We start from the raw sequence: 144,179 nt of genomic DNA on the forward strand, positions 1-144,179 counted from the left end.
CTAGGCATATAAGTGAAACTCTCTAGCTTCACCTTCATTTTGGAAGAAATTAATTTGTTCAAAACGGTTCAACTATTGTCTTTTGGTTTCTTTGAGTGAACTACTCACCACACGTTATGAACTGCAGTGCATGCTAGCAGTAGCTTATGCTTTCAGTACTAGATCCATTCTCTGATCCTTTGATTGGGTGGACAACATGTCAGTTCAACCTGCAATACCTCTGATTTGTTGGAGGATGTCCTCCGGAAGTTGTCATAATTACTGTGTAAGTCTATGGAAGGGGGTGAGAACCATGAGCCTCCTATGTTTTCTATTGAAGTCAATGTACCCAGAGGAGGACGGAAGCTAGCTGTCCTCCGGCAACACCATGGTGCTACCCTACAGAGTGCTGTTGAGGCTACTGTAGACCTTCATTGCAAAACAGTGTGTTTTAATAAATTATTTGGTGACGTGAATATCTTTAGTATAGTTTTATCTAAAGAGGATAACTTTTTAAATGTTTTTTACAATGTATTTTTTTTTTATTGAAATTCACTGGAGGAGGATGGTCCTCGCCTTCCTCCTCTGAGGAGCCTCCACTGCGGTCCATACTGTCTATACACACCATTCACATACATACACACACACACACACACACACACACACACACACACACACACACACACACACATACATACATACATACATACATACATACATACATACATACATACATACATACATACATACATACATACATACATACATACATACATACATACATACATACATACATATATATATATATATGTGTGTGAATGGTGTGTATAGACAATAGTTGAACAGTTTTGAACAAATTAATTTCTTCCAAAATGAAGGTGAAGCTAGAGAGTTATCCTTTTTAGATGAAACTCTACTAAATATATTCACGTCACCAAATAATTTATTAAAACACACTGTTCATATACCTGACTCTGACATTGCTCGTTCTGATATGTCTTAATATCCTTGTTCTTTTGATAGATATTGCTGCATTGTTGTAGCTAGAAACATAAGCATTTTGCTGCACCGGCGATAACATCTGCAAAACTGTGTACGCAACCAAGAAACTTTTATTTGATTTGATTTATTTAAAGTTGGATCAACTAGTCGTAACATCTCGTAGTGTTTAATTTACGACCATCCACAATAAGTCAGACTTTTAGGTCAAAGGTTAATTCATATTTAATGTTAGTGGTTAAGTGTCAGATTGTGTGTGTGTGTGTGTGTGTGTGTGTGGTGTGTGTGTGTGTGTGTGTGTGTGTGTGTGTGTGTGTGTGTGTGTGTGTGTGTGTGTGTGTGTGTGTGTGTGTGTGTGTGTGTGTGTGTGGTGTGTGTGTGTGTGTGTGTGTGTGTGTGTGTGTGTGTGTGTGTGTGTGTGTGTGTGTGTGTGTGTGTGTGTGTGTGTGTGTGTGTGTGTGTGAGAGAGAGAGAGAGAGTGCCTCAGATGTCAGTGAGGTGTTTTGCTGTGCTCTAAATGGCTGAAGTATATTTTAAGCGGTCTTCCTTCCTCCTTCATGAGTCCCTGGATCATCAATATTCATCCCTCTATGACAGACCCCAGTCTAGTTGTGTAACAGTTAGTACTTAACAAACCATGCACTCCACCACTTAAACATATGTCAGGATGTGTCACATGTTTTCACCAAGGTCAATGACAGGCTATATGTATACAAGCATACAGTACCATAAACATAGGCTAAACACACTTACACACAGGGAAACACACACGCTCACACACACACTTACACACAGGGAAACACACACACTCACACACACACACAGGGAAACACACACACACACACACACGCACACACACACAGAGAAGCACACACACACGGGGAAACACACACACGGGGGAAACACACACACACACATACACACATGCATAGAAACGCACACACAGTCTCTGGAGTAGACAGGGCTACTAGAGTTTGGCAGTGCCTGGCAGTGACACTGCAGTACAGAGTATCAGGGAGACATCATGTAAATGGGGGTTGACACCCTGTGCAGAGGGCACAGCAGAGCAGAGCAGGGGAGTGGATGGGAGGTTGCCAGGGATGGCAGTGCACAGACGGGCCAGAGAGCATGCCAGGGAGGGAGGGGGCTGACGATCTCTCACCTCTCACTTACCAAACAGCCTTTGACACCCACGTGACACGGCTGCCTTCACTGTCCCTAATGACCACATGGCCATGGCGGGGAAGTGCGTGTATTCATGTGAGTGTGTGCATGTGTGTGTGTACGGCCATGTCGGGGAGGAGGTGGGTAAACGTGCTCTGACAGCCATCTGATGCATCCATCGGAGGAAAGAGGAGGAAGTGGATCGGAAGGGGTTACTTCATTATGCAGCAAATTAGAAAAATTCATAATTTATCATTACACCCAGCCGAAATGCCACCCGACTGAGCCTCACCCCTGTGAAAAACATCACGCTGGGGGGGAGGGAGAGAGAGAGAGCGAGAGAGAGAGCCCCCTGCAGCAGCCAACGGGCAAAATTAATATGCAAATGTATGCAAGAAATTAAAAAGCAGAATTACACAGGCAAATGAGGTAGCCACACTTGAATTGTTAGGATTATGAATAATTACTGCGAATTTCCTGCTCCTAATATAACTTGTTTTTTGATAAACAAAGACTTAATTATCGAGATGCGCTGGAGAATTTCCGCAGCACTCATTAATCTTGCAGGAAAAAAACAAGTCCCCGGTGGCCGGCGGTAATGAAGAGAGCGTGCCCTGAATCGGCAGAAAGATCACAGCCACCGGGGTGCCAGGCTACTAAGCCGTCCCTGAGACGATGCTCGCTGCCACTGTCCCTCACGCGTACCCAAGAGTGTCATAACTTCTTCCGCTAACTATCAAAGGGACTTATTTATGCTGGCAACCACAGCCATAAGTCCAACAATTTCATGAGGCCTGAGGCAGCGGCGGGGGGGTGTGGGGGTTTAGGGGTAAGCGAGGAGAGGGGTGGAGAGTGGGATGGTAGGGGGGTGTTGAGGGGAAAATAATAGTGAGGAGTGTGGAAGGTGAGGGGGGGGATGTGTTGGCTAGGGGGGGGACGATGTGGGGCTGTCTGTTGATGCACTCTGGAAATGCCACTTTAGTCGTCTCCCCCTGCTTAGTCCCTACTGATAGCGCTGGGTAATGGAGCCCAAGGTGCCTTGGCAGGGAGAAAGGTTTGGTTGTTTGCACGCTGAGTGGTGCCCATGGCCTGGGGGTGGTAAAACACAACAGAGGGTCAGTGAGAGGGCAGCAGGGGTATAGGGGAAAGGGGGGGGGGGGCACTTTGGTGACCTGTGCCAGGTGTACCGGGAGGAGTGGTGTCCAGTGGTGAGTGGTGACATTGGGGTGTGGGAGGTGGGGGGAGAAGGTAGTGGATGGGGAGGGCAGCGCAGGGGAGGAGGACAGTGTTGGTGCTGTTTGTTCTTCTGGAAATCAGTCATCCTCCCTCCAACATTTACCTGATATCCTCGGTCACAGAGAGGACCATAGAGCTGCATGCTGGAGCACCACAGAGAGGACCATAGAGCTGCATGCTGGAGCACCACAGAGAGGACCAGAGAGCTGAATGCTGGAGCACCACAGAGAGGGAGAGAGAGAAAGAGGGAATAAATAAAGGAGAATAAGGAGTCTTTTTGCTCTGGGGTTGTCGTCTGATCAGCCCTGCCAGTCCCGAATCTACAACGTGATTGCTGAATGGAGCTGGAGTCACAGGCCTTGCCTGCTTGCCAACTAAAATGTTATTTTTTTCTGTAGAATGATTTTAATAAAACACTTACTCACTATACAACATGGATCGTGTGAGTGGCAGAGAGCTCAGCTCGGTTCGCCAGAGATGAAGAGCATGGTGGTGTAAGTTAAAGGAGATATGTGCCAAGCAGAAAGCAAATTAATTCCACACAAATATTTTCGAAGAGATGAGAGAGGAGAGACGTTTGAAGGCTTCATAAGCTCCAATGGAGAGCTGCTGTGTGTGTGTGTGTGTGTGTGTGTGTGTGTGTGTGTGTGTGTGTGTGTGTGTGTGTGTGTGTGTGTGTGTGACTTAAATTGCTCTCAACATTTAATATTGACGAGCTGAACTTCATGTACTCAAAGATGCTAAGTGTTGTATTAGTAAATATTGCAGGCCTATAATTCAATGTGGTGGAATGAAACAGTGGTTTGCGAGCGCTTTGGACATTTGTTCACACTTGAAATGCATCAATAGACAGATAGCTACAGTGCCTTCGGAAAGTATTCAGACCCCTTGACTTTATCCACATTTTTGTTACGTTACAGCCTTATTCTAAAATTGATTAAATAAATAAAAATTCATAAAAATCTACACACAATACCCCATAATGATAAAGTGTAAACAGGTTTTTAGAAACGTTTGCAAATAAGAATTCAGACCCTTTGCTATGAGACTCGAAATTAAGCTCAGGTGAATCCTGTTTCCAATGATAATCCTTGATTGGTGTCCACCTGTGGTAAATTCAATTGATTGAACATGATTTGGAAAGGCACCCACCTGTCTATATAAGGTCCCACAGTTGACAGTGCATGACAGAGCAAAAACCAAGCCATGAGGTCGAAGGAATTGTCTGTAGAGTTCCAAGACAGGATTGTGTCGAGGCACAGATCTGGGGAAGGGTACCAAAACATTTCTGCAGCATTGAAGGTCCCCAAGAACACAGTTGCCTCCATCATTCTTCAATGGAAGAAGCCACCAGGCCTCTTCCTAGAGCTGGCTGACTGGCCAAACTCAGCAATCGGTGGAGAAGGGCCTTTGTCAGGGAGGTGATCAAGAACCCGATGGTCACTCTGACAGAGCTCCAGAGATTCTCTGGGAGAACCTTCCAGAAAGACAACCAACTCTGCAGCACCACCAATCAGGCCTTTCTAGTAGAGTGGCCAGACGGAAGCCAATCCTCAGTAAAAGGCACATTACTGCCTGGAGTTTGCCAAAAGGCCTAAAGACTCTCAGACCATGAGAAACAAGATTCTCTGGTCTGATGAAGCCAAGATTCAACTCTTTGGCCTGAATGCCAAGCGTCACTTCTGGAAGAAACCTGGCACCATTCATACTGTGAAAAATGGTGGTGGCAGAATCATGCTGTGGTGGTGTTTTTCAGCAGCAGAGACAGGGAGACTAGTCAGGATTGAGGGAAAGATGAATGGAGCAATGTACAGAGAGATCCCTAGTGAAAACCTTTTCCAGAGCGCTCAGGGCCTCAGACTGTGGCGTAGGTTCACCTTCCAACAGGACAACGACACTAAGCACAAAGTCAAGACAACGCAGGAGTGACTTCGAGACAAGTCTCTGAATGTCCTTGAGTGGCCCAGTCAGAGCCCGGACATGAACCGGATCAAACATCTCTGGAGAGACCTGGAAATAGCTGTGCAGCGACGCTCCCCATCCAACCTGACAGAGCTTGAGAGGATCTGCAGAGAAGAATGGGATGAACTCCCCATAAACAGGGGTGCCAAGCTTGTAGCGTCATACCCAAGAAGACTCAAGGCTGTAATTGCTGACAACGGTGCTTCAATAAAGTACTGAGTAAAGGGTCTGAATACTTACGTAAATGTGATATGTTTTTTAATAAATTAGCTAAATGTTCTGAACCTGTTTTTGCTTTGTCATTATGGGGTATTGTGTGTAGACAATACAATTGAATACATTTTATAATAAGCCTGTAAAATAACAAAATGTGGAATAAGTAAAGGGGTCTGAATACTTTCTGTATTCACTGTATATATATAGACCCATATACTGCAGTGAGAGGGACCAACCAGAAATGACAACTGTAAATCGAAATAATTAGTAGGTAAGGTAGCTGTGTGTTAGTAAGTATGTAATATGCAACTTTTCAGGGTAGTTAGGAACCAATATACACAGGCAGTTAGGAAAGCAAAGGCCAGCTTTTTCAAACAGAAATTTGCATCCTGTAGCACAAACTCCAAAAAGTTCTGGAACACTGTAAAGTCCATGGAGAATAATAGCACCTCCCAGCTGCCCACTGCACTGAGGCTAGGAAACACTGTCACCACCGATAAATCCACGATAATCGAGAATTTCAATAAGCATTTTTCTATGGTTGGCCCGGCTTTCCACCTGGCTACCCCTACCCCAGTCAACAGGCTCTGCACCCCCCACAGCAACTTGCCCAAGCTCCCCCATTTCTCCTTCACCAAAATCCAGATAGCTGATGTTCTGAAAGAGCTGCCAAATCTGGACCCCTACAAATCAGCTGGGCTAGACAATCTGGACCCTCTCCTTCTAAAATTATCCACCGCAATTGTTGCAACCCTTATTACTAGCCTGTTCAACCTCTCTTTCGTATCATCTGAGATCCCTAGACTAGAATGCTGCTGCGGTCATCCCCCTCTTCAAAGAGGGAGACACTCTAGACCCAAACTGTTGCAGACCTATATCTATCCTACCCTGCCTTTCTAAAGTCTTCGAAAGCCAATTTAACAAACAGATCACCGACCATTTCGAATCCCACCGTACCTTCTCCGCTATGCAATCTGGTTTCTGAGCTGGTCATGGGTGCACCTCAGCCACGTTCAAGGTCCTAAACGATATCATAACCGCCATCGATTAAAGACAATACTGTGCAGCCGTCTTCATCGACCTGGCCAAGGCTTTTGACTCTGTCAATCACCGCATTCTTATCGGCAAACTCAACAGCCTTGGTTTCTCAAATGACTGTCTTGTAGAAGGATTACTTTATCCTATCCCAGGTATTCCTTAAAGAGGTGGGGTTTCAGGTGTCTCCGGAAGGTGGTGATTGACTCCGCTGTCCTGGCGTCGTGAGGGAGCTTGTTCTACCATTGGGGTGCCAGAGCAGCGAACAGTTTTGACTGGGCTGAGTGGGAACTGTGCTTCCGCAGAGGTAGGGAGGAGAGCAGGCCAGAGGTGGATGAACGCAGTGCCCTTCTTTGGGTGTAGGGACACCTCCTGAAGGTATGGAGGTGCCGTTCCCCTCACAGCTCCGTAGGCAAGCACCATGGTCTTGTAGCAGATGCGAGCTTCAACTGGAAGCCAGTGGAGTGTGCGGAGGAGCGGGGTGACGTGCGAGAACTTGGGAAGGTTGAACACCAGACGGGCTGCGGCGTTCTGGATGAGTTGTAAGGGTTTAATGGCACAGGCAGGGAGCCCCGCCAGCAGCGAGTTGCAGTAATCCAGACGGGAGATGACAAGTGCCTGGATTAGGACCTGCGCCGCTTCCTGTGTAAGGCAGGAAGGCAATTACTTGACATACAGAGTTCAGTGTGTCAAAACGGAGGGCCTGTTGTCCGGACCTCTGGCAGTCTCTATGGGGGTGCCACAGGGTTCAATTCTCAGGCCAACTCTTTTCTCTGTGTACATCAATGATGTCGCTCTTGCTGCTGGTGATTCTCTGATCCACCTCTACGCAGACAACACCCTTCTGTATACTTCTGGCCCTTCTTTGGACACTGTGTTAACAAATCTCCAGACGAGTTTCAATGCCATACAACTCTCCTTCCGTGGCCTCCAACTGCTCTTAAATGGAAGTAAAACTAAATGCATGCTCTTCATCCGATCCCTGCCCGCACCTGCCCGCCAGTCTAGCATCAGTACTCTGGACGGTTCTGACTTAGAATATGTGGACAACTACAAATACCTAGGTGTCTGGTTAGACTGTAAACTCTCCTTCCAGACTCACATTAAGCATCTCCAATTCAAAATTACATCTAGATTCGGCAACAAAGCATCCTTCACTCATGCAGCCAAACAAACCCTCGTAAAACTGACTATCCTACCGATCCTTGACTTTGGCGATGTAATTTACAAAATAGCCTCCAACACTCTACTCAGCAAATTAGATGTAGTCTATCACAGTGCCATCCGTTTTGTCACCAAAGCCCCATATACTACCCACCACTACGACCTGTATGCTCTTGTTGGCTGGCCCTCGCTTCATATTTGTCGCCAAACCCACTGGCTCCAGGTCATCTATAAGTCTTTGCTAGGTAAAGCCCCGCCTTATCGCAGCTCACTGGTCACCATAGCAGCACCCACCCGTAGCATGCACTCCAACAGGTATATGTCACTGGTCATCCCCAAAGCCAACACCTCCTTTGGCCACCTTTCCTTCCAGTTCTCTGCTGCCAGTGACTGGAACGAATTGCAAAAATCACTGAAGCTGGAGTCTTAAATCTCCCTCACTAACTTTAAGCATCAGCTGTCAGAGCAGCTTACCGATCATTGCACCTGTACACAGCCCATCTGTAAATAGCCCACCCAACTACCTCATCCATATATTGTTATTTATTTCTTTGCTCCTTTGCACCCCAGTATCTCCACTTACACATTCATCTTCTGCACATCTATCACTCCAGTGTTAAATTGCTAAATTGTATATATTGAGCCACTATCGCGTCTTTATTGCCTTACCTCCCTAATCGTACTACATTTGCCCACACTGTATATATATTTTTCTATTGTGTTATCGACTGTACGTTTGTTTATCCCATGGGTAACTCTGTGTTGTGTGTATCACACTGCTTTGCTTTATCTTGGCCAGGTCGCAGTTGTAAATGAGAACTTGTTCTCAACTGGCCTACCTGTTTAAATAAAGGTGAAATAAATACTTTTTTTAATTTTTTTAAGTAACCGGTTGCCATATAACCTACTAGTCAGTTAGCATTAAGCCCAACACCGCTACAGAAATAAAAGGGAGGTCATGGATGTAAAGAATGGCATGTATTCACAAATGAATCAGTTGCCATACAGAGTCAAACCCATCAAATCAAATCAAATTGAATCGTATTGGTCATATACACATATTTAGCAGATGTTTGTAATGCTCGGGCGTTGTGGATGAGGAATCAAACGCAGGAAGCAGCGAGTACAGGGTAGTGGCTTTTAATGGGCCAAGAGGCGAACAAACACAAGCCATCCCAAACAGCGAATAAGCACGCACACAAAACAAAGTGTCCCAAACAGAGGGGAAAACACAGTCGGCGCAAAACCAACGCACAAGCGCAAACACAAGCATACAACAGAATAAACAATCACGCACAAAGAGAAGGCGGGCCAGCTAATAATTATAGCCCCGCTAATCACCCCCACTATGAACAGGTGCAAACAATCACAAAAGGGGGGAAAACAAAAAGGGAATCAGTGGCAGCTAGTAGGCCGGTGACGACGACCGCCGAGCGCCACCCGAGCAGGAGGGGGCGCCACCTTCGGTGGGAATCGTGACAGTACCCCCCTCCTGATGCGCGGCTCCTGCCGCGCGCCGACACCGGCCTCGGGGACGACCCGGAGGGCGAGGCGCAGGGCGATCTGGACAGAGGCGATGGAAATCCCTCAACATGGATGGGTCCAAGACGTCCTCCGCCGGCACCCAGCACCTCTCCTCCGGACCGTACCCCTCCCAGTCTACGAGGTACTGCAGGCCCCTCACCCGGCGTCTCGAGTCCAGAATGGCCCGTGTGCTGTACGCCGGGGACCCCCCAATGTCCAGAGGGGGTGGAGGGACCTCCGGCACCTCATCTTCCTGCAGGGGACCAGCTATCACCGGCCTGAGGAGAGACACATGAAACGAGGGGTTAATACGGTAATAGGAAGGGAGTTGTAACCGATAAAACACCTCGTTTATCCTCCTCAGGACTTTAAAGGGCCCCACACACTGCGGCCCCAGCTTCCGGCAGGGCACGCGGAGGGGCAGGTTCCGGGTCGAGAGCCAGACCCTGTCCCCCGGTACGAACACGGTGTAGACGTGTAGACGTCAATGTTATTCTCAGAGGCTACCTGGAACATACCCCAGTCCGTGTGATCAAAACAATCTTTAAGCATGGATTCCGATTGGTCAGACCAGCGTTGAATAGACCTTAGCACGGGTACTTCCTGTTTGAGTTTCTGTCTATAGGAAGGGAGGAGCAAAATGGAGTCGTGATCTGATTTGCAGAAGTGAGGGCGGGGGAGGGCCTTGTAGGCATCTCGAAAAGGCGAGTAGCAGTGATCTAGTTTTTTTCCTAAGAGAGTACTAAGTCAGTCTGTTGGCATTTTCCTCAAATTTTGTTTGTTAAAATCCCCATCTACAATATATGCGGCCTCAGGATATGTGCTTTCCAGTTTGCATAAAGTACAATGTAGTTCCTTGAGGGCCGTCTTGGTATCTGATGGTGGGGGAATACACATGGCTGTGACAATAACTGAAGAGAATTCTCTTAGGAGGTAATACGGTCAGCATTTGATTTTGAGGTATTCTAGGTCGGGTGAACAAAAATAATTGAGTTTCTGTATGTTATCACAATCACACCATGAGTAGTTAATCATGAAACAAACACCCCCGCCTTTCTTCCCAGAGAGTTATTCTTGTCTGCGCGATGAACTGAGAACCCAGCTGGCTGTATGGACGGGGACAGTATATACAGAGAGCCATGATTCTGTGAAAAAGAGTATGTTACAGTCCCTGATTTCTCTCTGGAAGGAGATCCTCGCCCTGAGCTCGTCTACTTTATTGTCCAGAGACTGAACACTAATGAGTAATATACTTGGAAGTGGTGGATGGTGTGCCCGCCTTCTGAGTCAGACTAGAAGTCCAATCCCAAAAACCTCTTCTCTGCCGGCGGTGACTTGGAGCAGCCTCTAGGATAAGTTAAATTGCCCCGGGGGGTACAAACAAAGGATCCAATTCGGGAAAGTCGTAATCCTAGTCGTAATGCTGGTGAGTTACCGCCGCTCTGATATTCGAAATGATTTCCGGCTGTATGTAATAACACAACAAACGTTCTGGGCTAATAACGTAAGAAATAACACACACAAAAAACAAAATACTGCAAAGTTGCTTTGGAGCTAGAAGCAGAGCTACCATGTCTGTCGGCGCCATCTTACTCAACTGCCATACTGTGTCAAACCCATCAGCTGGCATACAGAGTGAAAACCCATCAGCTGGCATACAGAGTGAAAACCCATCAGCTGGCATACAGAGTCAAACTCATCAGCTGGCATACAGAGTCAAACCCATGAGCTGGCATACAGAGTCAAACCCATCAGCTGGCATACAGAGTCAAACCCATCAGCTGGCATACTGTGTCAAACCCATCAGCTGGCATACTGTGTCAAACCCATCAGCTGGCATACAGAGTGAAACCCATCAGCTGGCATACAGAGTCAAACCCATCAGCTGGCATACAGAGTCAAACCCATCAGCTGACATACAGAGTTAACCCAAATTCCACAAAATCATCTCAAATGTATAGGCTCAGTAATTGAATCTCAAATAAAAATGTTAAATCAAGCCTCTGTTTTCACTATTTAGCAACAATAATATCCCTATCCTCAAACTAAAGTAAATGTTAAATTCAGTTCAGTCCCAAAATCGATTAAAAAAATCCCCAAATAAGTTTGGATTTGACCTGTTCAGTTGTTAGTCTTTGTAATATGCCGCTTCCAAGAGAAATCGGAGACTCGGAACATCTGAGTAAAAATATGCACACGTTTTTTTTGGTAGAGCTTCCTATTGATCGATTCTGATATTTTAAACTCGGGCCTCATCTTTCTACAATGAGTTTTCAATTTGGAAATGTCATTGTTTCTGAGTTGTCTTAAACGCAGCAGTAATCCAAAGGAAAATAGTCCACGGATTAAAAATATTACAAGTAGGCCTTTCCTTCACACTTTGTTTTTTGGAAGTCAATAGCCCAAAGGAAACCTATCTTTATGATCAATATAATATCCCTTACAATTCATTGAGAACATTCTCAGTTGTATGTAGTGATAGAAGTTGGCTTTTAAACTTTAATCAGTTTCCTAGTTACCAAACATGTCTTACACATAGAGACAGTTAGAGGACACAACATTGTATTAGTCCCATTATGGCGTCTGTGAGAGCATGGGCAGCGCCATTGAGGCCATCTCCATTTTGAAGTAGACAATTTTCTTCCTCTACTAGTTCTATGAGTTGATAAACAAACTGAAAGAGTGCACACTGCCACCTGGAGTGTGTTGTTTGAACAGGTATAAGACAAGATTGGTGTTTTACTGCCATGTGCAATTATGTAATTTTTGCTCACAAGTTTAATTAATTGGCTGATCCCTCCTGATGACCTGGATCAAATTATGTGATCCTTCCTTGACCCATAGGAAGTCCCACCCAGTTGACTACTTCAAAATGGTGAAAGTCCTCAATAGTGCTGCCCATGCTAAATTTCTCTATCATTCTCTATGGTCTGACCACAAAAATCAGTCCAAGATGTGCTTCCTTCTTCCTGACACACCCACTTCCTATTTCACTCAAACCAGGAAGAAATTAGTGTGGCTGGGGAGTGACCGGGGTTGAGCTGTCTGCCTATACACGTCTCAAGAAACCATAACCTTGTGGGTGACAAAGTGTAATTTTAAGTGCCTTTCTAAGTGTCCTTAAAAGCGATTATTTGGCACAGTAATGTTAGCGTATGGCAGTATGTAACCAATTAACATTAAACTTTTTGTTGTTTTAGAGCTGTGAAACTTGTTCATGCTTGAAATAAGTCAACACACTAATGAATACAGTATAGGCTGTATGTAGTGAAATGGACCAGTATCCTTAAACGTTTAGTAGGTATACTTGCCCTATGTAGCTCAATGTAGGCATATGTAGCTTTATGTAGCTCTATTTTGATATGAAAGCGGGATTTATCTTTCTGCCCGCCAACCCCCCTCTCTCAAAATGATATCAGTTGATGGTGATGAGCAGATACCTTTTTTAGGTCAACACAGCGAACACTCTGTTATTAATTAGACTAACTTTGTGTCTTTCACACCATCGGCTCAACACAGCTGTATGTAACCAACTAACATGAAACCCTTAGTCTTCAAACCCACAGCTACGTATTGTTGTTCTAGAGCTGTGAAACTTGTTCAAGCTTGAAATAAAGTAGTCTCTCTCTCAACATGAAAAGGAAAATCATGTCTTTAAGAGAGCAAAACCCTCCATGCCACAAAATATCACAGCACAACCTCTCATCAGTTGAAAATACCATAACAGAACCTCTCAAATGTAAGTAATAGGATATAGTGTTTTTATTACAGTTGTATCGACATTTTATGAAATGTGAGTTACAAGTAGATGTGTGTGTGTTTGTGTGTGTTTGTTCACTCACGTGTGTGCATACGTGTGAACGAGTGTGCATGTTTTTGTGCATTGGGACCTGGGCAGTCTAAACACACCACCTCCTAGATTAATACCCTGTTGCCTTGAAAAATAATGGCCATCGTGTCAACGGTCTATTGCTGCTGGTGGTGGTGGTGGTGGGGACTGGGGAAATGGGTCTCTATTGGATCCTGTTGTTTAGCGAGGCCCAGTGATTTAGCAATGTCAGGGTAGTGGTTGTAAAGTGGTTGAGGGAGGGAGGTCACCCAGCCTCCAGCCTTATTAAGCTACTAAAACCCAATTAAAAGCCTTGTGACCCAGAGGGGGCCGGTCATAGCTCTTTCTCTACCCTCACTCCCAAGTGCTTCGCTGGGGCTTCATTAAAGGGAAGATGCAGGGGATTGATCTCCAAGGACGCCTTGGACACACAGAAGAACAACTCTTATGTTATGCATACACACACATATACACACACAAGAATGCACGTGCACACACAACTGCTTTACCAGCAACAACAACACCAGACGCATAAGTACAACCACTGTGATTGCATCAGCAGCAGCAGCACTGTGTGTGGGAAAAGAGGTGTGCATGACAGCAGTGGTAATATGTTAAGGGAACATTCTGGCCACCTAACCTGCAGGAACATACATGAACACACTAATCACACAAACAAACACACAGAAGAGAATGACGAATTATATTCAATAAAATATTTAATGAGAATGTATATCCTCTATATGGATGGATATTAAGTTACTTTTATGAACACAGTGCAAGGTGACAGACTCATTGTAAGACATACTGTAGGATGCTGCTATTTGGGTTAGGCCAGGGTGTGACTAGGGTGGGCATTCTATGTGCCCTCTATGTTTTGTGTATTTCTTTGTTTTGGCCGGGTATGGTTCTCAATCAGGGACAGCTGTCTATCGTTGTCTCTGATTGGGAACCATACTTAGGTAGCCTTTTCCCACAGGGTTTTTGTGGGTAGTTTAATTTCTGTTTAGTGTTTTGCATCTTACGGAACTGTTTCAGATCTTCTCTTTGTTATTTTTGCTTTAGTGTTCAGTTTATTAAATAAAGCATGAACACTTACCACGCTGCGTTTTGGTCCGATGATTCCTCTTCTTCAGACGACGAAGACTGTTACAGAACTACCCACCACCAACGGACCAAGCAGCGTGGTATGGAGGAGCAGAGGGTTCAGGACTCCTGGACTTGGGAGGAGATTTTGGACGGAAAGGGACCTTGGAGACAGGCTGGGGAGTATCGCTGCCCGAAGGAGGAACTAGAGGCAGCGAAAGCTGAGAGCCGGCGATATGAGGCAACCCAGCGCAGCAGGCATGAGAGGCAGCCCCAAACAATTTTTTTGGGGGGGCACACGGGGAGATTGGCGGAGTCAGGCGATAGACCTGAGCCAACTCCCCGTACTTACCGGAAGCAGCGTGGTACTGGTCAGGCACCGTGTTATGCGGTGAAGCGCACGGTGTCTCCAGTATGCGCTCATAGCCCGGTGCGCTATATGCCAGCCCCCCGCAAGTGCCATGCGAGAGTGGGCATCCAGCCAGGGCGGATTGTGCCAGCTCAGCGCGTCTGGTCTCCAGTGCGCCGTTTCGGCTCAGGGTATCCTGCGCCGGCTCTGTGTACTGTGTCTCCGGGGCGCTGGGAGGGCTCAGTTCGTCCTATGTCTGCACTATGCCCATGCCGGGCGAAAGTGGGCATTCAGCCTGGAAGAGTGGTGTCAAGCCTACGCACCAGATCTCCAGTGCTCCCCCACAGCCCGGTCTATCCTGTGCCTGCTCCCAGAGCCAGGCCTCCTGCATGTCTCCCCAGCCTGGTGAGTCCTGTGCCTGCTCCCAGAGCCAGGCCTCCTGCAAGTCTCCCCAGCCTGGTGAGTCCTGTGCCTGCTCCCAGAGCCAGGCCTCCTGCATGTCTCCCCAGCCTGGTGAGTCCTGTGCCTGACTCCTGTCCGGAGCTGCCAGAGTCGCCCGCCTCTCCGGAGCTGCCAGAGTCGCCCGCCTGTCCGGAGCTGCCAGAGTCGCCCGCCTGTCCGGAGCTGCCAGAGTCGCCCGCCTGTCCGGGGCCCGCTGCCAGAGTCGCCCGCCTGTCCGGGGCCTGCTGCGAGGGTCCCCAGTCCGGGGTCGGCGGCGAGGGTTCCCACTCCAGAGGCGCCACCTAAGTGGGCCAAGCCTAAGGTGGAGCGGGGTCCACATCCCGCACCAGAGCTGCCGCCGTAAAGAAGGCCCACCCGGACCCTCCCCTTTAGAGTCAGGTTTTGCGGCCGGAGTCCGCACCTTTGGGGGGGGGGGGGGGGGGGGGTTAGGCCAGGGTGTGACTAGGGTGGGCATTCTATGTGCTCTTTTCTATGTTTTGTGTATTTCTTTGTTTTGGCCGGGTATGGTTCTCAATCAGGGACAGCTGTCTATCGTTGTCGCTGATTGGGAACCATACTTAGGTAGCCTTTTCCCACAGGGTTTTTGTGGGTTGTTTAATTTCTGTTTAGTGTTTTGCACCTTACGGAACTGTTTCGGTTCTTCTCTTTGTTATTTTTGCTTTAGTATTCAGTTTATTAAATAAAGCATGAACACTTACTACGCTGCGTTTTGGTCCGATGATTCCTCCTCTTCAGACGACGAAGACTGTTACAGATACTACATATATAAACACAATTGTAATCTATAGGATACTATATCAACACAATTCTAATCCATAGGATACTATATAAACCTAATCTATAGGATACGATATAAACAATTCTAATCCATAGGATACTATATAAGCACAATTCTAATCTATAGGATACTATATAAGCACAATTCTAATCTATAGGATACTATATAAACAATTCTAATCTATAGGATACTATACAAACACAATTCTAATATATAGGATACTGTATAAACACAATTCTAATATATAGGCTACTATATAAATAGAATCCTTCTATCTAGCCTCTCCTTTGAGAGCTCCCTAGGAGGACCATTAATGCCACATGATGAAAAAGGAAAAACCAATTTAAACAGGCCAAATGACCCTTTAAAAGCTACAAAACACTATTGACGCTTAACAGCTGTGTTGTGTCCTGAGCCAAGATCATGACTCCACAATCAAATATTGAGGTATACGAGGCTTATCCCACTTGAGAGAAAGAGAGAGAGATAGAGAGAGAAAGAGAGAGGGACACAGAGAAAGAGAGAGAAGCACTTTTGTCCCCATTTCCCCCTGGCAAGAACTAAAGAAAGCTTAATGAAGAGGGCCTGAAGACATGCCTCGAGGTAAGGGTAGGATAGCTAGCACTAGGATGGCACTGAAGCGCGCTGCTCTAGCTGACAGTTTATATATGCATCCCAAATGGTTCCCTATTCCACATGTTGTACAGTCTTTTTAAATAGATAATTATGGGATCTGGTCAAAACTTGTGCACGCTATATTGCAGGGTTCCCCAACTGGCGGCCCGCAGGTGATTTTATTTGCCCCCCCCCCCCCATGTTTTTACTGTTGGACATAAAACACTGTAAAAACACCATCAAATCAGCTCAAAGTGATTTTAATTTGGGAAATCTGTTCCAAAGTACACTCCATGAACAAAACTATGTGGACACCTGCTCGTCAAACATCTCATTCCAAAATCATGGGCATAAGTATGGAGTTGGTCCTTCTTTTGCTGCTATAACAGCCTCCAGTCATCTGGGAAGGCTTTCCACTAGATGTTGGAACATTGCTGCAGGGACTTGATTCCACTCAGCCACAACAGCGTTAGTGAACTCAGGCACTGATGTGTGGCGATTAGGCCTGGCTCGCAGTCGGTGTTCCAATTCTTCTCATAGGTGTTTGTTGGAGTTCAGGTTAAGGCTCTGTGCAGGCCAGTCAAGTTCTTCCACACCTTTTCTCGACAAACCATTTCTGTATGGACCTCGCTTTGTGAACAGGGGCATTGTCATGCTGAAACCGGAAAGGGCCTTCTCCAAACTGTTGCCACAAAGTTGGAAGCACATAATCGTCTAGAATGTCAGTGTATGCTGTAGCTTTAAGATTTTCCGTCAATGGAACTAAGGGGCCTAGCCAGACCCATGAAAAACAGCCCCAGACCATTATTCCTCCTCCAACAAACTTTATAGTTGGCACTGTGCATTGGGGCAGGTAGGCCTCTCCTGGCATCCGCCAAACCCAGATTAGTCCGTCAGACTGCCAGATACTGAAGCTTGATTCATCACTCCAGAGAAGGCGTTTCCACTGCTCCAGAGTCCAATGGCGACGAGCTTTACACCACTCCAGCCGACACTTGGGATTGCACATGGTGATCTTAGGCTTGTTTACAGCTGCTCGAACAAGGAAACCCATTTCATGAAGCTCCTGACAAACAATTATTGTGCTGACGTTGCTTCCAGAGGTAGTTTGGTACTCGGTAGTGAGTTTTGCAATCGAGAAAATAACATTTTTACACGCTGTGCTCTTCAGCACTCAGTGGTCGCGTTCTGTGACCTTGTGTGGACTACCACTTCGCGGCTTAGCCGTTGTTGCTCCTAGACATTTCCACTTCACAATAACAGCACTTACAGTTGACTGGGGCAGCTTTAGCAGGGCAGAAATTTGACGGACTGACTTGTTGGAAAGGTTGCATCCTATGACAGTCCTGCGTTGAACGTCACTGAGCTCTTCAGTAAGGCCATTCTACAGCCAACGTTCGTCTATGGAGATTGCATGTCTGTGTGCTCGATTTTGTACACCTGTCAGCAACGGGTATGGCTGAAATAGCCGAATCCACTAATTTGAAGGTGTGTCCACATACTTTTGTATATATTGTCTATGTGTATACAACTGTGTTCGCGTAATGGGATTAAAGGGTGACCAGGTTTGTGTGCGTGTGCCTGTGTGCTTGCATGTCTGTATGTGCCTGCCTACGTAATAGCGGGTGCATTTGTGTGTGTGAGGGGGGTCAGGGCAGGGGGCTCCATAGCGCCCGTGGAGAGTGCTCCCTCCAGGGCAGTCTGCAGGCGAGCTTCAGGACAACAGCAACATGCTATCACCGCCCCGCCGAGACACAGGCAGCCACCGCTACAGTGCGAGTCCTGCTGATGTTATATTTATAGCCCTCCATTAAAAGTTAAACCTCTCTCTGATAACCGGTTCATAGCCTGGCACAATGAGAGGAGAAGTTCACTTCCCTATATGCGTCTTTGGGCATGTCTTTTCTTGTCTCCTTTCTCATTCTGTATGTACTATTCTACAGTTTGTAAATCCTTGTGGGATGGACAAAGTATACTAGTAAGTAACATTAGATAGATAGAGACAGACATTAGATGTTTTTATTTAGTCACATGCACAGATGTAGCTGCAGCATACAGTGAAATTCTTAAGCTCCGAGCTCCAACAGTCCAGCTGCTAATGAAACAAAATAAAAAATAATATATAATGACGCAGTGGTCTAAGGGATTGAACCACAGGCTGTAGCGACGCCGCAACACAGCCTGTGTCATAACCAGCTGTGACCGGGAGTTCCATTGGCCAGCGCACAATTGGCCCAGCGTCGTGCGGGCCAATAAATATATATATTTTTTATTTAGGGGGTGGATCAGCTTTAATGTTGCTGATATATTGTTGTTTCCATCAATGTAATTAATTGTCTGCATCATTTCCAATCCCCCATATATTTTTGGGGTAAATACACTACAGTTCAAAAGTTTGGGGTCACTTAGAAATGTCCTTGTTTTTGAAAAAAAAACACATTTTATGTCCATTAAAACAACATCAAATTAATCAGAAATACAGTGTAGACATTGTTAATGTTGTAAATGACTAATGTAGCAGGAAATGGCAGATTTTCTATGGAATATCTACATAGGCGTACAGAGGCCCATTATCAGCAACCATCACTCCTGTGTTCCCATTCCACGTTGTGTTAGCTAATCCATGTTTATCATTTTAAAAGGCTAATTGATCATTAGAAAACCTTTTTGCAATTATGTTAGCACAGCTGAAAACGGTTGTGCTGCTAAAGAAGCAATAAAACTGGCCTTCTTTAGACTAGTTGAGTATCTGGAGCATCAGCATTTGTGGGTTCGATTACAGGCTCAAAATGGACAGAAACAAATAACGTCCTTCTGAAACTTGTCAGTCTATTCTTGTTCTGAGAAAGGAAGGCTGTTCCATGTGAGAAATAGCCAAGAAATGTACAACGCTGTGTACTACTCCCTTCACAGAACAGCACAAACTGGCTCTAACCAGAATAGAAAGAGGAGTGGGAGGCCCCGGTGCACAACTGAGCAAGAGGACAAGTACCTTAGAGTGTCTAGTTTGAGAAACAGACGCCTCACAAGTCCTCAACTGGCAGCTTCATTAAATAGTACACGCAAAACACCAGTCTTAACGTCAACAGTGAAGATGCGACTTCGGGATGCTGGCCTTCTAGGCAGATTTCCTCTCTCCAGTGTGCACAACATCTAGCCACTCAAGAGCACCCTTACCACTCGAGAGCACCCTTATCTCGGTAATCTAGCATGACTAGGATGGTCATCTGAATCAGGGTTAGTTTGGCAGCTGGGGTGAAAGAGGAGTGATTACGATAGAGGAAACCAAGTTGATTTAACTTTAGCCTGCAGCTTTGATAGGTGCTGAGAGAAGGACAGTGTATCGTCTAGCCATACTCCCAAGTAAGTGTATGAGGAGATTACCTCATGCTCTAAACCAGGGGTGTCAAACTCAAATACCCAGTGGGCCAAAATGTAAAACCTGAACAAAGTCGCGGGCCAACATTGAACAAATTAACCTTTTAATATGGACCCAAACAAGTTTTGCTTTAACATTGAATATGGAACAAGCATCGCTTATTACCATACAATATATAATTTAATAGTGGAGACATGCAAAATCGAATTTCAAATGAAAAAACACATCAATGGCATTCATTTATTAAATAAATAAAATTTAAATAAAAATCGTATGCCTCTTTTCTATTTGCAGCCTTCTGATTTAAATACCAAAATAAACTTTTTCCACTGGCTAATAATTTTACAAATAAAATGATAATACTCCACGGATGAAGACTGACAGCGGAGCAGTATCAGATGCGTCGCAGCTCTCATCCACAGCGAGGGAGAACGCAACGAAATCTTTTCCCTTTTCCATCAGCTGGTCATACAGATTGGTGGCAAGATCACATGTGCGATCAGCTACTGTGTTCCTGCTCAGGCTCACGTTTGAAAATGCTTGTTTTTTCTCTGGGCATACGAGGTCACAAACTTTCATCGTGCACTTTTTCACGAACTCTCCCTCATTAAAGGGCCGGGCTGATTTTGCGATCTCTGCTGCCACTATATAACTAGCCTTTACAGCAGCCTCACTTTGTGATGTGGCTTTTTTGAACATATTCTGTTGTGAAACCAAACTTCTTTTCATCTCCTCTACTTTCTGGCTCCTTTGAGTCATGTCCAGGTCCTTGTATTTGTCATGGTGTTTCGTTTCATAGTGTCGTCTAATGTCGTACTCCTTACTTACAGCCACGTTGACTCCACAAACAAGACAAACAGGTTTGTCTTTTACATATGTAAACAGATATTCTGCCTCCCACTTGTCCAGAAAGCTCCTGTTTTCTGCCTTTCTTTTCACCATTTTTGGGAAGGGATAGCGCGCTGACAGTTGTAGCGTCTATGTTGCTATGACTACTGTCACAGAGGAGAGGGCGTTTCTGGGTCCTGTCCTGATTGGCGCGCGAAAACAACAGCAGATCATTATGGGATTCGTAGTATTAGCGGTGAATGCGCTGTATAATACCGGCGGGCCAGCTCTAGTAGTAATTTGGTATTGTCTCGCGGGCCAAATATAATTACCAGAGTTTGACACCCATGCTCTAAACCCTCAGAGGTAGTAATCACACCTGTGGGGAGAGGGGCATTCTTCTTACCAAACTACATGACCTTTGTTTTGGAGGTGTTCAGAACAAGATTAAGGGTAGAGAACGCTTGTTGGACACTAAGAAAGCTTTGTTGTAGAGCATTTAACACAACATCTGGGGAGGGGCCATCTGCATATAAATGGATGAGAGAGCTTCTACTGCCTGAGTTGTGATGTTGATGTAAATTGAGAAGAGAGTGGGGCCTAGGATTGAGCCTTGGGGTACTCCCTTGGTGACAGGCAGTGGCTGAGACAGCAGATTTTCTGACTTTATACACTGCACTCTTTGAGAGAGGTAGTTAGCATACCAGGCCAAAGACCCCTCAGAGACCAATACTCCTTAGCTGGCCCACAAGAATGGAATGGTCTACTGTATCAAAAGCTTCAGCCAAGTCAATAAAAATAGCAGCACAACATTGCTTAGAATCAAAAGCAATGGTGACATCATTGAGGACCTTTAAGGTTGCAGTGACACATCCATAACCTGAGCGGAAACCACATTGTATACTAGAGAGAACACTATAGACATCAAGAAAGCCAGTCAGTTGATTATTGACAAGTTTTTTCCAACACTTTTGATAAACAGGGCAAAATAGAAATAGGCCTATAACAGTTAGGATCAGCTTGATCTCCCCCTTTAACCTGTTAGGGCTAGGGGGCAGTATTGACACGGCCGGACAAAAAACGTACCCGATTTAATCTGGTTACTACTCCTGCCCAGAAACTAGAATATGCATATAATTATTAGCTTTGTATAGAAAACACTCCAAAGTTTCTAAAACTGTTTGAATGGTGTCTGTGAGTATAACAGAACTCATTTGGCAGGCCAAAACCTGAGAAGATTCGATGCAGGAAGTGCCCTGTCTGACAATTTCTTGCCCTTCTTGATTATCTCTATCCATTACAGAGGATCTCTGCTGTTACGTGACACTTCCTACGGCTCCCATGGGCTCTCAGAAGGCGGCAAAAAGCTGAATCGTGGCTTTGCAGGCTCTGGCTGAAAAAAAGTAGCGCGTTTGGATAGTGGCTGCTCACAGTACTGTGAGACTCAGGCGCGTGCCCGAGTCGACCTCATGCTTTGTTTTCTTTCGTCTGTTTACCTAAACGCAGATTCCCGGTCGGAATATTATCGCTTTTTTACGAGAAAAATGGCATAAAAATGGATTTTAAACAGCGGTTGACATGCTTCGAAGTACGGTAATGGAATATTTAGAATTTTTTTGTCACTAAATGCGCCATGCTCGTGACCCTTATTTACACTTCGGATAGTGTCTTGAACGCACGAACAAAACGCTGCTATTTGGATATAACGATGGATTATTTTGGACCAAACCAACATTTGTTATTGAAGTAGCAGTCCTGGGAGTGCATTCTGACGAAGAACACCAAAGGTAATCAAACTTTTCTAATAGTAAATCGGAGTTTGGTCAGGGCTAAACTTGGTGGGTGTCTAAATAGCTAGCCGTGATGGCTGGGCTATGTACTCAGAATATTGCAAAATGTGCTTTCACCGAAAAGCTATTTTAAAATCGGACACCTCGATTGCACAAAGGAGTTCTGTATCTATAATTCCTAAATAATTGTTATGTTTTTTGTGAACGTTTATCATGAGTAAACGGCTCTGTTACACAAAGTTTAATATTCCATTGAGGTATGTGTGTAAAGCTATTTTGTAGGCAAACTGAATGCGCACAACAGTAAACCGATAATCTCATAGATAACCTCACCTGAATACCATATTCAGAATATCAATATAAAAAAACATTTACAGCAAGAAATAGAACCCTTGTAATGAAACGGAAATTTAACCATTTTATGTGTTTCAGCCTGGGGCTGGAATGACGACATTCTGTTTTTTCCCGGGCTCTGAGCGCCTATGGACGACGTGGGAAGTGTCACGTTAGAGCAGAGATCCTTAGTAAATGATAGAGATGGAAAAGAAGTTCAAGAAATGGTCAGACAGGCCACTTCCTGTAAAGGAATCTCTCAGGTTTTGACCTGCCATTTGAGTTCTGTTATACTCACAGACACCATTCAAACAGTTTTAGAAAATTTAGGGTGTTTTCTATCCATATGTAATAAGTATATGCATATTCTAGTTACTGGGTAGGAGTGGTAACCAGATTAAATCGGGTATGTTTTTTATCCAGCCGTGTCAATACTGCCCCCTAGCCCTAACAGGTTAAAAAGGTTGGAGATAGGCTTGGCGATGATAGGGGCAGCAACCTTAAGGAAGAAAGTGTCTAAACCATCTGACCCAGGTGGTTTTTTGGGGTTAAGTTTCAGGAGCTCCTTTAGCACCTTGGACTCAGTGACCACCTGCAGGGAGAAACTTTGTAACTTTGACTATCGGGGATAGTCGCATTGGAAGGGGTGTGAGATGAGGAAATGTTGGACGGGCAAGGAGGCATGGCTGAGTCAAATAGGAATCCTGACTTAATGAAGTGGTGATTAAAGAGCTCAGCCATGTGCTTCTTGTCAGTAACAACCACATCATCAACTTTAAGAGGACATGGGCAGCTGTGAGGAGGAGGGTTTATTCTACAGGTCTTTAACCATTTTCCAGAACTTATTGGCGTTAGACCCACAGAGAGAGAACTGCTGCTTAAAGTAACCAACTCTGGCCTACCGGACTTGAATAAGTTCCACCATTTATTTTTGTTTTTCCTCTAACTTATTATGTGCCTCTATGGTACAGTTTTTATTGCTATCTATCTGTACTGTTAGTCCTTCAATTTCCTTTGTTAATATGGACTCTTGACCTAAATTGCTTTTGTTTTATAGTTGTGTACTGAATTGCATGGCCTGTAAAGGCATACTTAAAAGTCTCCCATACAATAAGGGGATCTGCTGTACATATGTTATGTCGGAAAAAGTAAGTTAGAAATTCTTCTGTTCTAGTTAAAAACAAGTTATCATCCAGTATGCTTTGATTAAATTTCCAGTATCCTCGTCGGGGGGGGGGGGGGGGGGGGGTTCTTGGCTCATCACGCTCTAGCGACTCCTGTTGGGGGCCAGGGCGCCTGCAGGCTGACTTCGGCTGTCAGTTGAGCGTTTTTTCCTCCGACACATTGGTGCAGCTGGCTTCTGGGTTAAGCGAGCGGGTGTTAACCTGTTTAGGATAGGGGGCAGTATTGACACGGCTGGATAAAAAACATACCCGATTTAATCTGGTTACCACTCCTACCCAGTAACTAGAATATGCATATACTTATTACACATGGATAGAAAACACCCTAAAGTTTCTAAAACTGTTTGAATGGTGTCTGTGAGTATAACAGAACTCATTTGGCAGGCAAAAACCTGACAAGGTTTCAGGCAGGAAGTGGCCTGTCTGACAAGGTGTCGTTCTTCTTGTCTCTGTTTATTGAAGAGTGAGGATCTTAGCTGTCCCGTGACACTTCCTACGGCTGCCATAGGGTCTCAGAAGGCGGCAAAAAGCTGAATCGTGGCTTTGCAGGCTCTGGCTGAAACAAAGTAGCGCGTTTGGGTAGTGGCTGGTTACAGTACTGTGAGACTCAGGCGCGTGCCCGCGTCGACCGAAAGCTTTGTTTACTTTCCTCAGTTTAGCTAAATGGACATTCCCGGTCGGAATATTATCGCTTTTCTACGAGAAAAATGGCATAAAAATTGATTTTAAACAGCGGTTGACATGCTTCGAAGTACGGTAATGGAATATTTAGATTTTTTTTGTCACGAATTGCGCCATGCGCACGACCCTGATTTACCATTTCAGATAGTGTCTGGGACGCACGAACAAAACGCCGCTATTCGGATATAACGATGGATTATTTTGGACCAAACCAACATTTGCTATTGAAGTAGCAGTCCTGGGAGTGCATTCTGACGAAGACAACAAAAGGTAATCAAACTTTTATAATAGTAAAGCTGATATTGGTGAGTGCTAAACTTGCCGGGTGTCTAAATAGCTAGCCCGTGATGCCTGGGCTATGTACTTAGAATATTGCAAAATGTGCTTTCACCAAAAAGCTATTTTAAAATCGGACATATCGAGTGCATAGAGGAGTTCTGTATCTATAATTCTTAAAATAATTGTTATGCTTTTTGTGAACGTTTATCGTGAGTAATTTAGTAAAATGTTAGCGAATTCCCCGGAAGTTTGCGGGGGGTATGCTAGTTCTGAACGTCACATGCTAATGTAAAAAGCTGGTTTTTGATATAAATATGAACTTGATTGAACAAAACATGCATGTATTGTATAACATAATGTCCTAGGGTTGTCATCTGATGAAGATCATCAAAGGTGAGTGCTGCATTTAGCTGTCTTCTGGGTTTTTGTGACATTATATGCTAGCTTGAAAAATGGGTGTCTGATTATTTCTGGCTTGGTACTCTGCTGACATAATCTAATGTTTTGCTTTCGTTGTAAAGCCTTTTTGAAATCGGACAGTGTGGTTAGATTAACGAGAGTCTTGTCTTTAAATAGCTGTAAAATAGTCATATGTTTGAGAAATTGAAGTAATAGGATTTTTAAGGTTTTGAAAATCGCGCCACAGGCTGCAAGTGGCTGTTACGTAGGTGGGACGAATTCGTCCCGCCTAGCCCATAGAGGTTAAGAAGCGCGACTTGGTGGGTCATGTTTTGGAGGACACATGACTCGACATTCGCCTCTCCCGAGCCCGTTGGAGAGTTGCAGCGATGAGACAAGATCGTAATCACAAAATTGGGGAGAAAAAGGGGGTAAAATAAAAATATATATATAATAACCAGTACGGAGAAAAAATTTATGAAATGTATGCATTCACTACTGTAAGTCGCTCTGGATAAGAGTCTGCTAAATGACTAAAATGTAAATGTAAATTGTAATAATATATACATGTTTACAACTGTGACAATGATAAATATAAAATGGAGGGCAGCCCGACAGTATGCTCTCGATGGTGCTCCTATAGAACACTTTGAGGGCCCTCGGGGACAGGCCACATTTCTTCAGCATCCTGAGGTTGAACAGTCACTGTCATGGATTCTTCACCACAGTGTCTGTGTGGTTTGACCATTTCAGCTCCTTGGAGATGTGTTCTGACCGTCTCCATGGCAGCCCCGTTGATGAGGATGGGGTTTGCCCAACTTGGTTCTTCCTGAAGTCCACAATCAGCTCCTTTGTTTAGCTGACGTTGAGGGAGAGGTTGTTTACCTGGCACCACACTGACAGAGTGCCAACCCTCTCCCTGTAGACCATCTCGTCGTTGTTGGTAATCAGGCCTACTACTGTTGTGACGTCAGGGAACTTGATGACTAACACACAAGTACACAGGGAACAATGAGAGGAGAATATATCTACTATAGTTCTGTCCTTCTGTTTATCTCAATAAGCATCTCTTCTATATTTCCCCATGTGGGTTGAATGGAGGAAAAGCTATGCAGCCAGAGTAGTTAAGAGGACGAAACACAAACACAGAGTGAGCTCAGAGAAGTGCTGGAGCTGTCTAGGCTAATGCCTTTTAAAAACACTAGTATGTCACTAACCTCAGTAGGTACACAACATCAACTGTATGGTGTAACACACTGCAATCAGTCCCACTGTGGCTGCCAGTCTGAGAAGATAGTATGTGACTGGTGGGGTGGGCAGGGCAGCCTGATTAGACAGGCTTTCATCCTGTGTGGCAGCAACATTAACAAATCAACTTCATTAGAAGGCTTGGTGCCTGTATGGCGGCGGTGTCCGTGTCAGACTGCCGCTAAAACGGAAAGACACACAAGTCACAATTAATCACAAGCAAAGCCACGCCAATGATGAATTTATAAGTAAACTACCGAACATAAACATGTGCCTACACACACACAAACACTCCTCTAAAGAGACAGATGGAACTGCAGCCTTGAGTCTATCCGCAGAGGGCAAATACAACATGCGTTTACCACCAGAGCGCACGCACGCACGCCCACGCACACTCCTCGGTACGGTAAGGAATATCATATAATTTAAAATTCATATTGATTCTGTTAATGAATTTCTAATATTTTTGGGGGTCTGAACTGAGGAAGAGGAATACATACCCTCTGTGTGTAATTAACATTTCTCTCCTTCCTCTCTCCACAGGTTTGCTCAGGCTGTGCAACTGGGTCACACTGTTTATGTGTGTGTGTGTGTGTGTGTGTGTGTGTAAGTGTGTGTGTAGTGTGCGTGTACAGTGTTTGTCCGTATACAACAGTATGTCCGTGTTATACTGTATATTTATATGTTTGTGTGCATGTGCATATGTTCAATCGTAGTGTGTGTGTGTACATTTGTTCAATCGTACTGCGTGTGTGTTCTACATGAAGCCTGTGTCCCTTTTCCCCCAGGATGTCCCTCCTCCCTCGTCTTAATGAAGTCCCAGGGAAAGAAGGGAGGAGAGGCCTGGTTGTTTTTCTCCTGGTCTTCTTTTGGGACACAGCCTGAGAATCCAATTACCACCGACCTCGAGCCCAGGCTCATAAGGTGGCTAAACTAATACTGCCACTGTCCAGGGGGTTGGTTGGTTGGTCGGGGACCGAGGTAGTAGGTGTAACAGTGTAGGTTCCGTCCCTCTCTTCGCCCCAACCCGGGCTCGAACCAGGGACCCTTGCACACATCAACAACTGACACCCCACGAAGCATCGTTACCCATCGCGCCACAAAAGCCATGGCCCTTGCAACGCAAGGGGAAACCCTACTTCAAGTATCAGAGCGAGTGACGTCACTGATTGAAACGCTATTAGCGCGCACCACCGCTAACTAACTAGCCATTTCACATCGGTTACATAGGCTGAATTCCAAATGGCTCCTTATTTCCTATGGAGCTGCTTTAGCTGGTAAAAAGTAGTGCACTATGTAGAAAATAGGTCCCATTTGGGATGCAGAGGCTCTCAGAGGGTCCATCGTTTAGCCAGAGAGGCCAGGGGATGCTCATTACCGTGGGACACTGATCATTTCAGAGGTGCTCTGCTGTCCACTATCCCCTTTACCCCCTGACCCTTCATTCATTCATGCTGAGAGAGAACAACACAGGGTTGTTTATCCAAGAAGGAGGGAGGGAAGTATACACACATGCAAACAGAGCCCGATATCCTTTTTGTGGACCTGCATGTAGGTCAGAGACTGGCGTGGTGTGTGATTGTTTGTGTGTGTGTGTAGGTGTGGAGGGGACAGGGAGGATAGGCGGGGAGGGGTCGGGAATCCCAGTTTAATGCCAGAGGGACGCAGGAGTCCCTCAATCCCTACTTCATTAAAACCAAATAAAACACTGAGGCCATTTATCTCTTTTCCTCCAAAGCGATAAACACAAATAAGTTCACCCCCTCCTTTCTTTCTTCTCCTCTCCTCTAGTCTCCACTGCTCTTCTCTCCACTCCTCTTCCATCAACTGAGCCTCACCTCTATGAAAAACATCACGGGGCGAGAGAGAGTAACAGAGAGGGAGAGAGAGGAAGTACAGTAGTGACCTGCGCCTTTTTCTTTAATACCCAGGCGACATTAAATCAATCTCTCCGTTCTAATTGGTCAGTGGCAGTTCCTTTCTTCTCATGTAAATAATATAACTGCATCCTATCATCCTATGCACAGATGATTTAGTGCAGCAGAGGGTGACAGAAGGGGGTGAGGGAGAAGAAAGGGAGAGCAAGGGAGGAGGTATAGGAGGGAGGGGGTATTTAGTGAAGGTGGTGAGGGGCTTAGGAGGTAATAGGGGGATGGTAGTGTGTGTGGGGGGGTTAGAGGGGGGGGGGGTGTTTGGTGAAGAGGGTGAGTGAGTGAAAGGGGAGGAGGTGAAGGGGTGAGGGGTTGTCTCTCAGAAGCTTGCAGTAGGCCATTGTGCCTGTTATTAATTGGATTACAATTAGCCAGATTTAACCCTATTAATGAAGTCTGTGTTAAGATGATGGCCCTTACCATGGGTGGGGACACCCCTTTCTGTACGACACACACAGACAGACGCACACTTGCACACAGGCAAGCGCACACATGCAGACAGACGGATGCACACACACGGGTAGACGGGCATGTACACCCCCCCAACACACACACACACACTCAGTCAGTCAATGCTCCCCAGATAGGACAGGGATTGTGGGGGAGGGGGGGGGGGGGGGGGGGGGGGCTTTTAGGCCGCTAGTCTTCGTAATGGAGCAAGACATTTTACACAGGTCATAGTAAACCACTTCATAAGACATGAACCCCCCCCGCCACCCACTACTTACCACATCTGTGCTACTCTCTGAGTCACACCATCATTCATATCCCTGTCTAGTAGTATATTAAGCTGTAAAAAAAATATATATATACAATCTGAATATATGAATTAAAATCAATGGAGCAAGACATTTTACACAGGTCATAGTAAACCACTTCATAAGACATGAACCCCCCCCCCACCCACTACTTACCACATCTGTGCTACTCTCTGAGTCACACCATCATTCATATCCCTGTCTAGTACTATATTAAGCTGTAAAAAAAATATATATATACAATCTGAATATATGAATTAAAATCAAACCATGCTCAACCACAGTCCTGTAAATGACCTATTGTTCCGTCTTACCCTCGGAAAGAAAAAAAAACCTATTGTTCTGTCTTACCCTCAGAAAGAAAAATAAGCTATTGTCCTGTCTTACCCTCAGAAAAATAAGCTATTGTCCTGTCTTATCCTCAGAAAGAAAAATAAGCTATTGTTCTGTCTTATCCTCAGAAAGAAAAATAAGCTATTGTCCTGTCTTACCCTCAGAAAGAAAAATAAGCTATTGTCCTGTCTTACCACCAGAAAAATAAGCTATTGTCCCGTCTTACCCTCAGAAAGAAAAAATACCGATTGTTCTGTCTTACCTTCAGAAATAAAAATAACATATTGTCCTGTCTTACCCTCAGAAAGAAAAATAACCTTTTGCCCTGTCTTACCATCAGAAAAAAAATAACCTTTTGCCCTGTCTTACCATCAGAAAGAAAAATAATATTTTGTCCTGTCTTACCACCAGAAAGAAAAATAACCTTTTGCCCTGTCTTACCATCAGAAATAAAAATAACCTTTTATCCTGTCTTACCCTCAGAAATAAAAATATCATTTTGTCCTGTCTTACCATCAGAAATAAAAAAATAACCTTTTGTCCTGTCTTACCATCAGAAAGAAAAAAAAAATAACCTTTTGTCCTGTCTTACCCTCAGAGCAAAAGCAAACATGCATCCGGTTTTTCAGCAGAAATCTAATTCCATTCCTCATCTGATCTCTCACCAGGTACACATCATCGTAATGTTGTGTTTTGAGGCACCACTCATCTGATATTTCGGTTTCCTGCGGTTGGATGTGGAGAGGTTTCTGTAAATGGTTTCCAAGGGGACCGTAACCACGGCTGGGTCACAGGGACTGTGTTAGTGGTAGAGAATGGGAGAGAGTGGTAGGGAGGGGAGAGAGTGGTAGGGAGGGGTGGAGAGGGTGAGAGGACCTTAGGGCAGTGGTTCTAACCGATTAGTCTTTTCCCTGTGAATTAAGGACTATTTGACTGCGCCATAGTGAGAAAGTAAGGTACACAAATACTAGTAGATGACACACAAAAATGTGAGGTTAAATCAGTAAGTGATTTACAGAATATAAGAATAACATCAATGTCTATCCATTCACTGTGTTTCACACACAAAGACTATTAAATCAATTACACATACACTGATGAATAGGCCATCTCTGGTTCAGCAATATTGCCCATTGACCTTCACATATTCACTATTTCAATAACTGATCACCTTTAGATCCAGTAGGATTTGTGACACAAAGCTGTCATCAATAGAAATGGTGGCTACTTGGAAGAATCTCAAATATAAAATATGTTTTGATTTCATTAGCACTTTTTTGGTTACTACATGATTCCATATGTGTTATTTCATATTTTGATGTCTTCACTTTAATTCTACAATCTAGAAACTAGTAAAAAATAAAGAAAAACCCTTGAATGAGCAGGTGTGTCACCCTCTACTCCTGCTCCCAGTCTACATAAGTGGGTTACCACATCAGGAGGAGAGGAGGGGCGAGAAGAGGAGGGGTGAGAAAAGGAGAGGACAGGAGGGGTGAGAAGAGGAGAGGAAGGGTGAGAAGAGGAGAAGACAGGAGGAGAGGAGGGGTGAGAAGTGGAGAGGAGGGGTGAGAAGAGGAGAAGACAGGAGGAGAGGAGGGGTGAGAAGAGGACAGGAGGAGTGAGGAGAGGACAGGAGGAGAGGAGGGGTGAGAAGAGGAGAAGACAGGAGGAGAGGAGGGGTGAGAAGAGGAGAAGACAGGAGGAGAGGAGGGGTGAGGAGAGGAGGGGTGAGAAGAGAAGACAGGAAGAGAGGAGGGGTGAGAAGAGAGGACAGGAGGAGTGAGAAGAGGAGAGGACAGGAGGAGAGGGAAGAGGAAGACAGGAGGAGAGGAGGGGTGAGAAGAAGAGAAGACAGGAGGAGACAAGGGGTGAGAAGAGGAGAGGACAGGACAGGAGGGGTGAGAAGAGGAGAGGTGAGAAGAGGACAAGAGGAGAGGAGGAGTGAGAAGAGGAGAAGTGAGAATTGGATAAGAGGAGAGGAGGAATGAGAAGAGGAGAGGTGAGAAGAGGACAAGAGGAGGGGTGAGAAGAGGACAGGAGGAGTGAGGAGAGGACAGGAGGAGAGGAGGGGTGAGAAGAGGAGAAGACAGGAGGAGAGGAGGGGTGAAAAGAGGAGAGGAGAGGAGGGGTGAGAAGAGAAGACAGGAGGAGAGGAGGGGTGAGAAGAGAGGACAGGAGGAGTGAGAAGAGGAGAGGACAGGAGGAGAGGAGGGGTGGGAAGAGGAAGACAGGAGGAGAGGAGGGGTGAGAAGAAGAGAAGACAGGAGGAGACAAGGGGTGAGAAGAGGAGAGGACAGGAGGAGAGGAGGGGTGAGAAGAGGAGAGGAGGGGTGAGAAGAGGAGAGGAGGGGTGAGAAGAGGAGAAAACAGGAGGAGAGGAGGGGTGAGAAGAGGAGAGGACAGGAGGGGTGAGAAGAGGAGAGGTGAGAAGAGGACAAGAGGAGAGGAGGAGTGAGAAGAGGAGAAGTGAGAATTGGATAAGAGGAGAGGAGGAATGAGAAGAGGAGAGGTGAGAAGAGGACAAGAGGAGAGGAGGAGTGAGAAGAGGAGGGGTGAGAAGCAGCAGTTCTTTGGACTTGAACTTCAAATTGACCCTTGATCCCCCTCCAGCTCAGATATCAAAACACAGTGCCATCTGGCCCTGACACACACACATGGATGGACAGACATACACATACACACAGAGTTCACGGGGGGCTGGGAAGCACAGGGGTTAATATCATAAGGTTAGGCAGTGGAATAGAGACCGCAATTATCTTCAATTCCAAGACAGAAAATCCTATTATTTGATGGTGAGTCTGACAGATGGACAAGCCAGCCACATCCTCTCCTCCCATTCCTGAGCAAGCCAATCTGGAGGCCAGGGGCGAGGAGGGCAGAGAGGGGAGAGGGAGGAGGACGGGGGGGTGGGACACAATGGTGGGAGAGGGCAGAAGGGGCAGCTAGGTAGTGTGGTCACTTTAGGTGGCGGGTGGAGAGGGGAGGGTGTGCCCATGAAACCTGAGATTGAGAGGGTCGCCCCATCTCGCCCCTTGGCCACAATGAGAAGCAGGGCTGTTTGAAGAGCTCAGCTGTTGGGAAGTGAGATGACAGATGAAGATATCTACTCCCTGGGAACAGCAGGGGAGAGGGAGGAGAGGGATGAGAGGGAGAGAGAACATTTCCTTTTATTTATTGTAGTGAAGACATTTTGAATATTCTACCATATTTAAGAACATTTTACATTTAAATATTATAGTATGAATAACAGACAAAGTGTAAGAGGACAAAAATCAGGGCCTACAGTATAGAGGAAAAACAGTTAAGAGGTGTACATAACACAGAGTCTCTCAGCACACCAAGGTCTTTTCTATTTAGACAGACAGCTGAGTGTGGATTCAGTAGCGCTGAGTTACTATCAGACCCAGGAGAGTAGCTTTACAGGACAGGAACCAGAGAGAAAATAATTGTAATTACAATCTATCAGGAACATCAAAATGTTGTATCTCCCAGTTTAAATGGAAAGTGGGACAAATAAAACACTTGCACTGAGGCAGACAGTGAATACATTAACACTAATGGTGTCATGGATACATTGTAAGGTTTTGTATGAAGCTTGTTTTTTTTTTTAAGTTGTACATTTGGTTTATCAGTGAGACATATCATATGTCAATTAAATTTACTCTGCGAGGCTGATGAAAAAGTCATATTTGCCATCTACCCTCTTTCTCAACAAATCCACAGCCAGATAAAGTTTACCACTTCAACATAAAGGGATATTTCACCAGGAAAGCCATTAGCTTACAGGTAGATGTTCCTCCTCAGACCACTGATTGACCACAGACTGGTTGTCCCAGACCCTGAACAGCCTACAGGATACTGCAACAATGTTCTGTGGCCCATGTGTGGGGACATTGCCCTGGGCAACCCACCAGGCCTCTGTTAAGTCAACGAGAACAAGTGCCCCAATGGACCATGGCTTCCACACCCTGTACTCATGGCTTCCCCTAGGATGTTGTTCTCGGGGTGATGAGAGATGTTGGGTTTGCACCAGACATAGGATTTTCATTGATGTCCAAAAAGCTCAATTTTAGTCTCATCTTGACCAGAGTACTTTCTTCCATGTTTGGAGAGTCTCACACATGTCTTTTGGCGAACACCAAACGTGTTTGCTTATTTTTTTTCTTTAAACTATGGCTTTTTTCTGGCCACTCTTCCATAAAGCCCAGCTCTGTGGAGTGTACGGCTTAAAGTGGTCCTATGGACAGATACTCCAATCTCCGCTGTGGAGCTTTGCAGCTCCTTCAGTGTTATCTTTGGTTTCTTTGTTGCTTCTCTGATTAATGCCCTCCTTGACTGGTCCGTGAGTTTTGGTAGGCAGCCCTCTCTTGGCAGGTTTGATGTGGTGCCATATTCTTTCCATTTTATAATAATGGATGTTCAAAGTTTCAGATATTTTTTATAACCCAACCCTAATCTGTACTTCTCCACAACTTCATCCCTGACCTGTTCGGAGAGCTCCTTGGTCTTCATGGTGCCCCTTGCTTGGTGGTGCCCCTTGCTTAGTGGTGTTGCAGACTGGGGCCTTTCAGAACAGCTGTATATATACACTGAGATCATGTGACAGATCATGTGACACTTAAATAAAGTCCACCTGTGTGCAATCTAACTAATTGTGTGACTTCTGAAGGTAATTGGTTGCACCAGATCTTATTTAAGGGCTTCATAGTAAAGGGGGTGAATACATATGCATGCACCACTTTTCAGTTATTCATTTTTTTAAATAAGGATTTTTTTTCCATTTCACTCCACCAATTTGGTCTATTTTGTGTATGTCCATTACATGAAATCCAAATAAAAAAAATTAAATTACAGGTTGTAATGCAACAAAATAGGAAAAACGCCAAGGGGGATGAATACTTTTGCAAGGCACTGTAGGGCTGCGGTAGCTTTGGCAAGCCTGGGCAAGTGGTAGGGAGGAAGGAGCAGCTGTGGGGGTGGGGGACCAGAGAGGGAGAGAGGATGTATGGAGGCTTGAGAAGTCAGCTAAGGGCATATTTTGGGGAAAAATTACATCGATTGGCAAAAAATGCTAATCAGCATCATGTAAATTCATGAGGCATGAGGCCCCGTCTACTGTAACACATAGGAGTCAACAACCCTCGCTCCCTCCCTATCAACTAATATGTGCTCCACAGCCAACATGTAAATAAGTTAATGAATATGTCCGCATAGGTTTATTTCCCTTTAATGGTGGTTCCAGCGTGTTGGCCATTAGACACTGTGACCTAATTTAAGAGCCATTGCTCACACATTACGTTAGCAACATCAGGGCTTTGTGGCAGCATCACAAATAGCACCCTATTACCTATGTAGTGCACTAGCTGGGGCCTGATCAAAAGTAGTGCACTAAATAGGGAATAGGGTCTATTTTGGACGCATCCTATCCCCACCGCCTCTCCTTGCCTCTTCTTCACACAGCTCCTACCTCTGTCGCCACTGAATGACAATGAAGGAGGTGGGCATAATGTAAGTTTGAACGTCCTCTTTAGGACCCCTTCAGAATTCATTAGAAGCTCCAGCCAACACTTCATTATTAAGACTTCTCTGTCTCCCTCTCTCTCCTTTTCTCTCTTAGTGTGTGTGTGTGTGATACGTGTCTGTGTCAGAGTAATTAACAACTGCCGTGGCTGCTGCCGTGGTTGACGCTGCAGTGTCACCAACATTTACCCACTTCCCTACCACGGCCGCGGCTGACAGTCATCACTTGTCTAAGTGGCAGAGTGGTTGGGAGGGAGGCATGGGAGGAAGTAGGGGGGATGTTTGAAAGCTGAGTAAGGTGATGGTTTGGGAGGGAGGTGATGGGTGGGGAGGAAGGTGAGTGAGGAGGGTGGGGGAGAGGAAGGAGATTGGGAAGGGAGGTGATGGGGGATGGAGGGAGGTGAGTGAGGAGGGAGAAGATGGGTGGGGAGGGAGGTGATGGTGAGGGGGGAATGTGATCAGTGGTGGAAAAAGTTCCCAGTTGTCATACTTGAGTAAAAGTAAAGATACCTTAATAGACAATGACTCAAGTAAAAGTGAAAGTCACCCAGTAAAATACTACTTGAGTAAAAGTCTAAAAGTATTTGATTTTAAATATACTTATGTACCATAAGTAAATGTAATTGTGAAAATATTCTTGAGTATCAAAAGTAAAAATATGTACGGATAGCCAGGATCACACTCCAACACTCTGACATCATTTACAGATAGCCAGGCTCACACTCCAACACTCTGACATCATTTACAAACTAAGCATGTGTTTAGTGAGTCCGTCAGATCAGACGCAGTAGGGATGACCAGGGATGTTCTCTTGATTTTTTATTTAACAAGGCAAGTCATTTAAAAACAAATTCTTATTTACAATGACGGCCTACCACGGTCAAACCTGGATGACGCTGGGCCAATTGTGCGCCACCCTATGGGACTCCCAATCACGGCCAGATGTGATACAGCCTGGATTTTGATAAGTGTTTGGATTGGACAATTTTCCTGTCTTGCTAAGCATTCAAAATGTAACAAGTACTTTGGGTGTCAGGGAAATTGTATGGAGTAAAATGTGCATTATTTTCTTTAGGAATATAGTGAAGTAAAAGTATGAATAGTAAAGTACAGACAGCCCAAAAACAACCTACAGTGAGGGAAAAAAGTATTTGATCCCCTGCTGATTTTGTACGTTTGCCCACTGACAAAGAAATGATCAGTCTATAATTTTAATGGTAGGTTTATTTGAACAGTGAGAGACAGAATAACAACAAAAAAATCCAGAAAAAAACATGTCAAAAATGTTAGAAATTGATTTGCATTTTAATGAGGGAAATAAGTATTTGACCCCCTCTCAATCAGAAAGATTTCTGGCTCCCAGGTGTCTTTTATACAGGTAACGAGCTGAGATTAGGAGCACACTCTTAAAGGGAGTGCTCCTAATCTCAGTTTGTTACCTGTATAAAAGACCTGTCCACAGAAGCAATCAATCAATCAATCAAACTCTCCACCATGGCCAAGACCAAAGAGCTCTCCAAGGATGTCAGGGACAAGATTGTAGACCTACACAAGGCTGGAATGGGCTGCAAGACCATCGCCAAGCAGCTTGGTGAGAAGGTGACAACAGTTGGTGCGATTATTTGCAAATGGAAGAAACACAAAAGAACTGTCAATCTCCCTTGGCCTGGGGCTCCATGCAAGATCTCACCTCATGGAGTTGCAATGATCATGAGAACGGTGAGGAATCAGCCCAGAACTACACGGGAGGATCTTGTCAATGATCTCAAGGCAGCTGGGACCATAGTCACCAAGAAAACAATTGGTAACACCACGCCGTGAAGGACTGAAATCCTGCAGCGCCCACAAGGCCCCCCTGCTCAAGAAAACACATATACATGCCCGTCTGAAGTTTGCCAGTGAACATCTGCATGATTCAGAGGACAACTGGGTGAAAGTGTTGAGGTCAGATGAGACCAAAATGGAGCTCTTTGGCATCAACTCAACTCGCCGTGTTTGGAGGAGGAGGAATGCTGCCTATGACCCCAAGAACACCATCCCCACCGTTAAACATGGAGGTGGAAACATTATGCTTTGGGGGTGTTATTCTGCTAAGGGGAGAGGACAACTTCACCGCATCAAAGGGACCATGGACGGGGCCATGTAATGTCAAATCTTGGGTGAGAACCTCCTTCCCTCAGCCAGGGCATTGAAAATGGGTCGTGGATGGGTATTCCAGCATGCCAATGACCCAAAACACACGGCCAAGGCAACAAAGAAGTGGCTCAAGAAGAAGCACATTAAGGTCCTGGAGTGGCCTAGCCAGTCTCCAGACCTTAATCCCATAGAAAATCTGTGGAGGGAGCTGAAGGTTCGAGTTGCCAAATGTCAGCCTCTAAACCTTAATGACTTGGAGAAGATCTGCAAAGAGGAGTGGGACAAAATCCCTCCTGAGATGTATGCAAACCTGGTGGCCAACTACAAGAAACATCTGACCTCTGTGATTGCCAACAAGTACTAAGTCATGTTTTGCAGAGGGGTCAAATACTTATTTCCCTAAATAAAATGCAAATCAATTTATAACATTTTTGGCATGCGTATTTCAGGGGCGAAAATCTGATATCAACTTTGGAGGGGACAATTACATGAAATTTTCTCAAGAGCAATTCCTGAGGGGGACACCAAAAGTAGTGCTGTAACACATAGCCTACATTGTAATATGGTAAATTTATATTGAGGAACCAAAGAAATAAGGTGTTTGCCGTACTCCTAACTACCGGTACCCAAAACTACACAACTAATCACAACAGCAATACCATTGCCTTTAACAAATCTTAGTTCAGTCACCAGTTTAAGTTGAGAGTGGGGGTATCCATGGCATTTTCCAATTATGTTCCTATTTTACAAGTCAAAAAAATGGAGAACCTTTCATAATGTTGCCAAACAAAGACTCAACAAACTTACCTGAGACTCCCTGTCTCTGCCAGTCTGTCCCTGCATATCTGTCCCCAACTCTGCTGTCTGTGTGCCATCTGTTGCCTGCTCTGCCTAATGACATCATTGTGAAACATTTCCATTAGAATTTCATTTCTTTCTTATGAACATTTTATCAACTAGTCTTTGAGATATTAGGCTACTAGGGTTCTTACTTTGCGTTTTGGTGTACTGAAAATGACTCTGATGTCCGTCTTTTATTTTTCAGCCATTTTTCTACCTGGCTGGCTGGCTACACACACACACACAGTGTGTAGGTTATTTACAGTAGGAGATGGGCTTCTATCATCTTATCTTTTATCATTCTATTTGGGCTTCGATCTAAAAGGTAGCTAGCAAATGTGAAACGGATTAAAATGACAAGAGTTGACAGCTGTATGAGTTCACCATTTACACAACATATGCTGCAACCTTTTGTAATTTTAATAGTTTGTTTCATATTGGCTGGCTTCCAACAATAGCTGAATTTGCAAAGCTAGCGTGCACCAATTCCATTTCAGTGGTGTTTGCTATGATCTTTGCTACCCGGGTTAAATAAAGGTGAAATAAAATAAATAAATAAAAGTTCCCTTGCGACAATTTAGCTTTTGCAACGAGACCATTAAATATATTTAAGACAATGGTAGAAGAGAGTGTAGTTCTGTTCAGTTTGGACTTCAGTTTATCGCTAACCTTATCACAGGGACTTTGAAGCAGTATCTGCATGCTGAACATCATCTGCATGCTGATCTTGGAATAAATTGACGATAGCAAAGATTCCATCTTTGACGAGGCCACATAAATGGAATAGGTACTAGCTAGCTTAATAGTTAATATTTGCGCGCTAGCTCTGCATATTCAGATAGTGTGTGTGCACGATTGACTAGATTAACCTCACGTCAGTTACGTTCATTGAGTGCCTTTCAGACAGTGGATACCACCCCTCTGTTACCTTGCCAAATAAGGAACTGGCAGTGGATCAAACCATTGTGAGGCAAAGGGTGGGGGGGGGTCGCAATCTTTTGAAACTTAAAAACGCGCTATTAAGTCTCTATAATCAGCACAATTGCTTCCATTGCGTATTATTAATATTATTTAAATTACATAGTTATGTTTCAGTGATGTACTGGGGGGGACAAATCATATTTTTCCCAGGATGGGGGGGGTCGTGTCCCCCCCGTCCCCTCCGCCCCTGGCGTATTTCTGGATTCTTTTGTTGTTATTATGTCTCTCACTGTTCAAATAAACCTACCATTAAAATTATAGACTAATCATGTCTTACGTTGTAAACGTACAAAATCAGCAGGGGATCAAATACTTTTTCCCCCTCACTGTAAGTAGTAATTTAAAGTATTTTACACCACTGGAGGTGATGGGTAGGGAGGAAGGGAGGTGATGGGTAGGGAGGAAGGGAGGTGATGGTAGGGAGGAAGGGATGTGATGGGTGGGGAGGAAGGGATGTGATGGGTGGGGAGGTGATGGTAGGGAGGAAGGGATGTGATGGGTGGGGGGGAAGGGATGTGATGGGTGGGGAGGAAGGGAGGTGATGGGTGGGGAGGAAGAGAGGTGATGTGTGGGGAGGAAGAGAGGTGATGAGTGGGGAGGAAGAGAGGTGATGAGGAAGAGAGGTGATGAGGAAGAGAGGTGATGAGTGGGGAGAAAGGTGGGGAAGGAGGTAATGAGTGGGGAGGGTAGTGGGGAAGGAGGTGATGGGTGGGGAGGAAGGGTGATGAGGGTGGTGGGGAAGGAGGTGATGAGTGGGGAGGAAGGGAGGTGATGAGTGGGGAGGAAGGGAGGTGATGAGTGGGGAGGAAGGGAGGTGATGAGTGGGGAGGAAGGGAGGTGATGAGTGGGGAGGAAGGGAGGTGATGAGTGGGGAGGAAGAGAGGTAATGAGTGGGGAGGGTAGTGGGGAAGGAGGTGATGGGTGGGGAGGAAGGGTGATGAGTGGGGAGGGAGGTGGGGAAGGAGGTGATGAGTGGGGAGGGAGAGGGGTGGGTGGAAAAGGAGGTGAGTGTGGGGGTATACAATTTAGGGAGTAAGGAGGGGTGTAGTGCAGGGTTCAAGTTTCAAATTGAATTGGCCACACCCCACAGTATGTAGAATTTGAGTTCCTAGAATTTAATTAAGTGCAATTCAAAGAAATTCCACTCAGTCATAGAACCTGAGTGTCATTGAATCTGACAGGTCACACTTTCAGATACCAAAGAATATATAACTTTTCTCTGGAAACAATGTTCATATACTGTTTAAAACTTAGTGCTTAGAATTGCCAATTACACTGAGTGTACAAAACATCTTTCCATGACATAGCCTGACCAGGTGATTCCACATGAAAGATATGATCTTCTATTAATGTCACTTGTTAAATCCACTTCAAATCAGTGTAGATGAAGGGGAGGAGACAGGTTGAAGAAGGATTTTTAAGCCTTGAGACAATTGAGACATCGCTTATGTATGTGTGCCATTCAGATGGTGAATGGGAAAGACAAAAGTATTTCCAGCAATCATTTAATTTGTTTGGCTTGTTTTTGAAGGCTTTAGGGTCAACTTGAGGGTTAAATGTATTCTGGGAAATTCAGTATTTTCCCCATATTTAACAACATTTAAGTGATTTCATTGAAATATAATAACTTAGAATATTCGCATACAGGTTTTTCTTTCTTTGATCATACATTTTTGAATAGTTTGTCCTGAAAATAATTTGTTTCAACAATATTTTATATACATGTATATAACATGTTTGATGCTTTATGTACAATATCTATACAAATATACACCACACCTATTATAGAATAGAAGAGGCATTTTAATTTCACAAAACTCAAGTTACATTTCCTTTCATTCCAATTCAAATTCTGCATCCTGTTTACTAATTCAACTCAAATTCAATTATTGAATTTAATGAGGCATTCTCAATTAAATTCTGAATTGAGCCCAACCCTGGTGTGGGGGTTGGGTGAGCAAGTAGGGAAGGAGGCAGGAATAAAGAGGGAGGGGGTGAAGGAGTGGACTTTAAGCACAGACAGCTCCAGTCAGGCAGGCTGCCACATGCTGATGAACATGTCTTTTTGATGAACGCTAAGCCCACTCAAAGCTGCTGCCAGGGCTAAATAAAATTAAAGGTAGAGTCAGCTAAATAACATTGCCACGAGCAGCACTGCCGATATTGCTATGAGCGAGATGCAAGACTTCGCTCCCACACAGTCACACACAGTATCTGCGCATGAGTATGGGTTTGCTTCACGCTGTTAGAGTGTGGTAGATACAGAACCAAAACAGTTGGGGAGTTTAGCCTCGTGCTTCAACACTCTTAGTTGTTGCAGAATTTGATCCACTATGCTGTTTACTTTGTGCGCCTACGTCATATTGCTGAGTCTACCTTTAATGCCTTTCAGTTTGGACGGAAGACTCTACTTTGGCACTTTCCTCTTGGAGTCCTCATTCTTTTCACCCCTTGGGGATCATAGGCTACAGAGGAGAGGAGACAACACTTTTCTTTATGCCCTGTCCCCTGAACTTCTACAGCCAATGCTGAAACCCAAAACAAATCGAAAAACAGACAAACACAGCTCTAACAGAAAACAAAATAAAGAAAAGAAAAAGTATACCACCCCCTTTCCAAAAAAGATTTATTTTCTGGTTGCGCTTGCTTTCTCTCCGCCGCCGTTTCAAAAAAACACAAATTAAGCGTGTATCTACATTTTATCGTCTGGTATCGCCTTTGAAAATTGCAGGTAGTGGAGTGTTTAACATTCTCTTGTCAAGCGTCCCCCTGCTGAGACAATAAATGCCTGTCCAGTTTTGCTCACAGCAGCAGCGGCAGATTAGAAACAGCAGGAGGATGCTGTAGTGTGAACACAATACCGATAAGGATGCACGTCTTAGCCCACAATGCCAAGCCTGGATTCTCCCAATGTCTCCCAATATTTACACACAACTAGAATGGAAAATGTACCTTACCTGCATTGAAAGAGCCACCCCACCCACCTCAAATCAGGGGTATAGTTTTGGTGTTTTGTCTTTTGGGAGATGGGTTGTTTTTGTGGAAGGGAAGGAGGGGTGGGAGGGGGAGTGGGACAGATGAAGGTAAGTCAGAACACAAAAATGGTGAAATGTCTGTTTCTTTTCATCAGAAATACTGGTGGAGAGAGAGAGGTGTGGACAATTGCGGCAGTGAAGCTTTAATCTAGGTATTTATTTTGAGCGATACAATGCAGATAGTGAACGGAGGGCAGGGGTCAGCAACTAATCACCAGGAATTCAGCTAAAAATGTGTTTAATTTAGGAAATCTGTTCCCATGTATTCCCATGAATATAAAAATGGACGCGATACTGTCTCAAGGAAATCAAGGTATGAAATTATTGTATTTGAAAATAATCTCTGTTTGAGCTTAATTGTGGTCAATTTGCAGTGGACAAATGATAAATGATGTTCCGGTCCCCCGACGTTCTCTGTGCATTCAAATTGCCATCGATAAAATGCAACTGTGTTTGTTATTGGTAGCTTATGCCTGCCCATACCATAACCCTACCGCCACCATGGGGCTCTCTGTTCACAATGCTGACATCAGCAAACCGCTTGCGCACACTACGTGCCATCTTCCTGGTACAGTTGAAATGGGGATTCATCCACTTTTCCAGCGTGGCAGTGGCCATCGGAGGTTTCAAACTAATTGGAGTGCCCCAGATTTACGTTTACTATGCTTAGTCAGGCTGTGTTCCATTGAAATAATAAAACCCTTCCGACACTTATGAAAAATATTCTAATTCACCCAGGTCTTCTCCTAGTAGGGTTGAATTGTTTCTTTCATCTTATAAAATGCAACCTGACATTGCCTCAAAGTTACAACACTTTGGTTTTATACACTGCTCAAAAAAATAAAGGGAACACTTAAACAACACAATGTAACTCCAAGTCAATCACACTTCTGTGAAATCAAACTGTCCACTTAGGAAGCAACACTGATTGACAATACATTTCACATGCTGTTGTGCAAATGGAATAGACAACAGGTGGAAATTATAGGCAATTAGCAAGACACCCCCAATAAAGGAGTGGTTCTGCAGGTGGTGACCACAGACCACTTCTCAGTTCCTATGCTTCCTGGCTGATGTTTTGGTCACTTTTGAATGCTGGCGGTGCTTTCACTCTAGTGGTAGCATGAGACGGAGTCTACAACCCACACAAGTGGCTCAGGTAGTGCAGCTCATCCAGGATGGCACATCAATGCGAGCTGTGGCAATAAGGTTTGCTGTGTCCAGAGCATGGAGGCGCTACCAGGAGACAGGCCAGTACATCAGGAGACGTGGAGGAGGCCGTAGGAGGGCAACAACCCAGCAGCAGGACCGCTACCTCTGCCTTTGTGCAAGGAGGAGCAGGAGGAGCACTGACAGAGCCCTGCAAAATGACCTCCAGCAGGCCACAAATGTGCATGTGTCTGCTCAAACGGTCAGAAACAGACTCCATGAGGGTGGTATGAGGGCCCGACGTCCACAGGTGGGGGTTGTGCTTACAGCCCAACACCGTGCAGGACGTTTGGCATTTGCCAGAGAACACCAAGATTGGCAAATTCGCCACTGGCGCCCTGTGCTCTTCACAGATGAAAGCAGGTTCACACTGAGCACAAGTGACAGACGTGACAGTCTGGAGACGCCGTGGAGAACGTTCTGCTGCCTGCAACATCCTCCAGCATGACCGGTTTGGCGGTGGGTCAGTCATGGTGTGGGGTGGCATTTCTTTGGGGGGCCGCACGGCCCTCCATGTGCTCGCCAGAGGTAGCCTGACTGCCATTAGGTACCGAGATGAGATCCTCAGACCCCTTGTGAGACCCTATGCTGGTGCGGTTGGCCCTGGGTTCCTCCTAATGCAAGACAATGCTAGACCTCATGTGGCTGGAGTGTGTCAGCAGTTCCTGCAAGAGGAAGGCATTGATGCTATGGACTGGCCCGCCCGTTCCCCAGACCTGAATCCAATTGACCACATCTGGGACATCATGTCTCGCTCCATCCACCAACGCCACGTTGCACCACAGACTGTCCAGGAGTTGGCGGATGCTTTAGTCCAGGTCTGGGAGGAGATCCCTCAGGAGACCATCCGCCACCTCCTCAGGAGCATGCCCAGGCGTTGTAGGGAGGTCATACAGGCACGTGGAGGCCACACACACTACTGAGCCTCATTTTGACTTGTTTTAATGACATTACATCAGCGTTGGATCAGCCTGTAGTGTGGTTTTCCACTTTACTTTTGAGTGTGACTCCAAATCCAGACCGCCATGGGTTGATAAATTGGATTTCCATTGATTATTTTTGTGTGATTTTGTTGTCAGCACATTCAACTTTGTAAAGAAAAGTATTTAATAAGATTATTTCATTCATTCAGATCTAGGATGTGTTATTTTAGTGTTCCCTTAATTTTTTTGAGCAGTGTATTTTCTTTAAATAGTGTCAATTGTCTGAAAGCTGGGATCCTAGAGAGATGAGTTGTGTTGAGTTTTATAAGACTCTGTTCGTCTAAATCTGTATTACATCCAGATTATGGTCTGGTGCTTCAGGAGGGACAAGAGGTGGTTATACTACTGCTGAGAGCTAGTCATGCTTCAACATGTATCCATCGTGTGTCCTCAGCCTCAGACCAGAGAGCAGGTCAGGCACTGGATAAAAACAGAGTCATTCAATGTCCGCAGTCAGCACAGCAAAACATTGTGCCCCCCCCCCCCCTCCTAAAACTTGTCCCAAATTACACACGATTCCCTACGTAGTGCACCGTATGGAATAGGGTGCCATTTGGGACGTGCCCTGTGCCTGGCCGTGAGCGTTAGGGAGGGAACAGGTGGTTGTGTTATGGTTAAGTGTCGTCCCCTCCACCCCCCCCCTGCTCTCCAGGCCCCCTCTCTGTACCATCATTATGTGCTACTGCCCCCTACTGAGGAGCAATGGATGTGCGCACCACAAGATCACGGTTGTGTCCCAATCATATATCCTTCCTTTCTCCCGGAAGTGTGCACTTGTTCACTTCCCTTCATGGATTTGTAAGGAAATTACTGATATACGGACTCCCTCTAGACTTCACCTACACTAATCCAATGCTTTTACATTTGTGGGGAGTAGTAAACAAGTGCACACCTCAGGAGGAAGGAGAGCTTATTGGGGCACACCGAGGTTCTGGGAAAGGAGAAGGTAGGCAGGGGAGCACTTACTCCCTCCCTCAGAGTGCCCGGACTGGGTTGAGAGGATCGATCCCACCACCATGTAACCATGAGCCCCTGCAGGCCCACAAAACACAAACATTACAGAGACATCTTCCTCGGTGTGTGTCACAGTTTGTATGTGTGTGTGTTTGATGGACGGAGAGAGGAAAGCAGGGGTCTAAGGAAAGTTAACGGGAGATAAATAGAGGACTGCAGTTTCCCCTCAACAGAAACACCTGGTGCTGAGTTGTGTATGTGTTTATAAAACTCCTACTAGCACTGACTTTACTGATGACAACTGAGGAAAAATGTACTTACTTTATGACTGAGATGTGGTTGTCTCACCCAGCTATCTTAAGATGAATGCACTTATTGTAGGTTGCTCTGGATAAGCATGTCTGCTACAAAAGAATGTACGGGCTGAGCGGAGGAGGGAGAGGAGATGAGAGGTCTGTACGGAGGAGGGAGAGGAGAGGTCTGTACGGGCTGTGCGGAGGAGGGTGAGGAGAGGTCTGTACGGAGGAGGGAGAGGTCTGTACGGGCTGTGTGGAGGAGGGAGAGGAGATGTCTGTACGGGCTGTGTGGAGGAAGGTGAGGAGAGGTCTGTACGGAGGAGGGAGGAGAGGTCTGTACGGGCTGTGTGGAGGAGGGAGAGGAGATGAGGTCTGTACGAGCTGTGCGAGGAGGGAGAGAAGATGAGGTCTGTACGGGCTGAGCGGAGGCGGGAGAGAAGATGAGAGGTCTGTACAGGCTGAGCGGAGGAGACATGGTGAGGACTGTACGGGCTGAGCGGAGGAGACATGGTGAGGACTGTACGGGCTGAGCGGAGGAGACATGGTGAGGTCTGTACGGTCTGAGCGGAGGAGACATGGTGAGGTCTGTACGGGCTGAGCGGAGGAGACATGGTGATGTCTGTACGGTCTGAGCGGAGGAGACATGGTGAGGTCTGTACGGGCTGAGCGGAGGAGACATGGTGAGGTCTGTACGGGCTGAGCGGAGGAGACATGGTGAGGTCTGTACGGGCTGAGCGGAGGAGACATGGTGAGGTCTGTACGGGCTGAGCGGAGGAGACATGGTGAGGACTGTACGGGCGGAGCGGAGGTGACATGGTGAGGTGGACAATCTATATAAACAAATACAGTTCAGGTGACAAAAGTATTGATGTTTTTGGAAACAAGCAGAGGTTGCACTTTCAAAGTAAGAAGACGGTAGTACACTGAACTAGTATTATCAGGTGAGGTGGATGTATTTTTTTAATCAATATTAACTCATACGCCAAGTGTACTATGCACACTGGGCCCGTGTGGCTCAGTTGGTAGAGCATGGTGTTTGCAACGCCAGGGTTGTGGGTTCGATTCCCACGGGGGACCAGTACGCTCTGGATAAGAACGTCTGCTAAATGACTAAAATGTAAATGTACTAAACATTAAGAACACCTAATATTGCATTGCACCGCCTTTTGCCCCCAGAACAGCCTCAATGTTGGGGCACGGATTCTACAAGGTGTCGAAAGCGTTTCACAGGGATTCTGGCCCATGGTGACTCGAATGCTTCCCACAGTTGTGTCAAGTTGGCTGGTAATGGATCTCTACTCTGAATAGCTCATTCCATATCATCCCACAGATGCTCAATTGAATTCAGATCTGGTGACTGGGCAAGCCACCGCGGTAAATTGAACTCAATGTCATGTTTGTGGATTAATTCCTGGCCAATCCTAGCCTTGTGGCATGGGGCATTATCTTGCTGGGGGAAAAAAATTGTATTTCCAGATGGATAGACTGCTGCAATAAAGAGATGCACCTGATTGGCAATGATGTTCAGATATCCTGTGGCATTCAAACGTTGCTCCACTTTTATCAAGGGGCCCAATGTGTGCCATGAATACACACCCCACACCACAACCAGCCTGCAATTGAGACACGCAGCATGATGGATGCATGTACTCCATACCCTAGTCCTCTCATCAGCATGAAACAGCAGTAAGTTGGGATTCATCAGACCAGGTAATTTTTTTCCAATTCTCCAGTATTGTTCATTAGCCCAACGCAACCGCCGTTTCTTGTTTTTTTTTTGCTGAAAGAAGTTCAACTCTAAGGTCGTTGATTGCCATACCCCATTCTTGTCAAGGTACGACGAGTTGAGCAATATTTTATGGGTCTTTGGGCACCAATGTTGTACTGAACTGTCAGTTGACTAACTGTAGCCCGTTTGTTGCTCCACACAATTCGTGTCAGCCTCCTTTGTCCCAATTTATCAATTAACCATTTTTGACCACTGGCCTGCAGTTGGCTGGATGTCCTTTGAGTTGTGGACCATTCTTGATAGACACAGGAAACTGTTGAGGGTGAAAACCTCAGCAGCGTTGCAGTTCTCGACAATCAAACCGGTGCGCATAGCACCTACTACCATACCCTGTTCAAAGGCACTTCCATCTTTTGTCTTGCCTATTCACCCTCTGAATGGCACACACAATCCATGTCTCAATTGTTTCAAGGCTTAAAAATCCTTCTTTAACCGGTCTCTTCCCCTTCATCTACACCAATTGAAGTGGATTTAACAAGTGACATCAATAAGGGATCATAGCTTATACCTGGATTCACCTGGTCAATCTGTCATGGAAAGAGCAGGTGTTCCTAATGTTTTGTCCAAAGTGTGACCACGTCAAACCAAAAAAGAAGAGGGCATTCTTGATCAGTAATACAGGTACTATTCCACACGGACTCGTCTTTTGAAACATTGGGCAGAAAAGTAGCCTTTGGAAAACACAGAAAATACAACGGTAAAATAGTTAACTTTATCAGTAATACAGAGGCACTAATGACTAATCCATGTCTGACCATCTCTTTTCACCAAATGTGAACAGAATAACCATTAATCTCCTCACATTAATCCACATTAGTCTCTTGACCCAGAGTACTGTTCGCCCCAGTTTCTAGTTACAAAAGTTAGACACAGTCGGCCTAATTTGGGACGTTTTCTACAAATCATGTCACTTAATCTGCAGTCCTGCACATCAGCCATAATTAGTTCACTATGAAGCTGTGGCCACCTGGCTTGAGGTCTGACCCACCGGGGGAGGAGGGGGAGAAAGGGGAGGAGGAAGAGGAGTGGATAAGCAAAAGGGGAGACTAGGGGAGGGAATGGGTGCAGCTAGAAGGGAAGAGGAGAGTGAGGTGGAGGGATGGGAGGAGAGAGGAGGGATGGGAGGAGGAGAGAGGTGAGATGGGAGGAGAAAGGAGGGATGGGAGGAGGAGAGAGGAGGGATGGGAGGAGGAGAGAGGGATGGGAGGAGAGAGGTGAGATGGGAGGAGAGAGAGGAGGGATGGGAGGAGAGAGGGATGGGAGGAGAAAGGAGGGATGGGAGGAGAGAAGAGGGATGGGGCACGAGCCGTCAGCCCCTTGTACATGACCATGTCAGACACACGGCCAAACTGGAGACCGATGCTTCATTCATATCAGCCTTAACAGCTGGATGACATAACAGACACTTCTCCATTACAGGGCACGGAGAGGAGGAAGACGACCAGTTTTCATTTATTCTTGTGTTGAATATGGAAACTATGCAGGGCAAACTATTCAGGAAACCAAGTGTACTGTATGTGTGGGATGACAGTGGCATAGATTAACTTTTCCCCTAGTGCAGAGGTTCCCAAACTTGTTATAGTCCTGTACCCCTTCAAACATTCAACCTCCAGCTGCAACCCCCTCAAGCGCCAGCGCACTTTCAAATGTTATTTTTTGCCATCTTTGTAAGCCTGCCACACACACACACACTATACGATACATTTATTAAACATAACAATGAGTGTGAGTTTGTCGTCACAACCCGGCTCGTGGGAAGTGACAAAGAGCTCTTATAGGACCAGGACACAAATAGTAATATAATAATAATCAATAATTTTGCTCTTTATTTAGCCATCTTATACATAAAGCCTTATTTGTTCATCAAAAATTGTGAATAACTCACCACAGGTTAATGAGATGGGTGTGCTTGAAAGGATGCACATAACTCTGCAATGTTGTGTTGAAATTGGAGAGAGTCTCAGTCTTAAATCATTTTCCAAACACAGTCTGGGCCTGTATTTAGTTTTCATGTTAGTGAGGGAAGAGAATCTACTCTCACATAGGTACGTGGTTGCAAAGGGCATCAGTTTCAACAGCACGATTTGCCAAGGTAGGATGCTCTGAGCTCAGCCCAATCCAGAAATCTGCTAGTGGCTTCTGATTAAATAACATTTTCACAGAACCGCTTGTTGCAATTTCGATGAGGCTCTTGTTCAGACATCGATAAGTAGACTGGAGGCAGGGTATGAAAGGGATAATGAATCCAGTTGTTTGTGTCATCCGTTTTGGGAAAGTACCTGCATAATTGCTCACCCAGCTTACTCAGGTGCTTCACTATATCACATTTGACATTGTCCGTAAGCTTGAGTTCATTTGCACACAAAAAAAATCATACAAGGATGGAAAGACCTGTGTGTTGTCCTTGTTAATGCAGACAGAGAAGAGCTCCAGCTTCTTAATCATAGCACATTGAATGTAGTTGTGGAGAGTCCCTGTAATCCTAGATTCAGATCATTCAGGCGAGAGAAAAACATCACCAAGATAGGCCAGTGGTGTGAGAAACTCGTCATCACGCAAGCGGTCAGAGAAGTGAAAATTATGGTCAGTAAAGAAAACTTTAAGCTAGTCTCTCAATTCAAAAGAACGTGTCAATACTTTGCCCCTTGACAAACAGCACACTTCTGTATGTAGTAAAAAGCGTTACACGGTTGCTGCCTGTATCATTGCATAATGCAGAAAATACACGAGAGTTCAGGGGCCTTGCTTAACAAAGTTAACCATTTTCACTGTGGTGTCCAAAATGTCTTTCAAGCTGTCAGGCATTCCCTTGGTAGCAAGAGCCTCTCGGTGGATGCTGCAGTGTTACCCAAGTGGCATCGGGAGCAACTGTTTGCACGCGCGTTACCACTCCACTATGTCCCCCTGTCATGGCTTTTGCGCCATCAGTACAGATACCAAAGTCCATTTGATGTCACAAAGCTGTCCAGTACTTTAAAAATATCCTCTCATGCTGTCCTGGTTTCCAGTGGTTTGCAGAAAAGGATGTCTTCCTTAATTGACCACCCATAAACGTAACGGACATATACCAGGAGCTGTGCCAGGCCCGCCACGTCTGTTGACTCATCCAGCTGCAACACGTATAATTCACTGGCTTGTACGTGAAGCAGTAATTGTTTCAAAACATCTCCTGCCATGTCACTGATGCGTCGTGAAACAGTGTTGTTTGATGAAGGCATTGTCTGTAGTTTTTTGGGCCTTTTCCCCCAGCCATCCACAGCAGCAGGAAGAATTAAGTCCTTCACAATAGTATGGGGCTTGCCTGTCCTAGCCACTCGGTAGCTCACCATATAGGACGCTTCTAGACCCTTCTTATTAATGGTATCTTTTCCTTTTATATGTCTTATTACTCAAAAGTCTTTACTCTCACTCAAAAAAGTCCCGAAGCTTCTTTTTCAAATTGTCATGTTTCGTTTCTAAATGTCTGCGCAAGAGTGAAGTTTTACCACGAGACAGTAACGGTTAATGTGATTGGATGTTAATTATTTGACGAGGATACCTGTATTTGACATTGTGTTGTTATTTCGCTGAACACTAGATGGTTTAATTTTATTTTTGGCAGTGAAATGAGGCTACTCAGACAAGAGAAAATAAACTCACCCAAATGTATAGCCCCGTTGAAAAAATAAATGTACTGGTTGAAAATGTGAAGACTGGTTTTATTTTTAAGTACACAAGTTTTCAATTACTTTTAGTGTCCAAAAAGTATACCACTGAAACAGCAACATTATTATTTTATTATCGGACTTACAGAAGGCCTTGCGTGTTAACAAAATGAAACATAAAAAAATATGCACAGTGCAGAACAGACATACTCTACAACCTGTTAAAACGGAGTATCTCTTAAAAGCGGACAGTGAGAGGAAGGTGAGCGGAGAGGAAGGCTGGCTGGAACTTCAAATAAGACGGCAGAAATAGAACTCATTCTGAATCTACTGGTTCTGCCTTTTTCTTGGGTCTACCTCTGCCTCTCTTCAGGCCAGGTGTGGTCTGAGTACCCATCTCCACCAGTGCCTTCTTGGGTCTGGCAGCAGTATTTTTAGGCGTGGCAACCTTCTTTTTAGGGCTGGCAGTTTTCATTTCCTTCACCCCTATCAGGAGAAGATCAAAACGTATTCTGTGTGGTTTAACCTGAGAAGAGGACAAAAGCGTGTGAGAGGAGGAACAGAGGAGGAACAGAGGATTCTTACCCTTCTTCTTTGGAGATTTTCTTTTCTTGGCGGGAGAGCCATCAACCTCATCATCAGACTCCTCTTTATAATCTACCACTTTCTTTCTTTTGGAAGTCTTCTGTGAGGAGAGAAAAAAAAGAGAGAGAAATGTGGTCAAATCTCAGGCCGCCTGCAGCAACCTTGGAGGGGGCAGAAATCAAACATGAAATTAGGAACTCTGCTTTGGCACACGACGACCGAACGCTTATATCTGCCCGGAGCCTTGTGAATGTCTGTGTGACATCTGAGCAAATGCAATTATGACTCTGCCATCTCAGAGGAAGAAATCCTTCTACAGGAATAATCCACTCAAAGTACACAGTGAATTCTGCTTCCTTGACCTATCTAAATAACAACAATGGACAGGGCTAATTTTGTTTCTGGGGTAATTGTTTAAGACATCTGGAGCTGTCTTCAGTGTCAAAGTTGAGATTTGAGGTGAGCCATTTGGTACAATTTTCATCAACTATGACTTAACTTTTTCTCCCTGATCTACACATTCAAGACTAAAACTAGCAAATAATTGTGTCCATGAAATCATACCAGCCCAGAACACGTTGATGAGAAAGATGCACTTACCGACAGCAATCAACTCTTCCATCTCTTCTTCCTTCCGCCATCCCTCTTTTTCCTCATTCTCTCTTAAACTGTATAATGAACGCGCGCCCCTCCCTCATTTCTTCCCTCTCTTGTCTTGCCTTGCCTTTCATTTTGCCAATTGCTACCTTATGATTACCAGCAGACCCTGCTGAGCTGAACAGATTGGCTGGATAATTACATACAATAACGGCAGTGGGCAGGTAACCCTCAACTGGCATGAGCCAGCTCTCCGGTGGCACCGTCCTTATGCAAACGTATTGTGGGTAGCGTGAGGAGGGGGAAGGAAGGGGAGACCCCTCCCTCTGCCATGAGAGTGGCCCACTGATTGCCAGGCAGCACCAACTCCAAGGTTACCATGTCATCAAATTTGTGATACATTACTGAGGGATAAACACAGGTACTTAGACCTGTCGGAGAGGAGAGGGAGGAGAAAGGTAAAGAGGATATGGAGGAGGAGAGAGGGAAGAGAGGAGAAAAGGGAGGACAATGAGAAGAGGAGAAATGGGAAGGGGAGAGGAGAGGAGGAAGGAGATAGGTAAGATGGAGAAAAGAGGAGAAATCTGAGAGAGGAGAGGAAAGGAAAAAGGCTTTTGCTGTTGTTGGAGAAAACCCTGTGTGTTAGCCAGCGTGACATAGACAACGTTTTGACCAGTGTGTGTGACTGTGTTTTGGGGGTAAAAACGTCAAGCAGCGGTCAAGGCACATCTTTTAAAAGCATCACACCTTAATTGTATTTGAAAATCAATGCACTTGGCAGCCATTCACACGAACCTGCTCAATTAGTCTCGGATCGTGCTTGGGCATTTTTACATTTCAAATGAAATGGCTTTCAACAGGTAAACACATTAGTGGTGGTTGAAATGGGCTCCGTTTGAAAGGCCGGGCTTCAAAAAGGTCTGGAGCGTGCCAGGTTTTAAATGCCAAGGCTACTATGATCTCACAGAAACACATTTGTATATGTGTGTGGTTGTGTCAGTCTTTGAGTGTGTGCATGTCTGTCTTTGCGTGCAACATGTGTCTGTGCACCGACCTTGGCAGAGGACGATGGCCCGGCTCCGTTGCTGCTGACCGCTGAGGAGAACTCCAGCTTGTCGTCATCCTTGGTGCCGATTGACTTAAGCCCTGCCTCCAGAATGGACCGTAGCTTCTGATAGGCCGGTTTGTCTGTGTAGCTTAGTGTCTTCACCTCCTCCATGAACTTCTGAAGTTCATCTAAAATATGACAAAGAAATAAAATGAGTGGATTTATATTTTAAAATGAGAGGCCCAGCAAGTTGTATGAGCTGCGGTGCTTACCCCAAAAAAGGTAACACTTTACTTGACACCCAGCATCATAACACATAAATAGAAGTGAAAAAAAAAGTGGTTTAACATTTAAGAGTAATTTTTAATTTAGCCCTATTCACAATTAAAAGGTAGCTAGCTAGCTAGCTGAAGAGTGGTTGAGATTCTCCTGTTCAATATAGTAGATGATGGTATGAGGCAATGAGCATCCCTATGCATTTCAACCTGTTCCCCATCTGCTCCAACAACACTGTATAAAAACACAAACAATACAACAACAAAAAACAGAGAAACTAAACCAATTCAACTTGAAGATTCCCAACCCTCACTGACCATAAACTACAACACAGATTTGAACGTTTGTTATCTAGCTGATCTCCACCCCTCAATCATTATTCACAGACATAAGGAACAACAGACACACCGGTCACTACATTGCAGATGAGCTGAAGGCAGTCATCTATAACCTTGGACCACAGAAGGTATTTGCACTGGTGACAGACAATGCTGCGAACATGAAGGCTGCTTGGTCTAAAGTGGAGTAGTCCTACCCTCACATCACACCCATTGGCTGTGCTGTTTATGCATTGAATCTGCTCCTCAAGGACATCATGGCACTGAAAACAATGGATACACTCTACAAGAGAGCCAAGGAAATGGTTAGGTATGTGAAGGGTCATCAAGTTATAGCAGCAATCTACCTCACCAAGCAAAGTGAGAAGAATAAGAGCACCACATTGAAGCTGCCCAGCAACACCTGTTGGGGTGGTGTTGTCATCATGTTTGACAGTCTCCTGGAGGGGAAGGAGTCTCTCCAAGAATTGGCCATATCACAGTCTGCTGATATGGACAGCCCCATCAAGAGGATCCTACTGGATGATGTATTTTGGGAGAGAGTGGTAAGCAGCCTGAAACCTATAGCAGTAGCCATTGCACAGATTGAGGGAGATAATGCCATCCTGACTGATGTTCAGACTCTGCTTGCAGATGTAAGAGAATAAATCCGTACTGCCCTGCCTACTTCACTGTTGCTCCAAGCAGAGGAAACTGCACTTCTGAAATACATCAAAAAGCGTGAAGACTTCTGCCTGAAGCCCATACACGCCACAGCGTACACGTTGGACCCCAAGTAGGCAGGCAAGAGCATCCTGTCTGGTGCAGAGATCAACAAGGCCTATGGTGTCATCACTACCATGTCTCGCCACCTTAGCCTGAATGAGGGCAAGGTTCTTGGCAGTCTGGCGAAGTACACTTCCAAGCAAGGGCTTTGGGATGGAGATGCAATATGGCAGTCGTGCCAACATATCTCATCAGCCACCTGGTGGAAGGGACTTGGTGGATGCGAGGCTCTTTCCCCTGTTGCCTCAATCATCCTCCAAATTCCACCAACATCATCCGCCTCAGAGCGCAACAGGCTGACCAATACAAGGGTTGAAAAATTGGTGGCCATCCGGGGAAACTTGAAGCTTTTGAGCCTAACAACGAGCCATCCTCAACAAGGTTGGAAAGTGACCGTGTTCAAGAGGTGGACATTGAGGAGGTCCAGGGAGAAGACATGGAAGCCTGAGAGGAAGACAACCAAAGCTTTAGTTTCTAGACTATCATTTTACAGATGTATGTTGAAAACGTTTTTGGGAGATGCGATGGATCATTGAGGACCATTCAATATTCCCTTTCTTTTGTTGTTCAGTGAAATCATCATGTGAAGAGTCAACTCATTTAATTAAAGTTCAATTCGTAACTAAATTTTTGAAATTTTTTTCATCATATTGGAAGGATATAAGCATTTGCAATTATGTCTACTTATGATAAGTTAAAGGTTTAGGTTTCCGTCTCGATATGATATGGTAAATATATCCAATGCAAAAAAACATCTACATTTAAATGGTATTAATATTAATTTGCATATATTTCCATTAATTCCCATATATTCCCACGGGAAAGTTTACACCTCTGAATATTCCCAAAAATGTGCAACCCTAGTCACAACAAACAAAATTAGTGAGGATGGACACAACTGAACCACGGCGGCTCCAGTCCCATCACCTCTATCTCTGGGCTGTTGAGATGTGTTGTGGTACAGCCGCACACAACACAACAGCCCGCAGAGAAATCTCTCCTTCTGTCACACGGTGGCCACAGAGCGGGTGCTGCCACAGAGGGATCAGAGGAGAGGAGGAGACGGAGAGGAGAATGAGCGGAGGTCAAGAAGAGGAGGATAGGAGAGGAAGGCCCTGGGTTCAGGCTCTGAATTAAATGGCTTGTTAAACTCTCCAAGTCAACGTTTTTTTTTAAAGGTTCCTCCTTCAGATTGAAGGCCCCCTAGTCCATATTGTAAAGTTAATGTTATGTTGAGTGAAGTCAAATCTGCAGGCCTCAAAACCATATGAATCGCCGGCAAATCTTTCAACAACAAAAAAAAACCCGAAGAGTTCATATATAGTACCAGTCAAACGTTTAGACACACCTACTCATTCAAGGGTTTTTCTTTATTTTTACATTGTAGAATAGTGAAGACATCAAAACTATGAAATAACACATATGGAATAATGTAATAACCAAAAAAAAGTGTTAAACAAATCCAAATATATTTTACATTTAAGATTCCTCTACGTAGCCACCCTTTAAATTGATGGCAGCTTGGCACACTCTTGGCATTCTCTCAACCAACTTCACCTGGAATGCTTTTCCAACAGTCTTGAAGGAGTTCCCATATATGCTGAGCACTTGTTGGCTGCTTTTACTTCACTCTGCAGTCCAACTCATCCCAAACCATCTCAACTGGGTTGAGGTCACGTGATTGTGGAGGCCAGGTCATCTGATGCAGCACTCCATCACTCTCCTTGGTCAAATAGCCCTTACACAGCCCGGAGGTGTGTTTTGGGTCATTATCATTTGTTTTTCAACAGGACAGTCCGACTAACCGCTGTTAGGTTTTGATTATCAGAGTACGAATCCGACGGACACTATGAAAGCGCAAACAAAGTTTATTCTTCCCAAAAGATCGAACAGCTGAACCGACAAAAACATTTTTACAATAGTGGTGGTAAATGTACCCCAATTTGGGGTGGAATCTCTTTCTCTCCAAACACTACATCTCTGTTGCGAGGCAGGAAATTAAGTGACGCGGGCAATAAACTGTTCCTTCTCCCTTAAAGTGACCTGACCTGGACCCCGTTCATCACTAATCCACAGGTCTCTCCCCTTAGTCCTGCCACATGTGGTCGTTTTCCCTGCACTCAGCACATTCCAAGCTTAATTGCACCCACCATATACCTTCCTCCTACAGATGACCATTAACTTCTGGTGTAGACCCTCTAACCAAAGCACTCAATATTTCAATAGGATACCTGATAATTATCCCTATCCCAAGTTTAGGAGTTAGAACCCAGAATCCATCAGCGCAAACCAGTAGGATGGCTTATCGCTGCAGAATGCTGTGGTAGCCATGCTGGTTAAGTGTGCCTTGAATTCTAAATAAATCACAGACAGTGTCACCAGCAAAGCACCCCCACACCACATCCTCCAAGCTTCACGGTGGGAACCACACATGCGGAAATCATCCGTTCACTTACTCTACATCTCACAAAGACACCAAAAATCTCAAACCAAAAATCTCACATTTGAACTCATCAGACCAAAGGACAGATTTCCACCGGTCTCAAATCTCACATTTGGACTCATCAAACCAAAGGACAGACTTCCACCGGTCTAATGTGCATTGCTTGTGTTTCTTGGCCAAAGCAAGTCTCTTCTTATTATTGGTGTCCTTTAGTCGTGGTTTCTTTGCAGCAATTCGACCATGAAGGCCTGATTCACGCAGTTTCCTTTGAATAGTTGATGTTGAGATGTTCGGTTACTTGAACTCTGTGAAACATTTATTTGGGTTGCAATCGGAGGTGCAGTTAACTCTAATGAATTTATCCTCTGCAGCAGAGGTAACTCTGGGTCTTCCTTTCCTGTGGTGGTCCTCACGAGAGCCAGTTTCATCATAGCGCTTGATGGTTTTTGTGACTGCAACTTTCAAAGTTTGACATTCTTCGGATTGACTGACCTTCATGTCTTAAAGTAATGATGGACTGTCGTTTCTCTTTCCTGATTTGAGCTGTTCTTGCCATAATATGGACTTGGTCTTTTACCAAATAGGGCTCTCAACTGTATAACAAACCTACCTTGTCACAACACAACTGATTGGCTCAAACGCATTAAGAAGAAATTCCACAAATGAACTTTTAACAAGGCACACCTGTTAATTGAAATGCACACCAGGTGACTACCTCATGAAGTTGATAGCATGCTAAGAGTGTGCAAAGCTGTCATCAAGGCAAAAGGTGGCTACTTTGAAGAATCTAAAAAATATTACTATTTAATTTACTTGGTTACTACATGATTTCATGTGTAATTTCGTAGTTTTGATGGCTTCACTATTATTCTACAATGTAGAATAGTACAAAGAATGGAAAAAGCCTGGAAGGAGTAGGTGTGTCCAAACTTTTGACTGGTACTGTATGTCTACAACATATCTGAAGTGATGTCACTCCAAAAGGCAAACTTCAGCCAACACTCTTGCCCTCCTTGGTATTGCCTCCAACCTATGCTTCACACGAATGCACTCATCACACTGTAATTCACAAGAAAGTTCAAGTGGAAAGTTTTGTTGCGGTCAGAGAATTAGCGGTGGGGCTAATGAATTAGCCCTCATTATGAGGAGATCAACAGGGCCCCTTATGATGCAGAGAACAGCCACTCTACTCTCCACTGTGTGTGTGTGTGTGTGTGTGGTGTGTGTGTGTGTGTGTGTGTGTGTGTGTGTGATCATACTTCAGTTCAATTAAGGCTGGTTGTGGCTGGGAATGGAGCAGGGGACATAATGTGCTAAGAACAACAACCCAGGTTCTCAAGGACCACTGAGTGAGTGAGTGAGTGAGTGAGTGAGTGAGTGAGTGAGTGAGTGAGTGAGTGAGTGAGTGAGTGAGTGAGTGAGTGAGTGAGTGAGTGAGTACACCACAGTGTGTCAGTTCGTGAAGCAGCAGCTAGTGATAATGGTGTAACTATAACTCCACTGACCTAACGGCTACTTATGTTAAAGTTTGATACGTCAAACTAATCTCAACTACAATATTGACATCCTCATACACACGAAGACCAACAGATGTGTGCTCAACATACAAAGTAGAAAACTTAGTTCTAAGAAATGTAGCATTAGTTTCTGTCTCACCTGGCTTGTCTTGTGAGGAGAAACACTTGGACATGAACTCTGACACGTTATCTCTGCATCTGTGAACGACAAAAACAAGTTAGGATCTCAACTTACCAACCTGTGTATGTGTGTGTGTGTTATGCATGACATCTTACTGTAGTTTTACGTCTCTGACATAGAGGGGGTCCTGCAGCTTGTCTTCCCAGGGCAGTTTACTGCAGAGCCACTGGACCATACAGTACCCCAGGATCTCCAGATCACTCCTTCTACAGGGAGCTGCAGACATACAACACCACTACGTCAGTCTGAAGGGTTTAAAGCAGCGCTCACCTGCTGGGTGTCGACCAACAGTGGCCATTAAACATGTAGAATCATCAGGAAATTAAAATGACAGCAAATGTTGTGGTCAGAGGCGATAAGATGGCTACCCGCTGCTTTTAACAGTTCATAGCCATGGTGAGTTTTGTTCTTATATTTTCCTTTTTCATACTATAATTTTCACAACTGAACTGATCAACAGATACCTTTAGAGGTCCTACTGATACAGTGGTGGCAGGGTTTCTGTTAGCTGGTAATAGCTGGTTCTTTGGCTTTAATTTTATATGCTGATAAATAAATAAAAATCAGCTCTGGCCAATTGTCCAGGAGAACAAAATGAATCCCATTGCGGAAAATAATGCTTTTTAGCCTATTCATTGATGTAAATACATTTGACTGGTCATGCTTATCAGTATATGGGTTAATTTGCATAATTTTGGGGAATTAAATTGGTGCGTGTATATTCTTTATGAATCTTATTTATCCTCACACGCACAGCATACAGACAGAGAGCCTTTGAGAGGGAAATCTGTCAGACAGAGCTTTTACAAGCCCAATCTTTGCACAACAATTCTAGATGCAATTCTAAAAGCTAATATTTGTATTTCTCAACTGGTAATTGAAGCATGCTTCCCATTCGTCATTCAAATGCATAGGCAAAGGAAGGCAGGCTTCATTAGCACGTCACACACCACTTCGCAAAAATCTGGAGGTAGTATGCATTTTTACTTACTTGTTTGAAACCCGAATGTTTTACTACATATTATGAGGCATGTTTTGTCTTGCTTCAAAGTAGCCTAGGCAAAAACCGACCATATCCGTGGAGGCAATTATTTTATAAAGACTTCCTTACACCATTGAAACGAGTAGCTTATTTCTCTCATATTCTTTTGGTTTTCAACAATTTTCATTGTCCGATAGCCAAACGCACATTTGCGCGTAGCCTACTGCGTTGTGCTCATTGCTGTGCTAATAGCATAATTTTAAGATATAGTTTATCAACACTTTAAGCTAAACGTTCTGATCTATTGATTCATTGCTTTTACATATACAGTTGAAGTCGGAAGTTTACATACACCTTAGCCAAATACACTTAAACTCAGTTTCACAATTCTTGACATTTAATCCTAGTAAAAATTCCCTGTCTTTTAAGAATGTGAAATGTCAGAATAATAGTAGAGAGAATGATTTATTTCAGCTTTAATTTATTTCATCACATTCCCACTGGGTCAGAAGTTTACATTCACTCAATTAGTATTTGGTAGCATTGCCTTTAAATTGTAAAACTTGAGTCAAACAATTCAGGTAGCCTTCCACAAGCTTCCCACAATAAGTCGGGCGAATTTTGGCCAATTCCTCCAGACAGAGCTGGTGTAACTGAGTCAGGTTTGTAGGCCTCCTTGGTCGCACACATTTTTTCAGTTCTGCCAACAAATTTTCTATAGGATCGAGGTCAGGGCTTTGTGATGGCCACTTCAATACCTTGACTTTGTTGTCCTTAAGCCATTTTGCCACAACTTTGGAAGTATGCTTGGGGTCATTGTTCATTTGGAAGACCCATTTGCGACCAAGCTTCAACTTCCTGACTCATGTCTTCGAGATGTTGCTTCAATATATCCACATAATGTTACTTCCTCATGATGCCATTTATTTTGTGAAGTGAACCAGTCCCTCCTGCAGCAAAGCACCCCCATAACATGATGCTGCCACCCCCGTGCTTCATGGTTGGAATGGTGTTTTTCGGCTTGCTAGCCTCCCCCTTTTTCCTCCAAACATAACAATGGTCATTATGGCCAAACAGTTCCATTTTTGCTTCATCAGACCATTTCTCCAAAAAGTACAATCTTTGTCCCCATGTGCAGTTGCAAACCATAGTCTGGTTTTGGAGCAGTGGCTTCTTCCTTGCTGAGCGGCCTTTCAGGTTGTGTCGATACAGGACTCGTTTTACTGTGGATATAGATACTTTTGTAGCTGTTTCCTCCAGCATCTTGACAAGGTCCTTTGCTGTTGTTCTGCGATTGATTTGCACTTTTCGCACCAAAGTACGTTCATCTCTAGGAGACAGAACGCGTCTCCTTCCTGAGCGGTATGTCAGCTGCATGGTCCCATGGTGTTTATACTTGCGTACTATTGTTTGTGCAGATGAACGTGGTACCTTCAGGAGTTTGGAAATTTCTCCCAAGGATGAACCAGACTTGTGGAGGTCTACAATTTTTTTCTGAGGTCTTGGTTGATTTCTTTTTATTTTCCCATGATGTCAAACAAAGAGGCACTGAGTTTGAAGGTAAGCCTTGAAATACATCCACAGGTACACCTCCAATTGACTCAAATGATGTCAATTAGCCTATCAGAAGCTTCTAAAGCCATGACACAATTTTCTGGAATTTTCCAAGCTGTTTAAAGGCGCAGTCCACTTAGGGTATGTAAACTTCTGACCCACTGGAATTGTGATACAGTGAATTATAAGTGAAATAATCTGTCTGTAAAAAACTGTTGGAAAAAGTACTTGTGTCATGCACAAAGTAGATGTCCTAACCGACTTGCCAAAACTATAGTTTGTTAACAAGAAATTTGTGGAGTGGTTGAAAAACGAGTTTTAATGACTCCAATCTAAGTGTATGTAAACTTCCAACTGTATATATATTTTTTTTATGTAGCCTAGTTGTTGTTTGAATTTGGGATCTATCATCCCACAACTGTCCCAGAGTCTGTTTGGGCTATTTATCTCTCAACAAGCTGACTAATAGAATAGGTCAACTTTTCAACTATGGGAGATAGTAGATAAGACATAGGCTCATTGGCTTCCGTCCATAAAGCTAGGGGAAGCTTTCCCTAAGTAAATTGAATGAAATTGCCAAAATGATATAGCCTAATTATCCTACTCCTGTCTATGCATAAATAAATAACATTCAAAATAGTGTACTAAAGCATGATTTGGCCACTAAGATCATTAGCTTCCCCTAGTCTTAAAAAATAAGTTGTGGAGTGTTTTAAATGTCATTGCCTACGGTCAGAAGGAAAGGCAGCACACGCAATTTGGGAAGCAGGTACCAAATAGATGATTGTTGAATTGCGACTGTTAGTGAAAAAATTAGATGTACAGCCAGATATATATATATATAGCCAGATAGATAGATAGATAGATAGATAGATAGATAGATAGATAGATAGATAGATAGATAGATAGATAGATAGATAGATAGATAGATAGATAGATAGATAGATAGATAGATAGATAGATAGATAGATAGATAGATAGATAGATAGATAGATAGATAGATAGATAGATAGATAGATAGATAGATAGATAGATAGATAGATAGATAGATAGATAGATAGATAGATAGATAGATAGATAGATAGATAGATAGATAGATAGATAGATAGATAGATAGATAGATAGATAGATAGATAGATAGATAGGTAGATAGGTAGATAGATAGATAGATACACTGCTAAAAAATAAATAAAGGGAACACTAAAATAACACATCATAGATCTGAATGAATGAAATATTCTTATTAAATACTTTTTTCTTTACATAGTTGAATGTGCTGACAACAAAATCACACAAAAATAATCAATGGAAATCCAATTTTTCAACCCATGGAGGTCTGGATTTGGAGTCACACTCAAAATTAAAGTGGAAAACCACACTACAGGCTGATCCAACTTTGATGTAATGTCCTTAAAACAAGTCAAAATGAGGCTCAGAAGTGTGTGTGGCCTCCACGTGCCTGTATGACCTCCCTACAACGCCTGGGCAGGCTCCTGATGAGGTGGCGGATGGTCTCCTGAGGGATCTCCTCCCAGACCTGGACTAAAGCATCCGCCAACTCCTGGACAGTCTGTGGTGCAACGTGGCGTTGGTGGATGGAGCGAGACATGATGTCACAGATGTGCTCAATTGGATTCAGGTCTGGGGAACGGGCGGGCCAGTCCATAGCATCAATGCCTTCCTCTTGCAGGAACTGCTGACACACTCCAGCCACATGAGGTCTAGCATTGTCTTGCATTAGGAGGAACCCAGGGCCAACCACACCAGCATATGGTCTCACAAGGGGTCTGAGGATCTCATCTCTGTACCTAATGGCAGTCAGGCTACTTCTGGCGAGCACATGGAGGGCTGTGCAGCCCCCCAAAGAAATGACACGCCACACCGGTCATGCTGGAGGATGTTGCAGGCAGCAGAACGTTCTCCACGGCGTCTCCAGACTGTCACATGTGCTCAGTGTGAACCTGCTTTCATCTGTGAAGAGCACAGGGCGCCAGTGGCGAATTTGCCAATCTTGGTGTTCTCTGGCAAATGCCAAACGTCCTGCACGGTGTTGGGCTGTAAGCACAACCCCCACCTGTGGACTTCGGGCCCTCATATCACCCTCGTGGAGTCTGTTTCTGACCGATTAAGCAGACACATGCACATTTGTGGCCTGCTGGAGGTCATTTTGCAGGGCTCTGGCAGTGCTCCTCCTGCTCCTCCTTGCACAAAGGCGGAGGTAGCGGTCCTGCTGCTGGGTTGTTGCCCTCCTACGGCCTCCTCCACGTCTCCTGATGTACTGGCCTGTCTCCTGGTAGCGCCTCCATGCTCTGGACACTACGCTGACAGACACAGCAAACCTTCTTGCCACAGCTCGCATTGATGTGCCATCCTGGATGAGCTGCACTACCTGAGCCACTTGTGTGGGTTGTAGACTCCGTCTCATGCTACCACTAGAGTGAAAGCACCGCCAGCATTCAAAAGTGACCAAAACATCAGCCAGGAAGCATAGGAACTGAGAAGTGGTCTGTGGTCACCACCTGCAGGACCACTCCTTTATTGGGCGTGTCTTGCTAATTGCCTATAATTTCCACCTGTTGTCTATTCCATTTGCACAACAGCATGTGAAATTTATTGTCAATCAGTGTTGCTCCCTAAGTGGACAGTTTGATTTCACAGAAGTGTGATTGACTTGGAGTTACATTGTGTTGTTTAAGTGTTCCCTTTATTTTTTTGAGCAGTATATTAAAATCGCAGGACAAGTTTGGAAAGCAAATGGCTAATGCTGTAAAGAGAAGACAATGAAAAGACTGTCTTTTTAATCGGTCTTTAAAAATTCTCAAATTAACTGAGCGAACCACAGTAGGCCTATAGCCTATCTTATTGGCTCCAGCGGAGAGCACCGGCCATTTCCCCGGTGAGTGCGCACTGCTCATATTCATTATCATAATTTCCTCCTCCAGTTTAGATGCATCTCGTTCTCGTAGGTCTATTATATGGACCACATGGTTTTCATTGATCTGTTTGTCAGTGTCAGCAGAGTAGGCTACCCTGTAAATTGTCGTATTAAAAAATTATTGTACTAATGTCTACAATCATATAAAGTGTAGTAGAATTGTAGGACATGTGTTTTCCCCGTGCAAAGAAAGAAGAAACATATCTAATATAGCCCAGGCCTCTACACTATATGCTCAGACATGCATTGAACTGTCTTTTTTGCGAAAGGTGATTGAGTTATATTATTAGCCTAAATCATGACTATCCAATCACTCATCACATTAGGAATAGTAGGCTCTCTTACATAAGTCTTCAAATGCGATGATGCATGGATTGCCTTATTATAAAAGGTGCATTTTTATGGTGAAAATATTCTTCCAACAAACTTGAAAATCACGCTCCGCCTATGCTACGATTTTGCTGTTCGTTACTCGTCTTGGTTCAGGAATAGTAAATGTTGACAGCTAATCTAACATCTTCAAAGTGTGTGGTAAAAATATACACATCATTGTAAGGACACACATCATTGCAAGGACACACATCGACTTCCATGCTCTGTTAAGAACAATGACCATTATGTAAATGTGATTTCTGTCATTCTGAGCACCGTGGGTGAAGGCCCTAATCAGGTTACCTTTTTATTTTGAAAAAATGGTTTCTTCCATTTACTCCCAACTGAACGTACCGAGCCCTGGCTTGGCTCAGTGAGGTGTGCTGTACTTACAGACTCCTTTGTGTGCGTCGATGGAGGTGAACTCGATGGTCCCGTCATGGCACCTCTTAGGGTCTTCCTTGTACTCCTTCAGCACTCCTTCTGGAGCATACCTATAGGCCAGTCCATAATCTACTAAGTAAACCTAGAGGTTTGCAAACAAAACAGACAAATTCATGCATGCACACACTGACACACAGCCAACCAAATGAGTGAGTATACTTAAAATGATGTGGCTAGTAACTAAATTACTACTAATAACACTGTACATGTGTACTAAGTTTCATGCTTTTCTGAAAACATGTTTTTCCACATATCGCCTGGACTATAACAATATCTCATACATTACAAAGCATAGTTACAGTAAACTACAGCTCCCTCCCTCCCTGCTCAAATCCTCAGCTCCCAGAAAGTCAAACAAATGTTTCCAGTAACTGCAGGCAGGGAGCAGGCAGAGAGAGAGCTAACCCTGAGACTCCCAAGGGGTTGCTTTCTAAATTTTAATTTAAAAATAGCACTTTAATAACACACCGCGGAAACATTATTAATCTCTAAATTACATATTTGCCCCTGCCCCCACCTTGTTTGCTTGAAAGAGCTCTTAGCCACCATCTAATCTCTCCCCTGTTTAGAGAAGAATAAAGAACACCCCCCCTCCCCTCTTTTATGTCTCTAATGTCGAACTGAATCCAATGAACCAGTGGCAGCAGCATAATCAAATAAATAAACATATCCAATGTTTGTTCAATTTACATATCAGGTCAAAGGCATTACTTCACTTCAAGAGGTAGAGACAACCATTTGAAATCCTACCCAGACTGAGAAATAGGCCTCTCCATTTTAAAGGGTTACTGCTAGAGTCTGGCATGTCTCTGCGTGCAGGATAAAGGAACTTAGCGGTAGTTTTGCGAGCCAATGCTAATTACCATTGACTGGAAGTCTACAGGTACGGTAACATTGCTAGTCACTACACACCAGTGGAGGCTGCTGAGGGGAGGATGGCTCATAATAATGGCTGGAGTGTAATGTGATGGCTGGAATGGAGTGAATGGAATTGTATCAAACATATGAAAACCATGTGTTTGATACTATTCCATTCGCTCCATTCTGGCCATTATTATGAGCCGTTCTCCCCTCAGCAACCTCCACTGCTACACACAAGGCACAATGCTAGCAAGCTATACAGCCCTGACATGGTTAGATCTAACAGGATTAGCATAGCATTGATGCTAGCCATATCAGGGCAAAAAAGCTCCACTACATACGTGTTTCTCAATCCATTCCTGGGGTTGTAACTCAACAGACTCAAATAAACGTATCAAGCCCTGGCTTAAGAATTAGCTGAATCAGGTGTGTAAGTGCTGGACTAGTGTGAATGACAGACAGGTAGGACCCTAGATAATACAACAGCTCAAGGCCAATATCTTTGGAAAAGACAGCCACTGACCTGATTGGGGTTGTTGTGGCTGAGGAGGAGGTTGGAGGCTTTGATGTCAGCGTGGACATACTCATGCTCATGGATGTACTCCAGAATGTCAAGCTACACAAGTGAGGGGAGAAGAAGATGCAACACAAATATCAAACATTATTTACAGAGATAACAATACATAGGCAAACAACATTTTGAACACGAAAGATATCTGCATGACTGGCAGATATCTCAGCTTGGATGTCGGCCCACCACCTCAAGCTCAACAAGGCGGAGCTGCCCTCTTCCTCCCGGGGAAGGCTTGCACGCTCCAAGACCTCTCCATCATGGTTGACAACTCCAAAGTGTCCCCCTCCCAGAGTGCAAATAAACTTGGAGGGAACTTGGACAGCCCCCCCGGTTGTTCTCTGCAAACATCAAAGCAGTGACAAGCTCCTGCGGGTTCATGCTCCACAACATCTGTAGAGTGCGATCTTTCCTCACACAGGAAGTGGCGCAGGTCCTAATCCAGGCACTTGTCATATCCCGCCTGGAGATGCATATTGCCTTTCGTGAGCTAACACTTGACTTTTCCCCCTTACTAGCACCGACTTTGCAGATAGCTACTTTCTTAAAGAAAAATGTACTTACTATGACTGAGCTATGTGGTTGTCCCACCGAGGGCTGTGTCGGTCATGAAAGGTTGTCAGCCGGTGATAGTCAAGCAAATAACTGCCAGTCTCACGTTAATTGACTGGTTATTAATATAAACAAATGTAGCATCTCCAGGCTTCCACATCATTAGCCTACATTCTACATTTTAAAAAGTCTAATAAATAAATGTAATATAGCCTACACCATTACAATAAATACATTATTTATTTTAGAGAGGTCTAAAGAAACAGGATATGAAGAAAATGTAGTCCATTTCAGAAAAACAGAATAGCATACTCTGAGCTGTCCTTATGTTAGGCCCTGATGGGGCTATGCCATATGGCTGTGGGCTACACTCGTTCATTTAGCAGATGAGATTTTTTAGAATTCCATGGTGTTATTTTATATTATGAAGAATACAATTGAACATAGCTGACGATTTGAGGGAGAGCGCACATGCGGCTATTCTGTGTTGAGCAGATGAGAAAGAAACAGGTACTCCTATATGCTTATTTTAGAGTTATTTATGTAACTTTAGTTGTGATACAAATGCTGGGATATATGTTTGGATTTTTAATACAGTCTAACATGCTGACCACACCGCTTGCATTGCAAAATAAATGTACACATACATGTTATTCAATCATTGCACCCACACTGCTCACGCCCCAACGAGCGTCTGCGTTGCCAAGTGCTAAAATAGAAGTCAGTTCTATTTGTGACACTGAACGTGGTGCAAATCCTGCCTCTCCCATCTACGTGCCATCTCCTCATTGGTTATACCCACGTCGGTGAATGAAAGATGAACTGAGGTCGGTCGGTCGTGGTAATACACCTTTATGAAAGTTAGATGCTAATCGCCATATAAAGTCCAAAGAACAAAAAGCCTGAAAGGAGGAGAGATGACTAGAAACGATTTGGTTGACCGTTTTGTGTGTGGATTAAATGTCGGAGTAGAGGACCTTGTGCATTTCAGGTAAAATAACAACTCAACATTTATATCCCAGGACAAATTAGCTAGCAACAGCAAGCTAGCTAAATAGGACAAATTAGCTAGCAACTGCAAGCTAGCTAGCTAAATTGCCATAAATGTTTAATGCTTTTCGACCTGTCACCAAATTAATATAATTGGTTCAGAGTTAGTTTTGATATTTCAACCTGCGTGTCGTGATCGCGTTTGGTGGGGGACAAAATCAATTTGGGCACGCGCATATCCGGTTTGGCATGGTATAAGGCTGCATGATGACTAATGATGATTTGAAAAAAGTTGCATGAAAGGTATAAGCTCTGCCTTGTTTTTTTGCGCAGGTTATACATTCATCAGTCTCTCATTCCCAATTTGACAAGCACTTGATAATGCCTCGAATTTCCCAGCTGCATCCCCCTTTATGTGACCGTAATGCCCCCTAAAAAAGCCATGCCTTTTGCGGCCAATGGTTGTTGCGACCTTGGGCTGAACATAATAATTAGTACTCCCTTCTCCCAGCTGCGTGCCGAAGCACCTCTCCACTCACATTGCTCTCAGTCATGTGATCGGGTCTTTTTCACAGGCTACAAGTGAAGACAGACACATCAAGGACGCAACCGCATTCGTCCTTATCCAATTCCGAGGCGCATATTGAAGATATTGGAAGAACTGTCCACATTTACTTTTCGTCAGCCAACAAGATGTGTAGGCCTATCGTACAGCAAAAGCACTAGCCTATGTAAATATACTATCCCCATAGTACAAAAGTTGACAAATTCTATTCTGGGCGAGAAAAAAATATTCCATAGTCTGGGACCGTTGTGGGATGTAATAGATCCCAAAATAATACAACCACTAGCATAAAAAAAGTTAAGCAATGAGCCTGCCGCAAGTGAGAACATTTAGCTTAAAATGTTGATAACTATTAGGCTATTTCTTCACAATATAAGCGCAGCAATGCACACAGCAGTAAGTGCAAAGGCGCACACGGCAATAAGTGCAAATGTTCCATTAGCGGAAAACACCATTATCAAAAGTGACCACAAATGCGATTATGCATGTAATGCTGTTATTATTAAGGTGCATTTTTATGGTGAAAATGATCTTCCCCAAACTTGAAACTCACACGCTGCGTATGTTTGCCAGTTGGGCTCTACACCTGTTGTAAAGCAGATTAATGTGCTTCATTTTAAGAAGCTATTTGGCCACTTTAGTTGTGATGCAAAAAACCTAATCAAAACATATAGGCCTATGGGCTAGGCTACATGAGATGTGCGACTATGATTTGAAAAAGGTGCAAAAAAAGCTGGGCATCATTCACAAGTGATAGGCTAATATTGTCATCAAACTATTCTTGATTTAATCTTGTCTATACATATATTAAATCATTACATTTGTGTTAAATTTGTTTTGATTTAGAATTGATCATTATCATTATACATTAGCATTGATGTCAGAGTGATTAGAGGGCCAATAGATTGCTGAGTACCAGGCAGTTAGCAGGTGTGGTAGGATACTAATGACCAGCAGCAGCATCAGAGCTTGGAGAAGCCTAATTACAGTGACTAAACGGTCACGTGGAATCTGACTGCTGACATGACTCATAACCACCGGTGTGGCGTTAATACTAGAGGTCGACCGATTATGATTTTTCAACGCCGATACCGATTATTGGAGGACCCAAAATGCCGATGCCGATGAATCGGCCGATTTTTTTTAAATGGATTTGTAATAAAGACAATTACAACAATACTGAATGAACACTTATTTTAACATAATATAATACATCAATAAAATCAATTTAGCCTCAAATAAATAATGAAACATGTTCAATTTGGTTTAAATAATGCAAAAACAAAGTGTTGGGGAAGAAAGTAAAAGTGCAATATGTGCCATGTAAGAAAGCTAACGTTTAAGTTCCTTGCTCAGAACATGAGAACATATGAAAGCTGGTGGTTCCTTTTAACATGAGTCTTCAATATTCCCACGTAAGAAGTTTTAGGTTGTAGTTATTATAGGAATTATAGGACTATTTCTCTCTATACAATTTGTATTTCATATACCTTTGACTATTGGATGTTCTTATAGGCACTTTAGTATTGCCAGTGTAACAGTATAGCTTCTGTCCCTCTCCTCGCTCCTACCTTGGCTCGAACCAGGAACACATCGACAAAAGCCATCCTTGAAGCAGCGTTACCCATGCAGAGCAAGGGGAACAACTACTCCAAGTCTCAGAGCGAGTGACGTTTGAAACGCTATTAGCGCGCACCCGGCTAACTAGCTAGCCATTTCACATAGGTTACACCAGCCTAATCTTGGGAGTTGATAGGCTTGAACTCATAAACAGCGCAATGCTTGAAGCAAAGCGAAGAGCTGCTGGCAAAACGCACGAAAGTGCTGTTTGAATGAATGCTTACGAGCCTGCTGCTGCCTACCACCGCTCAGTCAGACTGCTCTATCAAATCATAGACATAATTATAATATACTGCTCAAAAAAATAAAGGGAACACTTAAACAACACATCCTAGATCTGAATGAAAGAAAAAATCTTATTAAATACTTTTTTCTTTACATAGTTGAATGTGCTGACAACAAAACCACACAAAAATAATCAATGGAAATCCAATTTATCAACCCATGGAGGTCTGGATTTGGAGTCACACTCAAAATTAAAGTGGAAAACCACACTACAGGCTGATCCAACGCTGATGTAATGTCATTAACACAAGTCAAAATGAGGCTCAGTAGTGTGTGTGGCCTCCACGTGCCTGTATGACCTCCCTACAACGCCTGGGCATGCTCCTGAGGAGGTGGCGGATGGTCTCCTGAGGGATCTCCTCCCAGACCTGGACTAAAGCATCCGCCAACTCCTGGACAGTCTGTGGTGCAACGTGGCGTTGGTGGATGGAGCGAGACATGATGTCCCAGATGTGCTCAATTGGATTCAGGTCTGGGGAACGGGCGGGTCACTATATAGCATCAATGCCTTCCTCTTGCAGGAACTGCTGACACACTCCAGCCACATGAGGTCTAGCATTGTCTTGCATTAGGAGGAACCCAGGGCCAACCGCACCAGCATATGGTCTCACTTGGGGTCTGAGGATCTCATCTCGGTACCTAATGGCAGTCAGGCTACCTCTGGCGAGCACATGGAGGGCTGTGCAGCCCCCCAAAGAAATGCCACCCCACACTATGAATGACCCACCGCCAAACCGGTCATGCTGGAGGATATTGCAGGGAGCAGAACGTTCTCCACGGCATCTCCAGACTCTGTCACGTCTGTCACGTGCTCAGTGTGAACCTCCTTTCATCTGTGAAGAGCACAGGGCGCCAGTGGCGAATTTGCCAATCTTGGTGTTCTCTGGCAAATGCCAAACGTCCTGCACTGTGTTGGGCTGTAAGCACAACCCCCACCTGTGGATGTCGGGCCCTCATGGAGTCTGTTTCTGACCATTTGAGCAGACACATGCACATTTGTGGCCTACTGAAGGTCATTTTGCAGGGCTCTGGCAGTGCTTCTCCTGCTCCTCCTTGCACAAAGGCAGAGGTAGCAGTCCTGCTGCTGGGTTGTTGCCCTCCTACGGCCTCCTCCACATCTCCTGATGTACTGGCCTGTCTCCTGGTAGCGCCTCCATGCTCTGGACACTACGCTGACAGACACAGCAAACCTTCTTGCCACAGCTCGCATTGATGTGCCATCCTGGATGAGCTGCACTACCTGAGCCACTTGTGTGGGTTGTAGACTCCGTCTCATGCTACCACTAGAGTGAAAGCACCGCCAGCATTCAAAAGTGACCAAAACATCAGCCAGGAAGCATAGGAACTGAGAAGTGGTCTGTGGTCCCCACCTGCAAAACCACTCCTTTATTGGGGGTGTCTTGCTAATTGCCTATAATTTCCACCTGTTGTCTATTCCATTTGCACAACAGCATGTGACATTTATTGTCAATCAGTGTTGCTTCCTAAGTGGACAGTTTGATTTCACAGAAGTGTGATTGACTTGGAGTTACTTTGTGTTGTTTAAGTGTTCCCTTTATTTTTTTGAGCAGTGAATAAAACCAAAGTGTTGTAACTTTGAGGCAATGTCAGGTTGCATTTTATAAGATGAAAGAAACAATTCAACCCTACTAGGAGAAGACCTGGGTGAATTAGAATATTTTTCATAAGAGTCGGAAGGGTTTTATTATTTCAATGGAACACAGCCTGACTAAGCATAGTAAACGTAAATCTGGGGCACTCCAATTAGTTTGAAATATTAGGTTTGTTATGGTTACATAAGACAGAAGGTTACTTAATAAATGAAAACCCTTTTAACCTCTATGGGCTAGGTGGGACGCAAGCGTCCCACCCGTGGTGCACTCCATCAACAGCAGGTGCATTTCAAGAGCGGCAAATTTGAATCCAAATAAATGTCAAAATTCAAATTTTTCAAACATACAACTATTTTACACCCTTTGAAAGATAAACATCTCCTTAATCTAACCACGTTTTACGATTTCAAAAAGGTTTTACGGCGAAAGCATAAATTTAGAGTATGTTAGGACAGTACATTTACAAGAGTTGTGTGTAATGTTGTGTCAATTCAAAAGACAGGCGTCACCAAAACCATAAATCAGCTAAAATGATGCACTAACCTTTTACAATCTCCAACAGATGACACTCCTAGGACATTGTGTTAGACAATGCATGCATTTTTAGTTCTATCAAGTTCATATTTATATCCAAAAACAGCGTTTTACTGTGGCGTTGATGTTCAGGAAATCGTTTCCCTCCAATAACCGGCATTCAAGTCAGCACCACAAATTAAATAATTAAAATTAGAAAACATTGGTAAAATATTATATTGTCATTTAAAGAATTATAGATTTACATCTCTTGAACGCAATCAATTTGCCAGATTTAAAAATAACCTTACTGGGAAATCACACTTTGCAATAATCTGAGCACTGCGCCCAGAAAAATACGCGTTGCGATACAGACTAGCCGCCATGTTGGGGAGATCTAAAATCAAAAATACTATGTAAATAATCCATTACCTTTGATTCTCTTCATCAGATGTCACTTCCAGGTATCACAGGTCCATAACGAATGTAGTTTTGTTCAAAAAAGCTCATCATTTATGTCCAAAAATCTCCGTCTTGTTAGCACATGATCTAAGCCCGCCGGACTTCACTTCATGAACGAGGGGAAAAAATATATTTACGTTCGTTCAAACATGTCAAACGTTGTATAGCATAAATCATTAGGGCCTTTTTTAACCAGAACATGAATAATATTCAAGGTGGACGAATGCATTCTCTTTTATAACGTATTGGAACGAGGGTACCCAACATGAACTCGCGCGCCAGGTGTCTAATGGGCCATCATCGTTCCATGGCTCTTGTTCGGTCAGATCTCCCTCCAGAAGACTCAAAACACTTTGTAAAGGCTGGTGACATCTAGTGGAAGCAATAGGAAGTGCCAAAATATTCCTCAGCCCCTGTGTTTTTCAATGGCATAGGTTTAAAGGTAATACAACACATCAGGTATCCACTTCCTGTCAGAAAATGTCTCAGGGTTTTGCCTGCCAAATGAGTTCTGTTATACTCACAGACACCATTCAAACAGTTTTAGAAACTTTAGGGTGTTTTCTATCCATATATAATAAGTATATGCATATTCTAGTTACTGGGTAGGATTAGTAACCAGATTAAATCGGGTAAAAAAAAATTATCCAGCCGTGCAAATACTGCCCCCTAGCAAATACTGCCCCCTAACGTTAGCCACAACAAATTGGAATTTGTAACATATCATACGTTTTGCAAATTCGTAACATATAGTACGAATTGCAATTCCTAACGTATCATACGATATGGATGATGGACATCCACAAATTAATACATCCCACACCAAACGTAACAAACTACCTGACCAAAAGTATGTGGACACCTGCTCGTCGACAACTAATTCCAATATCATGGGCATTAATATGGAGTTACATTGTGTTGTTTAAGTGTTCCCTTTATTTCTTTGAGCAGTGTATAATAAACACACAGAAATACGAGCCTTGGGTCATTAATATGGTCGAATCCAGAAACTATCATCTCGAAAACAAAACGTTTTTCCTTTCAGTGAAATACGGAAGCGTTCAGTAATTTAACCTGTTATGGCTGGGGGGCAGTATTTTCACGGCTGGATAAAAAACGTACCCGATTTAATCTGATTATTAGTCCTGCCCAGAAACTAGAATATGCATATAATTATTAGCCTTGGATAGAAAACACGCCAAAGTTTCTAAAACTGTTTGAATGGTGTCTGTGAGTATAACAGAACTCATTTGGCAGGCCAAAACGTGAGAAGATTCTGTACAGGAAGTACCCTGTCTGACCATTTCTTGAACTTCTTTGCCATCTCTATCTATTACAAAGGATCTCTGCTCTAACGTGACACTTCCTACGTCTTCCATAGGCTCTCAGAGCCCGGGAAAAACCTGAATGTCGTCATACCAGCCCCAGGCTGAAACACATTATCGCCTTTCTCAAGTGGCCGATCAAGGGACTGTGGGCTTAGGCGCGTGCACTGGCCGCCCCCGTCTTTGTGTTTTTTCCTCTGTTTGCCGAAAAGGAGATTCCCGGTCTGAATATTATCGCTTTTTTACGAGATAACTTGCATAAAAATTGATTTTAAACAGCGGTTGACATGCTTCGAAGTACGGTAATGGAATATTTAGAATTTTTTGTCACGAAATGCGCCATGAGCACGACCCTGATTTACCATTTCGGATAGTTTCTGGAACGCACGAACAAAACGCCACTATTCGGATATAACGATGGATTATTTTGGACCAAACCAACATTTGTTATTGAAGTAGCAGTCCTGGGAGTGCATTCTGACGAAGACATCAAAAGGTAATCAAACTTTTGTAATAGTAAATCTGATTTTGGTGAAGGCTAAACTTGCCGGGTGTCTAAATAGCTAGCCCGTGATGGCTGGGCTATGTACTTAGAATATTGCAAAATGTGCTTTCACCAAAAAGCTATTTTAAAATCGGACATATCGAGTGCATAGAGGAGTTCTGTATCTATAATTCTTAAAATAATTGTTATGCTTTTTGTGAACGTTTATCGTGAGTAATTTTGTAAATTGTTAGTAAATTCCCCGGATGTTTGCGGGGGGTATGCTAGTTCTGAACGTCACATGCTAATGTAAAAAGCTGTTTTTTGATATAAATATGAACTTGATTGAACAAAACATGCATGTATTGTATAACATAAGGTCCTAGGTGTGTCATCTGATGAAGATCATCAAAGGTTAGTGCTGCATTTAGCTGTCTTCTGGGTTTTTGTGACATTATATGCTAGCTTGAAAAATGGGTGTCTGATTATTTCTGGCTGGGTACTCTGCTGACATAATCTAATGTTTTGCTTTCGCTGTAAAGCCTTTTTGAAATCGGACAGTGTGGTTAGATTAATGAGAGTCTTGTCTTTAAAATGCTGTGAAATAGTCATATGTTTGAAAAATTGAAGTTTTCGGATTTTAGAGGAATTTGTATTTCGCGCCACGCCCATCATTGGATATTGGAGCAGGTGTTCCGCTAGCGGAACGTCTAGATGTAAGAGGTTAACTAACAGGTGGCATCCCTAAGTCTAAATATTCCTGTTACATTGCACAACCTTCAATGTTATGTCATAACTACGTAAAATTCCAGAAAATTAGTTCGCAACGAGCCAGGCGGCCCGAACTGTTGCATATACCCTGACTCTGCGTGCAATGAACGCAAGAGAAGTTACACAATTTCACCTGGTTAATATTGCCTGCTAACCTGGATTTCTTCGAGCTAAATATGCAAGTTTAAAAACATATACTTCTGTGTATTGATTTTAAGAAAGGCATTGATGTTTATGGTTAGGTAGTCGTGCAACGATTGTGCTTTTTTCGCAAATGCGCTTTTGTTAACCTGTTGGGGGTAGGGGGCAGTATTGACACGGCCGGATAAAAAACGTACCTGATTTAATCTGGTTACTACTCCTGCCCAGTAACTAGAATATGCATATAATTATTGGCTTTGGATAGAAAACACCCTAAAGTTTCTAAAACTGTTTGAATGGTGTCTGAGTATAACAGAACTCATATGGCAGGCCAAAACCTGAGAAGATTCCTTACAGGAAGTGCCCTCTCTGACAAGATCTTGTTCTTCTTGTCTCTGTTTATTGAAGACTGAGGATCTTTGCTGTAACGTGACACTTCCTACGGCTCCCATAGGCTCTCAGAACCCGGGAAAAAGCTGAATGATATCGAGGCAGCCTCAGGCTGAAACACATTTGCGCGTTTGGCAAGTGGCCGATCAGAGGACAATGGGCTTAGGCGCGTGCACGAGTCGACCCCGTGCTTTATTTTCTTTCGTCTTTTTACCTAAACGCAGATTCCCGGTCGGAATATTATCGCTTTTTTACGAGAAACATGGCATAAAAATGTATTTTAAACAGCGGTTGACATGCTTCGAAGTACGGTAATGGAATATTTAGATTTTTTTTGTCACGAAATGCGCCGTGCTCGTCACCCTTCTTTACCCTTTCGGATAGCGTCTTGAACGCACGAACAAAACGCCGCTGTTTGGATATAACTATGGATTATTTGGGACCAAACCAACATTTGTTATTGAAGTAGAAGTCCTGGGAGTGCATTCTGACGAAGAACACCAAAGGTAATCAAACTTTTCTAATAGTAAATCGGAGTTTGGTGAAGGCTAAACTTGCTGGGTGTCTAAATAGCTAGCCCTGTGATGCCGGGCTATCTACTTAGAATATTGCAAAATGTGCTTTCACCGAAAAGCTATTTTAAAATCGGACATATCGAGTGCATAGAGGAGTTCTGTATCTAAAATTCTTAAAATAATTGTTATGCTTTTTGTGAACGTTTATCGTGAGTAATTTAGTACATTTTTTGTAAATTCACCGAAGTTTGCGGGGGGTATGCTAGTTCTGAACGTCACATGCTAATGTAAAAAGCTGGTTTTTGATATAAATATGAACTTGATTGAACAAAACATGCATGTATTGTATAACATAATGTCCTAGGGTTGTCATCTGATGAAGATCATCAAAGGTTAGTGCTGCATTTAGCTGTCTTCTGGGTTTTTGTGACATTATATGCTAGCTTGAAAAATGGGTGTAAAATAGTCATATGTTTGAGAAATTGAAGTAATAGCATTTCTAAGGTATTTGAATAACGCGCCACGGGATTTCACTGGCTGTTACGTAGGTGGGACGAAATCGTCCCACTGGCCCTAGAGAAGGTAAATCATCCCCCGTTTGGCGAAGTCGGCTGTCTTTGTTAGGAAGAAATAGTCTTCACAGTTCGCAACGAGCCAGACGGCCCAAACTGCTGCATATACCCTGACTCTGTTGCAAGAGAAGTGACACATTTTCCCTAGTTAAAAGACATTCATGTTAGCAGGCAATATTAACTAAATATGCAGGTTTAAAAATATATACTTGTGTATTGATTTTAAGAAAGGCATTGATGTTTATGGGTAGGTACACATTGGAGCAACGTGTACCTAAGCGATTATATGCAACGCAGGACAGGCTAGATAAACTTGTAATATCATCAACCATGTGTAGTTAACTAGTGATTATGATTGCTTGATTGTTTTTTATAAGATAAGTTTAATGCTAGCTAGCAACTTACCTTGGCTTCTTACTGCATTTGCGTAACAGGCAGGCTCCTCGTGGAGTGCAATGTAAAGCAGGTAGTTAGAGCGTTGGACTAGTTAACCGTAAGGTTGGAAGATTGAATCCCTGAGCTAACAAGGTACAAATCTGTCGTTCTGCCCCTGAACAAGGCAGTTAACCCACCGTTCCTAGGCCGTCATTGAAAATAAGAATGTGTTCTTAACTGACTTGCCTAGTTAAATAACGGTGTAAAAAAACACACAAAAAACGGCCAAATCGGCATGCAAAAATACCAATTTCCGACTGTTATGAAAACTTGAAATCGGCCCTAATTATTCGGCCATTCCGATTAATCGGTCGACCTCTAGTTAATACGGTCACCGTAACCGCCCTAGTCCCACCTAGCTATCTTCAGATGATTGAACTAATCCACTCTGGATAAATGACAAATGTAAAGATATAGTCAATTAAATAAACAGCCAAGATGTTTCATAGTGAATGAAATATATCAATGCTTTAGTTAGTTCTTTTTCTTGGCTCTACTATCGGCAGTTATATGACGACAAAACTCACGAGTCTCAGCCCGAGCTGCAGGACCAGTTTCCGGGGGAACCTCCTTCCAGTCTCCTCAAACTTCTTCTGAAGGTCCGTCCCAAACCGGTCCATCACCATGAACCTGTACCTGGAAGGAACCAGAGATTCAGGGTGCATACCAAATGACACCCTATTCCCTATAGAGTGCACAACTTTTGACCAGGGCCCATGGCACCCTATTCCCTATATAGTGCACTACTTTTTACCAGAGCCATATGGCATCCAGTCAATAGTAGTGCACTATAAAGAGAATAGGGTGCCATTTGACACACCTTGATAACATACGGTCTATGTTAATCAATCAAAATTGCTTGTAGATGGAGGAGTAAGGCGTTGGTATGACATGCACAACCACTTAACTTTATGGGTGTGTCAAATATACCAAACTGGTCCACAGGTATTTATATGGCTGACATATCATAACAGATTGCTGTCAAGGTACTGGAAGAACCAGATTTAAAAGAGGCATTACAGAACGGGTGGTTTGGAATTCACATTGTTAGGCTGGAGTTAGACACATCAACTTTTACAAAACTTTGGTTGCTTGCAACTGAGTTGTTTCTTGTTTTCTTTGTGAAACACCCCCCTACCACTAATAAGCAACTAATCTGAAACTTGGTTGCATCCAGTTGTAACTTTTCATCTTTGGCAGTAGCTTGACACTAGTCGCACAATCAAAACTAATACTTCGTCTGACCCAGTTGTCATGTGCCAGTGATCAAGGCTGAAAAAAGAGACAGCAGAACGGGAGATTGTTATGGACATTGTTTGGCAATCAAGAAATTTCATTTTCAAAGTGAACCTTTCCCTGTGCTAGCTAGCTTAAGTCGTCGCTAGCTTGGTTATTTCGTTGTTAGCTAACTTTGTAATGAAATTTGGCTAGCTAGCTAAATTGTACAGACAGCATTTTGTCTATATCCATGCTGTTACAATAACCAAACGGTTGGATAAACAAATTATTTGTAAAACCACATGTAAAGCAGCAGATGACATGGGGGAGTTTAGAATTCTCGAACAATATGACAAAGCAGCTTCAATTTGATTGGCTGTTGCATGCAATTTTAATTGTGTTTCTAGTTGCTTCATGTAACAGCAAAATTGCTTCAGATTATGTCACTTGCAACCTGCCACTAAAATTGCATGAAAGTTTCTTTGTGTATCTTCTGCCTTAGATCCTGCCCGTGATATACTAGACAAAAAACATTGCCAATTGCAGTATGCGTTTTGTTTGATAATTTGTTCATAAGCCAGCAACTTTTGATAAACTGGTTTCGTCTGGACAAACAAAACATGGTTGCTTAACAACCAGATACCAATGTATTTGGTGGAGAAAAAAAGAGTTCCAAAAATTGATGATTTGGGAATTAATCTTGCTTTTTAATGTTGGTAACCGTTGTATAAAAGCAACAATACATGAGAGACCATGTGTTATGACATTTTTCTAATGGCTGTGGTGGTCTACGCCAATCGGCTTCGCCTCGTGGCTATGACCATGTCAAAGCCACGATAAAAATCTCATAGCCTCTCATGTATTATTTCTTAACTACTCAATACCTTTTTCCTCCTTTCTCATGTAGTCCAGACCCCCAGTACTTCGGAACTCCCAAATACTTCATCTTGTGAGACGTCATCCAACTCTGAACTAAAATACAAAAAATGGCAACAGTTGTATCAATATAAAACAATAATCTTTATGGAATAATGAGTAGCACAACTATTTAAACAATACTAGATATGCCTAAACATCATTCACGATACAACACGCTAAAAGGCAGTTCACTTTTAAAGGGTTAAACTGAGATGACTGCCATTTAAAAGTAAAAACAAGGCAAATTATTGAAATGATTCAAAACACACTTAATAAAACTTGGTGTTAGTGGTGTTCAAAGTAATAAGAGCAGCGTAATTCCGTGCGGGCCAAGCCAGTGCCGGCCGTAAAGTAATCTCCTACTGGGACAAATATTTACCAACAGACAAAGCCATATTACAATGAATAAAATATGAGTGTTCATTCCTTAGCAATATAACAGTTAATTGTCAGGGGAGATTGACATTTGGATTGTTATGATATAAAATGCAAAGTTATGGCTTTGGGGCAAACACAGGAGCCACCAAAGGCACCATGTTGGAAACAGAGGCCCTCACTAAATAGAGCTACAACTACACTTCCTTAATTAAGGAAGTTGCTCATTTCTTCATGCGTATTTGTTTGTTCCAGTGTTGAGAGACTGTGTGTGTGTGTGTTCATGAGGGAGGGAGTGGTGTCTGGTATGCATACTTAGATCCGGCTTGGCAGCTCGCATGTAGAACTTGAGCTCTGAGAACAGTGGTCCGTTGTCACTGGGCTCCTAGATTAAGAAAAAAAAAAGAGGACAGTTGACCAAACAGTACCGCTTTATTCATCCCATTACGGTCAGTTTAGATTACATCATAAGGAGAACAGTTATACTCTGGAAACACTATACACGCAGCATAGGTAGGTCTGGAGTAATGCAGGGCTATCAGATTGAACTGAACGTGTTGAGTATATTGTCATTAACTGTACAGGCATACTAAGGACGTTAAATTTCTCCTTTGTCTTTCTTGTATAGGCATGAGATGGAAGAGGCCAATCGTGCAGTCATATACAAAGGCATGTGTTATCAAGCCAGAGTTGTCTTACCACTTTGATGACATATGGGGCATCAGCTCCAACTGTTTTAGATGAATTCTCATTGGCTGTATATAATAAAAAAATATATATATATTTAAAAAAAAAAACATACCTCAGTTAGCCTATTAGGGGGAAGGGCTAGTATACATATGCAAGAAATACAGTAATATTCCTGATCAATAATAAAGGAATGAACAATCAATGACTAGAATATGTGTTTTATCAACCATGTTGCCATGCTTTTCTTACCCAGATAGAGCAGTCCAAAGCCGCCCTGTCCGATAGGGGCTCCCAGTTTCCAGGACTTCTTGCTGGTATCAGTCAGTACTTCTCCAGGGGGAAACTCCTCAGCAAGCTTCCTCTTGGCTGGTCCTCTGCCCTTCCCTGCTGCCTGGGCTTTTGGGGGCATCTGGAGGGACCGTATACATGATCTATATAATCTATACATCTACCACATTTTAGTTCATTCAACGCAACTATCTTGTGACTACCAGCCAATACAGTATGCTGCATACTCATAGATCATATCAATGCCTTTATTTGACCGTCAACATCTGCAAAAGCTGTTTCTTAACGTCTCAGTGAAGTTTGAATATGACGTGTAAACACCATATCACATGATAGGATCACGTGAGTTTTCAAATCGATCTGGTAACCACCAAGGTAGGTAGCTGTTTCGATTATTGTCAGGTTCACGCTGGCTCGACGAACTAGCTAGCTAGCTACAGAGTTTACAATCATCAATCTGGCCAGAGTTAGACTTTTACAGCAAATTGGGGCGAGAGAGATTTTCCTAACTTCGATGCAACCAACATAGTTTTTACATTGTGCTAGTCCAGCACATTGTAAAAACTATATTGGTTGCATCGAATCTAGGAAGGCATTTCCTATATTTAGCTAGCTAACGTTACCTAGCTAGTTAACGGCTACTACTTGTTAGTTGCTAGCTAATTTAAGCGAACTTAATGCCAATAGGTAACGCGCGTGCATCCATGATTTGCAGACAATTTCAAAAACCAGCGGACTGATAGCTAAACAATTTCTCTAACGAGATGCTCAAACTAGCTAGCTAACAACATTACCAACTAACGTGTTAGCTGATGGCATGCTAGAAATGGCCTTCGTTCTGATGAAGCCTTGGATGATTCGCAAAACACCGCGTTTCCGTGATAATCTTGATCTTAAACACGCTCTGTCAATACATCTAAACAAAAACATTGAATTTCACAAGTTTTTAATGTCTAATGCAAACCTCGTTGTCTTTGTTATTTCCAAGTTATCCTCGATGCGCCTCAAAAATTCCCGCACTAACGCCAACCGGAAATAGATTCGCACATACTGCAACACTGCCTAACCCCATTGGTCAGAAACACGTTTTTCTCATTTGCCTATTTTCAGGGTAATTTGCATATTTTCAGGGGTGCTCAGAGAGTTCTAAATCGAATGTGCCGCTTGTGTTGAGGAAGGAGAGAGGTGGAGTGGAGGAGCAGCATAGACCTCTATGCAAATGTTTCAAAGTAAGATTTTTTTAAACAAACGTGTTGTGATATGTAATCGGATAGGTCTATGGATGCAGGAAGTTGGAAGATACATATAAGAACTTGATTATTATATAAGAAGTTGCCATTATTAATGATCCAACCCATCTGTTATTTCGTTGCCTTTTTTATACACATTTAACTTAATTTTTATTGTACCTGTTGCTGGCAATTTGATAGCCTTGGAAACTATTGGGGTTCACTTGCATCACCGGACAAAAGGCTCATGTATAAGATATGAGTCCCTGACTAGCCCTATCTTGTTTCTAGCCTGAGCCTCCCTCCAGAGATGTTGCACTGGGACCTAAACTATGGGAGAGTTTGAAAAAATTAGAGTAATGCCTGTGTAAAACAAGAGTGGCCCTTGAGATGTCCAACAGATACACGGAGTGCTCTGGTGACTCTACTCAAAGTGCACTTCTATCCCCCAAAATATCCTCCCCAAAACGGGAGATTCATGGTGCACGTTGAGACGTGGAACGAACGTTCACTTGACACAGTGACGGCAATAATGAAGGAGATACTTCCTCCCTGTCTCCATCCCTGCGCCTGAAGAAATGTAAAGGTGAAAAGCATGTGCGTTTCCTTCCGGATGAGGAGATTATGTGAGGCTTGGCTGAGCGAAAGGACTTGAGCAATGGGAGAGCTGATGTCCTCTTTGTCTTCTCATCCTTGATGCCTCTGAGTAAGGAATGCATTTTTGAGAGAACTTTTAGGGAGTAATATAGGCTCCCTCATAGGGTATTGATCTCAAATTGACAAGCCTATTAGACTAGTTGTTGTATAGGCCTGTGGGCATATTGTTGTTCTGTGGAGGGCTGATGACATGTAGGCCTAACACTGAACATTTTTACACTCTGCTCATTGAAAAGTTGGACATTTTACATTATTTTCATTCATCTGACTCCTGATTTGTATTCTTGCCCTTCTAGCTTTCCCTCCCTGTTATCCCCTCCCTCTTTTATTTATCAGTGATTTGCATAAACATTGTAACCAACACAGAATCACAGCAGTATCTCCTAGTGACCTAAATGTTTTGTAGTAAATTAATTAATTACTGTAGATAACTTTTAATTAATGGCCAGGATTGGCACACCCTGAGGCACACACACACACACACACCTTTCTTATCACATTCAAGATAAGTGTTGTTATTGGTTTAGAGGGAGCTGTCGTTCTCTGGATAGACCGACCTACAGTATGTTTACATAACCATTGAAATGACTATGGAGGCCATTGTCATGTTATGTTTTTTTGTTTTTGTGATGAATGCTGTGAAATACATTGTTTATATGCGATACATCATTTGTGTCACACTAAAGTTTTATCAAGTTTGAGACAGTCAGTGAGTCAAGTGTTCCCATCTGCAAGTCCTATAGGCCTAGGTACATCTGTTAGACTCACTCCATAAGAAAGGCATCTGTGATGAATTTGATCACTTGATTGTTTGATTTCTAAGGCAGACACTTATCCTCGCTACCCGTCCCACTCCCGAATGACTTCCATCTTCTCCCTTCCCCACAGTCAGTCAATCAGATGGGTACAGACTGCGTTCCAAATGGAACCCCATGTGTTTGATGTATTTGATACCATTCCACTTGTTCTTCGAGCCTGTACTCTCCAATTAAGGTGCCACAGCCCTCCTATGCTTTCAACATGCCACTGAAAAAGTCAAAAGCTGCAATTCATTTGATCATATCTGAAAATACTGCAGAGTAATTCAAAACCATTTGCAAACATTGCAAACACCAAGTTGGATTCTTAGCAAAAACAACTTTGAATCTCTTTGACCATCTGAGGGTAATTGTTCTTGTTTCAAACACACACGATACCATCGATCAAGGAGTAGTTTACTCAGAATACAAACTAACATGATTTTCCCACCGAAAGCAGGTTTGGTATATGTTTCCCTTTGACACTTAACAGCCATATTTTGTTACTATTAGCATTCTCAGTAACACTTGAAATAAAATGGTTCTTGTGCCTGTGTAATGAAATTGGAATTACTTTTTGAGCAACATTTTATTAGCATGTTGTTTCATAATACTTTGGTAATTGCATTTTAATTGCATTGCAAGGAGCTGAGAGTTTTTGTAACTACTGTACATGAGGAATAGTTACTGTTCCTTATTCCACTGATGTAATTATTATGCAGTTATATTATTATGCAGTTATAAAGCAATTTCCAAAGTCCTATGTAACAACGTTGATATTGTAATAATCACAAAGTTACTAGACATGTATATGAACTTGATGTGATGTGTTACTGTATTACCTTATGTCACTCATTATGAAAATATATTTGTTCGTCATTTTGAAGCTGCAAAAGTGATCTAGTCTAATTTTTAGGGGCTTCCATGTCCCTCATGTATTTCATTCTAGGCTATAGGCCCCTCGAACTCAACTCTGGACCTTGAAGCCTGTTCCACTACATTTTTTCATTGTTCCCCTCTAATCAGGGACTGATTTAGACCTGGTACACCAGGTGTGTGAAATGAATAATCAGGTAGAACAGGAAACCGGCAGGCTTTGGACCTCGTAGGGTTGACTACCCCTGGTATAGGCTATATATTAAGATTCATACCATGTGCTTATGATAATATATTTACACTAATTAAATTAACTGTTTTGGTTTTTGGTTCTTCGTCAGATATTTGGCCGCCATCAAATACATATTTTTATGTTTTCAAATAACATGTATATATTAAAATACCTTCAGATATTATTTGGTTTTCTGAGAAGTGTTCAAAATACTATCAAATATTATTTGTTTTTCTGAGACCTGTTTTTGAATATGAAAGAAAAGAGTTGCCTTTTAGTTGAAACTCTATATAAATTATATTCAACTACCTCAAGTATTTGAAAAGTTGTTATTTTCAAGTAAACTACAACATGAAAACTATTTTCTGCCCAGGTCTGCAGTACATGTTGCACTGCGGTACGTGAGTGGAGGTTTGATCAGACGGCTTACAGCTCACGAAGAAAGACACATCTCATCAGTTCATATCAGTTCACTACCCAGTGATATGAATCATCTCTGACTATACTTATTTGTGGTGACAGGAGACATTTTTTACCTTAATCCAACAAGATTTTACTACAGATAGGCAGAAATACTGTGGTTCCTCAGCTTTATAGCAGACACCCACAGCGGTAGACTCACGCTGTGAGGCTGCACATATAAAAATTCCACGGGTAATTTTAATCAGTTGGTTTAATCAGCCTCCATCAGGCTTACTGCACAAGGAAATGGGAACAGCATCTCTAGTGCAAACAAGAGGCTAAGAGTAGGTTAACTACTACATTGGATTTAAGTTAGTGACTTCGTAAATAATAACACAGCTGTAAACAAAAACAAATAAACATGCGCTAGTGCAGGTGTGTACATATACATGCACACACACACACACACACACAAACTATACACATTCCGCCATGTATAATTTATTTGATGTACTAACTTATTTTACTTGGACCAGCCATGTTAAGAACATCAGTTTCTCTCCTGCATAAATCTATGATTAGATCAAGGATAATTATTTGTGGAAGATTAGAGACTTAGCAGTGCTTACAATAAACACACACTCACACTGTATTATCTTGGAGGTACTAATGAACGCAATTGCATTCGAAAACGAATGTAGGTGGTCCTCCTAAAATAGTAAAATATGTATGGTTAAGGAGTAGCTAACAGGATAAATATTTAGCAGAGAGAGAGAAAGAGAGTATGAATTCATAATAACAGTATGCAAAATGAGAGTGTGAGGTTAAAGAGCATATTTATTAAATTAAGTATTTTCAGGCAGGGTAATTCCCTGAGGATGGGCGTTGAAGACTATTTAAAGCTGTTATTGTACCCACAGGCTTTCGCTGTTTCTTTGAAATGTTTAAAGTGGATAAAACATTGCTTTTGGTTACGTCTTCATAAGAGAGGTAAACAATAATGAGTTCCAGCTCAGGGCCCAGGGTTGCCATATTCTCTTATTCCTTCATTTAATTTCCCTCTGAAGTCTGTAATTTCATGAAGCTTTATTTTCTGGGTTAGATCCCGTGCTTTGGTACATAATTCTGATAAGTCCTTTCAAAATAATTAGGCCCAAATAGGAAATGGGAGAGGTTAAAGGCCCAGTGCAGTCAAAAATGTGATTTCCTGAATTTTATATATACTGTATTTCATCAGTATGAGGTTGGAATAATACTGTGAAATTGTGAAAATTATGATAATGTCCTTTTAGTTTAAGAGCTTTGGTGGGATGGAGTTTTGGTCTGCTTGGTGACATCACCAGGTGGTAAATGAGTTAATAGACCAATAAGAGAGTTCCGAACCTCTAGGCCAATAGCAACTAGCTTTCAGTTTTACCCTCGTCACTCGGACCATTCCCAGACAGTCCAAGAAAAATTCTTGCTTGAGAAATTGCTCTTTGCTAAGAAGCTATTATGTTTGTTTTCATTTTAAAATGGTCAAAAATAATCACAGTAAGGAACTTAATTGTTACCCAGAAATTATGATATTCAGATAAAAACGGCTGCATTGGACCTTTAACTTATCAAAATGCTGCAATCATTCAGATTCAAATTGAAACACTTGACTTTGACATGAAGCACAGTTGGCATGTTTTGGAGGGTTATTTGAATGACTATTGTCATTTAAAGTATGTGCTACTAAGTATGTGTTGTTTTTTAGACAATTTGTTTACTTTTTAAATTCATTCATTTCAAAAGCACTTCCAATTTGATTTAAGTGCTCTGCATTCATTTTGGAGCTCTCACTGACAAGGGTGAAATTCTGAAATGTTTTATGATTCCAAAATACTGTAAGACTCTAATCACATTGACCTAAATAGGAGTTAGTATTCTCTATGGGTTGTAGGCACCAGGCGGAGTAGCCTAAGCTAGGAATTAGTTGCTTGTTGTTGAATCATTTAATGAATAGATATTGGTTATTCCTCTTGCAGATTTTTCAGTTGAGTGGACTGAGTAGAAATCAATTACCTCAACAACTTCCTTATTTATTGAAGGGTGAATTATCCCTCCCAGTGCAAAGCTGCCAACGTGACATTTTACTGTTCTTAAATTCAGAAGGTTCGTTCAATTAAATTCACAGAAATGTTTTTGTGAGTGTGGCTAAATCCCCTCCAAGAAAAAATCCCTGCTAAGAAATTAAAAGACAGAAGAAAATATTTGTGTTTTATATGCTAACCCTGCTGGTTTCTGTGTCTTTTGATTAGCATTAATATTGCACTGCTGTAGCAGTAGCCTACCTACCTACAGTACGGTAGTGTTACATCATGATACTCGGCTGCCTTTCACAGCACACTGAGATGTCTCTCTCTTTTTCACCCTGTTGGAATTCTAAAGGGAACACATTTTTTAAATTAAATGCATGCTGATTGTTATTGTGTCTCCCTGGGCGGAGGAATAGGCGGACGAGAGAGAAATGTCGCTAAGTAAGTGCTGCACTATTTCCTAGGCTGTTAGTGCTTCAGATGCAAATACAAGCTGAGAGAGGAGAGAGATTTGAATGTTTGGGACTGAATGCAGGCTTATAAAAAAACAGCAGGGGAATCGGACATGTGTCTCCTTGCTCATTACAACACAGACAGCAATAACGGGATGATTACTGGGGCATTTGAAATGCCATAACCATAGCTATCTGAATAGAGGAGTGTGAGAGCCTGAAGAGAAGTGGGCATCCTTTCCTTAGCTTAGTTGGAGGCCATTGGGAAGACACACACATGCTCACACTCTAGATTGTTATTTGGTAAATGCGCAGACAAACGGTCACTAAACACCCTTTATTTAGAAGTGAAACGATCTCTTAATATACCTCTTAATATACATGTTGTTTTGAGAGGAGACATACTATGGTTCATGTTGGTTTAGGTTAAATCAAATTGTATGAGTAACACAAAATGTTTTACATGTGGTTTTAGTCCTTTTTTGTATAATAACAGCACTAGCATTATTATTAGTGATTGTAGTTGTAATATTGCTGTTGCAGCAGCGCCATCTTGATAATCTCCGACAGATCAGGCAAAGGTATCTCCCCTCCGTCTCCTTTCTTCATCTCTCTCTCTCTCTCTGAGCCCTGTACCTCAACGTCCATCAGAAAACCAGTGTCTCTGATATGCAATAACCGTCTGTCTGCCCAGCGATACCATACAGACGTATTCATATCTAAACACCATCCAGTCTAAATAACTTCCCATGCAGACTTTTAAATGTTCATGTGTAGCAACGCACCCTCTAGACACACACACAGTCCACACGCGGAAGCATTCAGAGGCAGGGGTGAATATAAACATTATATTTGACATCTAGCATTTAGGGATAAAATGTATTTTACACAGATAAAATGCATCATTATTTCAAAATCATTACACCTAAACAAAGACAGTGGGAAATATTTATGAAGTCAATTAGAATTTTGTGTGCGTAATTTTTATAATAAGTTTTAAGTTACACATCTTTTCTATGCTCTTTCTAGACACTGCAGGTTTAATTGCTAATTGTTAACTGGGAATGAATACATTTGCATATTAATTAGCTCTCAATTTACATTTTTAATTTTCTGCCTTCAAAGGGTGTGAGATAAAAGGTTGTGTTATTTTAAATCATTTATCATTTATTGCAGAAAAGATGCTGAAAGGAAAATGTGCGGGTGATTTTAACCATTAAGAGCTTTAACTAGAAAAGTGAAGAAAAAAAAAATGTAAATTATAATTAAATGAGTAAGGGAAAAAAAACATGCAGTGAAACATTCAGAGTTAATACAAAAAAAGAAAAAGAATACCAAGCCACCCAGAGAGACAGAACAGAGGCAGAGATTGGGACTGGGAGTCCTGGATCAAGACAGAGTGAAGATTGGCAAATGCACCAGAGATAACTTCTGTAGAAGTCAAGTTTATAAACCATATCCCTCACTGCCTAGAGAGGGAAAGCTTTTCTTTTTATCCCTCCATTTTGTCCCTCTCCCTCCTGACACATCAAAAGATTTGGCAGCCGGTCCCTTCGTTTTCTCCTCTACGCTACGCAGCCCATCTCAGCAGCACAGCATTGGGAAAAGGAAGGAGGCTCACAAGTTCAGAAATTCATTAAGATGAAAAACAGCAACTACTGGATTTGTGTGTGTGTGTGTGTGAGGGGGGGATCGGTGTGTGTGTGTGAGTGGGGGATCGGTGTGTGGGGGGGGGCGGGGGGATCGGTGTGTGAGGGGGGGTTCGGTGTGTGTGCGCTTGTCTGCTTGTGTGTGTAATCGGTGGGCTGGGCTGGGGTTGCACTGCCTCAAATTGTTTGTACAGAGAGTTGCCACATCGCTGTACTATACTATACCCAAACAGATTGTTTGTACAGAGAGTTGCCACATCACTGTACTATACTATACCCAAACAGATTGTTTGTACAGAGAGTTGCCACATCGCTGTACTATACTATACCCAAACAGATTGTTTGTACAGAGAGTTGCCACATCGCTGTACTATACTATACCCAAACAGATTGTTTGTACAGAGAGTTGCCACATCGCTGTACTATACTATACCCAAACAGATTGGATATATTAACCAACCACCACCGTAGAATAGTATTTGTCTCATACTAATCAATATAATAAAATCCTACCTTCCAGGTTACTCTGCCAAGTGCTCAGAAGAGATATTATAAAGTAGAACAATGTCATAACTCATACTGCTATAATGTTGATTATGTTAATGCCATGCACTAACCTATTAGACTACACACTGTGCGTGCGTGCGTGTGTGCGTGCGTGCGTGCGTGTGTGTGTACGTGCGGTCTATTATCATAGCTTTCTCTAACCCAAATGTTGTCTTTGGCACAATGTTCCATGTCATTTCTTCATAGCATAAGGGAGTCAGTCACCCACGTCAGTCATGATGTGTTTTGTTTTGGTGTGTCTCTGTACACAGATAATTACCAATGAAATTCAATAGTTACACGCCAGGATATTTTGTATTTACAGAATGTGTAATTTATGTTCTGACTGAAAACATTTTTGTGGGTCTATTGTCTGTTCTTCAACTCCTAGACAGGATAAATCCTTTTGTACTTTCATGTCCTTTGAACAATGAATTATTTTTAAGGATGAAAGACAACGGGCAGTATGTAAAATAAGCCAGTGGCATCCTCCCACAGTGGGATTTGGCAAAACGAAGACGACGTGCATTTGGTTGCTCCACTTGATGTGAGGGAGAAACAGTTGACATGATTGCATTCCTTCCTTCCCCGACACAGACAGACAGAGAGCGAGAGTCCCCGACACAGACAGACAGAGAGCGAGAGTCCCCGACACAGACAGACAGAGAGCGAGAGTCCCCGACACAGACAGAGAGAGAAAGTGTGTGAGAGAGAGAGAGAGAGAGAGAGAGATGTATGGTATTGCATTTTTTATTTGCATGGAAGAAGGGATTCGCGTTCATTCATTCCTTGAATGTTCTGTTCTGGTTGTCAGGAGAAGAAAAGATCACCGTTTCGACTAACCACGCAATTTTGTCACCTTTGGAGATTGATGTATTCAAATTAGATATATGTGGAACAGTGGCTTAGCAAATGAACGCCTCAACAGATGACCAGCTGTTACTAATTAATATACACTGGTTAATTAGGACGTGGTGTTGCCATCAACAGTAAACTGTGTGAAATCCATAATTCATACTCTCATGTTGCTGTCATGTCATGGTGGTGGTGACGGAAGCTGGAGCTTATAACTTTGAATAAACAAGGCAGAGAGCCATGGATAGATGGAGGGATGGAGAGATGTACCCTTGTATACTTAGCCAAAATATGCATATTGTTATTTTGATCCACACCTGATGTACCATCTACGAGAATGTGGCTTCCTCAAGCTTCTGCTATTCTACCCCTAGAGAAACTTACCTTTGATTTACACCAGACATCTGATACATTTAGGTAAATCTGGTCTCCATTGTGGTCCTATGTAGAAAAGCTCCCATACATGCCCCATGTTATAATTGCGACGTTTATATATATATATATATATATATATATATATATATTTATTATTATTTAATTTTTTATTTTTTTCTTCTCCATTTTGTATAATGTTTTGCTGTATCCTTATTCATTTTATTGTACTTAGTCTGTGTGGTTAATTTTGTTTGGTTGTCTATGTAACCTCTGTTAAGACTAACATTCTAATAAAAAGATCATTACAAAAAAATAAATACTCCCCTAGATCTATGCCAATTGGTTGAAAGATTGGAAAGTGATTATTACATGAATGAGCCAATAGGTTATTCAGGAAGCGTGGTGGAATTACCTTAGTGTGCCATGCTCATAGGCTCAAGTTAATAGGTGATTCACATTCCGCACGCTTGCTAACACTACCATATGAATACCTGATATTCTAATGAGGTAGAATTATAAACACAACCCTATAAATACCTGCTATTCTAATGAGGTTGAATTATAAACGCTACCATATAAATACCTGCTATGCCAATGAGATATAATTATATACGCTACCATATGAATACCTGCTATGCCTGTGAGATAGGACGTGATGAGAATTATATGGTGCTTACTAGATAAATGTAAAAGTGACGAGCTATTCAGGCTTACTGATTGAACTTTCGTAAACTACGTGACAACAGTGCAATATTACAACACTAGATTTAGAATCCCTACAGACATCACATTGCAGTAAGTGATCAATATCATTCCTAAGTGGCCATTGGTTTACTATTACATTAATCTACAACAGCAGTAGAACTGAATTTAAAATTGAGTGTTCAACTCTGATGCTAAGTAGCTTCCGTTTGGGGTGAACCCCTGCCCCCTTCCACGAGTGAAACAGGAAAGCTATGTGATTGTCACATTCTTGGAAATGAGTGGACCAAGGCGCAGCATGAGTAGTTCCACATATTTATTTAAGTGAAACTAACAAAATAACAAAACTTACAAAGACCGTGAGGACGTAGTGCCCAAACACACGAACAATCAATCAATATCCCACAAAACACAGGTGGGGAAATAGCTACCTAAATATGGTTCCCAATCAGAGGCAACGATAAACAGCTGCCTCTAATTGGGAACCACATTAGCACCAACATAGAAATAGATATACTAGATCACCCCCTAGTCACGCCCTGACCTACTATACCATAGAGAATGGTCAGGGCGTGACAGTGATTCCAACATAGGGTCATCTCTCTCTCTCTCTCTCCCGTCGCTTTGTTGTCACACACTGAAGACATGATAACATCATACTGGGGTGATGACACCCTGCGTTAGTTATCTTCCCCAATATAGAAGAGATTTTAATTCCCCCTTCCTTCGGTTCCCCCTGTTCCTGTGGTTCAGTTAAGTGATTATTGTTTAAAAAAAAGAAAAAGAATAATGATTATGCTAATGTTGAATAAATGAGGATGTGTGTGACTGTGAGCTGTGAGACAGCGATGTGCTATTTGCTCCCCCCCTCTGCGGTCATGGAGATAACAGTTTATAAGGAGAATGAAGAAGGGGAGGAGCTAGGGCCTCTAATAGAGGAAGACTGATGCTGTGGCCATCAGTGTTTCTCTAGACTTTATTTAAAAGTAATCTGATCTTGAATAATCAGACACCCTTTGAGAATGTCTTTCGCCTTTTAACTCTGTTGTCACATCACACTGTATGCACACTAACTACCAGTCACATCATATTTTTTATTCCTCTCAGAATTTAGAACTTTATTTCAGAAAGTAAAAAATTGCAAGGATAAAGAGATGTACTTTTTCTAAAGAGGGGTAGGGGTAAGGGAACGTTGTTTTGTATGCTCTAGCCTCTAGTTTCCTGCATTTCCAATCACAAAATAACATTGATTCCTGAATGGGAACTGGGGACATGGCAATCTGACTGTTAGCAAACAGTCCCAATTATCTTCTGTTTGATTGCTTTCTCTACTTAGGTGAGCAATTAGACCACAGCTCCTGCGAGGCTCTGGAAGTCATACTGAAAGCACTGAGCTTTGATTTCATTAATCTTCCGAATACAGAGCTACAGGAAAAATTGTTTTATGTGCAAAAATGTTTTCGTTTTTTACTTTCCATTTGGGTTTCGTATTCAGCTGTCCCTGTGTATTGGATTTTACTCTCATCAGAGGAACTGGAAACTCCATTATTATGTTTCTGTTGAATGTAAACCTTGCTCCCTCTCTTCTTTCTTTCTTCTAGGGAGCATCCTCTTTTCTTCCAGGGAGCATCCTCATTTCTTCCAGGGAGCATCCTTCTTTCTTCCAGGGAGCATCCTGCTTTCTTCCAAGGGAGCATCCTCCTTTCTTCCAAGGGAGCATCCTGCTTTCTTCCAAGGGAGAATCCTTCTTTCTTCCAGGGAGAATCCTTCTTTCTTCCAGGGAGCATCCTCCTTTCTTCCAAGAAGCATCCTCATTTCTTCCAGGGAGCATCCTCATTTCTTCCAGGGAGCATCCTCATTGCTGGATAAGAATTTGTATTATGAATCTATTACTCGTCTTGACATCACTGACAACACCAGCATGTGGATATCTGGTTGGAAGGCCCTCTATCATTTCATAAAGCTGGTACATGTGGTTCAGTATAATCTGTGTGGATTTAGGCCAGGGGTGAGCGAGTGAACAAATATACAATAGGCTGGTCTCAGGAAGAGTGTATTCTAGAAATAATGAGTAAGACCAGTGAGTGTTGAGGTCAAAATAAAGTCCATAATGCCTCAGACTTCATTACCATGGGCCTCTGATTAGCCAGGAGAAATGATCCTGCAGATCCCAGATGTCATTTCTGTCTATCTCCCAGACTGTCTGCCTGTCGCAATGCATGCCTGCCTGCCTGCTTGGTCCTTTTGGGTGAGAACCTCTCAGGGCCCAAGCAGGATGCATGGTAGGCTGGGAAAACCTTCCCAGGCATCTTACCTACCTACCAGGGCTGAGGTTGAGGAGAGGGGATAGCTGACGGACTGGGTCTAATACACAAAAATAAGCCCAGATCACAACCTTCACCTTTCCTTAGTTTCAAAGTGCTAGATCTGGATAGTGTAAATTCACCCCAACGTTTGTTCAATTAGCGGTAGTTCTTAGATGAAAGAGAAGTGAGGTTTTACCTCATGGTGAAATGGACTTCAAGGGTGAGACCAAAAGTCAGCTATTATGCAGTATTACACAAGATCAATCCAAATCACCTCGGTTTAGAGCGAGAGATGGAGAAGGAAGCAGAGAAAACATCTGGACACCTTTGATGTGACGACCGGATGGAGGGAGAGATGGAGGAAGGGAAGGAGACTAACAATGGCCCCCAGACCTGCTACTCTCCTTGCATAACTCAGGAATGCTTTCTTCTCTTCCTTTTGCATTCCACTCTGTATCTCCATCCATCTCTCTCTCCATCCATCCATCTCTCTCTCATCCATCTGTCTATCTGTCTGTCCATCCATCCATCTCTCTCTCCATCCATTTCTCTCTCCATCTCTCTCTCCATTCATCTCTCTCTCCATCCATCTTTCTCTCATCCATCTCTCTCTCCATCCGTCTCTCTCCATCCGTCTCTCTCTCCATCCATCCATCTCTCTCTCCATCTCTCTCTCATCCCCCTCTCGCTCTCCATCTCTCTCTCTATCCCCCTCTCTCTCCCTCCATCTCCCTCTCCCTCTCTCCCTCCATCTCTCTCTCCATCCCCCCTCTCCATCCATCTTTCTCTCATCCATCTCTCTCATCCCCCTCTTTCTCCATCCATCTCTCTCATCCCCCTCTCTCTTCCTCATCTCTCTCATCCATCCCCCTCTCTCTCTCTCCATTCATCTCTCTCTCTCCCTCCATCTCTCTCTCCACCCCCCCTCTCCCTCCATCTCTCCTTCCATCTCTCTATCTCTATCTCTGTCTCCATCCCTTTCTCTCACCCTCATCTCTCTTTCCATCCCCATCTCTCTCCCTCCTTCTCTCTCTCCATCCCCTCTCTCTCCCTCCATCTCTCTCTCCCTCCATCTGTCTCCGCCTCTCTGTTTCTGTCAGTCAGTGTTGTTTTGCCTTATTTGCATTCAGTGGCGGTTCTAGACCATTTCAACTGGGCAAGCTGGGGCCAGTTGTACTGTTAGAGGGGCCAGTTACATTAGACGTTATTGTTGTCATATCGTTTTCTCCACTGCATTGCAGGCATTAGCAGGCAAAAGACCATGTTCTGCGTTGCCACTGTCTAATCACGGATGTAAAAAAGAACGATAGCAAAAATTTGTTATGTAAAAATTATTTCATACTCCTCATTTAGGGGGGCCACAAGGGGGTCCAAAATTGTTGTCACAGGGGCACTGCCCCCCCCCCTCCCCAGAACCGCTAGTGTTGGCATTTCTCCTCTCTTGCTCCTCATGTGTTTGAAGGTGAGCTAGGCCTCTCTCTCTCCCTCCCTCCCTCCCTTCCTCATCTCTCCATCTCTCCTTTTTCTGACAGGTTCTGGAAGTGTTTGATCAGAAGTGAGGTACCAAGGCCAGTCGATAGCAGCATCTTAGCCCCTCTCTCTATCTCTCTGCCGCTGTCATACCCTGTCCCTCCGTCCATCTTTGTTCTCTATCCCCTCAAAGTTTATCTGGCTTTCTCTCCCTCTATCAATTGTCCATCTCTTGCTCTTTCTCTCCCATCCGCCCTCTATCTCTCTCTCCCCTTCCCCCTCTAACTCTCTCTTTCTTTCTTTCTCTCACTCTCTCTACCCCTCTCTCTGATGAGATCTGTGTGTCCGTCTCTGGTGAGGCTGGATGTATGCAACGTGGCTCTGCTGCAGTATCCAGGCCCTGCAGTAGTATCCAGGCCAGGCCCTGTTGTAGTATCCAGGCTCTGCTGTAGTATCCAGGCTCTGCTGTAGTATCCAGGCCAGTGTCGTGTCTTTGGCTATGCCGGATTAAGTGATATGACATGCTAACCTATAAAATTCTTTCTCTGTAATTAATATTACCTGATTAAGCTAATCATGTAAATGTAATTAACTAGAAAGTCGGGGCACCACGGAAGAACGTTTATAGAGCCGTTATCTTCCGAATAAACTCTTAAAATACTTAGTAATACTTTACATCGATAGCAGTCAATATTAACCCTTATCTTATTTTCAGTCTCATAATGAACGTTGTAAATTCTTGGCTATCTTCACGAACCCTGGCTAACAAGTTGAATCAGCAATACCAAATTGGGTTTAATTATTTATTTACTAAATACCTAAACTAATCACACAGAATTACAAATACACAGAATACAAATGATGTCATACAGAAAACATCCCTGGTAGACGGAACCTGTATGATGGCTGGTTACACAAAGGAAAGGGGGTTGGGCTTGAATGAAAGAGCGGGAAGACTTAGGAACGAAGAAACAGCAGCTATGCTATCGTAAATACATGATCTTATGCATTACTAAATTACCGCCCATTTGGAAAAGGAAAATGCAATAAATATTTACTCTGAGCTGCGCTTCGGTAAATTGGTCGTAGATGTTGGCCAACAGATCTTCCGGTCCTCGGAAGAATGTCTCTGGTGGTAAATTGGATACGTGGTGGTATCTTTGTCTGTTCGTTGTTAGACTGGATCCGTCGTCCGTCCTTTCCTAGCCCCCGTCTACAGCGGCCGCTGCTAACTCAACGGCTAGGAAGTATCACTTCTGTAGTGAATAAGCTCAAAGTTCATACCATTCGCCACCAAAGCTCACGCCGAGGTTGGCTTAGTTCTGTACTTGACATGTGTGTCCTTCTAACGTAGAGGCTGCAGACCTCACGTACTGGAACCTGGTTATCTTTTCGTCAAAGGCTTATATAGTGGAGAGGGGGAAGGATGTGTTTCATCGTTTATAACCCCTCCTCTTCACAGGGGTGGGCCACTGATCAAGCAGGGCACTTTCCTTATGAAAACCCAAATCTCTCATTTGGAAGCTAAAATTACATTTAATCTCCTAACAAACAATTTCAATATCAAACATTTCAATTGCATAACAATTCCATGTTACTCTGATAACTAGAGGGTGTATACTTTCTCAGGTACAGTTTATGTCGTCCTGTCATCAGTCATAATGTCTCAGACGACAACCGAACTGACATACATACTCATTACGTTCCCAAGCATATTTCCAACTGGTTTTATTACCAAAATATGCTTCCTTTTCCCCATTTGTTTGATGTTCCCAGACTCTCTATATTTAACACAGGCTATTCAAGTCCTTCAGTAGGGTCAGAGAGGGGAAGGGAGAAAGGTATTTATGGGGGGGGGGGCATAAACCTTACCCACAGGCCAACGTCATGACAGTCCCCCCATGTTGGGTTCAATCTTGCGATTAAACTGCATGTTGTAAACCAACATAAAAATGAGCGTGGGTTGTCCTGGTTGTGGATCATCGTTGTGGTCCCCCTCCGGTGGTCGACCCGGGTAGGGTCTCTGCAAATGAAGAAGTCCGTTCCATGGCTCGGCAGTGGATGTCCGGATTGGGATCGCCGTTCCGGACCCGTCGTCTGGTCGTCCAGACTGGAATATCTGGGCAGTAACTTAGGCAGATGTTAACAACGCACACACACTCATGAAATATATCATTACATTTCCTCCCAAATGAGCGGCGTTGTGGCACTAACTGATGGTTGTATGGGGGAGTTGTTTATGGCTTTATCACTTTCTATGTGCCGAAGAAAATGAAACAAAATGAATGAAAGCATAAACAAAACAAGATATAGTTATGCCACCTTAATCATCTAATTGGACTGTATTCTATCTACGTCCATGGTCTTGGCAAAATGACCCTATCATGGCATTGTCTAATGTCATATTTAGGGCTTTCCTAATTTGCGGGGTGGTGCTTAGGGTACTATCCTAAGTTGACAACCAAATGATAAGTCTACAGCTGTAAGGCACTAGTTTTGGGCAGTCTACAGGGATGACCTAAGGACTTCTGGTTAGAAAACTGGTGAGTGCTGTAGAGTCAAAGGCCTAGAAGTAAATGTTCAACTTTACTAAGGCTGGTATTTTGCTTGGACCCTTAAGTGATCCTAGCATAAATCCTAATTGGATGTTCCGTTGTGCATGTGCGTTTTATGCTTACACAATCGCGCATGTCAAGGGAAGAAAACCAAGTATCCTGGCAGATTACAACTTGTTCAGAATGAGTCTGACGTAGTCAGGTAATTTTCAGGTCAATGCCTGGAGGTCAGTCAATTGGTGTCAAGGGAGTTTGTAGTAGTTTTCTACAAGTCACGGTGTCTTCCACTATTGTAGTGGCGGTAGGTATGAAGTCTATTTCATAGCTATGTTATCCACGGAGGAGCTAACCTCACGACGGAAGTACTCTAAGTATTAGACTAGTCGTACGTGGTGTGATCATGGTTCGTGACTTCTAATAACTTTTCTCCTGAACGGAGTGTTCTATTTATTAGTGGCATGTGTTAACCATTGGAAGAGTACAATGGAGATTCCCTTCCCCGTGTTGCACTCTGAGTGACTCCTATGTCGCTATTATCAATAGCAATTTAACTTGTGAGGTTACTAATCCTCTTACTGAGTGTTGCTGGACTGACTGTGGTATTGGTACTGGTATTCAAGGGGTCCAGTTGTCCTACCGATTTATTCTGAAATATTATCTACCGGAACACATGATTGGAGCATATTACTAGTTGTATTGTAGTTGAACCTACACATGGCAAGGAATGATTATTGTTGCCATTTGTTTTGGAGGTGGACAAGTCCACTGGACTTCCTTTATGACCAGTGTGGTACACCTCAGTACTATCTTAGACGTGTTCTAAGATAATCCCCGTCTAGGGGCCTGTCTGCTCCTCACTGTTCTCATAGGGGAGTTTACAACTAGATTTGATTTATGCTCTGGTGGCCTCGTACGGTGTTGTCCATAGTCTCGACCCCCCCCACCGGCCTCGGTGAGGCTCATCATGGGTCTGGGCTACTATTCCCCCCCTTTGTGTCTCGGGACCCCCCCACCAGCGGGTGGTGTTGGTGTCCGAGGCGCAAACGAAAAGGTCGGACCCTATGTACGAGTTGTCAGTGGCCGCGTTATTATGAGAATGGCTGTAACCTTTCAACCAAATCTCCTGGTGTTTGTGCTTCAACACCCAAAGTGGCTGTCGAGGTCTGTCAGTCACCACCGCGTCCGCGTGTGGCAACCTCTTCAGTACCTGTAAACTGAGACGAGGATATCGGTCTGTGATATCGCAAAGTGTTTCACCAGTGGGAGTCATCGGGTCAGTTGCTGGACTGACGCCATTAGTGTCATTGTAAGGGGTGACAGTCCCCAACAAAGCAGACGGTGTATCATCGGAAGCAGAGTGTACTCTGCGCATCAATGTTTTTCTTGCTGAGACGGCCGCAGTGCTTGCGGAAGAGTCCGAAGGGCAAGAGAAGTTCATCTCAACTACCGTATTGCACGACTGCAAGGAGGAGGGAAGTTGCTCATTCACAGAGACAGCTGGCTCGAAATCATGAAAAGAATGGTCAATCAGATTGGCTGATGGAATGTGTCGAGATATCGTAATATCTCCTTGGATCGGATTCTGCACCAAGAGGTTTCTAAACGTCTTTTTCGCAAGGGGTGCTTTCGACAGATACCCCTCGTGAATGACTGCGTTGCAGCTAGCGTTAGGGGAAGACAGGGTGGTCAGTGGAGAAGGCACTGTGGCCTGTGACCATACCTGGTTGGTTTTCCAATCCATCAATGGGAGTAACCGATCCATCAAATCTGCTCCAAGTAGCAGGGGTACAGTTTCGAGGCTGGTAACATACACAGGGTGAACGAGCGATACATCCTTGAACTGTAGTTTCAGCATGACTCTCAATGTGAGAGGCGAGGTAGTCTGAGTGACCCCTCGAAGTGTAGTTTCGCATTGTTCCACATTTAACCAACGTTTAGTTGGCTTCAAAGCCCTTTTGAGATCATCAAACAATGTTTGAGAGATGAGTGATATTGTCGCAACCGAATCAATTAGCGCATGACAAGTTAAGCAGTCCTCCAGGACTGTTTCCAGGTATGGCCGTTTAGATTCGTGGTTAGTGGACATATTCCCCACAAAGTGGAGTGGTCGTTCGCAACGACGTGATGTGCCCTTTCTGTTCAAGGTGGAAGCAGATTGACTTTTCCGATTTTGAGTGGGCTTGGCTTTAATAACGAAGCGTTTGACCTTTTTCTTCGCAACTTTTGTATCAGAGTCTACAGACAAAGCCCGGGGGCTTGTTTCTTGATCAAGCAGGCCCTGGATAGGGTCTTGAATGAGAGCGGGAGAAATTTGAACTTTAACGTCCTTGCTATGGGTGTTAATTTCTGCGGACCTGGGGTCCGGTAATTCCCCGTCTAGTCCTTGTGACATATCTTTTACACTTTTCTCAAATTGTTCTCGCTTTAGTTCTTCCCGTAGTGGGACTTCTGGAGAACATTGGTCTACGTTTTGATCGTCCTTCAACCCTTTGTTACCCTTGTGCTCTGACACTTTGTGTGGGTTGGGTGCAGGTACGTAGCGAACAGGTCGATTGTGGCGTTAGTCGTTTTGAGGGCGACGTACTAAACAGTTATTTTGACCGCGGCGGTTATTGGAATCATGGTTTCGTGGTAGAAACTGTTGTTGTGCGTCATCTCTCGATGCTCCAATACCTGATAATGCACCCTCTAACTGGAGTGAGTGCTCCTGGTCAAACTTCAAAACCGAGTGGTCAGGGCTCTTAGCGTTGCGAGCTTTTGATGCCTCAAAAGCTGTGCTTGCAAGCTCTCTGAGTTGTAAGATAGGCAAGCCAACGTGGGCTGCAGGGCCCAAGTAGGTAATGAAGGTGGGATACATGTTCGACAGAAACATTTGTTTGAATGGTAACAGCTCTTCCATTCCTGGTTCCGTGAGTAGGCCAAAGTAAGCTGAACGAAGCCTATGATAGAAAGCTTGTGGGTGTTCGTTCCGAGCTTGTTTGACCGTGTTAGCCAGTGAGCTATCGTGTTTGCGAGTCGCAGAACCACTGAATTCTAATTTCAAAGCTGTGGCAAGTTTAGCATAGTCATTTAGCACGTGTTGCTGTTGTAGGCGAATGAACCTCGTCACGTGTCTATTCGACGTTCGCTTCAACAGGTAAACCCTGTCAGAACCCGTAGCATTCGGGTAGCCACCTAACACGTCCTCTATGTCAGCTAGGAACGTCTCAGTATCGTTTGGCTGACCTAGAACGGGGCCAAAGGTGGGGAAATTCTTGACGTGTTTGTCAAGGTATTCCGCGCCAAGCGGGTGGAGAGGGTTGGCTTCATCCTGTGGAGAGATTAGGGCCGAAAGGCCAAGAGGAGAAGCCAAGCTTTGGCTTTTTTGGCCAAGAGGCTCCATATTCCTCAGTGCCGAATGGCCAAGAGGAGAAGACTGAGGGACACATGATGGAGGCAATGTCTGAAACCTATTGTCTTTTGAGTACCGGAGTCCGGTTGCTTGGATGGGTAGTCATGCTGTAGAGCGTGACCATTCTGGACTTCCTCCAGATGGTACCTAAGGGTGGTCTTCTGCTGCCTTGCAGAGTCCACTTGAGCGCTTAGAGTACCAATTTTGGACACGTGAGTGTCACACCTGCTCCTTTCGGTCTCAAACTTATCTGTCATGGTTTGCAGATAGAGGTCTCGAGTACGGAGCGAGAGATTCAGTGATGAGATTTCCTCTGCTTGCTTAGACATCAATATTTCCATCCTCATCACCTGAGTTCTCTCATCATTCATTTGGTCAGCAACTTCAATAAGTTCTGCTGATTTGTCATCCAACTTTGTCATTGTGTTCATCAACTGATCGTCTTTGGTCTGCAGAATTTGGAGTAGAACATTGTTACCTTGAGTAACGTTCAACAAAACTGCCTGCATGTTATCAAATTGCGCGTTCCTGTTTGTAGATAACTCGACAGATTTATCAAGTTTGGAGTGGACTACATCGTATTTAGTTTTGGCTAAATCGAGTTGTTCCTGCAGATGACGATTTTGTTGGAGAGTTTGTGCTCGTTCATCGTCATAAGTATTTGCAATTACTTTTAATTCTTCTGATTTCAAACGCAGTTCCTCGGCTAGCAGAATGTTTTCATTTCCTGCTTTTGTCAATAGTTGCTCAGTTCTCTCCACCTTTGCCCTCATGTTAGCCATGTCTTGCACGTGCTTCAGCTGTGCACTGTGGTATTGGATCGATGCCAACCTTTGATGGCGATACATAAGTGCTAAAGTGGAGAGAACCGTCACAAAGCCTGTGTTTGATGGTTGATTTTGGAGAGCGTTCGCAATTTCGGCTGTGTTTTCGCTAATGTCATAATTAGGGTTGGTATCCCTGCTGAGGTCAGAGATCAATCCTTTTATGGTTGGAGGTTCACTAATTAGCGGAGGAGTGGTGACCACCTTTGGTAGCTTGCACATTATTAGAAAAACTTTGAGGAAAAATGTTCCTATTTTTTTTTCAATGTTTGGGTTTGGAATTCATTGGAAGCTGCAAAGACAAGTTTAATCTATTTATAGATGTTGACGAACCATCAGTACTGTACCAGTAATGTGGAAGTTGGACGTGAATGCATTTGCAAAAGCAAATTGAATTAATTAATCAATGCCAATGATTAATCCTACCTGGGTAGGCTATCTGGGTATTAAACTTGAATTAACCTGAGAGGTTGCTTCATCCAGGTTAATATGAGAAGTTTTAAAAGTGTCTCATTTGATTGGAAGAACATTAAGGTATGTTCAACAATTTAACTTATTAAATTGAATGAGACGATAATCCATACAATCTCCATTGATTGGATTTCATAAGTGTAAACAGTAGTTCAAATGTTGGGAACACTCCCCACTATGGTACACTTCTTCCTTGGGCCGAAGCCTCATGGGATTCCCGCGGGGGCGGGACTTCTGTCAGTACTGGATTACTGAATGGGTTTTGCAAAAACCAAATTTTACTGATTGATCAATTTTAATGATAAATCAAACCTGTATAGGCTATTTGGGATTTAAACTTGAATTAACCTGAGAGGTTTATTCATCTAGGTTAATGTGGGAAAAAGATTACAATGTCTCATTTAGAAAACTCATCAATTTGGATATTATTTAAAAGATCCGCTTGAGAATGTAAATCTGGCAATTTCACTTATTAGTTCAATTGAATAAGACATCGATATCCGTCTGGATATCATGAGTAACGACTTGAGTGTCACCTGACTAATTCTTCTTGAAGGAAAGTGCTGGTGACTGTTCAGAGGTCCCTGCTGGCACACGCTGAAATCAAGCGGAAGGTTCCGCAAGACGGAGGACTTACCATGTGGCACAAAACAAAATGGCTGTTTTCCCTTTTGTTAGCTTAGCATCTCGTGTAAGCTAATCCTACTTTATGCCTGAAAAATGCACAACATAGGATTCCCTTGGCAAGGGAAAGGTTTTACTTATAACGTATTATGTTCAAACCCTTTTCGGCGATATTTGACGATGTTTTAACCGGAACTCGCGGCAAACAACGAAATGCACCGTGGTCTACTCGCATCGAAACGCGAGAGAGACAGAGAGATACTTATCGCTGGTCAAGCTAATCTCTCCTAATTTTCAATCGGCTGGCTCTTTGTCCTCGCTCGAGAAATTAATAATGACCTAGCCAACACGCATCTGAAACGCGCGAGGCACAAATAGCCCAGCGTTTGGCCAAACGCGCTATTTCTCAGATAGCTTTATCAGCCCTCATACAGAACTGTATAGTTTAAGCTCCCCACTGACTACGTCAGAGCACAACACGGAGGCGATTCTCCAGAGCACACACGCACCAATAATTCCGGTCTACAATTCCCATAATGTATATAATAAACTTGGTATATTATGTAATCTGCTTTTCAATTTTATATAGGCTGAATCAAAATGAAAGCGACATCCTATTTTAGATTCCTCGCACGGGGGCTCCAAATGTTTCGATATTATCAAATTGACCCAACGTGCGTCTTAGTTTAAGAGTCCTCACAGGGGGCGCCAATATGTCTGTTCAGACCCTTTTCGGATCATTGAACAATGTTAAATTCTTAGGAAGCAGAGTATACTCTGGGCTAACAAGTATACACTGTAAAATTGGGTTTAATTATTTATTTACTAAATACCTAAACTAATCACACAGAATTACAAATACACAGAATACAAATGATGTCATACAGAAAACATCCCTGGTAGACGGAACCTGTATGATGGCTGGTTACACAAAGGAAAGGGGGTTGGGCTTGAATGAAAGAGCGGGAAGACTTAGGAACGAAGAAACAGCAGCTATGCTATCGTAAATACATGATCTTATGCATTACTAAATTACCGCCCATTTGGAAAAGGAAAATGCAATAAATATTTACTCTGAGCTGCGCTTCGGTAGATTGGTCGTAGATGTTGGCCGGGTTGGCCAACAGATCTTCCGGTCCTCGGAAGAATGTCTCTGGTGGTAAATTGGATACGTGGTGGTATCTTCGTCTGTTCGTTGTTAGACTGGATCCGTCGTCCGTCCTTTCCTAGCCCCCGTCTACAGCGGCCGCTGCTAACTCAACGGCTAGGAAGTATCACTTCTGTAGTGAATAAGCTCAAAGTTCATACCATTCGCCACCAAAGCTCACGCCGAGGTTGGCTTAGTTCTGTACTTGACATGTGTGTCCTTCTAACGTAGAGGCTGCAGACCTCACGTACTGGAACCTGGTTATCTTTTCGTCAAAGGCTTATATAGTGGAGAGGGGGAAGGATGTGTTTCATCGTTTATAACCCCTCCTCTTCACAGGGGTGGGCCACTGATCAAGCAGGGCACTATCCTTATGAAAACCCAAATCTCTCATTTGGAAGCTAAAATTACATTTAATCTCCTAACAAACAATTTCAATATCAAACATTTCAATTGCATAACAATTCCATGTTACTCTGATAACTAGAGGGTGTATACTTTCTCAGGTACAGTTTATGTCATCCTGTCATCAGTCATAATGTCTCAGATGACAACCAAACTGACATACATACTCATTACGTTCCCAAGCATATTTCCAACTGGTTTTATTACCAAAATATGGTTCCTTTTCAGACTTTCAAAATATGGTTCCTCCCAGACTCTCTATATTTAACACAGGCTATTCAAGTCCTTCAGTAGGGTCAGAGAGGGGAAGGGAGAAAGGTATTTATGGGGGGGGGGTCATAAACCTTACCCACAGGCCAACGTCATGACACCAGGCTCTGCTGTAGTATCCAGGCCCTGCTGTACTATCCAGGCTCTGCTGTAGTATCCAGGCCCTGCTGTAGTATCCAGGCCCTGCTGTACTATCCAGGCTCTGCTGTAGTATCCAGGCCCTGCTGTAGTATCCAGGCCCTGCTGTAGTATCCAGGCCTTGCTGTAGTATCCAGGCCAGGCTCTGCTGTAGTATCCAGACTCTTCTGTAGTATCTAGGCCAGGCTCTGCTGTAGTATCCAGGCTCTGCTGTAGTATCCAGGCTCTGCTGTAGTATCCAGAACCTGCTGTAGTATCCAGAACCTGCTGTAGTATCCAGGCTCTGCTGTAGTATCCAGGCTCTGCTGTAGTATCCAGGCCCTGCTGTAGTATCCGGGCCCTGCTGTAGTATCCGGGCCCTGCTGTAGTATCCAGGCCCTGCTGTAGTATCCAGGCTCTGCGGTAGTATCCAGGCTCTGCTGTAGTATCCAGGCTCTGCTGTAGTATCCAGAACCTGCTGTAGTATCCAGAACCTGCTGTAGTATCCAGGCCCTGCTGTAGTATCCAGGCCCTGCTGTAGTATCCAGGCCCTGCTGTAGTATCCAGGCCCTGCTGTAGTATCCATAACCTGCTGTAGTATCCAGAACCTTCTGTCGTGTGTTTGGCTATGCCGGATTAAGTGATATGACATGCTATCCTATAAAATCCTTTCTCTGTAATTAATATCACCTGATTAGCTAATCATGTAAATGTAATTAACTAGAAAGTCGGGACACCACGGAAGAGTGTTTATAGAGCCGTTATCTTCCGAATAAACTCTTAAAGACTTAGTAATATTTTACATCGATAGCCGTCAATATTAATCCTCATCTTATTTTCAGTCTCATAATGAAAGTTGTTAATTCTTGGTTATCTTCATGAACCCTGGCTAACAAGTTGAATCAGCAATACAACATTGGGTTTAATTATTTATTTACTAACTAAATAATTCACAGAAATGCAAAACCAACAGATATGGTTACAAGGAAATGATAGAATGTGCCCACCGGCATGGCGGCTTGTTACACAAAGAGAGGGGGTTGGGCTTGAATGAAAGAGCGGGAAGACTGAGTAACAAGAAAAAGCAGCTATGCCATCGTAAATACATTATCGTATGCGTTCTAAATTACCGCCCATTTGGAAAAGGAAAATGCAATAAATATTTACTCTGAGCTGCGCTTCGGTAGGTTGGTCGTAGATGCTGGCCGGGTTGGCCTACAGAGATCTTCCTGTCCTCGGAAGAATGTCTCTGGTGGTAAATTGGAATACGTTGTAGTATCTTCGTTGTGTGTTAGATTGGATCCGTCGTCCGTCCTTTCCTAGCCCACGTCTACAGCGGCCGCTGCTAACTCAACGGCTAGGAAGTATCACTTCTGTAGTGAATAAGGGTTCAAAGTTCATACCATTCGCAACCAAAGCTCACGCCGAGGTTGGCTTAGTTCTGTACTTGACATGTGTGTCCTTTTAACGCAGAGGCTGCAGACCTCACGTACCCGGAACAGACTGTTACATTTCCGTCACTGACTTATATAGTGGCGAGGGGAGAAGGGTGTGTTTCATCGTTTATAACCCCTGTCTCTTCACAGGCGCGGGCCACTGATTGGTCAGGGCTCTTTCCTTATGAAAACCCAATTCTCTCATTTGGAAGCTAAAATTACATTTAATCTCCTAACAAACAGTTTCAATATCAAACATTTAAATTGCACAACAATTCCATGTGAATCTGATAACTAGAATGTGTAGACTTTCCCAGATACAGTTTATGTCGTCCTGTGATCAGTCATGATGTCTCAGATGACAACCGTACTGACATCCATACTCATTAAGTACCAACGCATATTTCCAACTGGTTCTATTACCGAAATATGGTTCCTTTCCCCCAACTTGTTTGATGTTCCCAGACTCTCTATATTTAACAAAGGCTATTCAAACGTCCTTCAGTAGGGTCAGAGAGAGACGGGAAGGGAGAAAGGTATTTATGGGGGGGTCATAAACCTTACCCACAGGCCAACGTCATGACACTTCTGTACTATCCAGAACCTACTGTAGTATCCAGAACCTCCTGTAGTATCCAGGCTCTGCTGTAGTATCCAGAACCTGCTGTAGTATCCAGGCTCTGCTGTAGTATCCAGGCTCTGCTGTAGTATCCAGAACATGCTGTAGTATCCAGGCTCTGCTGTAGTATCCAGAACCTGCTGTAGTATCCAGGCTCTGCTGTAGTATCCAGGCTCTGCTGTAGTATCCAGAACCTGCTGTAGTATCCAGAACCTGCTGTAGTATCCAGAACCTGCTGTACTACCTAGGCCCTGCTGTAGTATTCAGAACCTGCTGTAGTATCCAGAACCTGCTGTAGTATCCAGAACCTGCTGTACTACCTAGGCCCTGCTGTAGTATTCAGAACCTGCTGTAGTATCCAGAACCTGCTGTAGTATCCAGAACCTGCTGTACTACCTAGGCCCTGCTGTAGTATCCAGAACCTGCTGTAGTATCCAGAACCTTCTGTAGTATCCAGAACCTGCTGTAGTATCCAGAACCTGCGGTAGTATCCAGAACCTCCTGTAGTATCCAGGCCCTGCTGTAGTATCCAGAACCTGCTGTACTATCCAGAACCTTCTGTAGTATCCAGAACCTCCTGTAGTATCCAGGCCCTGCTGTAGTATCCAGAACCTGCTGTAGTATCCAGGCCCTGCTGTAGTATCCAGAACCTGCTGTAGTATCCAGGCTCTGCTGTAGTATCCAGAACCTGCTGTAGTATCCAGAACCTGCTGTAGTATCCAGGCCCTGCTGTAGTATCCAGAACCTGCTGTGGTATCCAGGCCCTACTGTGGTATCCAGAACCTGCTGTGGTATCCAGAACCTGCCGTAGTATCCAGAACCTTCTGTAGTATCCAGAACCTCCTGTAGTATCCAGAACCTCCTGCAGTATCCAGAACCTGCTGTACTACCTAGGCCCTGCTGTAGTATCCAGAACCTGCTGTAGTATCCAGAACCTGCTGTAGTATCCAGGCCCTGTTGTAGTATCCAGGCCCTGTTGTAGTATCCAGAACCTGTTGTAGTATCCAGGCCCTGTTGTAGTATCCAGAACCTGCTGTAGTATCCAGAACCTGCTGTAGTATCCAGGCCCTGCTGTAGTAACCAGGCCCTGCTGTAGTATCCAGATCCTGCTGTAGTATCCAGGCTCTGCTGTAGTATCCAGAACCTGCTGTAGTATCCAGAACCTGCTGTAGTATCCAGGCTCTGCTGTAGTATCCAGAACCTGCTGTAGTATCCAGGCTCTGCTGTAGTATCCAGAACCTGCTGTAGTATCCAGAACCTGCTGTAGTATCCAGGCTCTGCTGTAGTATCCAGAACCTGCTGTAGTATCCAGGCTCTGTCAAAAGCCCTCAGCAGCAGACTTAAAGTGCTGTGCCTCCAAAACCATCACCATGGAGACAGAGGGTGTGACATTGGTGAAATGTTTTAAACTGGACTGAATGCTTAATGGTCAAATTCTAAATGACAGTCATATTTTACTGAAGTAATGGTATCATACCCCTCGACATTACATATTTGAGAGAATCTAACTGGTTGCTCTTGCCCCTGACTAACATAATATATAATGAGTGCCTATAAGGAAAAGCCCAATCTCTTTAGTGGAAGTCCAATGCTGTGTTCTGGGGGGCAGCGGTACGGAGACAGTGTAGCACCTTTGGTGAAAGACTTGGTCCCTGGCTAAAGAACTGTTCTGAGGCCTGGTTACTGGTCTCATGCCTGTCTTTCAGTGTGTCCTGGGTAGAAGGGATGTGTATCTGGCTCGGTGTCAGTGTGGATCTGTGTAGCAGTGTGTAAAGTGACAAGCTGAAGACAGTCACACTGTGAGGGTCACAGGGCCAAAATCTGCTCCAACTCTCCGTGTCCTCCATCGTCTGTAGGAGCTGGCCATAGCTGAACATGGACAACACCTAGCGCACACACACACACACACACACACACACACACACACACACACACACACACACACACACACACACACACACACACACACACACACACACAGTTACATGCAGTCACGCAGACATGAACACACACACGCATGAGCACACACACAGGAGGTAGAACTGAGCCCTATCAGGCCATAATATGTGTGTGTTTGTGTGTGTGTGCGTGCACTACATACCGAGGGTGAAGAGGGGTCTGCCGCTGAGAAAGCTGCTTTGGAGACACAGCACTTTAAGTCTGCTGCTGAGGAAGGCTTTTGACTGATACTACAGCAGAGCCTGGATACTACAGCAGGTTCTGGATACTACAGCAGAGCCTGGATACTACAGCATGTTCTGGATACTACAGCAGAGCCTGGATACTACAGCAGAGCCTGGATACTACAGCAGAGCCTGGATACTACAGCAGAGCCTGGATACTACAGCAGGGCTTGGCTGGTGTTTCATCTCCGGAACGTAACCGTGACGACCAAGGAAGGTTTTCCTCCTCAGCGAGCAGTGGGGGTCCGGGCCGGTGGACTCAGTGATCAGGGAGGAGACAACACAAACACACACACACACGTGTTATAGACTTACACTATATATAGAGAAGTATGTGGACACCCCTTCAAATGTATGGATTCTGCTATTTCAGCCACACCCGTTGCTGACAGGTATATAAAATTGAGCACACAGCCATGCAATCTCTATAGACAAACATTGGCAGTAGAATGGCCTTACCGAAGCGCTCATTGACTTTCAATGTGGCACCGTCATAGGATGCCACCCTTCTAACAAGTCAGTATCCAGGCCCTGCTGTAGTGTCCATTTCAAATGTATGCCCTGCTAGAGTTTCCCCGGGCGACTGTAAATGCTGTTATTGTGAAGTGGAAGCGTCTAGAAGCAACAACGCCAAAGTGGTAGGCCACACAAGCTCACAGAACGGGACCTCCGACTGCTGAAGCCCGTAGCGTTTAAAAATTGTCTATCCTCAGTTGCAACACTCACTACTGAGTTACAAACTGCCTCTGGAAGCAACGTCAGCACAAGAACTGTTTGTCGGGAGCTTCATGAAATGGGTTTCCATGCCCGAGCAGCCGCACACGAGCCTAAGATCACCATGTGCAATGCCAAGCGTCAGCTGAAGTGGCGTAAAGCTCGCTGCCATTGGACTCTGGAGCAGTGGAAGAAACACGTTCTCTGGAGTGATGAATCACACTTCACCATCTGGCAGTCCGATGGACGAATCTGGGTTTAGCGAATGCCAAAAGAATGCTACCTGCCCCAATGCGTAATGCCAACTGTAAAGTTTGGTGGAGGAGGAATAATGGTCTGGGGCTTTTTTTCATGGTTCGGTCTAGGCCCCTTAGTTCCACTGAAGGGAAGTCTTATCATTCTAGATGATGGGGAAGGCCCTTTCCTGTTTCAGCATGACAATGCCCCCGTGCACAAAGCGAGGTCCATACAGAATGGTTTGTCGAGATCGGTGTGGAAGAACTTGACTGGCCTGCACAGAGCCCCAACATCAGTGCCTGACCTCACTAATGCTGTTGTAGTTAAATGGAAGCAAGTATTCGCAGCAATGTTTCAACATCTAGTGGAAAGCCTTCCCAGAAGACTGGAGGCTCTTATAGCAGCAAAGGGGGTCCAACTCCATATTAATGGCCATGATTTTGGAATGAGATGTTCAACGAGCAGGTGTCCACATACTTTCGGCCATGTACAGCCATGCACAGTATACACAAGGTACACACACACACCCAGTAGAGGACAGAACATACACACCCTGTAGAGGACAGAACATACACACCCAGTAGAGGACAGAACATACACACCCAGTAGAGGACAGAACATACACACCCAGTAGAGGACAGAACACACACACCCAGTAGAGGACAGAACACACACACCCAGTAGAGGACAGAACATACACACCCAGTAGAGGACAGAACATACACACCCAGTAGAGGACAGAACATACACACCCAGTAGAGGACAGAACATACACACCCAGTAGAGGACAGAACATACACACCCAGTAGAGGACAGAACATACACACCCAGTAGAGGACAGAACATACACACCCAGTAGAGGACAGAACACACACACCCAGTAGAGGACAGAACACACACACCCAGTAGAGGACAGAACATACACACCCAGTAGAGGACAGAACACACACACCCAGTAGAGGACAGAACATACACACCCAGTAGAGGACGGAACATACATAGAGAAAGGTATGTTTATTTTCTATTGGATGTAGTGTGAGGGTGAGAGACACACATCATTCTTCTTAACATTCCACACAAAACATCCCACACAAAACATCCCACACAAAACATTCCACAGAAAACATTGCTCATTTTAACTTCAGAATTAAGACAAAGCGTCAACTACACAGTGTGCTCGTCTTCCTCACCACTGAGACAGAGACCCTCTCTGCATCCTTTTGATATTTGGGGCTGTGCATCCACCCCCTTGTCTCCTGCAGCCTCTACCTACCCCCCTGTCCCCCCGTCCCCCTCCTACTTCACAACGGGAGGCCCAGCTGTGGATCATTGTCTTCGATCGGACTCTGAATCAATTCAGCGATCCCTCCATTTGGTTCCAACTGTGCCTGATGACAATGTTGGAATTCCACATGCAGCCCAAAGGGCCAGACCAAATCCACTGCATCGATCCGCCAAGGCTGAGCCATGTGTCAACACGCACACACACGCACGCACGCACGCACGCACGCACGCACACACATAAGATTTACCGTACAATTTACTGAGAGATATTGTGCAATAATGTTATGCTTTTAAATACACTGCTCAAAAAAATAAAGGGAACACTTAAACAACACAATGTAACTCCAAGTCAATCACACTTCTGTGAAATCAAACTGTTCACTTAGGAAGCAACACTAATTGACAATAAAATTCAACTGCTGTTGTGCAAATGGAATAGACAACAGGTGGAAATTATAGGCAATTAGCAAGACACCCCCAATAAAGGAGTGGTTCTGCAGGTGGGGACCACAGACCACTTCTCAGTTCCTATGCTTCCTGGCTGATGTTTTGGTCACTTTTGAATACTGGCGGTGCTTTCACTCTAGTGGTAGCATGAGACGGAGTCTACAACCCACACAAGTGGCTCAGGAAGTGCAGCTCATCCAGGATGGCACATCAATGCGAGCTGTGGCAAGAAGGTTTGCTGTGTCTGTCAGCGTAGTGTCCAGAGCATGGAGGCGCTACCAGGAGACAGGCCAGTACATCAGGAGATGTGGAGGAGGCCGTAGGAGGGCAACAACCCAGCAGCAGGACCACTACCTCCGCATTTGTGCAAGGAGGAGGAGAAGCACTGCCAGAGCCCTGCAAAATGACCTCCAGCAGTCCACAAATGTGCATGTGTCTGCTCAAACGGTCAGAAACAGACTCCATGAGGGTGGTATGAGGGCCCGACGTCCACAGGTGGGGGTTGTGCTTACAGCCCAACACCGTGCAGGACATTTGGCATTTGCCAGAGAACACCAAGATTGGCAATTTCTCCACTGGCGCCCTGTGCTCTTCACAGATGAAAGCAGGTTCACACTGAGCACGTGACAGACGTGACAGAGTCTGGAGACGCCGTGGAGAACGTTCTGCTGCCTGCAACATCCTCCAGCATGACCGGTTCGGCGGTGGGTCAGTCATGGTGTGGGGTGGCATTTCTTTGGGGGGCCACACAGCCCTCCATGTGCTCGCCAGAGGTAGCCTGACTGCCATTAGGTACCGAGATGAGATCCTCAGACCCCTTGGGAGACCATATGCTGGTGCGGTTGGCCCTGGGTTCCTCCTAATGCAAGACAATGCTAGACCTCATGTGGCTGGAGTGTGTCAGCAGTTCCTGCAAGAGGAAGGCATTGATGCTATGGACTGGCCCGCCCGTTCCCCAGACCTGAATCCAATTGAGCACATCTGGGACATCATGTCTCGCTCCATCTACCAACGCCACGTTGCACCACAGACTGTCCAGGAGTATTTAAAAAAGTATTTAATAAGATTATTTCTTTCATTCAGATCTAGGATGTGTTGTTTAAGTGTTCCCTTTATTTTTCTGAGCAGTATATTTTTAGTGGAATAAGGGTTTTTAGCTATTGCTGACTCTGGAGAAATACTATTAATACTATGGTTGACTCTCAAACGTTTCTAATCTGAAGTAGATTATTGTCTAGACTAGCATGATTCTTTACCATCAAATCAAACTAAACTTTTTTTAAAAAGTAATATTTGTTTGGTTTCTCTGTCCATAGCAGGTGCTCTGAAGAGCAACAGAGCTCTGTGGGAGCTGTACCTGTCCAACAACAGCGAGCAAGTCTCTATGCAGCTAGGAGTCCTGATTAGATAAAACAGCACCATCTCTACCCTGGGCCTCAGCAACAACACTATAGCAGACACAGGTGACTGCCCTGGTACTGTAACAGAACAGGACTGTTTTCACTCTGTATCGCTGCTCTTACAGAGATCCAGATAGCAACAAATTGTTTCATGTCTATTTTAATTTATTCAAGCCGTTTATGGCCATCCTACTGTGCAGTAATTGGAGTGTTTTATTTCTCTTTGCTGGCCCTGTGGAGGACTGGCGGAGATCTGTGCAGGTCTGAGAGTGCAGGCAGCTGGACTGAAGGTTCTGATTCTGTGGAACAAACAGATCACTCACTAAGGACTGGTTGGTTCATCTAGCCAAGGAGTGTCTTTTAATTTGTGTTGATCCTGGATATTCATTTAGCTGTGTTGATCCTGGGTCACCATTTAGCTCAGCCCCAGCCTCTGACTCAGATTTAGCCTGTCCCTTTAACAACATAAACTGCACCTTTCTGTAATTTGAGTGGCGATTTGGAAATCAAAAGGGTATAAATGAAAGCCTTGGCCCACTGGCATATTCAGAGAGAACTCACCTGGCCCTCTGGCATATTTAGAGAGAACTCACCTGGCACTCTGGCATATTCAGAGAGAACTCACCTGGCCCTCTGGCATATTCAGAGAGAACCTACCTGGCCCTCTGGCATATTCAGAGAGAACTCACCTGGCCCTCTGGCATATTCAGAGAGAACTCACCTGGCCCTCTGGCATATTTAGAGAGAACTCACCTGGCCCTCTGGCATATTCAGAGAGAACTCACACAGGCCAAAAATAAAGTTCCCCTCTCTCTCTGTTCTGCCACCACCAACAGTTTGATTAAACAATAGGTATGTGTTTAGGAGGGCTTATCAGGCAGCTTGCCATTAAGAAGGAGAAGTAGAAGTCCTGGAAAACTGTAATGATGATAATTAGGCCGATGGCTGGTCGTGTCAAATATGACACAGGAAAAGCTGTTATTAACCTTTCTAGTTTGTTGTATTTCTCTTTTCCTTTTCTTTTCTGGGCTGTCCTCTGGGCTGTCCTCTGGTCTGTCCTCTGGACTGTCCTCTGGGCTGTCCTCTGGGCTGTCCTCTGGGCTGTCCTCTGGGCTGTCCTCTGGGCTGTCCTCTGGGACTGTCCTCTGGGCTGTCCCCTGGGCTGTCCTCTGGGCTGTCCTCTGGGCTGTCCTCTGGGCTGTCCTCTGGGCTGTCCTCTGGACTGTCCTCTGGGCTGTCCTCTGGGACTGTCCTCTGGGCTGTCCCCTGGGCTGTCCTCTGGGCTGTCCTCTGGGCTGCCCTCGGGACTGTCCTCGGGACTGTCCTCGGGGCTGTCCTCTGGACTGTCCTCTGGGCTGTCTGCTGAAAGAGGAATGGAACACAGTGAGTGTTTTTTTTGGGTCAGACATGGAAACACTGGTGTCACAGAATGGAATCGGTTTGTAATGTAACCCAGATCACACACTATCAGTTAGAGTATAGTGACACATATCCCTATACAGTATATTCTGAGAACATTAACTTTCTTATCGGTCTAGGTACTCCGGTTGTAGTCCCTCTTTGAGGCCTTTTTGGTCATTTAGCAGTTTTTACTGGAGTGTATTGCAAAATCTTTGTTCATGACAGGGAACATATTTTCAGCTTATACTTCTTAATGATAGTTCTTGGTTTTCACTCTGTCTTATACCATATTGTTTTGACATCTGAAATGTAAAAATCTGTCTTTTAATTTTTGGTTTTAACTGAAGCCCTGTATCGTGTTTTCCCTTAAGCTCTCTTCTCCAACACCACAGTGGTTAACATGCGACAGGCCTCATCCATGCTTGACTCAAACCCTCAAACACCCAGTCAAGTCTTTAATTGGTCGCTATTATCCCCTGTGTTCCCCTTCAAGCCTCTCTCCTCTCCCTGGGAATGGTTTCAGTTGTCCAACGGACGTGTCGTGCCTCTGTGTATCCCTCTCCCCTCTGTACATCTCTGAGCTGGCATTATGGCATTAGTACTGACACAGCAAGGGGCTCTTGAGTGTATTTGTAGACACCGCGGTACAAATGAACTCTGAAGACGCTCCTCCTCAGGTCTGCTGGTAACGAGCGTCTTTTCGCCCCCGCGTTCATTCATTTCCTCCTCAGTCGTGTGACCAAAGGAGTGGAACGGGGGTGGCAAGGAGGTGTTCTAGCATGTCGCTCCTCGCTCTGTCGCCCCCACCACCCCCCATGCCCCCCGGACACCCCCAGGTTTATACGGCTGGCAATCAAGCTTCAGTGCTAATGCTTCTCTGGAGAGACATAACAAAACAGAACAGAGAACCTCTGTAGAGCGGCTTACAAGAAGAGATGAAACATCCTGGAACAGATTCATAATCACCATGAACAACAACTTTGCTGCAAAATATCTGAAAATATAGTTCGTTGAATGTGCATATTTCTGGTCCCTGTCTCACTAGTTGTGGTTCTATTAGATTGGATGTTCTATTCTATTTGATTGGATGTTCTATTCAGGTAGAGGAGAGAGGCTGTGTCCCAAATAAACCACTTAGTGCATGCACTTAGGCCTAGAAAACACACACATCACCTGTGAAGGTACACTCTCCTTTCACACATCACCTGTGAAGGCCTATGCTCCACAACTTCAATATGAATACTTTAACCCAGAGCAGTTTGTCAGTCATGTTAAAGTTCACAATGAGAAATCAGATTATGACATTAAGTCATTGTTGCCTTTTCTTCCTCTCTGTGTCTGTGAAGGCTGAGGAGAATGATGCTGTCAATACCTTGCTGTACCTTCTTCTCCTCTCTGTGTGTCTGTGAAGGCCTGAGGAGAATGATGCTGCCACTACCTTGCTGTACCTTTTTCTCCTCTCTGTGTGTCTGTGAAGGCCTGGGGAGAATGATGCTGCCACTACCTTGCTGTACTACAGGCTCCCTGCTGGGTTCACTAAATAATTACCCGCACTTGCTGTCTGTTTGTCATGATTTTATCTCTGCTAACTGCATATTAAAGCGCTAATTTAAATCTCCAAGGAACGGAATTGTTTCTTGAAAATGAACTCTAACGGCTATTCGTGTGGATGGGGCTCTGAACTTGTTTTATTTTGGTGTTTGCAGTGGTTTTGTTTGTTTCCTTTTTGTTTATTTGTTTCATTCCAAATTGTTTTACATTTCTTCCCTGGCAACAGAAGGCATGGATATATATGCCGGTTTATATGGGTAAAAGTACATTTTTGAAATGATCATAGGTTAAGTACTGTGCTATGAATATGGTGAATGTGTATCTACTTTATACCAGGCCAGGTACTGTATACATTTTAATGGGGACAGAAAATACATGCCTTGTTATGGAAAAGCATGTCATGCCTAGCATCAGACACACAGAGCCTTATGATTAATGTTTCTATTGTGGAGATTAGCCTTACTGTGGTTTCAGTCCGGGATGTTTAACTCATGGTAATAAGGAATATTTTAGCTCCGTTCCATCGTCAGGTTCGGAGTCCACAGCGGCAGCACCAGATCCATGTGGGAGGAGTGACGATTGGATTAAAACGCAAATCTTTCCATCAGAAAGCAGCGGGGGGGGGGGGGGGCAGATCAAGTATTCCTCACTCTGTCCCTCTGTATTTCCTGGGTTACAAAGAAATGTGAAATATAGAGGTCAAGGGTGTGGGGAAGGAATGGAAGTTTTGGAAAGGGAGGATGTGGAGGGGGTCTCTGGGGAGCTGTTTTGGGGGCCCCTCTGTGTCACAGGGGTGCAGTAGGAGTGCAGTCAAAGAGAAAGGAGCAAGGAAGAGCCAGTTATTGGGTTAGGTGTTTTTTTGGGGGGGACGGGACTTTTCCTTTGGCTTGGTCAGTCTCGGTGGCTGGCTGTGTGACGGCTGAGATGGGAAAGCCTGGCCATGCATGTAGTCAGCACTCAGGTTCAGGCTCAGAGGGGTGATGGGCTGCATCATCTTAGGCAGAGCCAGCCCAGTGCTCCAGAGACCACGGCAGACTATGGGCCCTGGTCAAAAGTAGTGCACTAAATGGGGAATATGGTGCCATTTGGGACGCAGACACAGACCATCCCGCCCAGAACCACAAAGATGATACCTCTGAGATGGCGCTGTTATAGAGAGAGAACTGAACTAGGATTCAGGCTCTCTTTTTATTTGCATTTTTTACGTTTATTTGAACAGGGTACTACAAAATCATAATATTTTACTCCACTCTATTCTACTATACTCTACTCTATTATACTGTATTCTACCCTTCTGTCCTCTACTTTACTTAACTATACTCTACTCTATACTATACTCTATTCTACCCTTCTGTAATCTATTTTACTCCACTCTGTTCTACTATACTCTATTCTACTATACTCTATTCCACTATACGCTATTCTATTCTACCATTCTCTACTCTACTCAACTTTACTCTACTCAGTTCTACCATACTCTACTCTACACTAGTCTATACAACTCTCTACTCTACTCTCTATTCTACTCTACACTAGTCTGCACTATTGTATTCTACACTAAACTACTATACTCTACTCTATTCTACCCTTCTCTAATCTACTGTAATGTACTCTACTCTACTGTTCTCTACTCTACTGTACTCCACTCTCTACTCTACTGTTCTCTTCTCTACTGTACTCTATTCTACTCTACTGTTCTCTTCTGTACTGTACTGTACTCTACTCTCTACTCTACTGTTCTCTTCCCTACTGTACTCTACTCTATTCTCTTCTCTACTGAACTCTACTGTACTCTACTCTACTGTTCTCTTCTCCACTCTACTGTACTGTACTCTACTGTACTGTACTGTACTCTACTCTCTACTCTACTGTTCTGTACTGTACTCTACTCTCTACTCTACTGTTCTCTACTGTACTGTACTGTACTGTACTCTACTCTCTACTCTACTGTTCTCTTCCCTACTGTACTGTACTCTACTCTATTGTTCTCTTCTCTACTGTACTGAACTCTACTGTACTCTACTCTACTGTTCTCTTCTCCACTCTACTGTACTGTACTCTACTCTCTACTCTACAGTTCTCTTCTCTACTGTACTGTACTCTACTCTACTCTACTCTACTGTTCTGTACTGTATTCTACTCTCTACTCTACTGTTCTCTACTGTTCTCTACTGTACTGTACTGTACTGTACTGTACTCTACTCTCTACTCTACTGTTCTCTACTGTACTGTACTGTACTGTACTCTACTCTACTCTACTCTACTCTACTCTACTGGACTGAACTGTACTGTACTCTACTGTTCTCTTCTTTACTCTACTGTACTCTACTGTACTGTACTGTACTCTACTCTCTACTCTACTGTTCTCTACTGTACTGTACTGTACTCTACTGGAATGGTCTGGAATGGTCTGAACTGTACTGTACTCTACTGTTCTCTTCTTTACTCTACTGTACTCTAGTGTTCTCTTCTTTACTCTCTTCTTTACTCTACTGTACTCTACTGTACTATACTCTACTCTCTACTCTACTGTTCTCTTCTCTACTGTACTGTACTGTACTCTACTCTACTCTACTGTACTCTACTGTTCTCTTCTCCACTCTACTGTACTGTACTCTACTCTCTACTCTACAGTTCTCTTCTCTACTGTACTGTACTCTACTCTACTCTACTCTCTACTCTACTGTTCTGTACTGTACTCTACTCTCTACTGTTCTCTACTGTTCTCTACTGTACTGTACTGTACTCTACTCTCTACTCTACTGTTCTCTACTGTACTGTACTGTACTGTACTCTACTCTACTCTACTGGACTGAACTGTACTGTACTCTACTGTTCTCTTCTTTACTCTACTGTACTCTACTGTACTGTACTATACTCTACTCTCTACTCTACTGTTCTCTACTGTACTGTACTGTACTGTACTCTACTGGAATGGTCTGGAATGGTCTGAACTGTACTGTACTCTACTGTTCTCTTCTTTACTCTACTGTACTCTACTGTTCTCTTCTTTACTCTCTTCTTTACTCTACTGTACTCTACTGTACTATACTCTACTCTCTACTCTACTGTTCTCTTCTCTACTGTACTGTACTCTACTCTACTCTACTGTACTCTACTGGTCTCTACTCTACTGTACTCTACTGTTCTCTACTTTACTGTACTGTACTGCACTGAACTCTACTGTTCTCTACTCTACTGTAAATCAAATCAAATCAAATGTATTTATGTAGCCCTTCTTAATTCAGCTGATATCTCAAAGTGCTGTACAGAAACTCTACTGTTCTCTTCTCTACTGTACTGTACTCTACTCTACTCTACTCTACTCTCTACTCTACTGTTCTCTACTGTACTGTACTCTACTCTCTACTCTACTGTTCTCTACTGTACTGTACTCTACTCTCTACTCTACTGTTCTCTACTGTACTGTACTGTACTCTACTCTACTCTACTCTACTCTACTGGACTGAACTGTACTGTACTCTACTGTTCTCTTCTTTACTCTACTGTACTCTACTGTACTGTACTATACTCTACTCTCTACTCTACTGTTCTCTACTGTACTGTACTGTACTCTACTCTACTCTACTGGACTGAACTGTACTGTACTCTACTGTTCTCTTCTTTACTCTACTGTACTCTACTGTACTGTACTATACTCTACTCTCTACTCTACTGTTCTCTTCTCTACTGTACTGTACTGTACTGTACTCTACTCTACTGTACTCTACTCTACTCTACTGTTCTCTACTTTACTGTACTGTACTGTACTGTACTGTACTGCACTGAACTCTACTGTTCTCTACTCTACTGTAAATCAAATCAAATCAAATGTATTTATGTAGCCCTTCTAAACTCAGCTGATATCTCAAAGTGCTGTACAGAAACCCAGCCTAAAACCCCAAACAGCAAGCAATGCAGGTGTAGAAACACGGTGACTAGGAAAACTCCCTGGAAAGGCCAAAACCTAGGAAGAAACCTAGAGAGGAACCAAGCTATGAGGGTTGGCCAGTCCTCTTCTGGCTGCGACGGGTGGAGATTATAACAGAACATGGCCCCTCCTGGAGGCTGAGACAGGAGGGGTCAGGAGACACTGTGGCCCCATCCGATGATAACCCCGGACAGGGCCAAACAGGAAGGATATAACCCCACCCACTTTGCCAAAGCACAGCCCCCACACCACTAGAGGGATATCTTCAACCACCAACTTACCATCCTGAGACAAGGCCGAGTATAGCCCACAAAGATATCCGCCACGGCACAACCCAAGGGGGGGGCGCCAACCCAGACAGGAAGACCACGTCAGTGACTCAACCCTCCTAGGGACGGCATGGAAGAACACCAATAAGCCAGTGACTCAGCCCCTGTAATAGGGTTAGAGGCAGAGAATCCCAGTGGAGAGAGGGGAACCGGCCAGGCAGAGACAGCAAGGGCGGTTCGTTGCTCCAGAGCCTTTCCGTTCACCTTCACACTCCTGGGCCAGACTACACTCAATCATAGGACCCACTGAAGAGATGAGTCTTCAGTAAAGACTTAAAGGTTGAGACCGAGTCTGCATCTCTCACATGGGTAGGCAGACCATTCCATAAAAATGGAGCTCTATAGGAAAAAGCCCTGCCTCCAGCTGTTTGCTTAGAAATTCTAGGGACAATTAGGAGGCCTGCGTCTTGTGACCATAGCGTACGTGTAGGTATGTATGGCAGGACCAAATCGGAAAGATAGGTAGGAGCAAGCCCATGTAATGCTTTATAGGTTAGCAGTAAAACCTTGAAATCAGCCCTTGCCTTAACAGGAAGCCAGTGTAGGGAGGCTTGCACTGGAGTAATAGGATCACATTTTTTGGTTCTAGTCAGGATTCTAGCAGCCGTATTTAGCACTAACTGAAGTTTATTTAGTGCTTTATCCGGGTAACCGGAAAGTAGAGCATTGCAGTAGTCCAACCTAGAAGTAACAAAAGCATGTATTAATTTTTCTGCATCATTTGTGGACAGAAAGTTTCAGATTTTTGCAATGTTACGTAGATGGACTAAAGCTGCCCTTGAAACATTCTTCAAAAGAGAGATCATGGTCCAGAGTAATGCCGAGGTCCTTCACAGTTTTATTTGAGACGACTGTACAACCATCAAGATTAATTGTCAGATTTAACAGAAGATCTCTTTGTTTCTTGGGACCTAGAACAAGCATCTCTGTTTTGTCCGAGTTTAAAAGTAGAAAGTTTGCACCCATCCACTTCCTTATGTCTGAAACACAGGCTTCTAGCGAGGGCAATTTTGGGGCTTCACCATATTTCATTGAAATGTACAGCTGTGTGTCATCCGCATAGCAGTGAAATTTAACATTATGTTTTCAAATGACATCCCCAAGAGGTAAAATATATAGTGAAAACAATAGTGGTCCTAAAACGGAACTTTGAGGAACACCGAAATTTACATTTGATTTGTCAGAGGACAAACCATTCACAGAGACAAACTGATATCTTTCCGACAGATAAGATCTAAACCAGGCCAGAACTTGTACGTGTAGACCAATTTGGGTTTCCAATCTCTCCAAAAGAATGTGGTGATCGATGGTATCAAAAGCAGCACTAAGATCTAGGAGCACGAGGACAGATGCAGAGCCTCGGTCTGACATCATTAAAATGTAATTTACCACCTTCGCAAGTGCAGTCTCAGTGCTACGATGGGGTCTAAAACCAGACTGAAGCGTTTCGTATACATTGTTTGTCTTCAGGAAGGCAGTGAGTTGCTGCGCAACAGCTTTTTCTAAAAATTTTGAGAGGAATGGAAGATTCGATATAGGCCGATAGTTTTTTATATTTTCTGGGTCAAGGTTTGGCTTTTTCAAGAGAGGCTTTATTACTGCCACTTTTAGTGAGTTTGGTACACATCCAGTGGATAGAGAGCCGTTTATTATGTTCAACATAGGAGGGCCAAGCACAGGAAGCAGCTCTTTCAGTAGTTTAGTTGGAATAGGGTCCAGTATGCAGCTTGAAGGTTTAGAGGCCATGATTATTTTCATCATTGTGTCAAGAGATATAGTACTAAAACACTTTAGTGTCTTCCTTGATCCTAGGTCTTGGCAGAGTTGTGCAGACTCAGGGCAACGGAGCTTTGGAGGAATACGCAGATTTAAAGAGGAGTCCGTAATTTGCTTTCTAATGATCATGATCTTTTCCTCAAACAAGTTCATGAATTTATTATTGCTTATTATTATTATTATTTATTATAGCCATCCTCTCTTGGGGAATGCTGCTTTTTAGTTAGCTTTGCGACAGTATCAAAAAGAAATTTCGGATTGTACTGTACTGTAATGTACTCTACTCTACTGTTCTCTACTCTACTGTACTGTACTCTACTCTCTACTCTACTGTTCTCTACTCCACTGTACTGTACTGTACTCTACTCTCTACTCTACTGTTCTCTACTCTACTCTCTACTCTTCTGTACTCTACTCTACTCTACTCTACTCTACTCTACTGAACTACTACATCTATCAGAAGACTACTCTGACATTGCTATAATCACAACGACACCTACTACTAAACTCCAACTGTAACCACTATCATTAGGCCTGATACATTTAGTAGTACTCTAATACCTCAGAGTGGGAGTCTCTCAAACACAACAACACACTCGTAGCTCGCTGCACTCCTGATGTATTTTCAGGGAAAAACAGACATATTTGCCAGCTGTGTAATTTACTGCCGCTCACATTTGCATATTAAAGCCTTAATTAGCCCCTCTGAGCGTGTGTTTTTTATTTATTTATTTATTTTTAGGGGGGGGGGTCGTTTTGTAATCATTGGACTTGTAGTCATGTGTGAGGACTATGTGTTTGTGAGTGGGCCATGTAGGGAGGGACCCAGGAGCAGGCCAGAACTGAACGGAAGAAGGTTACACAGTTGTAGTCTTCTGAGGGTCTCTGTTGACCATGTACTGTGTGCCGTACGCCTTTGTTCCCCCCTGCTCTGTATGTATGTAGCAAGGGGGGTGCGTTGCTCCGTTTCAGAGCCCTTTCCTGGCCCTTTGATGTCTCACACTTGATCTGTCTTGCTGTCATTTTAATGGCTACTCTCCTCATCTCTCCCTATCTCTCTTCATCTCTCCCCATCTCTCTTCATCTCTCCCCATCTCTCCTCTCTTCATCTCTCTTCTTCTCTCCCCATCTCTCTTCTTCTCTCCCCATCTCTCTTCATCTCTCCTCTCTTCATCTCTCTTCATCTCTCCTCATCACTCTTCATCTCTCCCCATCTCTCTTCTTCTCTTTTCATCTCTCCCCATCTCTCTTCATCTCTCCCCATCTCTCCCCATCTCTCCCCATCTCTCCTCTCTTCATCTCTCTTCTTCTCTCCCCATCTCTTTTCATCTCTCCCCATCTCTCTTCTTCTCTCCCCATCTCTCTTCATTTCTCCCCATCTCTCCTCTCTTCATCTCTCTTCATCTTTCCTCATCTCTCTTCATCTCTCTTCTTCTCTTTTCATCTCTCTTCATCTCTCCCCATCTCTCCTCTCTTCATCTCTCTTCATCTCTCTTCATCTCTCCTCATCTCTCCTCTCCTCATCTCTTTTCATCTCTCATCTCTCCCCATCTCTCTTCATCTCTCTTCATCTCTCTTCATCTCTCCTCATCTCTCTTCATCTCTCTTCATCTCTCTTCATCTCTCCTCATCTCTCTTCATATCTCCCCATCTCTCTTCATCTCTCTTCATCTCTCCCCATCTCTCTTCATCTCTCCCCATCTCTCTTCATCTCTCCCCATCTCTCCTCTCTTCATCTCTCTTCTTCTCTCCCCATCTCTCTTCTTCTCTCCCCATCTCTCTTCATCTCTCCTCTCTTCATCTCTCTTCATCTCTCCTCATCACTCTTCATCTCTCCCCATCTCTCTTCTTCTCTTTTCATCTCTCTTCATCTCTCTTCATCTCTCTTCATCTCTCCCCATCTCTCCCCATCTCTCCCCATCTCTCCTCTCTTCATCTCTCTTCTTCTCTCCCCATCTCTTTTCATCTCTCCCCATCTCTCTTCTTCTCTCCCCATCTCGCTTCATTTCTCCCCATCTCTCCTCTCTTCATCTCTCTTCATCTTTCCTCATCTCTCTTCATCTCTCCCCATGTCTCTTCTTCTCTTTTCATCTCTCTTCATCTCTCCCCATCTCTCCCCATCTCTCCTCTCTTCATCTCTCTTCATCTCTCTTCATCTCTCCCCATCTCTCTTCATCTCTCCTCTCCTCATCTCTTTTCATCTCTCATCTCTCCCCATCTCTCTTCATCTCTCTTCATCTCTCCCTCTCTCTCCTCTCTTCATCTCTCCTCATCTCTCTTCATATCTCCCCATCTCTCTTCATCTCCCCCATCTCTCCTCTCTTCATCTCTCCCCATCTGTCTTCATCTCTCCTCTCCTCATCTTTTTTCATCTCTCTTCATCTCTCCTCATTTCTCTTCATCTCACCTCTCCTCATTTCTCTTCATCTCGCCATCTCTCTTCATCTCTCCTCTCTTCATCTCTCCCCATCTGTATTCATCTCTCCTCTCCTCATCTCTTTTCATCTCTCTTCATCTCTCCTCTCTTCATCTCTCCCCATCTGTATTCATCTCTCCTCTCCTCATCTCTTTTCATCTCCCTCCATCTCTCTTCATCTCTCCTCTCCTCATTTCTCTTCATCTCTCCTCTCCTCATTTCTCCTCATTTCTCCTCTCCTCATCTCTCTTCATCTCTCCTCATGTCATCTCTCCTCTCCTCATTTCTCCTCTGCTCATTTGTCTTCATCTCATCTCTCCTCATTTCTCTCCATCTCTCCTCTCCTCATTTCTCCTCATCTCTCCACTCCTCATCTCACTTCATCTCTCCTCATCTCATCTCTCCTCATTTCTCTTCATCTCTCCTTTCCTCATTTCTCTTCACCTCATTTCTCTTCATCTCTCCTCTCCTCATCTCTCTTCATCTCTCCTCATCTCTCCTCATCTCTCTTCATCTCATCTCTCTTCATCTCTCTTCATCGCTCCTCTTCTCATCTCTCCTCTCCACATCTCTCTTCTCCACTCCTCTCCCCATCTCTCCTCTCATCTCCAGTCATAGGTGTGACCCACACTTTCACAGGAATTACAAAAAGCTGTTTTTATGCTTGTGGAAGAGAGGGAGAGAGGGAGAGACAGCAAGAGGGAGGTGTTGGGAGAGAGGGTGGCAATACCTATGAGAAAACAAACTCAAGTGCATGGTTGGCCTTTTAAAGGCTGGCACTAGGGTGCTCTTTTTAATTTAGCACTATCCCTGAATTGATTAGAGCTCATATGTTTTCTCAGTTGCATACTTCTCCCTCCCAAGATCTGACAATATATGTGTTGTTATTTTGAGGTCATGACCTACATACATAGACACTATGCAAAACAAATGTTTCTGACTGAACTGTCAAGGTGTCATATAGCTGTGACTCTCATAAGCCATTGAGTTCAATTTATAGTTCACTACTTTGGACCAGGGCCCATTTCCTTCTCTCTCACAAGCATTTCGCTACACCGCAATAAACATCTGCTAAATATTTGTATGTGACCAATACAATTTGATCTGCCTTAACTGTCCTAACCCAAACACGTGGTTCATTCATTCAAACACAATGTTTTATAATGACCTAAAACAGAAAGTTCTGCAGTTTGTATCAACCACTCTGCATAAGGGGGGTAACGGTATATAGATTCAATGAATAAGTTGTGGGTGTTGGAAGAGAGCGTCTCACTGTGGGCATGTCCTGGTGCTCTACGCTCAAATGCTCCCGAATCACCAGTCACCCATCGTAGAGCCCAGGGAGACTGACGCCCGCTTCTCATCTGAATACCATGAAGCCCTGTGCCTTTCCCCTTTCCCCTCTCTGTCTCATCAGGATCTCTCCTTCCACAGAGAACCAAGCCATCCCTTTCACTTCAAAATTATCATTTTTTAAATTATTTTAACTAGGCAAGTCAGGAAAGAACAAATTCTTATTTACAATGACGGCCTAGGAACAGTGGGTTAACTGCCTTGTTCAGGGGCAGAACGATAGATTTTTACCTTGTCAGCTCTGGGATTCGATCTAGCAACCTTTCGGTGACTGGTCCAACGCTCTAACCACTAGGCTACATGCCGTCCCAAATGGCTGCGCATTGAAGAATTGGCCTGTCCACGCTAGCTGAGTAGGATTTGGGTAAATATGGACATTTTATTAAGTCTTCAGTCAGTTGCCCCAGCGATAGTGAGATGGTGAGAGCTCCATCACAACACCCCCACAGCCCTCTCTACCTATACGAAGCCCCCTGTCTGAGGGTCTGTCAGGAAGAGGAGCGGCGACCTTGGCGGGTGGCCAATGGAGCTGGGGAGGAGAGACACTAACGCCCGAGTGCTCGGCCGGGCCTATAGTGGCAGAGAGAGAGAGGAAATGTGTTGAGATAGCTCCACTAGTGTGGAAGATGAGAGGAGAGGGGGAGAGAGAGGAATGAGTAGTGGTAGGTGAGGAGAGGAGAGGGGGATATGACAGTGGGGTAAGAAGTGATAGGTGAGGGTGAAGAGAGGAGATGGGTTAGCAGTTGTCCTGGCTGTCTCCTCTCTCTCTCCTTAAACCCCCTATGGAGAGGTGATAATTCCCCCATCTCAGACAGGGACACTCTTTCACCTTTAGCTCTGCTGGGATGGTCTGTCTGATAACAGATCAATAGTTGGCCCTTATGATCAGCACTTAACATTCAGTGTCCCAGTCCGCCCCTATCAACCAATTTGTTTATGGAGATTTAATTGAATTAATGTTAAAAACAGGACACTGACTCTGAGAACATGCAGAGCTACATCAACTGATTTTCTGTGTCCTGAATGACACTCTATTCCCTATGTAGAGCACTACTTTTGATCAAGGCCCATAGGGTTCTGGTCAATAGTAGTGTACTATATAGGGAATAGGGTGCTATTCAGTACTCAGCCATTGTGTTTAAGCTCCACACCAGTATACCAACTTCCTCCTGTGGATATAATGTGTAAAGTCATTAAATCAGCATTGCCTAGGGCACGTCTAGGGTACATTAACATTTCCTTTTTGTCTGAGTTTGGTGCATTACAAACCTGCTATAGATGGATCACATAATAGCACCCCCCCCCCCCCTCTCTATAAAATGATATGTGCATGATGTAATTGTTTGACACACATGAAGTAGAGTATGGTGCTGTACTGTAGCATGTGTTCCTCCAGATTGTCCAGAGAGAGACACGGAGATGGAGACGTCATGCCATGACCTGAGAGAGACGGTTTATTTCTCTATTTTGTTAGGTCAGAGTGTGGGGTGGGCATTCTATGTTTTATATTTCTATGTTTTGGCCAGGTATGGTTTCCAATCAGAGGCAGCTGCCTATCATTGTCTCTGATTGGGAACCATACTTAGGCAGCCCCTTTTCCCTCCTTGAGTTGTGGGATCTTATTTTTGTACTGCTTTGTAAAGCCTGCAAGACGTGACGGTCGTTTTCCATTGTTTATTATTTTGTTTAAGTGTTCAGAGTTAAAATAAATATCAAGATGAACACATACCACGCTGCCCCTTGGTCTACTCCTTTTGACGAGAGAGGACTCACTCACTCACTCTCTACTCACTCACTCACTCACTCACTCACTCACTCACTCACTCACTCACTCACTCACTCACTCACTCACTCACTCACTCACTCACTCACTCACTCACTCACTCACTCACTCACTCGCTAACTTCCTCTTGAAGTACTCACTCACTCACTCACTAGCTGTCTTCCTCAATTGTCTTGTCCTGTCATGTTCTCTGTCTTTTCATGTTTTAATCCTCTTGAAGTATTCCAGGTCCTCTCCCTCCCCTGCCCCCTGTCCACTGTCTCTTTGTCCCCTATCCCTCTCACCTCCAGGTCCTCTCCGTCCCCTGACCCCTGTCCACTGTCTCTTTGTCCCCTATCCCTCTCTTCTCCATGTCCTCTACATCCCCTGTCCACTGTCTCTTTGTCCCCTACCCCTCTCTCCTCCAGGTCCTCTCCCTCCCCTGCCCCCTGTCCACTGTCTTTTTGTCCCCTATCCCTCTCTCCTCCAGGTCCTCTCCGTCCCGTGGCCCCTGTCCACTGTCTCTTTGTCCCCTATCCCTCTCACCTCCAGGTCCTCTCTGTCCCTTGTCCCTCTGTTCCATGTCTCTGTCCCCCTGTCTCTGTCACTCTGTCCCTTGTCTCCCCATCCCTTACCTCTGTCTCCTGTCAGCTCTAACCTCTGTTGTCCTGGACGGCTAGGCGCCGTGGAGTGTAGATAATTGGATTTGTGGTCAACTCCAGTAGCTGCTAGGTCTGGCATTTTTCTGTCTGTCCTCCATGTCCTCTCCATCCCCTGTCCCCTGTTGCTGTCCCCCTGTCTCTCTCCCCTGTCCCTCTGTACATTTACATTTACATTTAAGTCATTTAGCAGACGCTCTTATCCAGAGCGACTTACAAATTGGTGCATTCACCTTATGATATCCAGTGGAACAACCACTTTACAATAGTGAAGGTGGTGATTGACTCCGCTGTCCTGGCGTCGTGCCAGAGCAGCGAACAGTTTTGACTGGGCTGAGCGGGAACTGTGCTTCCTCAGAGGTAGGGGGGCCAGCAGGCCAGAGGTGGATGAGCGCAGTGCCCTCGTTTGGGTGTAGGGACTGATCAGAGCCTGAAGGTACGGAGGTGCCGTTCCGCTCACGGCTCCGTAGGCAAGCACCATGGTCTTGTAGCGGATGCGAGCTTCAACTGGAAGCCAGTGGAGAGAGCGGAGGAGCGGGGTGACATGAGAGAACTTGGGAAGGTTGAACACCAGACGGGCTGCGGCGTTCTGGATGAGTTGTAGGGGTTTAATGGCACAGGCAGGGAGCCCAGCCAACAGCGAGTTGCAGTAATCCAGACGGGAGATGACAAGTGCCTGGATTAGGACCTGCGCTGCTTCCTGTGTGAGGCAGGGTCGTACTCTGCGAATGTTGTAGAGCATGAACCTACAGGATCGGGTCACCGCCTTGATGTTAGTGGAGAACGTCAGGGTCCAGGGTCACGCCAAGGTTCTTAGCACTCTGGGAGGAGGACACAATGGAGTTGTCAACCGTGATGGCGAGATCATGGAACGGGCAGTCCTTCCCCGGGAGGAAAAGCAGCTCCGTCTTGCCGAGGTTCAGCTTGAGGTGGTGATCCGTCATCCACACTGATATGTCTGCCAGACATGCAGAGATGCGATTTGCCACCTGGTTATCAGAAGGGGGAAGGAGAAGATTAATTGAGTGTCATCTGCATAGCAATGATAGGAGAGACCATGTGAGGATATGACAGAGCCAAGTGACTTGGTGTATAGCGAGAATAGGAGAGGGCCTAGAACAGAGTCCTGGGGGACACCAGTGGTGAGAGCACGTGGTGCGGAGACAGATTCTCGCCACGCCACCTGGTAGGAGCGACCTGTCAGGTAGGACGCAATCCAAGCGTGGGCTGCGCCGGAGATGCCCAACTTGGAGAGGGTGGAGAGGAGGATCTGGTGGTTCACAGTATCAAAGGCAGCAGATAGGTCTAGAAGGATGAGAGCAGAGGAGAGAGAGTTAGCTTTAGCAGTGCGGAGAGCCTCCGTGACACAGAGAAGAGCAGTCTCAGTTGAATGACCAGTCTTGAAACCTGACTGATTTGGATCAAGAAGGTCATTCTGAGAGAGATAGCAAGAGAGCTGGCCAAGGACGGCACGTTCAAGAGTTTTGGAGAGAAAAGAAAGAAGGGATACTGGTCTGTAGTTGTTGACATCGGAGGGATCGAGTGTAGGTTTTTTCAGAAGGGGTGCAACTCTCGCTCTCTTGAAGACAGAAGGGACATAGCCAGCGGTCAAGGATGAGTTAATGAGCGAGGTGAGGTAAGGGAGAAGGTCTCCGGAAATGGTCTGAAGAAGAGAGGATGGGATAGGGTCAAGCGGGCAGGTTGTTGGGCGGCCGGCAGTCACAAGACGCAAGATTTCATCTGGAGAGAGGGGGGAGAAAGAGGTCAAAGCACAGGGTAGGGCAGTGTGAGCAGGACCAGCGGTGTCGTTTGACTTAACAAACGAGGATCGGATGTCGTCGACCTTCTTTTCAAATGGTTGACGAAGTCATCCGCAGAGAGGGAGGAGGGGGGGAGAGGGAGGAGGATTCAGGAGGGAGGAGAAGGTGGCAAAGAGCTTCCTAGGGTTAGAGGTTAGAGGCAGATGCTTGGAATTTAGAGTGGTAGAAAGTGGCTTTATCAGCAGATACAGAAGAGGAAAATGTAGAGAGGAGGGAGTGAAAGGATGCCAGGTCCGCAGGGAGGCGAGTTTTCCTCCATTTCCGCTCGGCTGCCCGGAGCCCTGTTCTGTGAGCTCGCAATGAGTCGTCGAGCCACGGAGCAGGAGGGGAGGACCGAGCCGGCCTGGAGGATAGGGGACATAGAGAGTCAAAGGATGCAGAAAGGGAGGAGAGGAGGGTTGAGGAGGCAGAATCAGGAGATAGGTTGGAGAAGGATTGAGCAGAGGGAAGAGATGATAGGATGGAAGAGGAGAGAGTAGCGGGAGAGAGAGAGCGAAGGTTGCGACGGCGCAATACCATCCGAGTAGGGGCAGAGTGAGAAGTGTTGGAGGAGAGCGAGAGGGAAAAGGATACAAGGTAGTGGTCGGAGACTTGGAGGGGAGTTGCAATGAGATTAGTGGAAGAACAGCATCTAGTAAAGATGAGGTCAAGCGTATTGCCTGCCTTATGAGTAGGGGGGGAAGGTGAGAGGGTGAGGTCAAAAGAGGAGAGGAGTGGAAAGAAGGAGGCAGAGAGGAATGAGTCAAAGGTAGACGTGGGGAGGTTAAAGTCACCCAGAACTGTGAGAGGTGAGCCATCCTCAGGAAAGGAACTTATCAAGGCGTCAAGCTCATTGATGAACTCTCCAAGGGAACCTGGAGGGCGATAAATGATAAGGATGTTAAGCTTGAAAGGGCTGGTAACTGTGACAGCATGGAATTCAAAGGAGGCGATAGACAGATGGGTCAGGGGAGAAAGAGAGAATGTCCACTTGGGAGAGATGAGGATTCCAGTGCCACCACCCCGCTGGCCAGATGCTCTCGGGGTATGCGAGAACACGTGGGCAGACGAGGAGAGAGCAGTAGGAGTAGCAGTGTTATCTGTGGTAATCCATGTTTCCGTCAGCGCCAAGAAGTCGAGGGACTGGAGGGTAGCATAGGCTGAGATGAACTCTGCCTTGTTGGCCGCAGACCGGCAGTTCCAGAGGCTGCCGGAGACCTGGAACTCCACGTGGGTCGTGCACGCTGGGACCACCAGGTTAGAGTGGCAGCGGCCACGCGGTGTGAAGCGTTTGTATGGCCTGTGCAGAGGGGAGAGAACAGGGATAGACAGACACATAGTTGACAGGCTACAGAAGAGGCTACGCTAATGCAAAGAAGATTGGAATGACAAGTGGACTACACGTCTCGAATGTTCAGAAAGTTAACCTCTTACATCTAGACGTTCCGCTAGGGGAACACCTGCTCCAATATCCAATGATAGGCGTGGCGCGAATTACAAATTCCTAAAAAATACAAAAACTTCCATTTTTCAAACATATGACTATTTCACAGCATTTTAAAGACAAGACTCTCCTTTATCTAACCACACTGTCCGATTTCAAAAAGGCTTTACAGCGAAAGCAAAACATTAGATTATGTCAGCAGAGTACCAAGCCAGAAATAATCAGACACCCATTTTTCAAGCTAGCATATAATGTCACAAAAACCCAGAAGACAGCTAAATGCAGCACTAACCTTTGATGATCTTCATCAGATGACACACCTAGGACATTATGTTATACAATACATGCATGTTTTGTTCAATCAAGTTCATATTTATATCAAAAACCAGCTTTTTACATTAGCATGTGACGTTCAGAACTAGCATACCCCCCGCAAACTTCCGGAGGAATTTGCTAATAATTTACTAAATTACTCACGATAAACGTTCACAAAAAGCATAACAATTATTTTAAGAATTATAGATACAGAACTCCTCTATGCACTCGATATGTCCGATTTTAAAATAGCTTTTTGGTGAAAGCACATTTTGCAATATTCTAAGTACATAGCCCAGCCATCACGGGCTAGCTATTTAGACACCCGGCAAGTTTAGCACTCACCAATATCAGATTTACTATTATAAAAGTGTGATTACCTTTTGTTGTCTTCGTCAGAATGCACTCCCAGGACTGCCACTTCAATAACAAATGTTGGTTTGGTCCAAAATAATCCATCGTTATATCCGAATAGTGGCGTTTTGTTCGTGCGTCCCAGACACTATCCGAAATGGTAAATAAGGGTCGTGCGCATGGCGCAATTCGTGACAAAAAAATTCTAAATATTCCATTACCGTACTTCGAAGCATGTCAACCGCTGTTTAAAATCCATTTTTATGCCATTTTTCTCGTAGAAAAGCGATAATATTCCGACCGGGAATCTCCTTTTCGGCAAACAGAGGAAAAAATCACAAAGACGGGGGCGGCCAGGTCATGCACCTAAGCCCACAGTCCCTTGATCGGCCACTTGAGAAAGGCGATAATGTGTTTCAGCCTGGGGCTGGGATGACAACATTCAGGTTTTTCCCGGGCTCTGAGCGCCCATGGACGACGTAGGAAGTGTCACGTTAGAGCAGAGATCCTTTGTAAAAGATAGAGATGGCAAAGAAGTTCCAGAAATGGTCAGACAGGCCACTTCCTGTAAAGGAATCTCTCAGGTTTTGACCTGCCATTTGAGTTCTGTTATACTCACAGACACCATTCAAACAGTTTTAGAAACTTTAGGGTGTTTTCTATCCATATATAATAAGTATATGCATATTCTAGTTACTGGGTAGGATTAGTAACCAGATTAAATCGGGTACGTTTTTTATCCAGCCGTGAAAATACTGCCCCCTAGCCATAAGAGGTTAAGCTTACGTTGCAAAAATCTTATTGACTAAAAAGTCTAAAATGATACAGTACTGCTGGTTGGTGAAGTAGGCTAGCTAGCAGTGGCTGCGTTGTTGACTTTGTTTGAAAGTGTAGCTGGCTAGGTAACCTTGATAGTTTCAGTGCTACACCATTATCATGATGCAAAGGCAACTATGTAGCTAGCTAACATAACACTAATCAAGACGTTCCTTTGTAATGTATTTAGTTTCTACAATGCTGCTCGTCGGTAATAGTTGACTAGGTTTGGAAGATGACGTCGCGGGGGACGAAAATAGCTGGCTAGCTAACCTCGATAATTACTCTAAACTACACAATTATCAAACTATGACAAAGACAACTATGTAGCTAGCTAACACTACCCTAGTCAAATCGTTCTGTTGTAATGTATTAGTTTCTACAGTGCTGCTAGTCGGTAAAGGTTGGCTAGCTAGCAGTGGGTTTGATGATGACTAGGTGTGTTGACTAAGTCTGGAGTCTGGAGAACGGCGTCGCGTCGCGGCTGGCTAGCTAACCTCGATAATTACTCTAAACTACACAATTATCTTAGATACAAAGACAGCAAAGACAACTATGTAGCTAGCTAACACTACACTAATCAAATCGTTCCGTTGTAATGTATTAGTTTCTACAGTGCTGCTAGTCGGTAGAAGTTGGCTAGCTAGCAGTGTTGACTGAGTTAGGAGAACACGTCACGGAGGACGAAAATAGCTGGCTAGCTAAGCTTGATAATTACTCTAAACTACACAATTATCTTTGATACAAAGACGGCTATGTAGCTAGCTAAAATAATTGCTCAGATCAAACAAATCAAACCGTTGTAATGTAATGAAATGTAATATTACCTGCGGAGCGAAGTGCAGCACGACTACTCGCTCGAAGTGCAGCACGACTACTCGCTGTCTCCCTGCGCCATGTCCCCTGTCCTCTGTCCACCGCCCTCGGTCACTCTGTCCCCTGTCTCCCCATCCCTTACCTCCACCCCCTGTCAGCTCTAACCTCTGTTGTCCTGGCCGGGCGCTGTGGAGGGTAGATAATTGGATTTGTTGTCAACCCCAGTAACAGCCAGGTCCGGGCGCCGGGCGTCTGCTCCGCTTAGCGATGAAGACATCAGTGTGACATGGGCCCTGCATGGGAGAGTATCAGCTGGAGTCCTGGACAGCCACTAATAAAGTTTTGGCCAGCCATGTACAGACAGACAGTCTGGGGGCAGCTGTTCCCCAAGCCAGGTCTGAGAGGGGGACCAGAGGGGAGAGAGAGGGGGTCAAAGAAAAGGAGAGAGGTGGAGAAGGGTCTGATATGTTACCTTTACAGTCCCTACTACAAGCCTGAGAGAGGGGAGAGAGAGGGGGAATGGATTGGGAGGGAGAGAGAGGGGGAGATGGTGTTGAAGTGGGGGGGGGGGGGGGGGGTAGAGGGGGTTGAAGTGAGGGCGGATAGTAGTGGGTAGTGGGCAACTGTTAATCATAGCAGATGCCAGTGTTCCTCTCCAGAACAGACAACACTGCTTGAGAGGTGGTTCCGGAGCAGTGTTGGCATGGCAACATCCACTGTCAGATATTTCATGGTATTTACCTATTAAAAGTATCAATACTGTACCAGAGAATACGTTATTATGGCATTCACCTTTACCTTGTTATGCATTCCACTGAGTACCCCCTAGTTGTCCCCTAGTTCACCCCTCTGAAGCATTGAATTTGTGTGTGTGTGTGCAGTGGGAAGCCCTGGCTCTGGAAGGCACTGGCTGTCCCCTAGTTCTCTGCTCCCTGGCAGGTTGTTTGTGTGCTGGGCAGAGGAGCGTGGCGGACGCGGGTGGCACGGCGTTCAGTGGCACCTGTTTGGCCCAGGCGTGGTGTGTGTGGGCTCGGGTGGGTGGGTAGCGGTGGGGTGGTGGGTAATGACGGGTGTGGCGTGCGGAGCGTGCAGAGGGCCAGGTGAGGAGCCCCAGAGGTACTCTGTAATTAACAGAATGGTGCTCCATCATGGCTGCCCCATGCCTGAACCCGGCAGGGACCGCCGCGCCCAGCTGTCAACACCCCCGTTATTAAATTCAGTTTGAGGATGAGAGGAAGAGGAGCCTGTGCCTGCATTCCAAATGGCATCCTATTCCCTATATAGTGCCTTGTTTTTAAAACATTTAGTCAAACGTAGTGCACTATACACTGAGGTTAAAAGACATTAGGAACACCTTCCTAATATTGTGTTGCACCCCCTGTTGCCCTCCGAACAGCCTCAATTCATCAGGGCATGGACTCTACAAGGTGTCGAAAGCGTTCCACAGGGATGCTGGCCTATGTTGACTCCAATGCTTCCCGCAGTTGTGTCAAGTTGGCTGGATGTCCTTGGGTGGTGGACCATTCTTGATACACACAGGAAACTGTTAAGCGTGAAAACCCCAGCAGCGTTGCAGGTCTTGACACATTCAAACCGGTGCGCCTGCACCTACTACCATTCCCCGTTCAAAGGCACTTAAATATTTTGCCCTGCCCATTCACCCTCTCTCAGTTGTCTCAAGGCTTAAAAATGTAAAAGTCTCCTCCCCTTCATCTACAGTGATTGACATGGATTTAACAGGTGACATTAATAAGGGATCATAGCTTTCACCTGGATAGTCTGTCATGGAAAGAGTTCTTAATGTTTTGTACAGTCAGTGTATAAGGAATTGGGTGTCATTTGGGATGCAGTGTCTATGAACGAGACCACAAGGTTTGGGCTGTGATGTGCTCTGTCCTGATAGGATTTTTAACATTTATTTTACCTTTATTTAACTAGGCAAGTCAGTTAAGAACAAATTCTTATTTTCAATGACGGCCGAGGAACAGTGGGTTAACTGCCTTATTCCGGGGCAGAACGACAGATTTTTACCTTGTCAGCTCGGGGCCCGATCTTGCAACCTTTCGGTTACTAGTCCAATGCTCTAACCAGTAGGCTACCTGCCGCCCCAGGTGTGGACACGGAGTACAGAATGAGGCATGTTGTGGTCAAATTGAATGGAGGTTTTTAGGAGTAGTGTTTTTTTCATTACTGAGTGTTGATAACCATCATGTGAGTTTGTTACAGATGTAAAGCTCTTTCTAGACAATGTTTACATGTCATTATTTCATTAATGTAATTGATATGCACTCTTTAGAAAGAAGGGTTTCCAAAGGGTTATTCGGCTGTCCCCATAGGAGTAGCCTTTTTGGTTCCAGGTAGAACCCTTTTTGCTTCCAAGTATAACTTTGTTGGGATCCATGTAGAACGCCTGTGGAAAGGGTTCTACCTGGAACCAAAAAGGGTTCTTCAAAGGGTTCTCCTATGGGGACTGCCAAAGAACCCTTTTAGGTTCTAGATAGCACCATTTTCTTTAAGAGTGTTGTGTCTACCCTATGGAATTGGTATACATTTGGACCAGTGGCGGTCGGTGCCGTTTAAGTTTATTTATTTTTTAATTAGCGTGACCTTTTTTTTCTATTACAGCATATTGGATGACTGTCATTCATATTCTATGGACCCAGCTTTATGCAACATTGATAGCTTTAGGCTACTACATGATACAAAAATTTTCCTACAACCTAGCCTATGAATGAAACTTCACAACGTAGGTGAATAGGTCAAGGGAAATGAGGGTATTTGAAGTGACAGACAGTGACACATTCAACACCGCCTTGCACACTCTTGCCTGCATTTAGTTGATCTAGGGGGTAATCATTAGTCCTACAGATGCAAACAAAAGTTTCCATTGGACAAATTCAGCGATGTTTATCCCCTTTTCTTCCGTTTGCTTCTTTTTTCACAACAAAATCTGAGGAATGCACCCCTGATCACATGCAAACACAGTTCACTTTCATAACAGCCACACAAACAGCATGATCACTTTACTTGTATAATTCCTTCTTGCATCTACGCACTCTCCTCCTATCACCTTTTCCCTTTGTTTGTGGACTTCAGTGCACAACACATTAGCTGTCTGTGACCATGACGAAAAAACCTTTCCAAGCCAAACCTTCATATCATAACTGCTAACCGCTACATCGTTGTCACCATATTAGCCAACATCATAGTCAACATACACTATATATACAAAAGTATGTGGACACACCTTCAAATTTGTGGATTCGGCTATTTCAGTCACACCTGTTGCTGACAGGTGTATAAAATCGAGCACACAGCCATGCAATCTCCATCGACAATAATTGGCAGTAGAATGGCCCGTACTGAAAGAGCGCAGTGATTTTCAACGTGGCGCCGTCATAGGATGCCACCTTTCCAACAAGTCAGTTTGTCAAATTATTTCCCTGCCAGAACTGCCCCGATGAACTATAAGTGCTGTTATTGTGAAGTGGAAATGGCTAAAAGCAATAATGGCTCAGCCGCAAAGTGGTAGGCCACACAAGACAAGCTCACAGAATGGGACCTGTCCTCAGTTGCAACACTCACTACCGAGTTCCAAACTGCCTCTGGAAAGAACATCAGCACAATAATTGTTCGTCGGGAGCTTCATGAAATGGGTTCCATGGCCGAGCAGCCACACACAAGCTTAAGTTCACCATGCGCAAAGCCAAGCGCCCCCATTGGACTCTGGAGCAGTGGAAACGCCTCCTCTGGAGTGGTGAATCACGCTTCACCATCTGGCAGTCCAACAGACAAACCTGGGTTTGGCGGATGCCAGGAGAACGCTACCTGCCCGAATGCATAGTGTGAACTGTAAAGTTTGGTGGAGGAGGAATAAGGGTCTGGGGCTGTTTTTCATGGTTTAGGCTAGGCCCATTTAGTTACAGTGAAGGGAAATCTTAATGCTACAGCATACAGTGACAATCTAGATGATTCTGTGCTTCCAACTTTGTAGCAACAGTTTGGGGAAGGCCCTTTCCTGTTTCAGCATGACAATGCCCCGTGCACAAAACGAGTTCCATACAGAAATGGTTTGTCGAGATCAGTGTGGAAGAACTTGACTGGCCTGCACAGAGCCTGACCTCAACCCCATCAAACACCTTTGGCATAAATTGGAATACCGACTGTGAGCCAGGCCTAATCGCCCAACATCAGTGCCTGACCTCACTGCTGCTCTTGTGGCTGAATGGAAGTCCACGCAGAAATGTTCCAACGTCTAGTGGAAAGCCGTCCCAGAAGAGGAGTTTCACCCCATTGCCATGATCAGTGGTTTCAAGTTTTATCAGTCAATCTTTGACAAACTGATCATAGCGAAAATAAAATACTTCTGCATTTCCCACTGTGTAAACGCATTGCAAATAAGCTTGTGAACTCCTGATAAAGTTGGGTAGCTGATATTCAGAGCTTTAATAGCCAAATTGATTAGTCACAGGAATCAGGACTAATATAGCCAATGCAAAGGCCTGTTTTACAATCGGTGGGCCTACCACATGGATGGGCATCATAAAATACCATTGCAGGCTGAGATGGTAGACTACACCCCAGTAAGCATGAACTGACATCGTTTGGACGTCTTTTTTTGGTCCTGTCCAGACGTCGTTTTTTGGTGTATTACAAACGGTAGGCTTACCACCTAACATTGATTAACCCCATTCCATACAAATTTGCGCAACCGCAGCATTCAAAAGAAGCTGCAATGAAAATTAATGGGACTGTAGCGACTGTGTTGGCATCAAAATCCGGGGTGTGAACTACGTTTCTAGTCAAGCGTTGATTGACATGGTAATGGCCTGATAGTATTGGAGAAAAGATTAAAAACAAGAAAGGGACAGGGTAAAGGGTAAGGGGATACCTACTCAATTGTGCAACTCAATGCATACATTTTTGGGGTCATCACTGCAAGCCATCATGACTCTCAAAATCCACGACAGCTGCTGTTTACTTCTGAAGATAACTTTAACGCCGCCCTAAAAACCTGATTTCAATTTGACACAAACCTTCAAATAGGTATGTAATGACACAACTCTTTATAGTGTTTTATTTACATTTTAGAGGTGATAAGTTGGACAGATTGGGTGTGCAAAGGTGCATTAGCTACCGTTAGACGGGCATTCATAACATTTATTTCAGGCAACACTGACAAGTCGTGGCCAAAAGTTTTGAGAATGACACATTAATTTTCACAAAGTCTGCTGCCTCAGTTTGTATGATGGCAATTTGCATATACTCCAGAATGTTGTGAAGAGTGATCAGATGAATTGAATGAATTGCAATGTCCCTCTTTGCCATACAAATAACTGAATCCCCCAAAAACATTTCCACTGCATTTCAGCCCTGCCACAAAAAGACCAGCTGACATAATGTCAGTGATTCTCTCGTTAACACAGGTGTGAGTGTTGACGAGGACAAGGCTGGAGATCACTCTGTCATGCTGATTGAGTTCGAATAACAGACTGGAAGCTTCAAAAGGAGGGTGGTGCTTGGAATCATTGTTCTTCCTCTGTCAACCATGGTTACCTGCAAGGAAACACGTGCCGTCATCATTGCTTTACACAAAAAGGGCAAGGATATTGCTGCCAGTAAGATTGCTCCTAAATCAACCATTTATCGGATCATCAAGAACTTCAAGGAGAGCAGTTCAATTGTTTTGAAGAAGGCTTCAGGGTGCCCAAGAAAGTCCAGTAAGCGCCAGGACCGTCTCCTAAAGTTGATTCAGCTGCGGGATCGGGGCACCACCAGTACAGAGCTTGCTCAGGAATGGCAGCAGGCAGGTGTGAGTGCATCTGCACGCACAGTGAGGCGAAGACTTTTGGAGGATGGCCTGATGTCACGAAGGGCAGCAAAGAAGCCACTTCTCTCCAGGAAAAACATCAGGGACAGACTGATATTCTGCAAAAGGTACGGGGATTGGACTGCTGAGGCCTGGGGTAAAGTCATTTTCTCTGATGAACTCTCTTTCGGATTGTTTGGGGCATCCAGAAAAAAGCTTGTCCGGAGAAGACAAGGTGAGCGGAACCATCAGTCCTGTGTCATGCTAACAGTAAAGCATCCTGAGACCATTCATGTAGGGGGTTGCTTCTCAGCCAAGGGAGTGGGCTCACTCACAATTTTGCCTAAGAACACAGCCATGAATAAAGAATGGTACCAACACATCCTCCGAGAGCAACTTCTCCCAACCATCCAGGAACAGTTTGATGAAGAACAATGCCTTTTCCAGCTTGATGGAGCACCTTGCCATAAGTCAAAAGTGAGAACTAATTGGCTCGGGGAACAAAACATCGATATTGTAGGTCCATGGCCAGGAAACTCCCCAGAACTTAATCCCATTGAGAACATGTGGTCAGTCCTCAAGAGGCGGGTGGACAAACAAAAACCCACAAATTCTGACAAACTCCAAGCATTGATTATGCAAGAATGGGGTGCCATCAGTCAGGATGTGGCCCAGAAGTTAATTGACAGCATGCCAGGGTGGATTGCAGAGGTCTTGGAAAAAGAAGGGTCAACACTGCAAATATTGACTCTTTGCATCAACTTCATGTAATTGTCAATAAAAGCCTTTGACACTTATGAAATGCTTATAATTATACTTCAGTATTCCATAGTAACATCTGACAAAAATATCTAAAGACACTGAAGCAGAAAACTTTGTGGAAATTAATATTTGTGTCATTCTCAAACCTTTTGGCCACGTCTGTAGGCTACAACTCAGTAAGCACGGACCGGCGGTGACACCTTTTGGATGTCTTTTTTTGGTGCAGTTCCGGACCAGCCTCGATTTCCACATCAACGGATATTGGTTTTTGGTCCAGTCCGGACAAAATCTGAACCAATCATAGTTTGTTTGGTTTGTTTGGTTCAGATTTTGTGAGGTCTGGACCAGCCTTGATGTGGCCCAAGCATCTATAAATTGGCCCAGATCTCTATAAATTACATATTTTCAACTTTCATTCAGAACCAAATATGAACCTGATTTCAACATCCTGAAAATCCATATTTTCAACATCTGTAAAGTAGATATTTTCAACATGAGGAAAATAAGTATTTTCAACTTTCATTCAGAACTGAAAAATAACCTGATTTCATCATCCGGAAAACACATATTTTTCAATGTCTGGAAAATATACCTTTTCAATGTCCTGGAAAATATGTATTTTAAACATACGGAAATACGTTTTCACCTTTCATATATAACCTACATTTAACCTAACTTCAACGTCTGGAAAAGATGTCTTTAAGACATAGTTTTGCTTACTGTGACTATTCTAGTTTTGCGGGGGCAGCATTTTTTGTACTTGCTTATGGCGGCAGAATGGCAGGGACAGGCCCTGTGTGGATTAATTGTCGGAGCACACAATTTTGTGTGACTCAAAATGGGTACAAATTCTACAAAGATCCAGAAAAAAGGACCTTGTGCATTTCAGGTAAAATAACAACCCAATGTTTATATCCCAGGATAAATTAGCTAGCAACAGTAAGCTAGCTATCTAAATGGCCATAAATGTTTCATGTGTTTCGTTTTGAGTTCGTTTTGATATTTCAACATGCTTGACCTGATCGCATCTGGTGTGGATGGACAAAATCAACATGCGTGCAATGGCGGACGCAGACACACGCGCGTGCCCGGTCTAGTCAGCATGTTAGACATTCTCTCACCCAGGGGATCAATTATGCAAGGCCTCATTCAGCTCTTTCTATTCAAATTAACACCTGAAGACCCTTCCCTGCCTCTCTCTCTGTGTGTTTGTTTGTGTGTGTGTGTGTGTGTGTGTGTGTGTGTGTGTGTGTGTGTGTGTGTGTGTGTGTGTGTGTGTGTGTGTGTGTGTGTGTGTTTGCAGGGCCTCACTGATCCATGGAAGCCCAGGATACCGCTGGATAAACGCACACAAAAATAACCGAATCAACAGCAATTTGTATGTGGAACCTTTTTTTCAAATGTCATCTTTTCCTTTGACTCCTTCCCTATTTTTATGTCATCTACATTAGGAAAGAGATATCCAACCATTGTAGTAGTACATACAGCATACTGCTCTTATATAGTGAGTTTACCTTAGGGAGTAGACCTGATCCTTACTGTACTGTGCACACAGTGAGTTGCCATGCCAGTTGAAGTTTCCATAGATCTGTCATATTGGTTAAGAAGAAATTCATCCTTACTGTCATTTATCTGTAACAGTACTGTGATCAATGGACCTGTATCAACATACACTGATGCTACATATGGTTGAAACCAATGTTCATTTGCTGAATTAGCTGATGACCACAGCAATGTTTACCTCTGAAATAACAGGGCAATTGTATACTTTCCATTTGAATTCATGCGTTAAAAGGATCATAAGCAGTGTAAACTGTATGCCTGGGCAGCTGTTTGGATTGTGAGTTGTGGTGATTGATTCATTAGTGCTCCCTATGCACCTCAATCACTTGATTGTTCTGTGAGGGCTGCAGCCCACAAACGAGGCCCCAGCTAAAGGTTACACTCCACTCTGTTGATCTATGTCCGTGCATGCAAGTGGGTGGAGTGAGATTTTTGGAGTAGTGGACACCTTTTGGTAACCTTATATCGTCGCCGGTCCCATTCCCATTAACAAGGGGGCGATAGCAACGTTTTTTATTTTTGTCTTTTCATTTTGTAAACAACAAGGAGGAGTCGTCTTCCCTTGCTAGCTGGCAGCCTCGCTTGCTGGCTGGCTTTAGCCTGGCTAAAAACATAGCAAGCTAGCTAGCCTTTTTAGCTTCCCACATATCCTCTGGTAAGAAGAAGGGCGGGGGTGTATGCCTTATGATTAACGAGACGTGGTGTGATCATAACAACATACAGGAACTCAAGTCCTTTTGTTCACTTGACCTAGAATTCCTTACAATCAAATGCCGACCGCATTATCTACCAAGATAATTCTCTTAGATTATAATCACAGTCGTGTATATCCCCCCCCCCCCCAAGCAGAAGAACTTCATTGGACTCTATGTAAACTGGAAACCACTGAGGCTGCATTTATTGTAGCTGGGGATTTTAACAAGGCTAATCTGAAAACAAGGCTCCCTAAATTTTATCAGCATATCCAATGCGCAACCCGGGCTGGCGAAACCCTGGATCATTGTTACTCTAACTTCCACGACCCATACAAAGCCCTCCCCCGCCCTCCTTTCGGAAAATCTGACCATGACTCCATTTTGTTGCTCCCAGCCTACAGACAGAAACTAAAACAGGAAACGCCCGTGCTCAGGTCTGTTCAACGCTGGTCCGACCAATCGGATTCCACTCTTCAAGATTGCTTCGATCACGTGGATTGGGATATGTTCCGCATAGCGTCGGACAATAACATTGATGAATACGCTGATTCGGTGAGCGAGTTTATTAACAAGTGCATCGGTGATGTTGTACCCACAGCAACTATTAAAACCTTCTCCAACCAGAAACCGTGGATTGATGGCAGCATTCGCGCAAAACTGAAACCACTGCTTTAAATAAGGGCAAGGCGACCGGAAACATGACCGATTACAAACAGTGTAGCTATTCCCTCCGCAAGGCAATCGAACAAGCTAAGCGGCAGTATAGAGACAAAG

At 44.1% G+C, this 144,179-nt stretch overlaps 1 protein-coding gene across 1 annotated transcript; it reads right to left on the reverse strand.

The window, feature by feature from the left end:
• Positions 1-51,040: 51,040 nt before the first annotated feature.
• Positions 51,041-82,140, reverse strand: vrk1 (vaccinia related kinase 1). Its single transcript, NM_001140840.1, is given in 13 exon segments — positions 51,041-51,414; positions 51,514-51,613; positions 53,165-53,346; positions 58,637-58,695; positions 58,774-58,894; positions 64,915-65,047; positions 66,350-66,442; positions 78,158-78,266; positions 79,733-79,820; positions 80,457-80,526; positions 80,841-80,896; positions 81,081-81,240; positions 82,084-82,140. Coding segments are annotated over 12 exon segments (1,341 nt in total). The 5' UTR covers positions 82,084-82,140; the 3' UTR covers positions 51,041-51,244.
• Between the last annotated feature and the right edge of the window lie 62,039 nt (positions 82,141-144,179).

This window comes from Salmo salar, chromosome 09 (assembly GCF_965601325.2).
Source record: "Salmo salar chromosome 09, fSalSal1, whole genome shotgun sequence".
Lineage (NCBI taxonomy): Eukaryota > Metazoa > Chordata > Actinopteri > Salmoniformes > Salmonidae > Salmo > Salmo salar.